Raw genomic sequence first — 143,626 nt, 5'->3', positions numbered from 1 at the left:
ACTGATTAAAAAATGCTAAAATTGACTTGTAGAGTCATTGACCTTTGTAGATACATTTTTGATTAACAATTGTGGTTAAAGCTAATCACAGGGACAAATACATTGTGTTTCCTGTGGCTTCTTCACAATAAAAGTCACCCCCTCTGTTTCTGCAGTTGAATGCTTTTAATGTAAATTATTCAAATATCCCTGAATAAATATATATTAATATTTGTATTTTACAATTACAGATGAATTTTAATATCTCTGTCATTCCAAATGAGCTATTAAAGATATACTTGAAAACTACAGACCACATCAGAAACATTTGTTGATACATACATATGTTTAGAAGGAGCTTTTCATTTAAAGCAAAGAAATAGGAAGAAAATCCATACTGCCTTTTCTATCTCAAAAAAGGCATACTTTTGACTACATCACTGAAGGCACATGGCTTCTATTCTCTATTTTTTTAACTACCATAGCCTGTGTCTTATACCTGGTAGGAAAATGTCACAGTCCTTGATACTCCAGGTGTGCAGCTGCTGATAGACCCACTTGGAGAGAGCTATCAGACTCTGGGTATTTAGAGCAGCAAACGGAACAGAACTGGCTATATGTGGAATCAGTACTGTGCTGAAACAGATATATGATAACATGAACAATTTGTACTTTATATAGCACAAGTATATCAAACACAGTGCATCCCAGCAAACATAGAAGCTTAGTACAGCAGTAGTACAGCACACCAAAAATTGAATTTTTTTTTTGGCCTTGTGTAACCTCAATTATTTGTTCAAATTTTACAAGAAATTATTATTTCAGTGCTTTTGCTTTAAAAGGTCACCTTTTATTTAATGTGTAACTTGGTTTGTTTATAATTTTGTATCATGATATTAACTAAAGTACTGTATTCAAGATTCAAGAGTCATTTATTATCATTTTACAACACAAGATTGTATAATGAAATGTAGTTTGTAGTCCCTTAATACTACTCACAAAAGCAGAAATTATATAAATGGTTTAATGAATAAAAGTCATAAAGATAAAAATATTTTTTATATTAGAGTGCAGAGGATGAATTGAGGAGTCTCACAGCCTGAGGAAAGAAGCTGCTCTGTAGTCTGGTGGTACACCAGCAGATACTTCTGTATCTCTTGCCAGATGGCAGCAGGGTGAACAGGCTGTGGTTGGGGTGGATATTGTCTTTTAGTATCCTTTGGGCTCTGTGCAGGCTCCTCACCTCACCAATATCACTGATGCTACAACCTGACAAAGGTAAATTGTACTTGTGTAACAGGAGTGAACCTAGCAACCTTGTGCCCGCTCAGCAGGTGACATCAGAGGAGAATGAACTATTTTTCCTTCAGAGATACGATGAAACAGCAGGACCTCTTTAAGGACAGCAGACTTTGACTGGATGATGGTTTGGTCATTCATTTGATGAAAGAATTCATGGATGTGAAGCCATGTTGGTAGGTTATATGCTTAATTAACTTTGTACATTCCTGTTGGTTTGTCAGCTAAAGGTAGTGTTTGAGAATTGAATACTTAACTTTAGCGCTAGCTGATCAGTTAGTGTGCTCGTAAACTTGGCCCCACTTTTCACAAGTGCCACACAAGCGTCATTCATTTTGTATACATTTTCTACTGGCCAGAATGCCTTACTTGCCTTCTTAGCCGGTTACTTAGCTGCTAATATCATAAACTTCATAACGGTTTAACAGCAAGTTATTTGACGTCTGTAATTTATTATCTCGGTTCACCACGGAGATGCAGCAGACTCATCTTTATATGAGGGTTCTTGGCTAATGTATATCTGCAGTGGCTTATTCATAGATGAATAATTTGTTGATAATTTCTCTTAATTTGTCTTTGTTAAGTTGTCTGATAATTTGTTGGTAATATGAGCCCTGCTTAAAAGAAATGTTTTCCAAAAAAATGGGTCAGGTCAGTGTGACCAAAACCCAAAGACAGTAGAGCATCTCTCCATGCTGACAGTGGTACACCTTTCTGAACTTGCCCTTTATGAACACTGTTGCAGGCTTACATTGCCAATGGCTGACATTATGTTTCTCTTTGTATTTGCAGTTACATATTGCTCTCTGCAATAAATTCACTTCTGTCTGTCTAACAGCTACATGTTGAAGGCAGAGGAGATGTCATCATCCGCTGCTTCCTTGGAGAGTCTGGACAAAACCTCATCAAAGACTACAGGTCAATTTGGAAAATTTGGGATTTTCTGATGATTATTCTGACAATATTAAACTTGTCTGTTCTCCAACCTAATAACCTACATTGACCACGAATAATGCTCATTTTATTATTAACAAAAACAAGTGCTACCAAAAAGCATCAGAGAGGTCAAATGTCCTGTTGAAAAATGTTGCTTCACTAAGTGTTTTAGTGAAAGTTGTTCTTTAAATTCTTTTTGGTAACACTGATTTAGAAATGTTTTGTCTGCTAATGCCAACTAGACTGTATATGTTGGAACTACTGTAAGCAATTACCTCTTGCACCAGTGTTGGCAAACATAATAAAGGTGCTATTGTTTAAAAGCATCTATTACTTCATGTTTTGTATTTCTTACTGGTAAGTAAACTTTACTTGTGACTTTCCAGATTAAAAATTACAAAGAATTTTTGAATGGAAATTGTTACCAAGCTTTTTTTAAGTGAATGTTACTCAAATAATGCAAAAATTAAGAACTAGGTCCAGCCAGATAAAAGCTTAGAAAAACCTAGTATTTTTAAAGCAATTAGTAAGTAAATGCAATGGTAGTCTGAGTAAAATTTACTGATGAAAAATTAGTCAAATTTACTCCTGAAAACAGAAATTTGTTGTTGTTAGTAAACTTTACAAGTATTTCTTGGTTAAACTTAATGATTATTGGCATGTAGACTTTACTGAGAATATCCTCTGGAATTTACTAGGAATACCTGTGTGGAAATTGTTGCCAATGTGTTTCTAAGTAAGTCTCACTCCACGTGTGCTACCTGCTTAATTTTGTGATATGATTTGGATCACCTCAAAAGAGCTTCCAAACTGGCTTTAAAATAAATCTGCACTGTGCCATAACATGGTTTTGTGAATGTTATTGCTTTGATTTTGAACATGCTGGGATGTTATATGGCGCTAACACCATAAAAAAAACACTGCGTATCAAAATGCACATCGTGCTGTGGTAACTATGCATATGCACAACAAGTCCCTTGAGTGGATTTATTGAGCTTATTATCTTTGTTAATTGAACAGAGCTTCCGAGAGACAATTAAGTGGGGGCAGCGGGTGGTTAAATGAAAGTGGAAGGATCTCTGAAGTCAAAGGAGCAAAGGCAAGAACTGCAGAAATATCAATAAGTTGCTGTGGTAATTGGAATTCACACTGTCAAGTATAAAATAAATACTCTTTTTGGTGAAAAGTCACCCTAACATAGTGAAAAGAAAAGGAAGACCAGCTTACCAGATGCCAATAAATGTTTTTTCCCCCATATTGATTACTAAGATATTCAAAACGGAAGAGAGTGTTTGCAGGACTATGTATTTTTTTCAACCAAGAATGAGAAAAAAGCAGCAGACATTGATTTATGCATCAGCCACATTTTTCTGACTTCAGTAATAAAGGGAAAACACCCAGGTTGTGTTAGTGTGTGCACTCTTACAACTGCAGCTGTAGCCTAATAGTATTTTGAAAGATTTTACTAATTACATTACAAACGAAACAAAAGCCAATTTACTTTTTCCTGAAACCAACTGGAGGGTTCCTAATGAGATCAGTGAAAAACAGGATTTCATTGGAATGCCTCTGTTTTATGTATTTAAAATTGAGGATAATTATATTTAACACTTTACAGAAAAGAACTAAACCAGCAGGAAGAAAACTGCTGCTCCAAACAGCATCATGTGTTACTGTACAAAACACAGCTGTATTTTTGCAGAAGCTGAATTTTAAGGTGCTATTTGAAAAAATAATGTGGGCAGCATCTGTAACTGTAACTCTCTGCAAACTTTTTATTTAGTTACCAGGTCACTTCTAAGACAAATAAAAAATTTTAAAAAACAAAACATATTTTTCAATAAGTTATCTTGTGTCCCTGTGTGAATTGTTTTTGTATTTCTTTGTACCAATTGGTCAAAACAACATTTTTAAGCATTTATAGATATAAAAATCCCTGTTTCCTCTTTGTGTAACACACAACACAATTATTATTTTTTATTATTTATTATTTGCTAATAAGTAAGTTCCAAATAAGTTTAGGTTAATGACACTGATGCTGTAAACACAACATCTGACATATTATCATCTTATAAAGTTGTCATGGCGATTGTGTTAGGTTTCTGGTCACCTTAGGGGTATTCCATCAATGTAGCTAAAGAAAGCTGCACTTATTTCCTCGTCAGTTCTCACTCAAGACTCAAGCCGTTCCACTAACACAATTTAGTGTGTCCAGTCAATGGTAACTCTAGCCAGACTGGAATAAGCTTGCATTGTGCACAAGCACGGAGTTCATGAGCAGCCCAACACAAAAAGATTGAAAAGATAATACTGTGTCACAAAAAGAAGGGAAAACTAGATCTGTGTTCTTCTCAGCAGCGGAACAAACCTGCTGATGGAACTATATGAATATAAAGGAGTCATCACCAAAAAGGTGCAATACTGCCACAATTAACAAGGTGAAGGAGATGACTGGGCAAAAAAGTGCTGACAGATTAAATGCATGAATTATACAAACTGACATCGGCAGGCGGTGATGACCTAAAGGTTAGAGAAGTGAGCTTGTGAGCAGAAGGTTGTTGCTTCAATCCCCTGGACTGTTAGGATATATCTGGGTGGGGAAAAGGAAAAGCAGCATCTGCCCCTATTTGTTGTTTTATCTTTATTTGTTAATAAATGAACATTCAGATCACTGACTGTGGCTATATTATCACAAGGCTAGATAATATTAGATGTATGTTTCAAATCATGGTGTAGACAACTTAGGAGAACCAACTTACCATTACCAACTACATCATCAGCTACTCTTTGACACATTTTCTCTTTTCACAGGATGTCCAATCGATTTACAAGCATCATTGAAAGTTAAAAATTAAGAAGTTGCAGTTGGAGATAAAGGATATACAGAGAGTACAGTGGAAACTGTTTATAGTGATCACATCTGTCAGGGTCAATAATCAGATGATTATTATAACTGAATTTGTTTTTCTTTATTTCTTTAATTGACATTTGTATATTTATTAACTACATGAATATGAAATAATGAAATTGACAGCTTCGCTATTCACTGAATTTTATTGATTGTTTCAAAATACAGTACAGCTGTTTCAGACACAGTGTACGCACGTTTTTGGAGCAGTGGGGGTTCTGTCTTTTGCCAGTGACAACTTCCTTCTTTTCCCCGGTGGCAGAACAGGCAAAGATAGCTGTGATTCTTTGCTTAGATTTCTTTTTCCTTTTATTGTCATAAGTTTCTAGAGACTACATTTGTCATTGAGAGAGAGTGGCTTTATTTCTCCTGTCATGATTTCAATCTGCACGCAGCACCAGCCTCAGGTGGGCAATAATGGTCCTGCAGCCGCTTATCATGGGAGTAAAGTGAAAAAAAAAATAGAATTACCGTGGTTTTAATTTTTTTTTTTCCATATGTTGTCATGTATGAAGAGACCCAAAATGAACACTGTAAGCAGACTACTTGATAGGCAGATTATTTAAATAGCATGAATGTTGTAGAGGAATGATTCTGTCCTGAGCTTTTTGATCCATAAAAGCGGTTGATCACTGTAACCGTGATCACTATAAGAGGTCAGAGGGTCATGGTTTTGACTTTATTTCATTTTCTTTTCGTCTTCACAGCTTGAACATAATGAGTGAATGACTGAATAATTAACTTCAAAACAACATTAGCACAGTTTTATTTCTTAAATTATAAATGCTAAGCTTTTAAACAAAAGGGTTCACTCCAAAACAAAAGTGACCATGAATAAAATGGGGATTAACTGAAATAGATATTTTTGTAAAGGTCTCTCACAGTTCTTCCATTTTATGTTTCCGAACATGGACAGGACAAAAGTGATGCAAGTGCAAAAAGACACTTGGCAGAACCATCTTTTGGTAGTCTGTTTCCACCCGTCGGACACTCTTTGACACACAGCTAAATTAAGCTTGACAGTTATTCTGCCATGGAGCAGGCTAGTTCTGCAGTATAAATTACCATGGTTACTGAGCAGGAATTCATATAAGTCACAGTAGTGGAATGGAACTCTTAATTAAATTAGCAAGGCTTATCAAAATAAGCCAGGCTTTTCCTTTATCCAGCTTGATGGAACACCTCTCTGATAAGTCCAATGTTTTCTCTCCTTTTATCTCTGTTTTGTTCTCCACCAACTCTTGAGGGAAATATTTATCTCTTTAGCTACTAATGCTCCACTATGTTCACCAGCTAGTCTACAGCTAACTGTGTCTGTCTGCTGTTTGTTTTTCTCAGCTGCCTGCTGCTTCTGGAAACCTGGTTGATGAGAGCTGTGAGACTCAACCAAAACAGGAAAGTTGCAGGTCATGAAACCAAAACAGTAAGCTGAAAGACGCAAAAACGATCCATAGAGTAGAGCCTGGTAATAATTCTCTATGGGTTCATCACAACAAGCAACCCCATTTACATTTCACGTTGTCATTTTTTCCATTCTTAATATAAAAATATTCAGTGCAGCTTTAAATTTAAAGTGAAATTGAAATAATCGTCTCCTCCAATCATATCACACCGCACTTTACCCTTAGCTGATAGTTCATAGTAGCTTGCATCATGGGGCGGTGATGTTTGGTTATCAGTTGGCAAAAACTCTTCTAGAACTGTTTGGTCTAATTTATTTATTTGTCCCTCATCCTTCCTTTCCTGATTTAACAAAACAGGTGAGGGAGGTGTGGGTGGCAGCAGTTTTCCAGAGACTCCATGTTCACTTAGTCGCGCCCACTTTTGTGCAATCAAATAAAATCCCGGAATCAAATATCTCTTGAGACCCTGCTTGCGGATTCAGTTTCACTCAGAAATATTGTCACATCACAGAAGTTAAAGATGCTCTAACTTCCATTTCACTGGCTTTAAATAAACTCATTCACACACCAACAATTTCTTATGGCAGAAAAGTTTAGACTCGACATATTCTTTTTAAAAAAACGGAAGAGATAATTAGAAAATAAAGAAGAGGAGAAAAGATGGAGAACATGCAGGACTGGGCTTCCCAACATCAAGGTCCCTTCATTACCGAGCAGCTGTTGAACTGCAGTCAGATGACTCAAGTTGATTTCAAAGTCTTTAAAGAGTTGTCGCAGCCGGGCTCTGGTTTGTGTGTATCGGAGGGGAATGACGATTGAAAAGTGATGGAAAGTGACAGTCGACAGATTGCCAGCGCTTGCGGCTCGCCCTCAGGTGAGACTGGGGAAGACAGATCACCCCCGCTGATGTTTAGGCGAGAGAGGCGGAGAGCACAGCTGTGTGTGTGTGTGTGTGTGTGTGGAGGGGGGGGTGCAGAGAAAGCGAGAGAATGAGCGTACAGTATAAGCATGTACATTCACACACACAATCTTAAGTGTATACATGGCAGAATATGTGTGTTTCTGACAGTTTTGGCCCATGTGTGTGTGTATGTATGTGTGTGTGTATGTGTGTGTGTGTGTGTGTGTGTGTGTGTGTGTGTGTATGTGTGTGTGTGTGTTTGTGCGAGGGTGTGTGTATGTCAGACAAGGCCCCGCAGGCTCAGAATCTGCTGTCGCTAAGCAGCTGACACTTCTTAGTGACAGACTGACAGATTTTCACAAACTAATTTGACTCTGAGGAAGACGACACGAGACCCTTATGAAACTTTTCACATCCTGCCTGTGGAAAATATACTGCAGTGCTGATGATGATAACGATGAGCTAACCCTGAAAACTTCACACACACACACACACACAAAAAAGGAGTGATAGGAGTTGCGGAGAAATGCAGGATTCCACACCTTGTTGACAGACGAGGTAACAGGGTGAAACAGGGTTAGATCACCTACCAACATCACAGCTCTGTGTCTAGCTACCTGATCAGAACCTTCCATCACAGTTTAGGACGCACAGTCAGTTGATGTAAGCGGGAGTTTTGTACCGCCCTCAGGCAGTAAGTTAAAAAACACATTTAAACGACCAACATGAGTTTTAACAAGTTTTTCAAGGGTGCTTTCACACCTAACCTGTTTGGCACGGTTCAAATGAACTCTGCTGTGTTTGCCTGTATGGTTCGGTTTGTTTAGCCTGGTGTAAAAATGGAAATCTGGCACAGACCAAACAACCTTACTGAGAATGCTTGAAAAAGGTGAACATTTACTCACTTAGTAGGAATAGTAGTAGAGTTTTGGTTTTGAGATATCTGTCTCTGAGGTTTCTGGCCCCTGGAGGTGAAAGTTAAAAATTAGATTTAAAACATTCAACAGAGTAACATAACACAACCTCTTGACTTTGTGCTGAAGTTCATTGACAAAATTATAATGTAGTGCAAAGTCAAGAGATATGTAGCACTACGTGGCTAGCATACGCAGAGCATCTTCTTGTGCTGACCTCAGCTAAGACAGTGAGTGAATTGTGCACCCTGTTGGTTCACCCCAGCTGTTTGCTGCTTCGTGGTGACCAGAGTGGTGCTACACTCAGATGGAACCCCTCCTCTGTTCCTAAGAACATAAGGAGTTCATTTAGGTCAAGAACTATTCAGCTAGAGGCATTTTGTCCTCCAACCCTTGGGGACTTCAGGGAGGCAAAAGTGCACCTCTTGTGCCCAGTGCGTTGGCATGTTATGTTGAATGCACAAAACGCCTAGCTAGTTGGCTTTGTGAATGTGGTGTAGCAGCATCTACTGCCTTATTCAGTGGGGTGAGTGTTGAAGACATATGCACGGCAGCATCTTGGTCTACACCTTGTCCATTCATAAAGTTCTATCTCTTGGACATGATGGGCTCCTTTTGGTCCGTGCTCACAGTTGCAACTCAGGACTTGTGAAAAGGGTGGTGTGAGTGCTGTGGTTCATCTGACCACCCCCCCTTGCAATATGCACCTGCATTCTCCCATGATCCAAGAGGACTTGGGGAATGGGGTGTGCAGGGTGTCTTTGTATGGACAAGGTTAGGCCATGGTTTCGCCTAGTTCATGTCCATGTTAACTGGGCTGGATTGGGCCCTCTACTGCTTCACTTAAGCGGCTTGTGGGTTATAAAGTAGGGGCCACTATGATTAACCTATAGCCGGTCAGGCTCAGTGAAGCATGTTGTGGCAGGGTGAACATTCATCGGGCATAGAGGGTGGAGCCTGTGTGAAATAGAACAAAGGTTGCAATATTGTATAGTTCTATAAGTACAGATGGAGCACTCTACCTATGGATCCTGCCGCTCCTACATCATCCGCTGAAGTGGTGTTGGGATGAGAATTGCAGTGAAGCACTGCCATTTATACTGTGTTTGACACATGGAATCATTTAATCAGGTTTAATTATCCAAATCATATTGTGATGTGTTGAGAGGCTATTTCATTTATATAAATTGTTTGTCCTTGTTTGACCTTGAAGATTGCCTAGTAGCCTGCAGCTAGGGATGCCATGGTGAGGAAATTTTCCCACCGACTAATAAACTCATGACAACACCGGTGTTTACGGTTACACCGGACATTTTACAATATAAGATATTATATATAAGAGCACATTATTTGATCTTTAACATTAGATTTTTAGTTAGATCTTCCCCTTATTTAAGAGTTAGTGACAGCGGGTTTCAGGCTGCTGCCAGCGGGTCGTCCTCCATGTACAGCCGGGCTGCGGCACATACAGACGGGGATGAGCCAGAGGACGCCCGTTGCTTAGAACCAGAACCGGAGCAACTCGCCTGCCATCCGGAGAGCAGGCTGAGCAGGCAGAGAGCGGGAGAGTTGCTGCCGAAAACAAGCACCGAGACCTAGGGAGACATGAGAGCAGCTGCTGGCTAACAGCTAGCATTACATTTGTTTACAGCAGCAGGACGGAGAACAGATGTCTCACTCTGCTACTTTTTGCTGCAACTCTGCTGCTGCAGACGCTCCCAGTGGAGACCCTGTCAGTTTATAATTGTAGCGTCCATCATCCGACTAAGTATTCATAACACGCTTGATACCTTATGAATTGGATTTTTTTTTTATTTGGTGAACATGGGCGAAAATGAAATAAATGGGTTTGTGTCTGTAGAAAAAAGCATAACTACGGTATGGGTGGTGGGCAAGTAATGTAATTGGTGTATGTCCCAACACTGTGTAACACCGGTAACATCAACCACAGCAGCAAGCCGACCTGCAACCTACTACCATTTTAGGCAACATAATGTTTTTATAAATATAATTTCAAATATGATACAGCCATTCTTCTAATAATCTTTTCCTGTATTGTCCATCCAATTATATACCTTGATGCATTCTTGGTTTTGATAGCACCCTCAATCTAACTAATCTAGACTACTGCAGGCGGCTGTTTCTTGACTTAATCCAAGAGGTTAGGTGGTGTAGAAATCCAGGAAATTTGTTTTAATTTTTTCTTGGGGAAGGACCCCCAGACTCCCCACTATTTATGTATCTTTCCAAGCTTGCTCTCCCATTTTAAAACATAACCAGGCGCCCATGGGGGGAGCATAGATCTTTCTCATACTACACACACATTCCCATGTGTGTAACTGAATGTGTGAATCAAACAGATCTGCTCTGGAGCTGATATCTTGTGATCTCTGAGCAGTGCACTACAAAAAAAACACAACTCTGAGTGCTTGAAACACTTGAAAGAAAGATCACCACTTACACACCGACTAAGGAAACAGTCGACACAGTCAAACCCATTTGTATCACTTTGCAGAGTGGCTATAAGTTTCAGCCCTCAGTGCTTTGTGAAGGCACCAAGGCCAGTAACGAGTCTAATCAAAAGTCCAGACACACATTCACTGGACCAAACACACACAGATGCCACGTCCACTCATCAACTATCTAACACTCACTCACCTCTTATGGGAAATTACAAGGCCGACACACAATAGACTCATGTGTTTGTTTGTGAGTGTGTGTGTTGAACACTCATGGCAATAAAAAAGTGTTGATGTGAACCTGTAGCAGAGTAACTTAGCAACGAACTGAAAAGAGCAAGAATTAAATGCCATGCACACACAGGGCCATGTAAATCCACCTCTATATTAACTCCACAGGGACCCTTGGATGGTCAATAAAAATGCCCCGAGACCTTGATGCAGATCTGATTGTCCTGAAAGCAGCCGGGGCTGCTTATCTGCTGCGTGGAGATAGGCTACAGTAATTCACTTAGATCCCAGATACCTCAGATAAACTCCTCTGCTGGGAACACAACAACAACAAGACAGACATGGCAGGAGGAAACACCGTATTCCCAACTCAATATCCTCAACAGTTCCCCCCTCCTCCTCCCTCCTTCCCTTCTTTTTCTCATCTATCTTTCCATCTAAGTTCCTCTCCGTCGCCTTTCTAAAATACCGTCCTGTCTCACAGATGAACCCCCTCACTCCTCTGTCTTCTGTCCTGCCCCTCCTTTTCCTTCTCATCTGCAACTTTCCATCTCTCTCTCTCTCTCTCTTTTTTTGGCACAATGAACCAAGCAGACCACATCCTGCAGTGAAGGCATTATCTAAAAAAATCTATTAAAGTCATCAGTGTTTTTGTTGTTTTTCATTTCTGAACTCGCTGCTTCAGCGAGCTGTACCCCCCCAACTCTACCCCACTCCCACCCCCAGATCAAAGCAAAGAGAAAGGGGGCCAATTGATCAGTAAACCTTCAGAGCAATTCCCGTGCTACGTCCACACACACACACACACACACACACACACACACGTTTCACTATTATTAAATATAACATTACAGTGTGTGAGCCAGAATTGCCTGGGAGAGGGTCCAATGGACCCAGTAGTAGTTTTCTAGGGGGTCAGTCCTCCATCCAAGGCAAAACTGTAAAAACTGTAAACCTGGTTAGTGCTGCAAAATAATAGCTGTATTACGTTAGACATGTAATATTTCATTTTGAAATTTTTCTTTCAGATATTTTAATCTGTATTTGCACATCTAGCAATATTACTGTATTGTAATACTTAAAATTATGTTTTGTACAGTTTGACGGCTAACTCACTAGCCAGTTAGCATCTTCACTCCGTAGTTATGTGCATGTCTTCTGTGTGCATTTGACAGCAGCAGCCTCTGCAGGAGACACACAGCTCTCTGTTTAAGTGTTAATCACCAAGGTTTATACCACTGACTGTACATAAATATGGACGTCCCAAAAGTGAAGCCAAAACATCTTGATCGCCCCCTGGTGGCTGGCTGCAGTATAGGTCATAAGTCCCGCCCCATCCATGTCAGCCGATGGAACATGAGCCAAATGGTTTCTGTCATTTTAGGTAGTTGTTATCATGCTGATGTGTGTCCAAGTGCTCATTTTTCTGATAAGTTTGTTTTTAATTAGTTATTTGACGATATTTGGATAGCGATAGGAAGTGGAGACATGCCGTCCGTATTTATATACAGTCAGTGGTTTTTACACACATACACAGTTTAGTTAAAACCAATGAAATGCTTGTGTTTTTATGACATAATAGAGGTGTAGCCTTCATTTCTGTGGTTTCTGCCAGCTTCTTAACATCTACTGCAGTAATCTCTCCTAAAGTACAGATATTACAGCTGCTGCTCTGTCTACATTTCTTTAACTGTGGTTAATATAAGTTTAAACCTTCTTAACTAACCTGAGGTTTAATATGCCATTATGTTCTTTCTCTCACTGTTTACTGTACATTTCTACAGATCTCTTACTGTTTATTTAATTGTTAATGTTTATGTAGTTAATGTTAATTTGTTTAGTTTGTTTAGTTTTGATTGCACATGCTATTAAAAATGATTCTGTGCAAAGAGAAATACTTTTTAATAATCCTATGAAAGTACCTCAAAGTGCATTACTTGTGTAAATGTAAAATGTAAATTGACTACTGGAGGACAGTGAAGTAATCCTGACTTAACCCTACCTAGCAAACATTTTTTGAATATGTCGATAGAAAAATAGCAAACAGTCACACTCTCTCTCACACTCACACCCACATATACTTATTTGTGATTCCAACACCAGAGTATCTAAACACTGGCATCACCTGAGGAGCTACAAGCAGCACACAAGTGGTCCCACAGGGGCTCTCTGCAGGCTGGTCAAGGCCACATGAATCTGTTCATGCTCTTCATAAAATCAAAAGACATTTACCCTCTTCTCTGTGGAGAAAAATATCTGCTATGACTGCTAATGATAAAAAAAAGGCTTAACTGTGAAAAACACCAAACTGCGCCACGAAGTAACTATCAGAGTGTGAAAGCACTATTTTAAACCTGTGTCTATATCTGCCTCGATAACATACACAGCCTGTCAGTCTACTAGTAAAGTGTCTCCTTAATTTTAGAAGCTTAATGCAGTTTCAGTTCAAAAACAATATGCATTTAGGAAGCTGATAGTCTACAAATACTAATACTAATACAAATGTTCTAATCTAGTGTCACATTTTATACCTGTAATTTTTCTAGTTAACTACAAATTAGAGGAGAACTTGGTGCAAGCTGTTAGGATCCAGTGTTTTTAGAGTTTTACCCATACGAGGGACTAAAAGTATTTATTTAATCTGGCTCCTATGAGTTATCCAACTTTATGGGAGTATAATACTAAATCACTAGAGACCTTCCTTCTTCTAGTGTTATACCTTGTCAGTTGTGCTTTAGTGGTGCATGCTCCTAAACTACTTCTCAATGACTTTTTTTAATGTTGACACACATTAAGGTTGAAATTGGGGCTCCTAGAGTTCTGGGACCACAAGGCAGTTCTCCACTTTGCCCTATTGATATCCCAGGCTGGGTGTGTAGGTACAAGAGCTGCTAGAGCTGTTGCAAAGTTCTGCCTCTTTCAGTGCAGGCTACTGGCTGGACACACCGCAGTCTGCAGTAGCACCATGCTGGAGTTTTTCCATATTTGTTGCCCATAAACTACAAATTGCCTATTTAAAGCCGGCCATTATCCAAAACATACCATATGTTTTTAGATTGATGTTCTACCTTCCAGGCAGCCAGTGAACTGTGCTGAGTTTCAGAACATCAACTCGTGAGCTTGAAGGAAATTCTGGGATCTGGAGGCTCTATTGGGCGCTATAACAGAAACATTATACTTGATTGTACTTGATCTTGTATAGGCCACTCAGCATATCCATCTAGTTGTTTATTGCTATGATGCATAATTGTGGAAATGTAACACTGTGTACTTAACCACTTGTGAATTTACATTGAGCTAAGATCTTTTATGATATTTGGGCCTCTAGGTTTCAACTCAGGAGCGAATGACAAACAGCTAATAAGGGGTTTGTAGAAAACAATGTGATTTATTATTACACACAAAATAAACATCTAAACCCAATAACAACTCTTCCTCTGCAGCAAAGATGCTGTTTTCTTAGTCCTTTGTCAGTTTGTAGAAACAGTTTAGTCCTCCACAGTTCACAGTTCTCAGTTCTCCTCAGGTCAGGTGTGTGATGTGTGAATATTGTTGTTGCTACCCAGGTAGTGTGTTTGTTGAGATCTCATATTCTTATCTGTCCAGAAGTAAGGTTGTTGTCACTCTGGGTATGTTGACAAAGTAGGCCAGATACTCTTCCTGTGCATCTGGTATGGATCCTGTCTCACGAAAACTGGATCACCTCATCTTAAAAGTCTCTCAGACTCAAAAAAAACAAAACAACCTGCACACAGCAGTGTACAATAATTTCATCACCATTAGTAACCACAATTCTCTTACTCTTTATAAGTGCTTAATTCAAATAATTAGTGAATTGAATCAACTGTGTTAAAACACTAAAAACCAATTTGCATAATCACATATGAATTTAAATGCATTCACATCTTAGAAACCTGCGCTCTGCAGGGTTACTAGTCAAAGACTGTTCATGTTTACATCCTTTTTTATAGTTTAACAGAAAATAAAACTCAGAAAACCATTTCTACTCTCTCATCTGGATATCTCTGTTTGGTTTATGGTATGCATAAGGTAAAGAAACGTAACACAAAATAATGCAGTGGTCTAAAAAAGTAACACAGTATTGACGTTTACACTTCCCAAAAATCCCAAAAGCAGGTACATCGACACCAAAATAATCCTCCGGTCTCACAACCAATAAATTGGTAAAAAGAAAAGTTAAAGGTGCAGTATGTAGAATTTAGTGGCATCCAGCGGATCAGACTTGGCAGGAATGGAATATAATATACATATACAAGTATGTTTTAATTAGTGTATAATCACCTGAAAATAACCTTTGAATGAGCCCTTTATATCTACATAGAGAGTGGGTCCTTTTCCATGGAACCCACTGTGTTGCACCGCCATGTTTCTACAGTAGCCCAGAACGGACAAACCAAACACTGGCTCTAATGAGGGTCTTTCGCAATTTTCATGTGTTTCACAGCCAATGTAGGTTCTCTGACCTACATACTTGAAAGGGAGGGGTGAGGTCAATGGGTTGCAATCTGCAACCTCACCGTTAAATGCCACTAAATCTTACGCACTGGTCCTTTAACTCAAAGTGCCTTAACATAAAAACTTGTGGCACAGTGGTTATGGAAGCCCCTAGATTTTTTCTTTCGTACTTTCTCTCTGAGCAGCACTCATGTGGGCCGAACTCTGTTGTTCGGCCCTTTTTCTCTCTGCAGTACAGTCAGAATGACTAGCACTACACTATATTACAGCGCCCTCTAGCAACCATTTGTGGGATCACTGGAATTAACTGTGCTGGTCAATTTAATACGGGTTACACAAACAATTAAACGGATGTAATGTAGAAGAATATATTTATTGCGTGTATTTCCTTCCAGAAAATGGTGTTTTAATGCTTGACTTTTATTCGTTTTCGTTCCGTATTGGCTTTGATTTTGATCATTCTAGTTAAATAAAGGTTAATAATAATAATAATAACAATAATAATAATAATAATAATAATAATAATAATTTTAACCTATACTTCTAATTCTTACTAAACCCCAAACTCTTAACTCTAAACCCAGTCATAAGCTAATTTCAGTTTTATCCCTAATCCCAACTCTAAATCCAAGTCCTAATCCTGAACTAAACCCTTTAAGAAGTGAGGAGTGTCCAAGATGTTCTCAAACTGGTTCTCACAAGGATGGAAGAACAGGAACAGGAACACACACAAACTGTCAAGCACAGACGGTTGTTACTGAATAAAACATTTGAGACATGAGTAAACTGACTTTTTTACCAGCTGAAGCCCTGCTGCAGGATCGGTATGAGCCTTGATGTGCAGATGTGACGGGGAGTTGAATGAGCAGCAAGAGACCTTCCTCTCTCAGTGCACACACTCAGATAGGACGGCCTGTCTCACACCACGGACACTGCAGTCACACAGACAGACAGCCCATGTGCCGGTCAAGCCAGTCATTTGATTTAGTGTGTGTGTGTGTGGGTGTGTGGGTGCATGCGCGGAGAACCTTAAATGCTTTACATACATGATTTGAAAATATAGATTAAACAAAATTATAAACAAGAATACCACATACAGATTATTTAGTTTTCCATAGTAATAAAGAAAAACATTATAATTTAAACCACTGGTAAAAGAAGTATTCAGATCCTTTACTTCAGTAAAATAAGCAATATCATGCTGTACAAATACTTTGTTTGAAGCAAAAGTCTTGCATTCAAAATGTTACTTAAAGGAATAGTTCTGATTTTAGGAAGTACACTTTATTAGCTCTCTGCCAGAGACTTAGATAAAAGGATCAATATCACTCTCATGTCAGTTCATTAAATATCAAACTACAGAAAATAAATAATAAATATGAAACTACAACAGCCAGTTAGCTTAGGTTGGCACAATGACTGGAAACATGGGGAAACAGCTGGCCTGGCTTTGTCCAAATGTAACAAAATCAACCTACCAGTACCTCCAAGGCTCACTAATACACATGTTATAGCCTGTTTGATTGTTTAAGTCTAAGTAAACATGCAGAATTATCAGCAAAATGTTCTTCAGGTATCAAAAGTAAAAGCACTCAGTATGCAGCATGGCACAGTGTTATATTGTTATATATTGCAATATTGGATTATTGTTACAGATGCATTAAACTGTAATCAGCATTTCATGTAGCAGGTCGTGGAAGAGCTCATTTGAAACATTGAACATCCCAAAAGGTAGTTTAATCTATAATAATATATATGAAGATGTGAATGTAGATTACATGTGTTTCATGTAAAATTTGAATCTGCAAAATAAATCATAACTGTATAGGCTAGCTGTCAAATAAATGTAGTGGAGTAAATAGTACAATATTTCTATATGAAATTAACAGAGCAGAAGTATACCAGAAAATGGAAATACTGGAGTAACTTAAAATTTTACTTATTTGCAGTACTTGAGCAAATGTACTTAGTTACTTTCCACTGGTATGAACTGTATAGTCCCACCACTACTAAGATTTTTTTTATTATTTTTAATTTTTAAAATATGCTTTTTTCCCTACTTAAGGTGTATGTGTAGGTACTTAAGGTTCCTTCTTAAGACAGAACATTTAGGCAGATTTTAGACGCAGCAAATAGATGCTAAATCATACAATGAGGCAAAGACACATCTGCACGTTTAAAATGTGTCAGTCTGAGCAAAAATATATGCACTTATCTCAAGGTTTCATAAACATACAGTGACATGAGGTGCATAAGTTGATAGCTAGTTTACAGCTATCGTCTGCACAGTTGGACATTAGCTGAGTGGTGAATATAGAGATTACAGTTGAGCAGTAAATTAGGTGCAAATAATGTAAGGCAGACATTTTCCCAGTGTTCTGCCTGAATACACCTTTACACAGAGCAACATGAGAAGATTGATACATAGACTGTATGTAAAGTTGAATGTAGCAAGGTGTGATGTCACCCGTTGCTTTGCATTGGAGCCCAGAATTGCAGCTTACAGCCAATGTCATTTTTTCCATTTGGAGCCAGAAGCTTCCAACTAAGAAGTGTGGGGTTTTGCCTTTTACATTCTGGAAACATGCCCTTGTCGGGCCTCAAACCACGAGGTCACACAGAGAAGGCCTACATGTAACCTGTGAGGCCTGACCATGAGGGGCTTTTTCCTTTGTTTCCCCCGAGACAATGCTGCTTACAGACAATGGGAGTCCGTTGCAAACTCCATTTCCAAGGATGCTTTGCGATTTTCACACCTCAGCAGGGAACAGTCAACATACAGTCTCATTGGCGGAGACGCTCCTGCACAGCGGAGCATTCTGATGATGCAGCCATGACATCACCGCCCCTTTAAAAACTGAACGTGCCCTGAAGCACATGCCTTTCCCATGTCACTGAGCTAGGGGTAACTTCTGTTCCTCTGTGAGTCAGCTGACTAAAGGGGGTACTCCACGCACGTGTTTTCCCCTCATCGAAGACTCCCCTCGCCGGACAAGATGAGGCTTCACCTGAACACATTCCTGGATCCGAGAGAGACCGCTGCTGCAACCAGCATCCTCAAATTCCCTCGAGAAGGAAGAAACAAAGTTTCTTTAGGAAGACGTGGAACTTCTCTGCCCTGCTCGTCTTCACCGAGTCGACTCTGCTGTTCTCTCCGCCACGCCACTGAGAGCCAGCTGCCATGATTTTCGCCGACCGTGCGAGAACGGCCACCATCTGCATCTGAGCCAAGGACAAAGTTGGACAGAAAGACGGACTACACACACACCCTGCTTGCTTTCTGAAGTGACCAAGTAAGAGGCATAAGTCTGGGCAGAGGCAGTGTGAGTTGTGTGTTCTTTTCAGCATCAGTTGCTGTTGTTTAGCATTTAGCTTTTTAGCTTTATTGCTAATGTTTCTTATTGTGTGAGTTGACAGATCGCCAAGTCCATTTTTCCTGCTTACTCTGAGGAGTATTTTAAGTTTGCTGCCTGTTTAGTTGTGTTCACCACACTAGACTGTTTTGTGTTTGTCCCGCTCGGGACTACTGCTGTGTTTGTGCCACCCTGAGTGAAAAAGTAAGTTGCTTTGTCGATCAGAAACCAGACAACGTGCGTTACAGACTGCTGTCCGTACGTGCGCTCTCTCTGGACAAAGGAACTGCTTCTCTCCCTCTCACGATCGCTTTCCCTCCTTCCTCCCCCTCTTTTGACTAACACATACATGGGTGCACACACACGCATACACGCACCAACATCTTTTTGCACATCTGATGGTCAGATAACATCGGACAAAGCTTTGCTTTGTCTTTCCTTATCCGCCATCAGACACATGTGTTTTCCACAGAAGTGGGTGAGTGCGAGACGCCGACCACCAGGTGGCGCCATCTTGCTTTTGTCTAACCAAGACACCGCCATACTTCTGCCATTCGGTTCTCACGCAACGTGACTACCTCCCATAGTCACGTCCGCGTCGCAGACTGAAGACATCATCACGTCAGGCCCCGTTGCCATCTTGGCGTGCACACCCACTCACACACACACACACACGCACACACACATACACACACATGCAAACATTCCCCTGCATGTGTCCAACCCTGTACATAGCTGTTGTGTTTCGTTGGGTATAATTAGATTTTAGAATAGTTGTTTATTGAATGAAGCATTTGTTAACTTTGTTAATTTTGCTAAGTTTAATAAACACTGTTATATCTTTAAAGAGAAGTTCTTTTGTCATTATTGTGTGTAACATATTGTGGAAAGTGGCTGATTGAAGGAGTCAGAGCTTGAATTCACCCTTATTTGTTCATCCTTGAATGTTGATATCACTCAGATATTAACATTCTAGGTGAACTCCCATTTATGAGACTACCTTGTTTGGTTATTGGTCCCGGTTTCCGGGTGGTGCCCCGTATTTGTTAATTCATATTAATAATTCTATTAATTGTCATAATTAGTTAATTATCTTTGATAATTGATAATTATTGCAAATAATCAACTGTGTTCCTCACAGATCCAACAGTTGGTGCCCGAATTATTGATTGAGATTAACAATATCTTGATTTCATAATTCATAATTATCTATGATAATTATAAATTATTGCTAATAACCAAACGCACCACTGCCCGTCCCAACACCCTGCTACCTCGGACCCAAGCTAACACTAGCTTACTGGGAACACAGAGCACTGCTAAATTGTGCTAAATTGTGCTAATAGGAATAAAGTATCATAATCAACATTAAACTTGGTGAAATATTGTAATAATAGTCCGATTCAGTGCAAGTGACAGAGCCGGGTAGAGCCAACTGTCAATCACTGCTGTCAATCAACACCCACATGGCAAACATAAAAGCTACTATAAGTCTTCACATCTTATTAATGGAGCAATCATTTCCAAAATGACTACCACTACACTTATTAGAGAGTGCCATTGCGCTTTAAGGTACTTCCATATTGATTTCAATCTCGAGCTGTGGTAGTTGCTGCTTGGGTGAAATGTAAGAAAAAAACATGATTTGATCTTTCTAAGAAATGTCTCTTCCATTAAAGTCAATGGAAGCCTTATAAATCTAAATCTGTCCCAGATTAAAGGACCAGTGTGTAGGATTTAGTGGCATCTAGTGATGAGGTTGCAGGTTGCAACCAACTGAACACCCATCCCTTCCCCTTCCAAGCGTGTAGGAGAACCTACAGTGGATGCGAAACTCACAAAAAACGCAAAAGACCCTCTCTAGAGCCAGTGTTTGGTTTGTCCATTCTGGGCTACTGTAGAAACATGGCGGCCTCTGTGGAAGAGGACCCACTCCCTATGTAGATATAAAGGGCTCAGTCTAAGGAAACGAAAACACAAAAAAATCTTATTTTCAGGGTATTTTATAAGGGATAATGCCCGAACATCCTCTACGCATCAGACGGTTCTGGCCTCCCTGTCATCCATCAATTCCTGATAATGGACACCTAAAGCAGCATTGTCCTGCGTATACCATGACTACTTGCCAAAGAAAAAAATTAAGAAAATTAATTTATATTTTCATGCGGCATTTTGCAATCAAAATCTAGTTGTATTTTTTTTTACAAAACATAACTCAGTTCCCTGGTAACCCCTGAGGGTTTGACTAATACTTGGAACAATCATTACCATCCCATAAGGTTCTAATTCAATGGAAACATTCACTACTCCAGTATATCTCCCGTTGACAAGATATGACTTGTCAACGGGAGATATTTCTAGTCCGCTCAGCTCATAGAACCCTTTGGCTCAGCTATGAGCCAGAAAGCTATCAAGATTCAAAGTCAATAACATTGTGTACAGTTGACAAACAGTAAATATAATTTGACAGTATATTTAACAACAAGACTAGCCAGTTATCCAGCCATGTCATTGTCCCCAAATAAATATCAAGATTTTCACGAACCAATGATAAGCCATGTGTACTGTCGGCTGCAGCCTGACGTAGTGAGTTGAATAGCGAATGGGATGTGAGATGATTGCTTATGTGATACAAAGTATCAGTAAGTTCAGAGGGGCAGTGTACTTCTTGCAGCTTGTGTGCTACAGTCGCCATCCTGTGGTGTTCAGAGGATGAGGCACTAAAGGACTAGTGTTGTAAATAAGATGTTCAGGTTTTTTTTTCATTTAATTTATTTCTGATGTCGAGGTCTCCACATCCAGCTGATGCCAATGCCAGCAGAGGTTTGTAGGCCAAACTAGATATATTGCAACAGTGTACTAACAGGACCGTTTTTATGAGGCTTGCAACATTTAACCTACAGATGGGTGACAAATTAAAGGAAAAACTGGTCCAGGTCTGAATACTTGACTCCTACAGTGAGGGGGTCTGGAGGCTCTGTTATGCTTTGGGGGGCATTTTGCTGGCATGGTTTGGGTCCACTTGTCCCCTTAGAGGGAAGGGTCACTGCTAATCAATACAAAGTTGTTCTGAGTCATCAGCTTTATACTATGATGAAACATTTCTATCCTGATGGGAGTGGTCTCTTCCAGGATGACAATGCCCCAATTCACAGGACACAAGGGTTCACTGAACCGTTTGATGAGTATGAAAATGATGTGAATCATTCACAGTCTCCAGATCTCAACCCAATTGAACACTCATGGGAGATTTTGGACTGACATGTTAGACAGCACTCTCCACCACCATCATCAAAACCCCAAATGAAGGAATATCTTTTTGAAGAATGGTGTTCATCCCTCCAGAAGAGTTCAGAGACTAGAATCAATGCCAAGGCAGAGGAATACCATTCTTACCAATCACAAAAGAGTATTCACCCAGACCATGGTATAAACACTAATTAAAAAATATTTAAGAATATCACATTTCTGCCAACTCTGTTCTGCTAGATGCCACTAAATTCTACATACTGCACCTTTAAAGCTACACCTATCTGAGATGAAACAGACATTCATCTTCTCATCTGACTGTGACACAGCAAAAGAGAGGATTTCTCAAAATGTTAGACTCATCCTTTAAGGGTCTACTACCTAAACATATCATCTAATCGGGTACCATTTTTTAATACAACAATTCAATATTCTCCTCACAACATATTGAAAGTAAAGGTTGAATGACGACTTTCTCTTTTTCTCAGTCCCGGTTGTTGTATCAGATGAGCATGTATTGTGTGTGTGTGTGTGAGAGAGAGAGAGTCAGGCTAGACACTCACAGGCACAGAATACAGAGACGGTCTATAACTGAAACAAATAGCTCTGCTGAAAATCAAAGTCAGCGGTATGGCAGCATTTTGCTTTCCTATAAGCCTCTGTATAATGCAGCATTTCGCTCTCTGAAAATAATGTTTGTGTCGCTGACAAAGCAGCAGTCTCCCATCCCTGCCAGACACCTGTACTTTATCCTTCGACAGACAGCACAACACACATGGCAGCACACAGTGTTATATTTAAATGTCAATAATTCCGGACCCAAGAGTAGAGCTCAGACATGGAGGCGTTGTGAAAGTTCAGACAAAGGCAGTTTATTGTAAAGTTGTAGATGTAACAGATTCTGATCAGTGAAGCGGGGCAGGCGGTGGTATCAGTAGCTGAGCCAGGGCAGGTAGTGAACAGAGTCTTCGGCAGACACAGGAGACAAACGAGGCGCAGGGCTGAGCAGGCAGACTGGGAGGGCTGGAGGCAATGAACCTGAGGCCCAGGTAAACAGAGGATTAGCCAGGGTAACACTACACAAGAGAACAACTTCTTGACAGGGGAAGTTGGCCAATGTGTCTATACCACATAATACACAGAACAATCTGGTGAAGAATGGAGTGCAGGACCAGAGTTTAAATACTGCAGGCTTCTGATGAGTGGATGAGCAGCAGGTGTGCAGGTGAGCTGGATCGCCACGCCCTCAGGCTGAGAAACACACACACACACAGAAACAGAGACAAAGAAGAAGCACAAGGGAGGGGAAAACTGTGGGAGACAATAGGAATGAGAGAGAGACCCTGCCTAACCATGACACACAGAGAGAAAACTTGTCTTTGTAGTGAAAACAAATGTCCTCAACCTTCAACCCTCTGCTGTTTGCACTCACTATTTAGCTCAGGTGAAGTGTTTTTTGCAATGAAGCTTTTGGTTGATCGTGTGCTCTGTGATAATCTGACGACCTGACCAGAGGCCTGTGTCATGAGACAAGTTCAACTAAAGTCCCATTCAGACAAGATTAACATTACAGGGGGAGGTGAGGAATGAAATATTCACTGTGCTCCTCTGTAATTTAACTCATGCTTCCAGACAGCATTTTAACCACGGGGAAATGACAGGATATGGTCTGTAATAGACATGTACATTCAGCAAAACAAAGCCTAAAGCCTGCCCAGGGGGGCGCGGGAGAGTTGAAGGTGAGGCAAAGATACTGCGTGAGGTGAATTTGAGTCAAAATCATAAACAGTGGTGGAATAAGTATTCAGATCCTTTACTTACAGTAAGTAAAAGTACCAATACAGCAATGTAAAAATACTCCATTACAAGTAAAAGTCCTGCATGAAAAATCCTATTACAGTAAAAGTACATAAGTATTATGAGCTTGATGTAGTTAAAGTATTGCAGTAAAAGTAGTGGTTTGGTCCCTCTGACTGATATATTATTATATATGACATCATTAGATTATTAATAGTGAAGCATCAGTGTTAGAGCAGCATGTTACTGTTGTAGCTGCTGGAGGTGGAGCTAGTTTCAACTACTTTATATACAGTTAGCAAGTTTAGTCTTGGTAAATTTTGGTGAAATATTGGTTCATTTGAACATTTATTGAAATGAAAGCATGTGAGAAGTTTAGAGGGAATAATCACTATTTGGTGGAGCTGTTAACAACTCATAGACATGTGAAATGTGACCCCAACTACACACTGCTTTTTGTAAGACGTCAAAAGCCAAAAAGGTTGGAAACCACTGGTTTCATCTTTAACAATGTGTTGTATTTTAAAAGCTTGTTATATTATCCATTGTGTCAAATTATCATCTGAAAAGTAACTAAAGCTTTCAAATAAATGTAGTGGAGTAGAAAGTACAATATTTCCATCTGAAATGTAGTGGAGTGAAGTATAAGGTAGCATACAAGTACAAGTACCTCAAAATTGTACTTAAGTACAGTATTTGAGTAAATGTATTCAGTTACTTTCCACCACTGGTCATAACTCAGTCAAATGTGAACACACATAGACATGAAACACATATTCATTTCCTTTCACCAACCAAAGCAAAAGATGCAAGGCATTCCATAAAAAAAGAGAAATTGTATATGTACAGTATCTGTCTGACTGTCTGTATTTTATGATTTCAAGTTGATTGTTTGGTGTAATTGGTAACCCACAAACAGTTTTGAGCACAGGTCAGATTTTCAACATTACTATTTTTCCTTCTTAAATTAAATAAATATAATAAAATATAATTAAGTGTATCTTGTGTGTCTTTTTTTAGGTATAAGAAAGTTTTGTTTGTAAAATAGCTTCTTATCACTATCAGATACATGCATATTGTAGAAAGTTGTGATATTAATTTGTTTTCTTGTCATACATGTTAAACCTCAAACATAAGCACATTATACATACAGTATGACAAGAGTGATATAGTAAGTTAGGGGTGATAATGCTGAAAACATACAGTACTTGTTGTGCTTTAAAGTATCATAACTATTTTATTTGATTTATGATCCATCCAACATGACTGATTTTTTGATTTTATTTTATTTTTTGGTCATTGGTCAAAATCGTGTCTAAGTGTTACCTTGACAGCGTTCCTTCTTTCCGGTCTATTCATCTTGACACCTGAAGCCTTCTATAACAGCACTTTTCATGTTTGAGGTGTTATCTCTTCATACAGGAAGCCCTTTCACACTGTTACAGTTACTAGATGCTGTATGGAGTTCAATCGACCTATGAAGACAGATGAGCATTGATGGACAACACTGTAAATTCATGGACTGACTCAGTGTTACTATGTTAACATACTTTTCTGATAAGATTATTTTTATTCACATCATACAACTGGACCAAGTACAAAGTAAACAGACATTTTTAGATTGATGTAATCACAATTTTAAAATGGCAACATCGTGGTTAAAAGCAATAAAATACCAACCAGAATACAACTGTAATATCACTAATACATTTTTTACTGGTTGAATATGCAGCAAGAACCATGGTGAGGTGAAGTTCAATGTTTGTTGGATAGATAAGTTTGGTTTTTGATATTAGAAAAGATATTAAGATATATTAGAGACATTAGCTTCATGAGAGAGAATCCAACAGTTTTTTGGGCAACTCTCCAGTTTCCACACTGCAGGGAAACAGACATGATGCAACACTGACACCTTGTGGAGTTGAACATAAACTACAGTGATGATCTAAACTCACGAAATATTACTGGAAATTTAAAAGCGGCTTTAGAGCTGTTTTTACTATACAGCAAAACCTTTTATTTATCACGAAAAGCACTTTGTATGCAACATGTATGAAAAATCCATATGAATATATGAAAGAAGGTTTGTTTGGATATGATTTTATTAAAGCTATGTGAGTCAGGTTAACTGACTAATCATTTCAGCCCTTTCAGTATTTCTGTCTCCGTGTAATACTACTGCCTCTCAGCTCACTGAACCAGTATATTGATCACGAACTTTCTGGATCCTCTTTGCCATTTGTTTTAGTTTTCTGTCTTTAATTCCTTTTCTGTGTTTTATTTTTTTACACTGTGTTTCTTAGTAATGCTTTATTTATAGAGCTATGTGTGTATAGGAGTGTGAAATTTATAATTTAAAAACACAAACAAAACAGAGCAGAGCAGAGAACTGTCAGTCATCTAATGACTGGGTGTCAGTTTGTTGAATAGACACGTTTGTTTGTTTTTTTAAAGAAATATACAAGAAATATGAGCACAATATTAATATCTATAAGGAAAAAAGAGATAGAGACTGGAATCCGGTATCTCCTATCTGATTTTGGAGGTATAGTCTTGTTTGACAAGACACTTTCCTTCAAACAAGCATGTTTTATCTAGGCCTAACTGTTACAATCTCTTTTCAAGAGGAGTAAAAGTTTGCCAAGGGCACCAAAACAGGCAGTAGCACGACTATACACATATAAAGTAGCCACAACAAGGCTACTTCTGTCGCGGACTCGTTTCCTATGAGTTTATTTTTGCTCTAATTTGAACTAAATGCGCAGTAAACAAGTACTTTAACGTTCATACTGCTTTAACTACTCAGTCACGGTCATATTCTTCACGTCCTGATTCGGTGGGTTTGGCACGAGTGGACCGTGATGGCGGCGTGCCATTAATTAGTTGACCAATAGTGGGCTCCCTCCAGGTGCGGAGCCGCGCTACAGAGTGGCGTCACTCTGCGCGGACAACAACTGTGGAGATGATGGAAAACAAGCGGAACCAGGTAACTCTTCCAAATGTTTCAACTTGTTATCACGAAGTTTTCAAATTCAACTTTTTCGTGCGTTTGTGTGTGTGTGTGTGTGTGTGTGTTCGTTATTCAATGCAGTTGTTAATGAAGTGAAAGGAAATTGGCGCGCTAACAGAAAAATCTGGCAGCATCAGTAATGACGGCGCGAGACCACCCAGCAATAGGTTAGCTACAGTTACTGTCGGAGCATCACGAGCCCTTCATAAACAAACACCGCGGTGTCCTCGTGCCTGCCTGTGCTTTACACTGTATATTTGTTTCAGGTTTTCTCGTGTTTGACGTTGTTTTGCTTTGTTGTTGTTGTTTTTCTACCCCTCACTAGCCGTCGCTTGGTTGAATCACCTGCCACTCGTTACATTAATGAAGCCCCCGCCAACGTTTTTCTATGTTTACTTTAACTTCAGTTCATTTCAGTAGTTTGTTTAAATGTTTGAAACTTTGGCCTCTTCTTATTTTGTTGAAACCACCTAGTTGGGTTGGGTTTCAGTTCTGAGTTTTTCTACAGTGTCTCACGACGCCAATAAAAGCAGTCATTACGTTTCATTTATCAGTTATCCAGCTGAGCACATTTTAAGTCACTTGAATTAAATGGAAATAAATTACAGAGCTTTGGAGAATAGTTGTGACTGGGTTTGGGCGGTTTAGACTAAATGTAATGTGAAACTATTTATAACTGAATACCAATAGTGTCAATGTAATGATGACTTGAAGATGAATGTCTGTCACTAGATATTAACACAAGAAAAAAAAACATATCATCAGTACAATGAGTAAGCAGAAAAATACTGATTCAGTTTAATGCAGTAAAGTAGCTCTGCAGTAAACGTTTTTGTTGGAATTCATCAAATTGAAAGATGTGTCTAATATTTTGTCATCTCATTTACATAGAGATAAAATGTCAGAATCACTTTACAGTAAAATATTGTCCACTGCAACTTTTTATCATAGAGTGAACTCTGTGGCAACGAGCTGTAGTAGAGTTGTCAGGCAGCCCCTGTTTGGTGTACTTGGGGAGGGAAACTAAACCTCACCCCCCCAAAACGTTTACATGGTTGCTCTATTGAAGGTTCAATAGACAGATACAAATAATAAATGTATTAATATAATAAAATAACAATTAGATAATCATTCAGTTTAAACTCAGCATCACAAAAAGCAAATGAACTCCACATTTAATAATGAAAAGCAAAGGTCTGTCCCTGTCACCGATAACTTGTATTGCCAGTAACTGCCACACAAGTGCCTGTGGAGACTACAGGTGTGTGAGGAGGACACAATGAGGCGAACACATGGTTGAATTAAGCTCAGATACTTCTTGGTTTTATTTTCAGATTAGGTAGAAGCATAAATAAGAATTTAAAAGAATTTTTGGGAGGAATTTTTAAGTCTTTATCATGGACTCAAACTGTGTTTCATGGTCAATGTCTTAATCAATAAACCACAGCTGCATTCCTAATTGGACATAATATATTCATGCTGAATCCAACATATCATAAACTTCACCGTCTTCATGCTTGTTGATTACTGTCAGTCCTGATTATTGTTGCGATATACGGTGGTGAAATGTGGGATACACTTTCTGTGAACATCGCTTCAAAGCGGTATAAGAAAAAGTGTGCACAAAGTGTAGTTCAAGTGTACTGCTTGTTTTTGCATTTTTATATGTTGGGCACAATTTCCTATCACCTGGTGGTGTGTGAAAGCACTCCTAAGTGCTCAGTTCTGAAGTGGTGGGTAATGGGACACACTATCATACTTGAGAAAATGAACAGCAATATGTTTTTGTTGTTGTTGGCTCTCAACCTTTGAACTTGTGGTGATGTTTGCCTCCTCTAGTAATCTAATGTGTGTTTGTTTTCTGAAAATGATGCAATGCTAGACAGCAAGTATCACTTAATACTGGACTGTGCTATTGGATTCCCTTACAATGCATGAAGGTTTGTGTTTGTTTGTTTGATTGTATGAGATGTAAGTCTGCTTATTTCACTCAGGCAGAACAGTCTAATAAGCTCAGAAGTTTTTATCAAACTTAGTACAGATAAAGTAATTATAGTAGGTGACTTTAATATTCATGTGGACGTTGAAAATGATAGTCTCAGCACTGCCTTTATCTCATTAGACTCAATTGGCTTCTCTCAGAGTGTAAATAAACCCACTCACTGTCATAATCACACCCTTGATCTTGTGCTGATTTACGACATCGAAATTGAACATTGGATAGTTTTTCCACAAAACCCCATTTTATCAGACCATTACTTGATAACTTTTGAATTCCTATTACTGGATTACACGCCATTAGACAAAAATGCCTTCACTAGATGTCTATGTGAAAGTGTTGTAGCTAAATTTAAGGAAGCAATTCCATCAGTGCTGAATTCAGTGCTATGTCTCAATACTTCAGAGGACTCCTATGCTGATTTTAGTCCCTCCCAAATTGATAATCTTGTTGATAGTGCTGCAGGCTCACTGCAAATCACACTCAACTCCATCGCCCCCTTAAAAAGGAAAATAATAAAATATAAGAGGTTAGCTCCATGGTTTAACACCCAAACCCGCAAATTAAAGCAAATATCGTGAAAATTGGGAAGGATTTGGTGCTCCACCTAACGAGAAGAATCTCGCTTAACCTGGCAAGATAGTCTTAAAACATATAGGAAGGCCCTCTGTAATGCCAGAGCTGCCTGTTACTCATCATTAATAGAGCAGAATAAAAACAGCCCTAGGTTTCTTTTCAGCACTTTGGCCAGGCTGACAAAGAGTCATAACTCTATTGATTCCAATGGCTCTCGGTAGTAATGACTTCATGAGCTTCTTTAATGATAAAATTCTAACAATTAGAGACAAAATTCAACACTTTCTGCCCTCAACAGGCACGGATTTATCCACAAACACAGGAACCTTAGAAGCAGCTGTGAAACCTGACATATGTTTGGACTGTTTTTCTCCAATTGGCCTTCCTGAACTAACTTCAATGATTTCTTCATCCAAACCGTCAACCTGTTTCTTAGACCCCATCCCAACTAGGCTGCTAAAGGAAGTCTTACCCTTAATTAGCACTTCCTTACTAAATATGATCAATCTGTCTTTAGTAACAGGCTATGTACCACAGTCCTTTAAAGTAGCTGTTATTAAACCTCTTCTTAAGAAGCCTACTCTCGATTCAGGCATCTTAGCCAACTATACACCCATATCTAACGTTCCCTTTCTCTCTAAGATCCTTGAGAAAGCAGTTGCCGTTATGTGACTTTCTAGATAACAATAGTTTATTTGAAGATTTTCAGTCAGGATTTAGAGCGCATCATAGCACAGAGACAGCACTGGTGAAGGTCACAAATGACCTCCTGCCTGCATGAGACAAAGGACTTGTGTCTGTACTTGTCCTGTTAGATCTTACTGCTGCATTTGACACATTTGATCATCAAATCCTATTACAGAGACTGGAACATTTAATTGGCATTAAAGGAACTGCATTAAGCTGGTTTAAGTCCTATTTATCAGATCGATTTCAGTTTGTACATGATAATGATGAATCCTCCATGAAAGCAAAAGTTAGACACAGAGTTCCACAAGGTTCTGTTCTTGGACCAATACTATTCACCTTGTATATGCTTCCTTTAGGTAATATTATTCAGAAACACTCCATAAATTTTCATTGCTATGCAGATGATACCCAAATATATCTATCAGTGAAGCTAGATGAAACCAATCAGTTAAACAAACTCCAAGCATGCCTTAAGGACATAAAGACTTGGATGACCCTAAACACCTTAGAAACACATTATCTAATGATATAGCTACTCTGGATGGCATTACCCTGGCCTCCAACACCACCTAAAGGAATCTGGGAGTTCTTTTTGATCAGGATATCTCCTTCAACTCCCACATAAAACAAATTTCAAGGACTGCCTTTTTTCACTTACGTAATATTGCAAAAATCAGGCCCATCCTGTCTCAACAAGATGCAGAAAAAATAGTCCAAGCATTTGTTACTTTTAGGCTGGATTATTGCAACTCATTATTATCAGGCAGCCCTAACAAGTCTTTAAAGACTTTCCAGCTGGTCCAGAATGCAGCTGCATGTATTCTGACTAAAACTAGAAAAAGAGATCATATTTCCCCCATCTTAGCTTCGCTGCATTGGCTTCCAGTAAAATCAAGAATTAAATTTAAATCCTTATCCTCACATACAAAGCTCTTAATGGTCAGGCACCATTATAGCTCAAAGAGCTCATAGTACCCGATTACCCCACTGGAACACTGCGCTCCCAGAATGCAGGTTTACTGGTGGTTCCTACAGTCACCAAAAGTAGAATGGGAGGCAGAGCCTTCAGCTATCAGGCTCCTCTCTTGAGGAACCATCTTCCAGATTCGGTCCAGGAGGCAGACACCCTCTCTCCATTTAAGAGTCGGTTTAAAACTTTCCTTTTTGATAAAGCTTATAGTTGAGGCCAACCAAGCTCGCCTTGGACCAGCCCTTAGTTATGCTGCTATAGGCCTAGACTGCTGGGGGACTTCCCATGATGCACTGAGTTCCTCTCTCCTCTTCTCCATCTGTATGTATTCTTTTACCATTAATGCATGTTACTAACTTGACTTCTTCCCCGGAGTTCTTTGTGCCTTCGCATCTGCAGGAAACCCCATAAACCATGCTGATGTGTTGATGTCCTTCTTCTGTCCTTCACCAGCTGTTCCTCCTGTTGTTGCCGTTTGTTGCTGCTAGTCATGTATCTATTGTTGTTGTTGTTGTTGTTGTTGTTGCTGTTCTGCTTCTCTGTGTCCTCCTCACCCCCCACCCCCCTTCTCTTTCTCTCAACCCAACTGGTCAAAGCAGATGGCCGCCCACCTAGAGCCAGGTTCTGCTTGAGGTTTCCTCCCGTTAAAGGGGAGTTTTTCCTTAACGCTGTTGCCAAGTGCTGCTCATGGGGGAATTGTTGGGTCTCTCTCTCTGTAAATTAAAGACTATGGTCTAGACCTGCTCCATGTGATTGTGTGATTGTGATTTGGCGCTATATAAATAAAATTGCATTGAATTGAAAAATAGAATCACTTTGCAGCCTTTAAGACCTGGAAAAGGCAACAGGGTGATGTTCAGTTTAATATCACAGTATATACACCCCAGCTGTTGGTAACTATAATCTCTCAAAGTCTGTGTGATTTGTGTCAATTGTTCTAAAATGCAGGTACAGACACTAATCCTTTTCATAAGATCTGATCTTTCCCATTAGTAAGAAAGGTGCTGTCACCGAGGAGCTGTTTCTACTTTGTTTCCACCTCAGGTGCTGAACCTTGAGCGGGTGCAGGCGCTGGAAACCTGGCTGAAAACAACCAACACAAAGCTGACTCAAGTTAACGGCCAGAGAAAGTATGGAGGACCACCTGAGGGTGAGACTCCCTCCAAACACCACACACTGCCTTTACACATGACTATGAAACTACAAGATAACAATACACTGTATGTGGAAAATAAAGGACTGGTTCACAATTTTCAAAGTCTGTCTTAAAACAACAGTCAGGTGTCCATATGAACAGTGAAAGAGGTTTTCCTCACTGTAATCATTCCTCCTGTTCATACTGGCTATTAAAAGATCCCCTTCAAATGTGCTTCCAGTGTGCAAAAATGCATTTAAAAGTTGATGTGAAGCTTATATGAGGCTTCAACAGACTGAGTTAGTCATATTAAGTGAATATCTGCCAGATTTAGTCTTTTTAGCATCAAATACCCTCTTTGTGTTTCCTCAGACAGTGTTTCCCTGTTGAGCTGCAGGGGAAGTATAGTAACAAAAAGAGGGATTTTGGCACTAAAAAGACTGACACGTTGAAAGATATCTACTTGATTTGACTCATTTGGTTGAATGAAGCTTCATATTAGCTTCAGATAAACTTTTAAATACATTTTTGCACAGGAGGAGGACTGTGGATTTTGTCCCCCATCACTTATATTGTAAGTGTATTATGAAGTAGTAACAGTCCAAACACCTTAAGAGAAATCTTACAGTGATACAGCCTGTAACCAGTGCTGTTTCTGCACCAGTGCCTCCACAGAGCTCCACTGACTGGCTACTGAAGGAAACATTTTGTGCTTTGATCACGATTGAACTGAAAAGGATGAATTGGCCCTCACTTACAGAGTAGGAAACTAGTAGGGCAGTTACTCACTACTTTCAATGCAATGTCCACTCCTTCAAATCCTTTTTAACCTGTACTGCTCAGAGCTTTCCAGACTCTATGCTGCACTGCCTTTTTGTACTTGTTCATGACTTTTTAAAGTAAAAGTTATGAAATATGTCACTGCCTCTAATGCTTCAAAATCATGAGTTATGCACCATGTTTTTATGTGGTGTTGAAAGTTCCACTATATGTGGCTGAGACAAACTCTACTCAAGCCTACTTCAAAATTCCAACACCTATTTGCACCAATACACTTCATTGTGACCCAGGCTGTCAGGATTCCTGACTAAATAGGCCCGTTGGTAGTGGTTCAACAACAGCTGGTGATTATAGAAGCCAGACTGAATTTGGTTCCCTAAGCAAGGCTTGAGTGGTCGTGTATGTAGGTTTTGAGAACTACGTTCGATACCTAGGTCAGAGGTAGAGGGCTGTCGTCTGTCGGTACCTTATCCACACCGGCAGGGGGTATCGGTTATCTGTAGGCAGAAACCATTTCAGTGGGACAGATATTATTGCAGCTAATTTATGTTAGACACTTTATTTGTGATCATTTCCTTAGAACAAAAATGTGCAGATTAAATAAAAACATTTTTAAAGATTAAGGGATAGAAGTTGTTGGGGGTTTTTTGGGGAGGGGGGTTTGTTGTTGTTTTTTACTTTTATTTTGACAGGGCCACTTGGGCCTCAGTCAGTAGTAGTAGTGAACAGCAGAGGAAGTAATCCTTTTTAATTGTAAACTAATGAGAGTAAGTGGCACTTGTACAAACACTGTGGCTACAGTTTGATCTCTGGCTATGGTGCTTCCTTGGAAGCACAACCAACATCTGTTTAAAGTTACTTCTGTTGTTACCAATATACTATTATTACATCCAGTATAATGTTACCACACTGAATGAAAAGCTGTGAGTGTGTGTCTTCAAGAGACATCTTTACTCTCAACTTTTTTCTAGCTGGATCTAATATCACCAATGATGAGGTTTGATTAAGGTGCAGACACAGACCTTCTCCACAGCTGTGTCCTTAATCCATACTACATTACACTGTTGATGGACGTTAGTCTCCCACAATGGAAAGGAAATGGATGAGCTACTCACAGCTGGACAAAAAAGTAACAGGAGATGGTGGTGAAACAGCTCCAGCAACACCACTGAAAACAGAACAATTCATTGACATTGAACATTGACTACATTGAATTCTTAAAAAAAAATAACATTTTGCTGTTCTATTGTATACTATGAAGATTAGTATATATAATGTACTCTATGCTGTCAGTATGTAGTATGGAATTGGGATACAGCTTTAGACTTATCATAGTAGAAGCACAACTGTTACTAATAACATTAACAGTTGTGTATTCAAGTGTCCCAGTAAGTCAGACAGTGTGACAGTGAGCCAACATGCAGAATGAAACTGAAGCAGATAAATGAAATTGAGCCGTCATTATTTATGTTACTATATAAACCTGTGCTTTTCCTACTCTGACATGTCATGTAAAATGTCTTAGACTGACAGTAGAGATTGCTCATCACCTAAATCAAACTTCATCAATTATTCAATTAGCTGCAGCGGTATTTTTAAACTACACTGGTGTTTGTTGTAATAAAGGAACAGCTCTTAGGTATCTTAGGCAAGCCAACATGACTTACTAAATTCTTACTTTTAAACATGAGATGCTGTTCATACATACAAATTATGAAACATTAAATCACATGTTCAGTTGTCAGACACTTCATATTTACTGAATCAGTGCTAGCAAGTCTTATTTTAACATGATTACCAGGCCAGCAGCATTGCAACATATTTAATTACAGTAGTATAACTTCAACGTTGTATGCTTTCCAACGTAACTGTATTCACTGCATCTTACTGATGATTGCTGATGATTTAACTTAGACATTATTTAAATATATAAGGTTTGATGGTGAAGAGAAACAAAATTTGTTGTTACTACACAACAAAGCAGTAAACTGATGCAGTGAAGAAGAATCACAATCATCATTTTGCGTAAAAAAAATGTTGAGTCCACTGTAAATTCAGAATTTAGCCTTATTTACAGTTATACGGCATATTCAATCAATAAAACGAAGTCATTCTTACTTTACATTATTTCAAACGCTGACTGCTGCATAAATGAATTGTTTGTAAAATAGTTGCATTTTTTACTCGTCCTCGCCGATGATTTCTTGTGATAGGATATAATCAGGTGTCATCACCCACTCCCCTCTCCTTTCATTGTGCTGCCAGTGTGGACTGGTCCCACCCCAGGAGCCCGCTGTGAGGTGTTCATCAGCCAGATCCCGCGGGACGCCTATGAAGACCTCCTGATTCCACTGTTCAGCTCCGTGGGGGCGCTCTGGGAGTTCCGGCTCATGATGAACTTCAGCGGCCAGAACCGCGGCTTCGCCTACGCCAAATACGGCTCTGCAGCTGTAGCTTCTGACGCCATCCGCATGTTGCACGGTCATATGTTGGAGCCCGGCTTTCGCCTCAGTGTCCGCCGTAGCACAGAGAAGAGACACCTCTGTGTCGGAGATCTGCCGGCCACCACCAAGCCAGAGGAGCTACTGCAGGTACGACAGCAGGGTGGACTGTCTTTGTGGTAGCATGAGAAAACCTGTTTGAAAGAAAACAGTGGAATTTATTTTCAAAACTGATTCTCTATAAATCTACTGTCATATCGAGGCATTAATAGAACAGATTGAAGCACATAGTTTTTACAGAGGTATAAGTATAATTTGTAATTAAAACATTTCAGTATTCATGTATGTGCATCTGCACGTTCCACCCACACAGGTGGACCAGAATAGACTTTTTAACATGTCAGACCAGGTAAAGAACAGGTGTCATTGATAACATGAATCATGGCTGCATTCTTGTTTCATGTGCAGGTTTCAGGGCCCTCATACTGTGCATGCTGGCTCACTGTCACTAAGTCATGGCTTACTGGGAAATCTAAATAAAACAGTCATCCTTAATGTTATTATTTCCACCTGTGCTTTTCCTACTGTGACGAGTCAAAATGGCTGCTGTGAAAAAGGCCTACTGACCAGGTGAAATGTATCTGTACAATGGACAGGACACAGCATTAAGAGGAAATGGTATGGGTAGGGTTGTTAGCAACTTCAGGAGCTGTTATCAGCCAGAGCTGAAAGCAGCAGTGTGGATGCTAACATCGAAGGCTTTGTGATAAATCACCTCCAGGTCTGCTGCTGTTCCACCAGCTTTTGTTACCCAATGCCATCTTTTTTTCTGGAAACATGAAACATGTTCCTGGGGTTTACTATCCATGTTCTCAGACAAACTAGTAGCACTAGATTTTCCCAATATTTTGTCCCATTAACATATATGAGGGTGGCAAAATATTAGGAACACTTTTCAATTTAATGAACTCCAGTACACCACCACCACCCACTACGACCTCAATAATAAACATAAAGTAGAATTATCACCTTTCTTACATTGTCAACAAAAACTGAAAATGTATAAGCTTCATAAAAGTAGAATTTATGTCAGAGCGGTTGTATTGGATTGCATTAGATTGCACAGCTGTTCCTTGGTGAGTGTATTTTAATGCATTTAAGTTTTCTTACTGATATGTAAAAATAGAAAGATTTAAAAAGGCTTTCAATTTTTATTTCTTGTGTTCTCTATTAAGACTTTTGTTAAGTCAAAATTGAACTCATGGTTACACTGGGGCTCGCAGGTGCTGCGGGGACTGACAGAGGAGGTGCAGAGAGTGTCTCTGAAGGCTGGGCCTGGTATAGAGGGGGTGTTGGCTATAGTCGCCTTTTCATCCCACCATGCTGCCTCCATGGCCAAGAAGACGCTGGTGGAAGGTAGGAGAGCTCTGACAGTGTGCAGTAATGCACTTGTCTTACCACTGACTACGTTAAAAGCTTCTGCCATTGCTCTTTCTCAAAATTAGATCTATGTATGATATATACATTTAAATTGGGATCTCAAGATGTTCAACTTTTTTTTTTTTTATGTATTACATCCATTCTCAGCTTCTTTAGAAAACAGCTCTGATCGTCTCTGCTGTGCTTCCTCACCTCTCTGTCTGCAGTGTTCAAGAAGCAGTTTGCGTTGAGCGTCTCAGTCAAGTGGCAGTCATCAGTGAAGCTGAGTCCGGACGACCCACAGCAGCCCTCTAAAAGCCTCCTGCCATCACCCCTGAAGCCGCCGCGCCACATCCTGAACTCCCCGCAGCCCTCAGTCCTGCCTCCTCGCCTGATCCGCCCTCCATCCATGCCCCCAGGTTTCTGCAGAGCAGTGGGAGGACCCACGGCTCCCCAGCACCCTCACCCTCACCCTCCCTGCTCCTCCACCTACCAGGAGCATCTGTCTGCTGCATTCTCAGGATCTCCAGTAATGCTCCTCCACAAAATGTGTGAGGCGACTGGGGTCGGCCAGCCGCTCTATGAGATATACTACAGCCACACTGGGCCAGATGGATTCCTCTGCTTTACCTTTAAGGTGTGCATCCCCGGGATAACCATGGCCTTCAAAGGGCTGGTCATGATCTTACCGGGACCCACAGCCACCAACATGCTGGAGGAGGCTCAGCAGGCTGCAGCCCAGCAGGTCCTGCAGTCTGTTTACAACAAGCAGTTCTCCCACTGATGAGCTCATCAGGTGACATTCAGTCCACCTCCTCCCCGCTGTACTGTTGCAGGCTCTGTTTGTTTTGTCAGTTATCCTTAAAAAAAAAAAGCTATATCTTACATGTAGTTTGTTTATTTATGCATGTTTTTTTATTAGACTTGTTTGTCTTGTTTGAATTTGCATGGTTTGTTTTATGCATGCTTTTTATAGTCTGTTACTGTTGGATTGGTTCCTCATTTTAATTAAATGAGATTTGAAAAGAAAATGTGATGGTGGTGTTACTTTGTGTAAATGTATGGATGGAAACTCTTTATAGAGGTGACTTATTAATCAGCACTTACATAGAGTAGGGATTTCCAACAGGAAGTCAGAGATGTGACAGATCCACCCTGGTCAGTAACATGTGACAACAGTGTTTGGATTAATTTGTGAGTTAAGTGGTGCTGAAGAAGGTTGATGTAGTGCATGGATGCTCTTAATGTGACTGCAGGAATCTCAGTAATGTCTTGGAAGTAGCTTCAGGGGTTTCCTCATTTTGCCACTAGAGGGTAAATATATGTATTACAACACAACTATTATGAAGGAATAGACCACACTCCATTAATAGGTATGTAATAGTGTCAGTGATCACCATGCCCCCCTGCACTGCTCGTTGTCAGCTAGAATCTCTCCTATACTGGGACAAAACTGTCTCAGCTTAATTGGTCTGCTGCATGATCCTTTTACACCTAGTCCATTTACTACAAATGACTGACACTGGTGTCAGTTTATTAGGCAGCAGATGAAGAAAGTTTCACAGTGCCTCTATGGTCCTAATATTTCATCCACTCACATTCATGTCAGTATTATTTGGGATTTTTGGAAGGTTTTTACAACCCTTGAAATATTAGATTTCATCAATTTAATTGATTAAAAATCACTGTAGAAGATCTAACACATAGATATAGGTAATGCATTATAGTGACAGTCATGCTTGCTTTCCTTGTTAAACTTGTACATACTAATACAAGTTGTGTGGATTTGAAAAACCTGCACTACATAAGAGCACAGTGTAACTGCAAAAATATCTTCACAGTGGTGGCTGTCCACAGTACAGCAGGCTCCCTCACATGGGAGGAGATAGAACCACTGATAATCCTCCGCTGCTGTTTGAGCCAGGAGAAGCTCTCTGCAAGACGCTATCCATCAGGCCTTTGCTGACTAGCAAAAGAGTTTTGTGATATTATACCAAACAGTTTGCCATTAAAGGAAATCAACATTTACAGCCATTATATTGCTTTGGCAGTGGAATCACCCTCTAAATTCAAGTTATCTGGTTTAGAATATAAACACTTTGCAGACAATCATCTTGAATCAATAATATACCTTATTGTGAAGAAACAAAAACATTCTCACTAAATGTAATTCAAAACCAAACCAATAAATAAAACTAAAGCAATCTGCAGGGCTTGATACACTTCTACATTTGTGTGTAATTTGGTCGACCCTGACACCCCTTAAACTATAACTAAGCACGCACAACTCAGTAATCATGATTCAGTATGGAGTAAGATGATGTGTTTATTTTTGATACAGGTAGAAATGAGATGTGTTTTGTCAAGAACTGAGGTTTCAACTTAAAAGTTGAACGTCAGAAAATCATTTGAAGGGTTCAGGTAGATAGTAGATGTGTGCACCAGAGTTTCTCATCCTTGGTCCTGAACAGATAAAGCATTTCTGTAGGAATGCTGCTCTGCTATTTATTTTTCTAATTCATGTGATTTACAAGTGAACTGATGTCCAGCAGCTTTATGCAGTAATAGAATGACTTCCTACAATGGAGTAGTGTGATGAACATATATGATCTGTTTCTCAGGGCACATCTTTATACGGCGTTGACACTGAAAGCAAATACATGTCTGTCAGACATCATTCAAAACACCTGACATTTCATGTAAACTTTCTCAACAAATGAGACTGGATGTGTGTTTTCACGTCTGCATTCATGTCCAACATGCTCTGTTGAGGATTAGACAAGGAACTCTGTACAAGGCTCTGCAAAGCGTCTGTGTTTGAACCAATCAGGTGATGCGGTTGGGGTTGTAGCTGGACAGAAGGGAATGGCTAGGCCTCAGAGGTCCTTCTCCTGATCTCACCTATAAGATCAGCTCTTGATATATCAACCTGTGGAGACAGAGCAGAGGAACAGACACAGTGAGGTCAGTCCTGCAACCAAGTTCTAACCACTGTTAACTCAAACACATAAACACTCACACTGTAACCCCAATTTATTTAGGTCAACAATTTTCTGGATAAATCTTACATGTTAAAGGATCAGTGTGTAGGATTTAGTGGCATCTAGTGATGAGGTTGCAGCTAAACTTTACATGCATTTATTCACAGATTGGGGACAGTGGATTTGGCCCTGATCACTTCCATTGGAAACACATTAGGAACATAGAAAGGACATGAAAAAATGTGTGAACTTGTCCTTTAACAATAAGCATACCCCTTTAGTTAAGCAGTGATCCACACACTGTCCATGTTCATACCTACAGTATTCACAGTATACAGAGATGACTACTGTTTATTCATAAATATTGCTATTGATACTGGGTATTAGGTGTAACTGTCATTCTTTATGTATGATTTTATTTTTTTGTTTTGACATTATGTTAACATTTGTGTGAAAAGTGCTACACTGCTCAGCTGGTACAAAAGCAGACATATTGTGATTTCACACATTGTTATAAAAATATTAATTATAGCCACTTCAAAGCCTGGTGTGCATGTGTGTCATCATGCACTTTACACTGTAGAATACAGACACAAATAATACAAAGAGGCACATACTCAAACATCACTCTACAGGGTGATGTTCAGCCTGACAAACCTTAAACAAAACCTGCTTTTACTGTCACAAAGAGCTGCCCAACTCTATCAGTCAGCTGACAACTTCAGTGCTTCATGACAGTGTGAGTGTTTGTGCGTGCATGTATGTGTGGCAGCGGAGCTGCAGGGTGTGACTTTGTGTGTATTCTGTGTCAGTCGCACCTCCTCTCTGGTGGCCACGACACGCAGTTTGACCACTCCATCTTTCAGCTCCTGTTCTCCCAGTATGGCCACCAGGGGGATCCCCGACTCCTCACAGTGCTGCAGCTGACTCAGCAGTTTGGGGTTCTTCTTATACATCACCTCTGCCTGGTCACACACACACACACACACACAAACACAAATACACACACACACACACACACACACACACACACACACACGCACACACACACACACACACAAAAATGAAAGAGTGGTGAGTATAAGATGATTATTGTTGTACTGATGGAATAACAGCTGTGGAAATGGATATTATACTAAATATACAATGGACCTCATTCACATATGTGTGTAGAAATGTTCTTACTTTGCACATGCAAAATTACCATCAGATTCATGACACATGCAGATTTTGTTCTTACCACCATGCATATGTTAGTGAATCAGACTGATTCTAAATTGACAGGCGTGTGCCTGCTATTGGTAATTAGCATACTACCACGCCCCCGTTTATCTATATAAGGAAAGTTCTGTTGGAGCGGTGCAGCAGTGGAGAGAGCTGTCACTCACTGCAAAGAGGACCATGATGGTAAAAATGTACAAGTTTACTACTGATGAAATGCAAACAGTAGTTTCAGAAGTAGAAGCCAGAAAAGACAGATTTGGCTGGTAAACATGTCATTGGCGCCACCATTTGGAGCCTGTTCTAAATTTGTTTGGAGAGTAAGAACAAATTCAGGTAAGAACATATTGATGAATCATGATTTGTGCTTAAAATGATCGTACACACAGTTTAAGCACAGATTTGTGTGTACACACTGTTTGTGAATGAGGTCCAATGTGAGCTGTTGTAACTCCACTCCCTTCAATGCTTTTTCATACTGCCTTCATCTGTTCATGCTGGCCACCCCTGACTATTATATGAAACTCTGCCATTCTTTGAATACTGGCTACAGTATATGTATCCAAACCTGCCATCAACCTGCAATGGACTGCAGATAATGCAGAAAAGTAGCCTGTATGGCTAAATGTGGCACATTTACATGATGGACCCAAGTGCTCATGTTAATTAATGTGCATTGTCCCTTCTTAAATAAAATACACATAAACTTCTGATAGGAAGTGGTTCCTGAGACTAAATCTTTCTGAATGTTAGTCTGTGATATGAAAATGTTTGTGAACACCTGCTGTACAGAACAAACAAACAAACACACCTTGATTCCAGCATTCCAGAGCTCAGTGACCAGTTTGAGTCTCTCCTCCAGCAGGTTCTTCTGTGCAGACGCCACCATGATCTGCACCTCTGTGGTCCGAACCTTCTCCGCTGAAGCCTGAACAACACGTGACTGTTAGAGTGTGCACAACACACACCTGCTGACTGCTTTGACTCGAGGAGCACCAACAATAGCCCAAACATTACCTCTGCCTTCTGCTCCATGATGGAGAAGATCCTCTCGATGCCGATGCTGACACCCACACACGGCACTTTCCTGCCCTTGGGGTCAAACATGCCGACCAGGCCGTCGTAGCGCCCCCCACCGGCCACGCTACCCACACTGACACTCTCCTCTGCAGGAGCCCCGTTCTGGGCCTCAGCGGGAACCGGGGCCACGCCTGCCTGAGTCAGCACTGCCTCATATATGATTCCTGTGTAATAGTCCAGACCCCGAGCCAGACTGAGGTCAAACACCACCTGCAGATGACAGAGAGCCATGAAGCAGAGCTATGGTGATGGCAACAGTGAAGTAAAGAGTTGCTGGTAACATGGTGAAGAGAAGAAGACAAAAACTACTGTTATTTTACAACGTATGATGTGTAGCTGAATAACAGCACGTCCCACCTTGTCTGTGACCTGGAAGAGCTGCAGGTAGCTGAAGAGAAGCTTTATGTCTGACAGGCCGGCACAGGCCTGCTTACTCTGAGACATTTTCTGGTCCTGAAGGAGGCGCTCTGCTAGGTCCATCCCACCTAGAAAACAAACCATTTCCTATTTCCATATCCAGTAGTTACAGAGCAACATTATCATTCATTTAGAAAAGCTGGTGTAAGTCCAATATTCACTCTCTTTTAGCTCTTATTTGCTCTCTACCAACACTGAAAAACAGCTGCCTGCTGCTGCTGGAAACCAGGTTGATGTGTGCAGAGTTTGCAGGTTGTTCAACCAAACAATAAGTTAAAAGCACCATGGAGCTGTGTGTCCCTACATGTGAGCCTTTCACATTACAGGCAGTGTTTTGAGCCTATGTAGGCCTGCGATGTTGATTAGTAGAGCTTTAATATTTAGAAAGGTATTGATTTTTCATTTTTCACCACAGGAACTGAAGCTGAGTTTATACTTGGCACAAAGGGTTACAGAGTAGGTTTTGATTTATAGTTTAATAATAACTCTAGCGTGTGCACTGCCCTCACAGAGCTCTGCCTTTTTCCTTCCATCAACATAACGTTATTAACGAATCATTTTTTTGGCAATTGAGAATTCTCTTCAAATCTCTGATAACTTTCCAGAGTCTGACAGTGTTATACACTTATCCATCATCAGCAACACTCCCCCACCAACATTAGACCCTTGCATATTTTGAACACAGGGCAGCTTTCAGTTAGAGCCCTCACTCACGCAGCTGTGACATAATCATTTACCCCACAATGTACAACATTCGCTCTGAGTCTCACCCTGCATACTGACGTACTCCCCAATCTGGTCTGCAGCCTCCTCTGACAAGCCCTTCTCATTCACCATCTCCTTCTTCACATCCTCCCAAGACATCTAGCGGAGGACCAGAGGAGGAGAAGATGGGTCCAAGCCAGACGTTTATGAGAAGGTGAAAGGGAACAGAGGAAAAAGGAGAAGAAGAGGTCTTTAACCATTGTCTATGAGGGTTCAGGTCTAAGTTTAGGTGGATTCTCCACAGCTGAAAAACTAAAGATGCTCTTCTTTAAATCAGGTGTTCTAAATAAGTACATCTCCACACCTTGTCCAGTTTATCCACTGTTGAGCAGATGGTGCGGAACTTGTCATCGGGAACGCCACACACAGCAAACATCCCGTCGAGGATGCGTCTGTCGTTGACCTGGGAATAAAGGACGTGGTTACAGACATGATACCTGCCGATCAAAGTCTGTACAAGTTTCATCTCTGAATGTAACTGAACGTATGAGACAAACCTTGATCCGGAAGTCTCCGAGGTTCAGCTCACTGAGGATTTCGTAGACGATCTTCAGGCACTCGGCATCCGGAATCATGCCGTCATACTGCCCTGCTATGTCAAAATCCTGAAACACATACACATTCATTATTTTGATTTTTAAGTGAATTAAACAGATTCCAGAGATCTAACAAATCAGCTGGCAGGAGGAAACAGGTGTATTTGAGGATGACTCACGCATTGGTAAAACTCTCGGTAGCGTCCGCGGGTCATGGCTGGGTTGTCACGGCGGTAGACCTTAGCGATGTGGTAGCGCTTGATGTTGGTTATCTTGTTCATAGCCAGGTAGCGAGCGAAGGGCACCTGAAAGAAGGCAAGTCAAGGACAACACACCAATCTCTGCTTTCATAGAGAGATTTATCAGGGATTAATGTAGTTTATATCAGGAGCTTTCTCATTTTAAATTACAAACTATTATTGAATAACATTTATGCTTTTCCGGTTTCACGAAGCTGGCTCACGTAACTCTACGTGGATCAGATCAAAACCTGCCAACAGCCCGACTACTGACCAATCAGATCCCTGGAAACATCAAGTCATCATTCCTACAGGATCCAGACAGGGACAAAAGTCCTGACTTTGCTGTTCCAGACTTCCATATGTCACTGAGTTTAAAACAGCTTCTAACAGAGAGATAGTTAACAACACCAAATACATAATGACTGATTATAGCTGTGTTTTAATTGAGCAAACTTGCTTTCACTCCTACAGGGATTCCATCACTGCAGCTCAGAACTGCATGATAAAAACTAAACCCTCTGTTGTATTTTAATAGTAAAAGAATCCACACACTGTTAATTAGCTCCCATGATTACAAATGCAACATTTCAATCAGATAGACCTCATCAGTCATTAACTACATTTCCTCTCCTCTCTGCTTTGGCAGCAGAAACAGTCTGACATTACTTTGAACTTTTGGATCATGAAGTGTTCATGATCTGACATCAAAGCAAAAATACTCAAGGCATATGTAATAATTCCCACACTTAGTTATAGCCTTATAGTCAGGCAGACAGCGGTGTGTCTGTGGGGTATGAAGGATACAGTGAGGTCATATCTAAGGGACAGCAGCTCTCCTCCTTGGTCTTTGAGGTCGTAGATGAGCTTGGAGTCTTCTCCATACTTCCCTGTCAATGTTTCCTGTACACCGACAGGAAGATAAACATTAATGTTTGTATGTGAGATGACTTCAGTGCATCAACACTATGTATATGTGTATGAGCATGTTACAAATGGTGTGAAATGAAACCTTTAGTTCAAAAACAGGTGTGTCGATGGTTTCGGCTCCGTGGCGTTTGAAGCAGCTGATGATGGTTTTGAAGACTTTCTCTCTGATGGCCATCTGCTTGGGGTTGTAGTCCCTCGTTCCCTGAGACAAAAAGACGTTTGTTGATGTGTTTCCAGACTGTCAGCTGAATTTTACTTTTCAAACGTTTCAGAGAGACTGTCAATCAGCAGGGTTGTTGAGCATAAACTGATTAACTGTCAGAAATGTGAGTCTTAAGAATTTATTGTAGTGCCTAAAATAAAAAATAAAAAATACCTGAATACTGAGAACAAGTGTTAACGCTTAACTGAGATGGAAAAGTTGGTGTATGGATAAAAAGAAAATGTGACAAAGTGCAGTGGAAACAGACGTGAAGCAAACAGAAATATCTTTTAATTACATCATCTCATTGTGTTCTCTTCTTCTGCACCAGTTAAACGACACCTGACTAGAAAATCAGTGCAGCCAACTGTTTCTCTTGATGACCCCATTTCCTAATATTCATATAACAATATTGGATGGAAATATTGCATTTTATTTTGCATTTTATTTTGCTGATTTTCTGTAAATTTGGTTAAATTGTGCATTAGATTTGGATGGAAACTTGGCTACTATTTTTGTCATTTTCATAACAACAACAGTGTGAAGATGAAGTTTTTTCCTGATGTGCATTAGAATCCAGATACAGATGGCATGTTAATAGCAGGTGGAGACTGTTCCTGTTCACACAGTGCTCTGTATGTACAGTAAATGTATGTGTGTGTTGCAGCATGTGGTCTTACCTTTGCAGTCTTGAGGACAAACTGATGTTTGCCATCATCTCCTCCTAACCGAGCCTTCAGCTGCAGCAGTTTGGCTACTTCTTCATCAATCTGCAATACACACACACACACCAGAAGATAAGATCTTTGTGAACACTTATTGTAAAAGTTTTCTAACAGAACTGAATTTATCAACATCAGTGAGAAACTTGATGACTAGATGACATTTTATTACATGAAATTTTGACAGACACACATGTGCACACAGCACCAGAGGCCCACCTGAGCCACAGTGATCCCGGCGAAAGAATGCAGAGATCGGACATGTGTTGCAATCCGGAAGCCCACCAGACCAGAGCAAGCACGAACACAAAACACGCCCAGCATGTTCATCCCACAGCGGAGGGGACACAAACGAAAAAGTCCAAAAGTTCAGGAGTGCATCATGTTTACAGCATTATCCAGTGGTATTGTCCAGGATCAGCCACAGCAGCCAATCACAAGGGTGAGTAGAGAGAACCAGGGAGTGAGTTGAGCAGCGATGTCCAGGACAGTGAGGTAGATGATGGTGATGAAGGGTGAGGCAGGTCGAGGTCAGCCGGGATCAGCCAGGAAGAACAGGAGAAAAGTGGTAAGCAACCCTAGCACTAGGGGGAGGGCGGGGCATGACGCATCATCATCATCATCATCATCATCATCACAGCGTGGAGGATAGAACATGAGATGTATCAAGTCAATCAAAGCAGCCAGCCTATCGCAGCCCCCCCTCACCCCCCCATTGACATACACACATACACACACAGTCAGACAGGGTCCTGCTCTGACCCTAGTGTCAGCTCTCTGTGTCCAGTGTATTTAGTGTATCTGGGGCATCTAACATTTTAAAAGCTCTTGCAGCCTTAATCGGCAAAAATTTTGATGATCAATTAATCGTTATGAGTCATTTTTTTAAGAAACAATGTGAATATTTTCTGGTTTCTTTAGTCCTCTATGACAGTAAACTGATATCTTTGGGTTGTGGACGTTTTACGATGCATCTTAAGCCCTGTGAAAAAGTGATCGACATGTTTCACAATTTCCTGTTTACAACCCCCAAACCATTATGGGAACTTTAGTTCCAAAATTGAGAGCATGACTATCCCCCAAATAGCAGTAAAGCAAGCAACAAAGAATAACAACAAGGGTGACAAAATCCATTAATATAACGTTTTTTCATGTTGCTCTATCAATATATTTAAGAGTTTGGCATCATGCCTGGTCAGGTAGGTGGTTTTGTAGAAAATAAATGTATATCTCTTAAATTAGCGTATCAATATAATGTCTTTATGGTATGAGTGCAGAAATTCAGGTATCTGCTGTTAAAGGCAAAACTGGCACCTGTAGTTATCTACATAAGACCACACACAGGCAGTGTTGTGATGCTTGGAATAGGACGGGAGGTTAGGATCAAGCACTTTTATTCTCAGCTGTATCAACTATTAACTACAATTGTATACTTTCTACTATTTTCTCAAAGTGTTACTATCATAAATATTGTAGTGATTGATTTGAATAGCACACTGCTCAGCTGTAATGTAAACATGTGATCACTGGTGATGTTGTAGAGGCAAAAGGTCTCAATGACACTCAAACAGCAGACAAGTCAGATCACACAAGACAGAGGCAAATACAAGAGGACAGAGAGGAAAGCTAACAGAGAATAAGACACAGTATTAAGGCTGCTAACTGTGGGCTATACTCAGCTAAGGTAAGATCACCGAGAAACAGATGGCATAATAACCCCTAATGCATTAAGATGAAACTTTTGTTATTAAACATTTATCTTACACCAAACTCCATTCAAAATCCTAACAATACTTCTATTCTGTGTTTTCTGCTGTATTTCAGGAATGCAGAGATAAACACTGGCGCAAAGCACTAGTCTTAAGTAATGTTGTGTGTGCTTACTAATAACAAAGACACGTGCGGCATTAAGGTCTAATAACAGCAGGATAGCACCTGAAGAAACCTGGCTGCATATTTAAATGGTCAGTGGCAAATGTCAGCGTCAATAAAGCAAGCTATTGCGTCAGCTGTCCGACCATATTTTGGACAGAAACGAAAGAAGTCCACGTTTAAACAGCGTGTCGTGTCAGAATTGTGTTAAAACGCCGCTTTGTAAATTAAAGTTGCTATATGTGGCTTTTGGGTCGGTTGACTGCTTTTCTGTCAGTTCCGCAACACTGTTAGCACTAGCGAGCTAACCCGGTTAGCATGGGTTAGCCACTGAAATGTGACGTGAAAGCACGCTGACAGCTAACTGTTAGTGGCACCAGCGCGCGTAGCTAACATTAGCTGTTAATGTCGTGAACCTAGCTACTCCAAACACCGCTCATATCTGGTGTAACTTAATGTTAACTCACGTATCACTAAACATATATGCACTGTGAAATATAACGCGTTATGTCTGCTAAATTCTTGGAGTCATACAGTCTATTCGGCATATATATAATAGAGCAAGAGGGTCTTCTTGTAAGAATAACAGCTGACTGATTTTATAAAGGGCATTTCGCTATAACAGTGCATATAAAGTATCTCGACAACAGAAGTGATTCATAATAAATCAGACAGTAACTGTTAGGTTAGTTAGTCAGTTGTATGCGGCATGATGTACTACAGACCGCAGTAAACTGACAGAAATGAACCGGGTTTGGTTTGGCTGGGTTTTATATTTATCCATGCAATGTGAATGGAGTTCTCTCCGGGGGCTGGCTAGTCTGTTGGGTTAAATAGCAGATGTTAACATGCTGTTCACCGCATGCTACATTCTGGCCTTCACATCACCTCTACAGATCACTGCTAACTGTACTGACCTGCTCTTTGCTCGCCTTCTCGGACTTTAACTTCCGAACGACTTCACCTTGGGTTTTAATCGCTTCTTGTATCTGTGCCTTGTCTTCCATGGCTGCTCATTAACGTGTTTCTACCGCTACTCACACCTCCGGCGACCCGCGGCTGTCAGACTTTGGCAGCGTAAAGCGGAGGCGGAAACTAATCGAACTTCTGCTCCATATTTCCAAAGTAAAAGCATTCCCGAGGAAGTGTAGCAGTATTTTCAAAGTAAAAGCCTTCCGGAGGAAATGCAGGATTAGCAGAGCAAATGGTCCAGGGTCCAGGTATCATCGTATAATTCGTAATTCATTTGTAATTCAAACCCCCCAAACGGTAAATCTGTTATTTGTTTCAAAACAAAAAAACAAAAGACCGTTTTTGGTGTCAGAATCAAATAACGAAAAACCAACTAAACCCGGCCTGTTTTTGGTTTTTGCCGATTCGTTTTATCGTTATTCCTTTTTGGATTGAATATCGAACAGGTCTGCGGACATAAAGCCAATTAGTTTTTGCGTTTGAAACCAAAAACGAAGTCACATGGGTTTTCCTTTTTTCATTTTAAACCAAAAACGAAAAACGAAATCACATGATCTATTCCTTTTTTGTTTCCCAACGAAAATCCAGAAACCAAATTCAAAAGACCATGCAATTTTGGTTCAGAAATCAAGTATTTTTGTCAGTTTTGTACGATAGCGGAAGCGACTACATTAGCCTACCCATGATTCTCAGCGATCGTTGCTATGGTGAAGACGCCAGCGACAGCCACGCGTGTGTGTAAATGGCATGAAGACGGGGTTGTAAAACTGAACTTTACATTTCACATCCCTCATTTAAGCCCTACGCTTTCACTTTCGTAATTTTCATCAAACTGTATGTACAGTATACTAACACGTTACACAGTCTTAATTTCATAAAGGACATTTATATTATGATATTTAAACCAACCATACGTCAACACAGTTTAGACCTCAGTATATGAAACATGGAATTAAAATTTTAGCTTCTAAAGTATTTTATTTAGACAGCCCTGATGGAGCTCAGGATTTATCCAGTGCACGGCTGCTTTACTCTAAACAATTTCAATGTCTGAACCTGGACTGTGTGTGTGACCTTTTGGATGTGTAGAAGAACACAGAACATTAACTAACATTAGATCTAGATAATTAATGAAGTCAGGCTGCTGTGCCTCGTACGTAAATGCACACAGCGTCTCTATCAATGGGGAGACGCACTTAGGCTACTGTTTCTGCTGCGGTCGGATCTCTGCAAACTCGAACATTTTTGGGGAGGGAGTGTTTAATAAATTCAGAGATGAGTAGTAGAATTTTTAGTGAACACCGAATTGGTTTTGTTTTGTTTTGTTTTGTTCTGTTTTTTGAGGCTATTGTAAACTAGACCCGTTCTACATATTGGTACGGTGGGTGGCGATATGTACATATAAGTTGGTATTGCAATCCGCCAATAAAGGCAAAGAGGAAGAAATAGTTTGTCAACACATATCATGGCTGTATAAATCATGGCACATGCTTAATAAACACTGCACTAAATAAACAAACATCCCTGAGGATTATGTGGCCTATGTCAAATAGAGGAATTAGTGGAGTAAGTATTTCCGAGAGCGAGAATTATTAGAGGGAAATCAGGAAGCTTGGAGTGGAAGAACTGAGTCTGAAAAGTGTATTTGCCATTGGGTTAGGGAGTCTATTCCACTTCTTGAAAGAAACTGGTCTGATCAAAATAATTTAATGTTCAAGCGATATAGTTTTTTGTTGTTGTTTTGTTTGTTTGTTTTGTTTATGGGAGTATATCACTCTGGTTCACCCTAAAATACAGTGGGTGGCGGTGATGCGCCTTTACGCTGGTTGCCACCTACAATAAAAAAGAAAGAAGAAGAAGGAGGAGGTGACATTCTTGTCACGGTAGAAGTGTACGTCAGGGGCAAGGGAAGCATCTTGTGTTACACAGGCTATAAGCAAACGTCTTATCTCATTCATGACGGTTGACAATTAGACGCAATATCCAAGCTAAATTTCAAAATGAATATACTGAGGAACGTGAAACCCGTCGGAGTTACGAGTTTTCTCATTCTTCCTCAAAATGGAGTCGTGGACTTCGGCTCAGGAGGTTCATCCCCGCAGACGGACAGGCCCCCAAATATTGACAAAGCCAACGGGAATCAAAGCTCAAATAATACTTCAGAACAGCGTCCGAGTGCACTCACGGTGAGCTCAAAAATTGGGTATGCACAAAAAATTATTCGGAAGGATGACAGCGACAACGAAGACGGCTTTTTGCCCAGCACCCCGGAGCAGGACTGCGACTACGACAGCGATGATTCTATGTTGGCCCCCCCAGACATGAAGTCCGAACTCGACGTCTCCGGATCCCAAACTGTGTACGAAGCGTTGGAGAAAGACACCGTGCAACTGATGAAACGTTTTCTGGGACAATTTACGGGACTTTTGAATCCTCGTTGGAAAGAAAGAAACGATCTACTGACAATGAAAAGAGTTGTGGACGACGTATTGGAGAAAAACAGATATGCATACAATGGTAGGTATCGATTCGTATGTGTGGATTTTATAATTAAGACAGCTAACGTAAGCTACTCAAAGCGTTTTAACTGCCTCAAATACAAGCTGTGTTTAACTGCATAAATTCCTCACCACAGACACCACGTTTGAAACTGGTGTTTTGGCCTGTAGGAACCATTTTACAGTCACAGAGACGAACAAGGAAACCTTCGCTAGATTTAACTAAGTAGGCAGTAAGTAATCCACTTAGTAAATAATAGTAATAATTTAATTTGCATTGCACTTTTCATTCGCAGTGATTTTCAAGATGCTGCGGCGTTAAAAACATTCAACACACAACATAGAGAAAATAAGAGTTAAGATTGAAAAACTTTCCTGAATAGAAAGGCTTGTTTTTTAAAATGCTGTTCTCGGTTCAGCGGAAGTAAGTTAAATATTTGATAGTCTCACAGAAATGTTATCTTAAATGCACGATCGAAATAGGTTTCTAATATCTGGACTTTTTGTTGTTGTTGTTTTTTTTTTCTAAGGAATGATCAACAAACTGTCATTGGATGACAAAGGGGATGAAGTGAGGTTCGTCAGTACAGTAGCCAACATCCTCTTTAGAGACGGGACTGCCAACTGGGGCCGAATCGCCCGCCTGGTCGCCTTCGGGGCTGTGGTATGTCAGTACTTGAAGGAGAAGGGCAGAGAGAACTGCGTGGAGCTGGTGGGAGAGGAGATCTCGACGTACCTGCTGACTGACCAAAAGGACTGGCTGGTCAAGAACAACTCCTGGGTGAGTTCTGACTAATGGCTGAATGACAGGATGTAGTGAAAAGAGAAATGTACTCTTAGATTTTAATCTAATGTTTTTTGTTTTTAATCCTTTTGCTTCCAGGACGGCTTTGTGGAGTTCTTTGGAGCAGCAGACAGAGAGTCCACAGTGAGGAACACACCCATGGACTCTTTTGATTTGCTGGTGTGGGGGTGACACTGGCCCAGTTTATCATTTGGACAATAAAAGACTAATTTTTACCTGAAAACTCTTCAGGTGAATAAACTGAATGCTCAAAGACGTACTTTTACATAAACTAGGTCCGTGCTGGATTATTCCTCCTCTAAAAACTTTCCCCCTCGCATTGGGTTTGGACAAAAGAAGATGGAAATGAAAACTTAACTGACATCTAACTGCTGATAAGATGATCTTCCCAGTAGTAGTAGCACTTTTGCTGCTGATGTTATTGGACAGACTCCACTTTGACCACCAACCTTCCTACAATTACATTTTCTTCAGATTACAAAGGAATTTATTTTTCTAATCTTTGTATGGACTCTCAAATCGGGAGAGGAGAAGAGGGGTGGATTTGCATAAGTGTAGCTCTACTTCCTCATTTGTATAAATGATATATACAATATATATATAATAAAAAATATATAATTCACATGGATTGATCTTTTGATGCCGTCTTTCTCTTGGGATAACGTTGAAAAAGCAAAAGGTAGTGGTTACACGTATGCCTATACTGGTTTTACTGTGCTGAAATGAATCACCTTGCCCCACACTAATTTCACCTCCTCTGCACGACAACCTTTTGATGTTTATTCACACCACAACCCAAGACAGAGCCACATCTGCCGTTTCCTCGAAATTTTGAGGCGGCTGTGGCAGCGCCTCCATCACAATGAGCGCTCAGCTGCAGCCACAGTTTTTGGGAGTTACAGTAGTGGTAGTTTTAATTTTCAGGGTTTTGTAAACACAAATTATGCTTAAAGTTTTTAAATGTGGAGTTCTTTATCTCGTGACATAACATATGAAAGGATAGATTTATTGGACTTGAAAACTTCTGAGGGTTTATTCTGAGGGACTTCTAAGAGTTTATTCCCTAGTGAATAGTTTTAGCTTTGACAGATGCAAACATTTAGTTGTGCCACTTGATTAAAATTAAAAATACTCACAAGCTGTTTTGAATAGTATCCCAATATGTTTCCCACATAGACCCTCAATTATTAGTTAACAATACAAACTGCTGTATTCTCTTTTCGTGTCTCTGCTTTTACCAAGCTTTGTTCTGCTCAAATTACAGTCTTTGAGAGAGTCAACCATCTGCTCTCCAGGTTTGTGTGTATCTGACACATTGAAATAATGGCTGTATAATTATTAAGTTTATAAATGCTCCTTTTGAATTTAAAGATCGCCGTGTAGACTACATAAAAATCACTCAGTCAGTGCACTTGGTTATCATCCTAAAAAATGTTTCATTACACTTAGATCTCGCTGCTGGCTCTGGAAAAACGTGTACGTCTGGTCTGAGGGCTTGAGGTGCGCACATTCTCACCGTACATTCTGTTTTTTATAAATACCAGTTTGTGTGTGTGGAAATTGCGTATGCATGATTGCTGTGCGTACACATCATTTATACATCTGGCCCCAGGATGTCAGAATTCAGAGTCACTCTTACCGGTGCAGCCAAACAATTTTTCACATTCACACACAAATTTTCACTCACATATGAAAATGAAATGCACTGCAGGCTGTAGGCACTCTAGACAAAAGTCCAAAGAAGAATACAGTAAAGAAAGGATCTGATTTTGATCAGCTTTTTATCAGTTACCAATCCATTAAAACATCCCCAAATCAACCCCAGTACCAATCCTACTGCATGTGTGGTGTTCTGTACTTTCCTCCTCTTGTCATCTTTATATATATATGTTGGTACTACATACCAACAAGCCAATCACTAACAAAGAACCACACACAAACCCAAAACCCCAAAAACCCAAAGTGAGTGCACCTGAAATGCTATTAACAATCCTTTGTTGCACACAGAAATTTTGTGCCAGGCAGCAGGAAACCTGATAACCACAGGTGTCAGCCCAGCTCCCAAGATTGTCATCACTGGCTCAAAGTGGGACACTGCATGTCTGCAGGATACGCTCACTCCAACACTTGGCAAAGCAGGGAGAGATGGATAAGGATTCAATGGTTCCCCTTTGCTGTGAGTTTAACTGTAATTGCAGATTTAAAAATAGGCGTGACAATTGCACATTTCCAGTCATCAGGAAAGGAGCTGTGTTTAAAAGACAAGTTAATTAAATGAGCAATAGGGGGAGTTAAAATATCTTTGTGTGATTTGATAAACATGGTGTCAAATTGGAAAGCATCTCTACTGCCGGAGCTTTGTAAGGAGCTGATGATTTTGTTTACTTGTAACTCATTAGTCTCTACCAGCTTGAAAACCTGATCTGTAGCATCTATAGGACCGATATCCAGTTTCCTTTTCGAAATTTTTTTTCCTAACTCATATACAGACTGTAGAAAAAAATATTAAAGAAAGAAGCAACAGTAAGATCTTCAATTAAATTTCCCTGTACTTTGAGTTTAAAACCATATACACCTGAAATTACATTTTATCATGAGAATTTGAGCCTAGTTAGTTAATTATTTCCATGCTATTATGTGTGTGAGGAGCCAACAGGAAGCAATCTGGACTTAAGTGCACATGATTTATGGGCACAATCATATGGAAGCTCAAGGAAGTCTGAAAAACCTTTTTGGCAAATATGCACCTAATTGGCAATCCTTATTGGAAATGATGGGGTGCCAACCTGGAACACAGTATAAAGTTGTCTTAATAAACCTTCGGTAAACTGTGATGAATGTTTGGGCAACAACTTTAGACTTATTTTCTCTTCCAAATTAGTTTGGCTAGCCCGGGGGAGTTGTTTAAAACATTATTCAGCCCCAATACCAATCCTACTGCATGTGTGGTGTTCTGTACTTTCCTCCTCTTGTCATCTTTACATATATATGTTGGTACTACATACCAACAAGCCAATCTCTAACAAAGAACCACACACAGTCAGCGTAGCCACAAGCTGCATCAATTTTGAGAGGCAGATGCTAGATCTGTGTGCTGGCTGCAATTTTGCAGATGTGCATGTGTTTGTGGCGCCTGGCGCAAAAAAAAAAAAAAAAAAACATGCACCGGGCTTAACTTAACTGGAAAGGAGGATTTTGTCCTCCATTTCTTACATTAGGATTGCATTAGGAAGGTCCTCTGCAGGGCCAGTATTAACAAGAGGAACAACTGAAAGAGCACTGTTTAGGTTCAGTCTCAACATTCTCGTTAGTGTTTATTCGTTTTAAGCTAAAAAGCTCAGATAAACCCACTGTACACTACCACTCAGCATCAAACAGCAGACAGACACAGTCAGCAGCTAGCTGGTGAACATTGTAAAGAATTGAGCAGCTAAGGAGACAGATATTTTTCTCAGAAGTTGGTGGAGACCAAAACAGATATAAAAGGAGCTAACATACATCCTCAAAAATACAACTTCAAATGAATGCTAATGTAAATATGGAAAGCGTCACAAAACACAAATGGCAATTTGGTGTAGGTCATGCTGTAGCTAGGTGGTTAGAATAAAGATAAAGGAAGGAAGTGTAGGAGATAAAGATGAAGGCAAAGAAACATTTATTTACAAGTGTCTTTGATTTGTACACAGTGTGTCTAACTAAACATTTATTGTCATTGTCAAAATTCAAGCTGATAAAAAAAAAACTCAAGAATAGCCTACTAATTATTTGTTTTTTTGTCTTTTGGACCAAGTACAAGTGAAGTCTCAACTCTACAGCTCTGATGATCACTATTGGAGATTGAAATCAAACTCAACCAAGACATTATGCCATCAAAATCTGAAATGAGTTTCCCCTGGTAGTAGTCAACTTTTTGTTGGAACACTCAAAGTGTTCCCAAATTTGGGGCCCAGCTTAGGATCTCAGAGCAAAATCTCTTACAATATTATTTTTTTCTTACTCTTTGCTATTTTCTTTGTGGGATACTCCCATGTCTTCAACCTACCGAACTGCCAAACAGCAATTTAGATATCAACAGACATCAATTTGTAACTGGGAACAATGCAAAAAAAAAAAAAAAAAGATCTGGCAGAAATTAAGATCATATCAGACAACAAGAGTCCAAATGGAAATAGCAATCTGAGGACTGGTGGATCCAAGTTTGACATTTTCAGGTCATTTCCAATTAAATGTAGTAATTTCCAATAGAATAAAATCACAAATATTTCTCAAATCACTAGCAGTTTTATCAAATTCCTGATGTGGGGCATACAGTGTTTAAATAGCATCAAATGGCAATGTACAGAATCACATGTAGGACTTTAAACCCTACATACAAACAAACATCTTCCTGTTCAAACAGTGACCAAAGTAAATTCATAACCAAAGTCCACATCTGTTGGGTGAACAGGGACCTGCCATCAGCATGTCTGTGAGTATCCCTGTATTACTTTATTTTGCAGCTAAATAGACATTATGAACTGTAGAAAATACAGCATTATGGCTGATATGAAGAAACATGTGCAATGTGAGGAGGCATAACACTGTGTTGCATGATGGACTTTGAACTTTAGTTTCATTCGTTTCATTGAATTGTTTTTTCATAGGCTACGTTGCTTTGAGACTTGGGAATTTCCTGTGAAAGTGGTCAAAGTAAATTGCTGATCAAGGGTAAATCTTCAGCTGCTTTGATCAAAGAACAACAATAGTGGCATGGTATTAGTTAGGAAGTTTTATCCACCCTGCCACCCACCCCACACCCTATCTCCCTTTCCTAAGCTATCTGTTCACATGCATTGTTTTTCTTATTCAACTCCTGGGAGCAAAAAAAGGCTCCCAGGAGTTGCTCCCATGTACTTTTTTTCCGGGGGAATTGAAAATGAGTGCTAATGGTTGTCACATCCATGCTGCAGAAGACACAGGTACATAAAAGCTGTCACTGTTAGCAGTGATGCTAACATCTTTCCCTTGTGTTTGAGCAGGACAACATTTTCCTATAGTATGCCAGTGTGTGATCTTTATGTAGAATTTAAACAAGAGCTTTAATTGGAAAAGTATCTGTTACAGTACAGTACAAATCAAAGGATCTGCAACTTTTGAAAGTTGGCATCTTCCAGTTGGACTGCTGAGTTTTGACTCTTAGCATCCAGCACTAGTATGTTGAAGTTCACAGTGAGTCTGTATGTATGAACAGAGGTGATAAAATGATTCCTTTGGAATTTTTGATATCGCCATCTATGGGCCCCCTAGAATTAGTACCTTTTTGTGATTGTGAAGATAGATCTTGTAAAACTTACTTTATTATTATTCAGACTCTAATATGTTGATACAAACTTTTGCCCTCAGGGTCCAGTCAGCATGGAGTTGTCCCCCCCTCCCTCAGGCCTGGAAGCAGAGTATGAGACACTTTTCACCACTGACTCCCTCCTCTTCCTCCATGAGCTGATCTCCACATTTGATGAGGAGGTGGATCAGGTAGGACAGCTGAAAAAGTTCTTTTTGTTTGATGAATTCAGGTTTCGGAATCTGACCTACTGTTTTCTCCTCAGGTCCTGCGGTTGCGAGTGTCCAGAAAGGCCCACTTGGACCTTTCAGGTGACCTGCCAAGCTTCCAGGAAAACACTACCCATATCAGGAGAGATCCAACCTGGAGGGTGCTCCCCGTCCCCCCGAAGCTCCAGAGGAGACATGTGGATATTGGGGATCTGGCTCCCTGTGATACCCAGCGCTTCATTAAAGCTCTCCAGTCACCAGCACAAGGCATACAGGTACCACTTATATCATTTACCAGTGACCATGCGAGACCAACAAGATCTGTATATAACATGCTGCACTATTTGGTTCTGAAATGCCTTAATATAAAAGCTAATGGAGGAATCATTTACACTTGCATGCAGTAAGTTACCTGACCACACTTCAATTAAGGTCATTTTAAGGTTAACTGCTCACACAAAACACTACATAACGTAGGGTTAGGGTTAGGGATAACATAATGATACCACAAGATAATAATAATTCACTCCCCTATAAACTGTCCTGCAACCAGAGACACTTGCTGAGAAATACAATGACAATGACAAGTGGGAAAGTACTGAGCCATTTTTTTTCTTTCTTTCTTTTTTTAATAAAGATCCCATCAAGAAATGTTTTAAGATCTATAAAAATCCTCTGATTGGAATAATAATTTGTGTCTGGCATGGTTTTTTCACAGAAAAGTTCTATTATCTCATTAAAATCCTTAAAATTAGATCTCCTCCCGCTCCCTTGTTAAACATCCAGAATCTATGACAATTTAAATATTTTTCATTTCAAAAGTTAAACTGCTGGATACAAGACATCTCCTAGTTAACTGTGAAGTCCTTTCTCAGTGCACAGTACCAGTCAAAAGTTTGGACACTCCTACTTATTCAAGGGTTTTTCTTTATTTTTACTATTTTCTACACTGAAGATATCGAAACTATGAAATAACACATATGGAATTATGTAGAAAACAAAAACGTGTTAAACAAACGAAAATATGTTTCATATTTTAGATTCCTCAAAGGAAGCACTGTTTGCCTTGATGACAGCTTTGCACACTATTGCCCATAGTGTGCAAAGTGCAGCACTCTATCACTGTCCTCCTCTCTCCCTCAGTAGTGGTGTCTTTGCAGCAATTCCACAAGACCATCAAGGCCTGATTCATACAGTCTCCTCCAAACAGCTGATGTTGAGATGTGTCTGGTATTTGAACTCTGGGAAATACTGATTAGGGTTCTAATCCAAGGTGCCGTTAATTGGTGATATCTGAGGCTGGTAACTAATGAACTTCTCCTGTGCAGCAGAGGGAACTCTTGGTCTTCCTTTCCTGGGGCAGTCCTCATGACAAACAGTCTCATCATAGCGTTTGATGGTTTTTGTTGCTGCACTTAAAGTAACTTTCAAAGTTCTTGAACTTTTCTGGATTGACTGACCTTCAGGTCTTAAAGTAATGATGGACTGTCGTTTCTCTTTACTTAGCTGAGCAGTTCTTGCTATAATATGGATTACTACAGTAGTGGAATAGAGCTATTTGCTGAATACCAACACTACCTCAGCACAACACAACTGATCGTCTCTACCACATTAAGAAGGCAAGAAATTCCACCAATTAAGTACAATTAACTCTTGACAAGGCACAGCTGTTCATTGAAAAGCATCCAGGTGATGATCTCATGAAGCTGGTTGAGATGTTGCAAATAGTCTGCAAATCTGTCATCAAAGCAAACAGTGGCTACTTTGAGGAATCTAAAATATGAAACATATTTTCTTTTGTTCAACACTTTTTTGTTTACTACATAGTTCCATATGTGTTGTTTCATAGTTTTGATGTCTCCAGTATTGTTCTACAATGTAGAAAATAGTAAAAATAAAGGTGTGTCCAAACTTTTGACTGGTACTGTATGTGCACTGACCTATCTGCACTGGACCACGATTGGCTCAAAACTAGTTGTGATGTCATAAATCAGGCTCGTCACTACACGGTGAGTTCTTAGTTACCACTTGGAGCAGATGAATGTGTAAACAGCCTTCTAGTGTCAAACTCTGCACATACATGATTCTGCACAGTGAAACTCAAACATCCAACTGAAGGAACAAGAAGCAAAACATTTTTGACCAGAGGGGGGATTTAAGTATAAAAATCTAATTGTGAAAAATAGCTCCAGTTTTCCATCACTGGTACATACGGTACCAATAGTACATGAGCTATCACTGTTAGCAGTGATGCTAAAACCTCATGTTGGAGCAGGACAAACTTGTGTCCTATGTGATCACAGCTTTAAGATGTTGAAAATATTTTAAAATGCATTCATTATTTTTTTTAATGTTTAAGGAGCCAAAAAACAATATCAAAAGGAAAACATACCAATCAGAACACTACACTTTCTCAAACATAAAATCATACTACTGTCTTGAGTTTTCTACCATGCCTCTGTAGACTCAGTTGTAAAGGTTTTTTTGTTTTTTGTTTTTTTGCAGGTTGACTTCGATGATGGGAACTGTCCTACATACTACAACCAGATCAAAGGCATTCATAATGTTTTTAAGGCGGTGTACAACCAGTTCCCCAGTAAGTGGTTTGCTTTACATTGATGCTCATGCTGTTACATGGACAGCAACGTTTGTGTGGATGCACATGTGTGAATATTCCAGACTTGGAGCCGAGCAAACGCACCTCGATCATTCACCCACCTCTGTTCATGTATTAACAGATGTTCCACACATATCTCAGGCTCCAGTGCTGATGCTTCGTCCCCGTGCCTGGAACATGGTGGAGCACAACATGATGGTAGGATAGCGTTTTCTCTACCTCACTCAGTTGAATTTATTTATTAAGAGCAGGTTTGGATCCAGATCTGTCTACTGAAGTGGTTGAATGGAGCCTAACATGTCTCAGAAGATATCCTGCATCACTGGCCTGCTTTGAATCTAATGATTATTTTATTTATGTGTTCTGGGATTTAAAGCCTCACATGTACGATTTAAAAATTGGACTTTAGCACCTCCCAGTGTCACTACCCATCTTATTTTATTTGGTGATTCTAGTGTTCTCATACAAAATATATTTAAATTTTGCAAATTTTAGGCCAACAAAATTATAAATTAATGAAGGCTTCAACATTACACCCCCAGAATTTTATTCTTGCCAGTGTGGAGAAAGCTTTGAAACAACATTCAAACTTTTATGGTGTAAAATAACAAAATCAAATTTTGATTGGAAACCCTCTTTTGGGTTCCAAAATGTTTTCTGAGGGTGGAAGGGGTTGAAAATTTGAAATTTAGAGAGAAGATCCATCCAGGACTGACAGGGCTGTTAAAAATTGCAAGGGGGCAATTTTTATTCTTTTATCATGTCGCGTGCGGCGCACACACCCCCTAAACACAACAAACATCACTGTCCATGGTTTTGAAACAACGGCTAAGCAATAGTTACATGTATCTTGGCCAATAATTTTGTTGTGTATACTTTTTTTCCCATAAACACACAACACTTAAACAGAGGGAGCAAAAAATACAACTGAAGGGTCTAAGTCCCCTTAAGACTCCTCATGGCGCCGGGCCAGATCCATCCCTTGTTGACTGGCCTGATAAATCCTTGCATCATTTGAGGGGACTGTTTACATTAGTCACATAGTGAACAGAGAATTACCAGTTCCACCTGCTCACATCGGAGAATTTGCTACTTTGCTCATTTGCATTTTTTCTGTTGGCCAGACAAAATAATCAGTTTTCATATATCAATTTCTGCTCTGGTACCTTGTAATGGTCATTGTTTGTCATTATTTATAACATGTTATAGGCTACATTTGTATATGAATAATAAAAAAAATCATGCATAAAAAATACACATTCTCTGATTTTCTGTGGCTGTTTGTCAGGTGGAGGGGAAGGAGGCTCCTGGTCCTCTGTTTGACTTTGGACTCCTCATGTTTCACTGTGGAAAGACACTGTTTGAAAACAAGAGTGGACCCTTTTTCTACCTGTCAAAAGTAACACACACACACACACACACAATTTGTGTAATATGAATATGGACAGCGTGAAGCTCTACTTTTTCTCCCTGTTTTCCAGGTGGAGAGCTTTATGGAGGCCAGATTATGGAACAACATATTTGTCTGGACACAACAGAAGGTCTGCACATGTGTTCCAACACATATAAATCTCATTTACACTTGGTATTAACATGTAATCTGTACCTGGAGACATTATCTGGATAATGATAATACGATCTATGGGTCTTTGCATTTACACCTGGTATTAAAATGTGATCAGATCTCAATATTATATCAATAGACATGGCATGTCCAAGGTCAGGGGAATCAGTGACTTTTCGATTTACCACCTCTAAATGCGGTCTAGCTGATCTGACTGTATTCATATCACAATGCGCTTTCAGTGCATTTACACCTGTATTAACATGTGTTGGTGTAAATGGGATGTAAAGGTCCTTTCCTCTTTGTGCAGTTTAATCTGTAAAAATGTATCATATTTTATGAGATGATCATGTTTTAAAATCCTAATCTGCAAAATACAGTAACTAGTCACTGCAGAAGCTCAAATAAAAAATTGTAGACTGTAAAATAAAGATATTTCCCTCTAAAATTTAAAGTAGAAGTACTAATGCCTCAAAATTATACATTACAGCTACAGTTTTGTTACATCACTGCAGCAAACAGGGTCCTTCTAGTGGTGAGGACAGTTCAAATTATGTTAAATATGAACAGAAAGTGAAGAGAGAAATTGAGAGAAAAATCGAAAAAGTCTGATATGTGAAACCGTCTTCCATGCCTTTCAGTAACGCAGCTATTGTGGGATTTACCATTAACATACAGACACGGTGCTGATCATTTGGAAGCACTCCTGCTGTAGCTGATATTATTCACAGCATGCGTTTAGCACACAGACTCCCCCTGGTGCTCATCAGGTGAACCGCAGACCCATCCAACACATCTGCAGCCACACCTCTGCATTATATGCAGCAGAGAAAGTCAGATGTTCTTCTTGTTTTATTCCATATGTTTTCAATGTTTACACCTCAGCTTTAAGCAGTTCTGTTTATCAGTGCAGGTTTGTCAGTTTCACTGTCCATTTTTAACATAGCCATTTGTCATTTCATTTATTAATGTCTTACAAATAATCTAAATTGTTGACTTTGGTTTCAATTTTATTTCATTTTTTTTGCCCTTTGTATGTATTCAATGTGAATAAGTGTGTCTGTGTGTGTCTAGCTGGGCCTTCCTCTGGGCAGCATCAAGGCAACGGTGCTAATTGAAAATGTATTAGCAGCGTTTGAGATGGAGGAGATTCTCTATGAGCTGCGAGACCATTCAGCAGGACTCAACTGTGGCATCTGGGATTATTCAGCCTCCTTTGTCAATAAGTTTGGTGAGCCAAAAATCTTGGTTTGTAGCTGCTCCTGTCATCAGATTTAGGGTTCATGTAATGAGTATGATGGAGTATTTTTATTGTTATATAGGTTAGTAACTTTTTACAGGCTAACTCTACACAATTATGGTGAAAAGGGAAATCTCCTAACAAGACATCATGTGTTTCTGGTCCAGGTCACCGACGTGCCTTCTTGCTGCCTGACCGCAGTAAATATGTCAACATGGAGAAGCGTTTTCTGCGCAGTTACATGGACCTGTTGGTTCAGACATGTCATCAGCGGGGAGCGCTGGCCACAGGAGGCATGGCTGCCCTGCTGCTGCCTCAGGACCCAAACAGTGACCCCTACAGGACAGTGTTGGCTACTGTCACCAGGCAAGAGCATCACTGTTGGCACACATTCAGGCATTTACTCATTACACTGAGTCCAACAGTAGTGCAGGGCACAAAATCTAAACTTACTGATGCCTGGAGTTTTACAGGTAGTGTGACAAAAAACATAAAGAATGTCCTGAGGGTGGTGCTAGAGAATAAGCCACGGGGTCATTAAAACCAAAGGAGTCCGTCCTCCTGGGAGCATGAATGAGCTCTGTGAATTTGATGGCAGTCTGCCATTTAGATAATATAATCTTTTGTCCTGCGGGTGGCACTAGAGGTTCTATTTTGTAGTATCCCAAATGAAAGGGTTCATCCTCTGGGGAGTATAAATGTGCTCAGTATTTTACATGGTTAACTGCCCTCTAGATTTTGATGTTTCTTGTGTACATTTTGGATAGTGTGGTCTGATGGTGGCACTAGTAGAAAGGTCAGGAAATGAACAAAAGCATTAGGATTTATCCTCTGGAGACAATGAATGTTCACAACAAATGTCATGAAAATGTGGTTTTTAGTGTTTGAGAATTTTTGTCAATGTTGGTCAAGAAACAAGTTGACCAAAATCACCATCAGTTGCGTCAGAAGGATGTTGGTGGAACTTGACGGTGCTCTGGCCAGTGGTTTTGGAGGCCACTCTCACACCTGTAGTTCAGTAGTTCATTTGGTCTGGACATTATTGCCTTTTAGCTCTGGTCCAGTTCCTATTTACTCTGACTGAACCAAGAAGTGCAAAGATAAAGTCACATGGACTGACGTCCAATGGTTCATTGGACAGTTTTGCTGTTTTTCTCTTTCAAGAGCACAGGAAGGTGTCCAAACTTTTGACTGGTACTTACACACACACACACACACACACACACATACACACACACACACACACATACAACACACATATATATATATATATATATATATATATATATATATATATATATATATATATATATATATATATATATATATATATATATATATAATTGCATCTACTATCACAAAAATCCTGTGGTTGATCTGCTTTGTTTTTACACCACAAATAAACAGCACCAAAGTCCACATGGAAGACTGAGAACCTGTTTTTCAAGTGGTCAATGTAATTGTTTGAGCTAAACACAAAATACACCAGAGTTTGTTTTGAACCAAACCAAACAGGTTAGATGTGAAAGCACCCTGGGATGTCTCTTAATATTTATTTTTAATATTTAACTAATATACACTATATTTACATTGGTGACATCTGAATTTTGTGCTGAGTTGACAAATGTTATCCTAACAATGCTGCTCTGTTTCTCCTCTTTTTAGACTGAAGTTGCTGGAGATCAAGGCAGGTGTGGATGGTTTCATGGTGTATGACCTGAACTTGATTGAGCCCATGCAGAAAGTAAGTCCTAACAGATCATGATCTATATACTGTTTCCTAGAAATACAGAATGGTCAATAACATAATAATAAATAATAATTATAAGAAGAAGAATTTCTGATCTTTTCTTTTAGTGATAATAATCTTTTCCCTGTTGCAGCTCTTTCAGCTCCACACTGATGGTGATAACCAGCTCCACCAGCTTCGAAATGATGTCACTGTGACCCCTGATGACCTGCTGTCCATGCCTGCGGTCAGTCACTTAGTAGTCTCATAACAGAACTGCAGAATATACCAAATACACCAAAGCTGCAGCACTTACTAGATATATAAATTGGAGATATTTGTGCAATTGGTTGTGAGTTCATTCATGTGCAAACAGACTCCTCCAGCCTCCACACTGCAAAAGGCAAAGACACTGTATTGCGTTATAGCACCGTACAGGAAGATAGTGCTGTTTTACTTTGTGCAGATGTTATTAGGAGGGAATGAAAATGTACTAAGAAGATACAAATGATTGACAAATGAAAGGAAAAGGCACCACAAAGTGTCTTAGCTTGGTGTTGGTCCGCCTCAGCTTCAGGTCTCCAAGTGTGTAGAACTCTACTGGAGGGATGAACTTAATTCCTCCAAAACATATGTCTTCATCTGGTGTTTTGATGATGCTGATGGAGAGCACTGTCTAAAACCATAATCTCCTACAAGGTGTTCAGTTAGGTTGAGATCTCATCTCAACATTGTCATACATATCACAGAGCATGATGGGATGAAAATATAATACTGACCTGGGTAAAAGTACAGGGTGTTCTGTATTAGTCTCTAATGATTAAGTATAATTTCATATATTTTGATTTTCCTTAGGGAGGAGTCACCCTTTATGGTTTGAAGTATAACATTGCAGTCGGTGTCCTCTTTATTAATGCTTGGCTATCAGGTAAGTACATTCATTCATATATTCAATGAGTCTTATTGTGCAGACTGACTGTTAAAACCACACTCTGTTTCTTAGGTAAAGGTCACTTTTTCTACAGAGGCCAGGTGGAAGATTCAGCCACTGCAGAGATTTCCAGATCACAGGTGAGTTTAGGATTAAATGATCCAACTTCAGCACTCATCAAGTGTGTCCACCACAGAGGAATAACTTATACATTTATACATAGGTTCTAGCTGAATCAGGCTGATCAAAGCAATCAAGCAAATATATACAAGATGTCTCCTACTTCACTGTAAAGTCCATTCTCAGTCCCTCAAGTTTCCATATACTGGACCATGATAGGTGCCAAATCATGCTTGTAGGAACACATGTTAAACTGAGATTTAAGGTGAACACAGAGAAACTTTCCTCCGTCAGCAGACAAATGTGAAAACCAACTCTGCACATACATCATTCTGCACAGAGAAGAAAACAACATCACAGTGAAGTAATAATAACCAAAACACATTTTTGGGGGGACTTTAATACTGGAAAATGTTTAAAACGTTTCAAGCTGCCTCTGAATCAAGACATATATCAAAATACACATGGTGAAGTCATGATGAACAAAATCCTGTCTGAAAACATGTCAGTCATTTCATGTCACTGAGGTATCACCAGTTGAATTTACCATGTTGGATTCTATCTAAATGCTCAAAAGTTATGATACATTGCTCAGAGTTTATATGTGCATGTCATCAAAATGTGTCTGCAAATTTAGAATGTGTTCAAGAGATATTGCAGTTTATATCAAATAAGCCACACCTACAAGAAATTTGAATTTAAGAATGGCATATCATCAAAAAAACAGTGAGAAATCTGTCTGGACAGAAATGTATAAGGCCCAAACATACAGATGTTCTTTAATCAAGGAATCCAGTTTAAGGATCATGAGATGATTAAAAATGACCAGTAGGTGGTTCAATGTACACTAAAATCTTTTCACTTGTTTTTTGGTCCATGGCCTTAATTTCTGCCAAATGTAATTTGAAACCTGGTAACATCCTGCTAACTAGCAGACAGACAAACAGAGACAGGAAATACAACATCTTTGGTGATAGTAAAAAAGAGCTGTGAGCTCATTCATTTTTCATTACAGGCAACAGTGATATTTTCTCTGCCTTCATAAGAGAGAAGATTATCAATTCTGTTTGTGTTCATAGACAAATTCATCCTCTTTGAGAACTGGTTTGTGGTGTATTTTACCATGAATGGAGCTTGTGTTGTAAATCCATGTTTGTCAAATGCAAAAATCTACTTTTATTATTATTGAATGTAAATATTAAGGGGGAGAAAAAGTTTGTGTGCATGTGTGTCTCAGGTGTGGCAGTGGATCCGTCATCAGACTCAGTTGGAGGACGACAGCAGGGTGGTGAGCAGGCAGCTGGTGACTGACCTCACTAAGGAGGTCATGATGGAGCTCAGCGCTCTCTGGCACTCTGTTAGGTAAGCAGACTCTTCATAATGACACCTTTCGGAACAACCTGCTGAGCAATCAGGACATGTGTATCCCCTCCATTGTGTGGAAATTTCAGCGAATAGGATTAATAGGAACAATAGTCTTTTTATACTCTCTGGACCATGAACATCACACAGATTTCATGGACATCTGGTCACTACATATGAAGTTCTCTGGAAAATGATTTAGGATCAGAAACAGCAAATTGCTTTCTAGTTGTGACAGAAAAAAGTAAATTAACTACAAAGAATTTAAGCATTTATACTGAAAACTACACTCATAGAAGGACAGAACAACACAAAGCCTCTGATCACAGAATACATAGAACTTTTAATAGTGTGTGAGATACTGATGAGACGTTGCTGTGATCAACTTGTAAAGCTTGATTGAAAATGGTTTTTGTTGCCACGAGAGAACACACATTCTATGGAGCCACCTGAAATGGTTGCAGCTTATTGATGTATTGTAAATACAGCTAAGAAGAATGTTAATATCAGCCGCCCAGGGTGTTCATATGGAAAACATTCATGCTAAGTCAAAATGATAGGATATAAGTATATTTTTACTTTCATTCATAATAAGTCATACTTATGACACAGTAAATCGTATTTTTTATTTAGTATCTCATCATTTTGATCATGTCCTTCTTACCAAGGCTTTTTTTTAAATCATTTTAAACTTTTCACCTATTTTCCCTTGTTGTAAATGAGTTTCCATGATTGTTTCCATCACTGAAAGACAAATGAAAATAGTTGCTTTTTCCATGCAAGGAATGTTCTGTTGTATCTGGACTGCGGCTCAGATGTGCAGCGTCTCTCTGTCTCCTTCAGGGCTAAACAGAGGCTACACACAGCAGCGGACATGTTCCTGGAGGTGGTCCTGAAGAGAGATTTCCCAGAGTTCATCACCACCTACTTGAATCAGGACCACACCTTCCTCAGCTCCCAAAGCACCGGACAGGAGGAGGATCTGAACACAAACACACACCGAGCCAAACTGTGAAGGTCCAGCTGAACACAGCTTCATGTTCTCTGCTCAACTGCCTTTATGTAGGATGACACACATAAGTTCACCTCACTGACTGAAAGGCAGAAAGGTCCTGACTCATGAGTTGTTCCCTCTGACAGGCAGCATCATGTCAAATGGCTGTGAATACTGTCAGTGTAAAGTGAAGTATTTTCCACTCTGAGCAGCAGAAGTCAGTTTCATTGGACCTCTCACAGCTGCTTTCCATCAGGATCAAACACAAGGGATGCAAAAAAGTGAATCAAGGTGAAGTCTTGGACATTCGTGGGTCACACAAAGCACAACTCTGATATCTGCAGCAAATAAACAATTTACTGACATCACTTGCCATGGACATTTTTCTTTTTTTGACATTTTCTGATCATTTACATTTGTACATTTTGTCATTTGGCAAACGCTTTGATCCAAAGCAACTTAGAAGTGAGGCAAGACAATCAAGTGTTTGAGGACAGTGACTCCAAAAGAGCCCTGGTACAAACTCTCAAGTAGCTGACCAGGTACAAGTACAATGAGAAAGTTTTTTTCCCTTTTTTAAAAAAATATATAAAGTAAGAAACAACAGGAAGTAGACAAGTGCATGAGAAATAATATAAGCAACAAGAAAGAAGTACAACAATCAACAAAGTGCCAAAAAGGTTAGACAGCATGCTGAATCAGTAATAACATGCATCAGTAATGAAAATAATCCTTGGTTGCAGCCATGTATGAAACAGTGGTTCAGTCTAAGTTGTGGTCACCTCCTTTAAAGCACATGCGACACTGGTGCAGGCATGTGTGTAGAAGGCTTGATGGTTACAGCCCTGTTTACTGACTGCAGCATCAACAGGCACTTCTCTGGAGCAACAAGGAGACAAAAAAAGAAGCTAGCTTCAGTAAATAATAATACTCTAAGTCACCCTCAAGGATTAAAACAATCTGTAGATGTAATGTTTTCTATCTGCATTTTCTGTTGAATACCTCGTATATTAGTGCATTTGGATAAAGATGCTAGACTTGCTTTATATTTTAAGAGTTAAATTATCCCTAAAAGTCATGACAACATAAAGGTGCTGAATTAAGATACTGCTGGCAAACTGACATAAATGTTCATGGACACACTGAGCCAGAGTTTGTCAAGTGTGGGGTCAAGTATGAGCAGCATAAAAGCACTTAACAGCATAAAAGTGTTCAATGTCAGACTAGTGCTAAATGAGTTCAAGGGGTTAAGAAGCCTGATGGCCTGGAGGTGGAAACGGTCTTTAAGTCTTTAAGGATTGTGCTCTGATACTCTGGACCCTGGTACTGTCTGCCATAAAGAATAAGGAAGGTGATGCAACTTTTCAGACGTTTGTGAGGATCACCAGGTCCATGCCAAACTCTTCATGTCTCCTGAAAATGAAATGCAGTTGGAAGGAAGTTTGAACCACCACGTTTGTGTAAACAGTCCAGTTTAGGTCCTCAGTGATGTGCACATGCAGGACCTTGAAACTGCTGGCCCTTTCAATGTCACTTCAGTCAACGTGTGACAGCATGGTCGCCCTCATGGACCCTCCTCTGCTCCCTTATTCTCTTGTTAGTTTTATTGATGTTGAGGCAGAGATTGGTGTCATGACAAGAATTCACCACTTCAACCTCCTACCTGTAAGCTCACTTATGTCATCTGTGGTGAGGCCGAGGATGGATGTGTTGTCTATAAATTTGCCGGTGGCATTTTAAGCTGTGCATTGCAACACAGTCGTGAGTAAACAGTACAATAGAGGGCTCATCATGAAGCCCTGGGGGCATTCATACTTAAGGCCAATTCATGCTTTCTACATCCACATGATGTAAATTTCATCATCTGCCCATGACAGTGAGGGTCCGCAGCCAAGCAGCAACTACCATGATTTCAGGATGAAGCCAATGTGGAAATCCCTTGAAAAGCAATGTCACTGGCATAGATGCTCCAACTGACTCCCATTCGAAAAGTGTCAACTTCTCTCTAGAAATAATAAATCAATCTTTTTTTTTCAACGAGTCATTAGGGTCTCAATCGCTAATTTCAGGCCCTCTAATAAATGTGCTGGTGGTCATTTTGGAAAATATTGCTCTGTTAATTGGAGCACCCTCGTAGCTGAATGCTTATATTGTATTCCATATAACCACAACATCCCTGGTTCAACTCTGGCTTGGGACCCTTGTTGCATGTAATGCCCCTCTCTCTCTCTCTCCTTACTTCCTGTCTGCTTCTCCACTATCAGCTCTCTGTTAAAGGCAAAAAATGCCCCAAAACACATAAAAATAAATAAATGAATAAGCTTGGAAGACTTAAAGTAGCTTTGATGTCTGCCGTCTAGGCATTGATTGACAGTTGGCTGACCTGTTTGTTTGCAGGGAGCAGCAGTATGGCATGCTGCAAATCCCTTCCCTGCTCTGTTTGTAGCTGTCCTGTCAGGTAGTAGTAGGTATGTAGGTATGTTGATGTGCTGGCTAAATTTGGGAAGTAGTTTACCTGTAGACCAAATGTAGACCACAGTCAAAATAAGGGAGCTGAACTTGCAAAGCGGGTATAAGCGTCTTTAATAGTTGATAACTCTAACACCTGAATAAAGCCTAATGTGAAAATTGCCACATCAGAGCCCCATCCAGAGTTAACCAACCATACAGACTTCCCCACCTCTGTCCTGGCCTCATTCCAGAGTTGCTCGTGGTAAATGTGGAATTAGTGTGCTAACGTGGCAGACTCAGATCCAATGCACAGCAGTCCTTGATGTCATGTTGGAAATGAAGGGTTCATGGAAACTAGGTCATACAATGAGTCCTCCAACGACTAACAGCAAAAGTGTTTAACCTGTTATAGATGGCGGCATTATAAGGCGAGGCAAAAAGCTCACTGTCATAGTCTCCTCATGGGTGGATTCCACTGTGTATTCGATGTCTGGTTTCTCATGTGTCTTTGGTATACCTTTGTTGTCTTGATGCAATGAATCATTCAACTGAGGGTAAAGGCACATACTATCGAACAGTCACTTCTTAAAGGCATTCAGTTTCCTGTACGTATCAATCAATCAATCAATCAATCAATCTTTATTTATATAGCGCCATATCACAACAGAAGTCATCTCAAGGCACTTTTCACATAGAGCAGGTCAAGACCGTACTCTTTAATTTACAGAGACCCAACAATTCCCCCATGAGCAAGCACTTGGCGACAGCGGTAAGGAAAAACTCCCCTTTAACGGGTAGAAACCTCAAGCAGACCCCGGCTCTTGGTGGGCGGCCATCTGCTTTGACCGGTTGGGTTGAGAGAGAGAAAGAGAGAGGGAAAGGGGGATGCCATCAGGACTGTGAAGGACCGCGAAGGTTCGGCCCGGGACTCAGGTTTTCCTGTGAGATGAGAAAGCACAACACAGTACGTACAGTACTGTACCAAGTTTTAGGTTCTTCAGATGTTTAGATTCTTATCCATAATGCAGTACTATCAGGGAGACGTTTGATTGGTCCCAAATTTATTCTGCAGCACAATGAGCCCAAACATCCAGCCAGAGTCATAAAGAACTATCTTCAGCAACAAGAAGAACAAGGAGTCCTGCAACAGATGGTTTGGCCCCCACAGAGCCCTGATCTCAACATCATGGAGTCAGTCTGGGATTAACATGAAGAGACAGAAGCAGCTGGGACACCTAAATCCACAGAAGAACTGTGGTAACTTCTCCCAGATGCAGGAACAACCAACCTGCCAAGTGCCCGAAAAACTGTGTGCAGGTGTACCAAGGAGGAAGGAGGAAGTTAATTGATGAATAAAAACCATTTCTGGCATTAATTTTGAAAGCTTCCTCACTTTACTTTAAGTGCCTAAAACTTTTGTACAGAACTGTACTTATTTGTAAAGAAATGTGACAGAATTTGTGTGACCCTTAAAAGTTCAAATCCTTTCAGTTACACACTTGGCCAAATGTTGCTTGACAAAGGCATGCATGTTGGATTGCTCGTTTTATAAAGTTACAGAAATTGTCAGATGCTGCTCCCCTTCCCCCATTTTTAACTCCAATATAGGACAAGTGAATGGGGGGTTCAGACACTGCTGACAATCTGACAAGCAGTCTGTTTGAAGCATACCGAGGCCCTTAATCTGAGTGTTGTTTACTGATAACAGTAAGTAAGGGTTTACAGCTAAACTCAGGTAACATACAGAAGTGGGACCATAACCCTATACAACCAGGTAAGAGACACACTGACAGAGGAGATTAGAATAGATACGAGAAACTAGAGGGAAATGTGAAAAAACAGGTCTCCACCCACAGAACCTGTGTCAGTGTGGAATTGCCTGCAGGACATCACCAGCTACAGGGAGCCCTCCACACCACACTGTGGAGAAGCAACAACTGTCTCATAACCTGAATGTGTTGCCTGTGACAAAGCTCCACCCTGAGTATGACCCAACAGACAGATGAGAAAGCTTTTTCTTCCTGAGCAGACACACTTACACACCAAAAGACTGAAGACAGGATTCACTGAGTCAAATGCAACAACTTTCACTGAGGGAGAACAGCAACAAGAGGAATACTGGAATACTGTCACTTCAACCAGTCACTGACTTCACACAATGTATGTACTTTTAGAAATATTAGTAACTTACAAAAAATATTCCAGAGGAGGGAGTACGACCTCAACAGACTGGCCTGTTTGAGTCATCTGCCTCTTGTGTTTTTTGTTTTACTCACAGAGGAAAATGGCGTCTTGTTCAGAGGAGGATCTGTGCTGTCCTGTCTGCCATGACATCTTCAAACATCCTGTCCTCCTGTCATGTAGCCACAGCTTCTGTAAAGCCTGTCTGCACAGCTGGTGGACAGAGAAACAAGACCCAGAGTGTCCAATTTGTAGAGGAATATCTTCAAACATTGACCCACCTTGTAATCAACCATTGAAGAACCTGTGTGAGGCCTTCTTACTGGGAAGAGCTTCATCAGGGTCTGAGGCTCTCTGCAGTCTGCACTCTGAGAAACTCAAACTCTTCTGTCTGGATCATCAGCAGCCAGTGTGTCTCGTCTGCAGAGACTCTAAAAAACACACCAACCACACATTCAGACCCATCGATGAAGCTGCACAAGATCTTGGGGAGGAACTCAAGAAATCCATGAAACCCTTAAAAGAGAAACTGAAGCTCTTTAATAAAGCTCAGAGAAACACGGGTACATTTATTTTGAATCTTGCCCGCATACAAAACAACTGTGGAGTAAATTGTCACAGTTTATTGCTGATCATATCTAGCCTCATTTTACATTACTTTGAAAAAATGTATTGTTTGGATTCACTGAATATGACAGGAATCTCTGTTCATAGCTCTATTTGATTAATTTGCTTACTATTTTGACCAAGTTTTATATTCACAGATCAAAGTTCTTAAACAAAAAGCCAAACATTTCAGAGCTGACTGTCTGTATCAAACAATACACTTCTTCTATATCTGAATGTACAAACAAAAAAGCTGTTAAAATGTATAATGATCATTTATTCATTCGTGTCCCTGAACTGACAGGTGTCTGTTGAAGGCATTGCACTGACAAGCTGAGTAGTGGAAAGTCAAATCCACAACACAAATAATACACAAAATCTGACAGACTCGACTTAAATCTTGAATGTCTGAGCATCCCTGAACACACCAGCAGGAAGAGTTTCACTACAGTACCTGCATGCAGCTTTGTCATGCTGCGTTCAAGTCATATCACAGTTAACGTAATTACCAGTTTGTCACTCATAAAAAGCATTCATGTGAACAGCAAAGTTTTATTGTATTAAGACTTAAAAATAGATTCTTTTTCTGGATCTGAAATGAAATAAAATCAGCAGTTGCCTGCATGAAAATAAAAACAATCTAACAATACATGTTTACTTTGGAAAACGCTTCAGAGAAATGTAAAGTGTATTATTTGTCATAAATAGGTTAAACCACCTGAAACTTCAGGTGAGGATGATTTCATTTATCTGTTGAGGAACTCAACATTCCTCCATTTATACAAAGACAGTGTTGCTTTATCACACTGTATTAATGCTCTTTCTTTAAGGCTTTAATAACACTGTCTGTGTTAGACTTGAAACCCAGATACAACCCAACAAAGCTCCACCTTGTATGCGAGTCATCAAAGACAAACCAGGAAACAGACTGTCTTCCTGTGGAAACACACACTGACACACACAGAAGGTCAGGTTCACTGTGGGACAAACACAGTGACTTCCACCGAGGGAGGACAACTACATGAAGGAATACTGGAATACTGGAATACTGCCACTTCAACCAGTTACTGACTGCACACACTGAATGCAGTTTTAATAAAAACGGGATTCAAGGAGTGGAGCCTCACCACGCTGAGCTGTTTGAGCTGTCTGCCTGTCGAGAGTTTCGTTTTACTCACAGAGGAAAATGGCTTCTTGTTCAGAGGAGGATCTGTGCTGTCCTGTCTGCCATGACATCTTCAAACATCCTGTCCTCCTGTCATGTAGCCACAGCTTCTGTAAAGCCTGTCTGCACAGCTGGTGGACAGAGAAACAAAGTCAGGAGTGTCCAGTCTGCAAGAGATCTTCAAAGTTTGAACCACCTTGTAACTTGGTGTTAAAGAACCTGTGTGAGGCCTTCTTACTGGAAAGAGCTTCATCAGGGTCTGAGGCTCTCTGCAGTCTGCACTCTGAGAAACTCAAACTCTTCTGTCTGGATCATCAGCAGCCAGTGTGTCTTGTCTGCAGAGACTCTAAAAAACACACCAACCACACATTCAGACCCATCGATGAAGCTGCACAAGATCTTGGGGAGGAACTCAAGAAATCCCTGAAACCCTTAAAAGAGAAACTGAAGCTTTTTAATAAAGTTCAACGAGACTGGGATCAAACAGCAGAACACATCAAGGTCCAGGCCCAAAACACAAAGAGGCAGATTAAGGAGCAGTTTAAGAAGCTTCACCAGTTTCTAGAAGAGGAAGAGGAGGCCAGGATGGCTGCACTGAGGGAGGAAGAGGAGCAGAAGAGTCAGATGATGAAGGAGAAGATTGAGGCTCTGAGCAGAGAGATAGCAGCTCTTTCACACACAGTCACAGTCACAGAGGAGGAGCTGAGAGTTGCAGACGTCTCCTTCCTGCACAACTACAAGGCTGCAGTGGAAAGAGTCCAGCAGCACCTCCTGCTGGATGATCCACAGCTGATCTCAGGAGCCCTGATAGATGTGACCAAACACCTGGGCAACCTGACCTTCAACATCTGGAACAAGATGAAAGAGATGGTCTCCTACACTCCTGTGATTCTGGACCCAAACACTGCTGGTTCAAAACTCATCCTGTCTGAAGATCTGACCAGTGTGAGATTTGGAGATGAACAGCAGCTTCCTGATAATCCAGAGAGATTTCCCGACCCCTGGTCTGTCCTGACCTCTGAGGGCTTCAACTCAGGGACTAACAGCTGGGATGTTGACGTTGGAGAGGACACATGGTGGGATCTGGGTGTGTTAGAAGTGTCCGTCCAGAGGAAGGAAGATGTACGCTCTGGATTATGGAGAATAGGGTTTTGTAATGATGAATACACAGCATTCTCCCCATTTGATGAAGTTATTGATCTCTCATTAAGAATAAAACCTCAGAGGATCAGAATGCATCTGGACTGGGACAAAGGAAAACTGTCATTCTCTGATCCTGACACCAACACACACATACACACCTTCACACACACTTTCACTGAAAAGCTGTTTCCATACATTTGTACTCCAGATACACATCCTCTGAAGATATTACCAGTGAAGGTCTCTGTGACAGTGGAACAATAAAGGTAGAGATGATGATGATGATGATAACATTGATGAAGTCTTTTTAACTGAAATACACATCTGCTGTAAAGTAGTCTGTGCACACTGATGCTGACACTTAAATATCCTTCTATGGTCCTCGTCCTCAGAGCTAAATACAAGTAACTTCTGTAAGTTTTCTACTGTTTTTTGCCCTGTAAAAAACTAATAATGTCTGTAACTCAACCAGATCAATAAATGTTATTATGTCTGTTACATGCTCCCTTGAATCCACTTTATGTATAAATCTTACTACTCTTTAGTCAAAATGATATGAATGAGTCATTATGAGAGTTAGACAACATTATGAAACACCGACATGTTTGACTTCTTAACTCAAAGTTATGAAAGTCTTTGTAAAACGTTTTACTCACCAAGTCAAACTTATAAGATTTGATGTCAAAATGATGAGATACTGAGATCCTAAGCCATGACTTTTAAAGCCAAAGTTATGAGATTCTGTCAAAAATTTAACACACTAAAAGTAAAGTGAAAAATTTACTAATTAATATTTTTTTATTTTTTTTACTTTTTAAGTCAAAGTTATAATACTTTATCAAACTTTTTACTTACTAAGTAAAAGTTGTACAATGTCAAAGTCATAAGATACTACAGAATTATTGGATATACTACTGTACATCAAATCATAAGATATAAGTCAAACTTTTGAGCCTGATGATGAAAATCTCCTCATGTCCTGAAATGAATAGTGATACTTGTCTACAGTGTGTATACAAGGTGCAAAAGGGCAACATTTACAATATCAGTAGGTTATGGTAATAATGAATAATTCTTATTTCAGGACCTCAGACTAGGCTGACAGTTCACCTTCCAACAGGACAATGACCCTAAGCAAACAGCCAAGACAATGAAGGAGTGGCTTAGGGACAACTATGTGAATGTCCTTGAGTGGCAGAAAATCCCCAAATTCAGGTGTGCAAAGCTCTAACCACTGCCAAAGGTGCTTCAACTAATTACTGAGTACAGGGTCTGAATACTTATGTCAATGTGATATTTCAGTTTTTCCTTTTTAATAAATTTGCAAAAACTTCTAAAATTCTGTCTTCACTTTTTCATTATGGGGTATTGAGTGTAGATTGATGAGGAAAAAAATGAATTTAAATGATTTTAGCAGAAGGCTGCAACATAACCAATTGTCAAAAAAGTGAAGGGGTCTGAATACTTTCTGAATGCACTGTACATGCGTGTTATGTTGGAGGTTGGTTGAATCGGATGCCATGAGAAAAAAATGTTCTTTAATGGGGTGACATGTTCAAAAAAAAGTTTGGGAACCACTGCTGTAATATCATATATCACAAACAATAAAGGAGCTGAATACAAAAAAAAAGTTTTTTGAGGTTTACTGCACAATGTACAGAATAGAAAATATGTTTCAGCTGTGAAGGAGTCCTGTAGGAATTATGCAGATGTTGTTATTTTTGTATATTGTAACTGATATCATGGCAACCTATTCACCATTCACAAATGACATGTCAGTTCTCTGTGTTTCAACCCTTTTTGTTAATATATGAGTGACTCCAGCTGAGGTAATAGCTGTTGCCTTTTAGTGACAGCACATTAGGGGACACATCAGTGTAAACCAGGGTATGCAGGCTGTAACCCTGTTTTTCACTGCAGCTGCAGTGTGGATACAGAGTATGTGAGCTGTAAAAACAACCCTTCTTAACTCCTTATGTGCAGTGTAATTACAATGTAGTTACTGAGTATGTGAGCTGTGGAATGCAGGAGCCTCTTGTTCACTCCTTTTTACTCACATTATTACAAACTGAGAACTTGGAATAATCATACAGTACATAGTACAGCATAGTTTTCCAAATACTATCTTCACACTGCCAATAAAGGTGCATAAATGCAATGTATGAATAAATTAAAAGTGATCCTCTTTGATTCTATCACTGGTAAATGAGAAATGTATTCCACTGCATACACATGCCAATGTATCTTCATCTAAATCCATGCCTTGATCATTTTCCCAGATGTTTGACAAGGTGGCAAAAGAACAATTGGACAAAAAATATTTTTAAGGTGGAAGTCCTCACTTTATCCTCTAATTTAGTTAACTCAAACTGTAACTTCTTGTCTTCTTGTCTAATTAGCAAATGAACAAAACTCAGAAGTTTAGTTGTGATCCTTTGCAAAACAAATCTTAGAACTGCTTCAGGCTCAGAGGTTGCCATGTAAGTGAACTTTATGAAGACAATTTAGAGAAGTCAGGGTTTTGTTGAATAGGCCAGAACACTGAAGTAGTAGAGGTGAGCTTCAAAAACTTAACAAAATCACATCATATTTGTAAAGTATTGAAAATATGTTGCCCAATACTCCTAATCTTTGTAAAAAATCATTGGCAAATGTGAGTGATTCAAGTTGAAAAAGGTTTGAAAAACAGGCCTCCATCTGAACCCACAAGGTGCTGCACAGTACAGTCCATCAGTTCATGGATGCTCTCTTGACATCTACACTATAGCAAGTAATGGTGCAAATGAACACACAGGGGTCCCTGATTGGATAGATTTTTAAAAATGTTAATTCAGTGGATGGATTTGTGCAAATTGGGAGTATCCATAGATTATATAAGAGTTTCAGATATTTGATGATGATTTGGGGGAATGCCCTGGAGAGGAGGCCTCATGGTGCTTCTGGCATGGTGTTTAATTTACAAGCATAACTTCACTCCTCACAGGAGTTTTATCTGGAACAATAGATATATTCTGTATAAAAATGTATCTATTTTCTTAGCAGTGGTTTAGTAATAATATTTATTGTTAAGTCAGTTATTCAACCACCGTGGTCAACTCTATAATTATGTTGAATTTATTCAACACTATGGAATTCCTGTTTCTCCAAAGGATTTCTCAGTTGTCTTTGATGCTGTCTCCTCAGCTATTATTTCACTTTTTAAAGGTCTTAAGGAAAATGACAATCACCCTTTATTATTAGATGTAATGTGTGGAGGAAAGTAACTAAGTACATTTACTCAAGTACTATACTTAAGTTCAATTTTGAGGTACTTGTACTTTACTTGAGTATTTCCATTTGATGCTACTTTATTCTTCCACTCCACTATATTTCAGAGGGAAATATTGTACTTTCTACTCCACTACATTTGTTTGACAACTTTAGTTACTCTTCAGACTGGACTAAACTAGCTAACTGTATATAAAGTAGTTGAAACTAGCTCCACCTCCAACAGCTACAACAGTAACATGCTGCTCTAACACTGATGCTTCACTATTAATAATCTAATGATGTCATATATAACAGAGGAAACAGACTTCGAACGTCTTCTTCATTGTGGAAACACACACTGACACACACAGAAGGTCAGGTTCACTGTGGGACAAACACCGAGGGAGGACAACTATAGGAGGGAATACAAGAATACTGGAATACTGCCACTTCAACCAGTTACTGACTGCACACACTGAATGCAGTTTTAATAAAAACGGGATTCAAGGAGTGGAGCCTCACCACACTGAGCTATTTGAGCTGTCTGCCTGTCGAGAGTTTCGTTTTACTCACAGAGGAAAATGGCGTCTTGTTCAGAGGAGGATCTGTGCTGTCCTGTCTGCCATGACATCTTCAAACATCCTGTCCTCCTGTCATGTAGCCACAACTTCTGTAAAGCCTGTCTGCACAGCTGGTGGACAGAGAAACAAGACCCAGAGTGTCCAATTTGTAGAGGAATATCTTCAAACATTGACCCACCTTGTAATCAACCATTGAAGAACCTGTGTGAGGCCTTCTTACTGGAAAGAGCTTCATCAGGGTCTGAGGCTCTCTGCAGTCTGCACTCTGAGAAACTCAAACTCTTCTGTCTGGATCATCAGCAGCCAGTGTGTCTTGTCTGCAGAGACTCTAAAAAACACACCAACCACACATTCAGACCCATCGATGAAGCTGCACAAGATCTTGGGGAGGAACTCCAGAAATCCCTGAAACCCTTAAAAGAGAAACTGAAGCTCTTTAATAAAGTTCAACGAGACTGGGATCAAACAGCAGAACACATCAAGGTCCAGGCCCAAAACACAAAGAGGCAGATTAAGGAGCAGTTTAAGAAGCTTCACCAGTTTCTAGAGGAGGAAGAGGAGGCCAGAATGGCTGCACTGAGGGAGGAAGAGGAACAGAAGAGTCAGGTGATGAAGGAGAAGATTGAGGCTCTGAGCAGAGAGATAGCAGCTCTTTCACACATAGTCACAGCCACAGAGGAGGAGCTGAGAGCTGCAGACGTCTCCTTCCTGCACAACTACAAGGCTGCAGTGGAAAGAGTCCAGCAGCACCTCCTGCTGGATGATCCACAGCTGCTCTCAGGAGCTCTGATAGACCAGGCCAAACACCTGGGCAACCTGACCTTCAACATCTGGAACAACATGAAGGAGATGGTCTCCTACACTCCTGTGATTCTGGACCCAAACGCTGTTGGTATATTACTAATCCTGTCTGAAGATCTGACCAGTGTGAGATTTGGAGATGAACAGCAGCTTCCTTGCAATCTAGAGAGATCTGCTGGCCCCTGCTCTGTCCTGACCTCTGAGGGCTTCAACTCAGGGACTCACAGCTGGAGAGAACACATGTTGGGACCTGGGTGTGTTAGAAGTGTCTGCCCTGATGAGTGGAAACATACAGTCTGGAGTATGGAGATTAGAGTTTTATAGTGATGAATACACAGCATTCTCTCCATTAGGTGAAGTTATTGGTCTCTCATTAAGAAGAAAACCTCAGAGGATCAGAGTGCATCTGGACTGGGACAAAGGAAAACTGTCATTCTCTGATCTTGACACCAACACACACATACACACCTTCACACACACTTTCACTGAAAAGCTGTTTCCATACATTTGTATTGGAGATACGCATCCTATGAAGATATTACCAGCAAAGGTCTCTGTGACAGTGGAACAATGAAGGTATAGATGATGATGATGATGATGATGATGATGATGATGATGATATTGATGAAGTCATTTAAAAATGGACTTCATGTTGTTCTTATCTTTTCATATACACACATTTTTACAGCTTCTGTGATAAAAAAGATGACACTTGAGATCAGGATCAGTTCAAATCACATAAATGTATTTTTATGTCTTGTGTTGTTCAGCAGATACTTTGTTTTATGTGTCAAACTTCTGAGAAATCTGTCTCTGAGATTTCTGCCTTCATCTCAATACAATGAAGTTTAATAAAAAGCACTGATGATTCTGCTATCTGTGATGTCATCATTTAACACTTCACAGTGTGTGTGTGTGTGTGTGTGTCAGACACTGTTTTTGGGTAGTATTGATTCATAATGTGACTGGTATGTTGTTACATCGACTGTTGTACAGTTCTGTAAAGTTGTTGTTTGACTTGTTATCTCCTAATTCTGACTTCATAAATAAGTTCAACTTTGTAAGTCAAACTTATTACATTTACTGTCTCAACATTATAAGATAACCAAATCAAACCAGTTATTAGACTTCATCAAACTTTTGACTTATTAAAATTCAAACTTATAACATTTACAAAGTGTAGATACTATGTCAAAATGATGAGACAGTAAGTCACATTCATTTATTCATTCACTGATTTATTGATTTGTTCCACTTATGTCAATACACAGTTCCAGAACAAGATTCAATTAGCTTGTTACATTGCATGACTGAAAGCAGCAGGGAGAAGAAACTCTTATATTTCCTGCTCCTGACTCAACAGATAAACAACAGAAACAGCTTAACGTTAGCTGAGAGGCTAGCTGGCTGTGCTTCCCTCTGGTCATGCTGCTGCTAATGCTCCGCTAGCTACTTTTTACTCACCAAGTCAAACTTATAAGATTTGATGTCAAAATGATGAGATGCTGACATCCTAAGCCATGACTTTTTCAGCCAAAGTTATGAGATTCTGTCAAAAATTTAACTCACTAAAAATCATGAAAAATTTACTGAATCAAAATTATTATTTTTTTTTTACTTTTTAAGACAAAGTTATAATACTTTATCAAACTTTTTACTCACTAAGTAAAAGTTGTGCAAGTCATACAAGTCATAAGATACTAGGACAGAATTATTGGATGTCCTACTGTACATCAAATCATCAAACTTTTGAGCCTGATGATGAAAATCTCCTCATGTCCTGAAATGAATAGTGACACTTGTCTGCAGTGTGTATACATGGTGCAAAAGGGCAACTTTTACAATATCAGTAGCTTACATTAATAATTAATCATTCTTATTTAGTACATCTCTGTACTTAAAATTATGAGATGGTAAACTACAATTACAAATAATGAGAAAAAAATATGATGTTGAATCAAAATTATGATAAAGTAAAGTTTTGACTTTTAATGTCAAAATTTGGATATAAATGAATCAAAGTGTGACTTGGTAAATCCCAGAACCTCCACAAAATTTGGTCTCATTTCATCAGAATTCTCACTTTGTATCTAATAATTCTGACCTACCTTAAAGTCCCTCCACTCAAAAACATGTTTTTCTTCTTGTTCCTTCAGTTGGATGTTGTTCTCTTCTCTGTGTAGAATGATGTATGTGCAGAGTTTGTTTTCATATTCATCTGCTGAAGGAGGAAAGTTTCTCTGAGCTCATTGAAAATCTGATTTTAAGGGGCGGGCCTACGAGCAAGATTTGTGACATCACAAGTAGTTTGCAAGCTAATCGTGGTCCAGTTTGCAACTTACACAAGTGTGATGTGGAAACTTAAAGCTTTGAGTGCACAAACACTAAGAATGGACTTTTTCTTTAAGTAGGACCATCTTGCATCAAGCGGTCACACTTTTGAAATGAACATGATTCTGAATTTTTCAATAAGGGAGTAGATGATCTAATTTGAAGGATTTTTTGATGAGGTAATCAGACTTTTTTTTGTGGAAAAAACATACCACACATTATCCCAAGCAGGCTATTTTTATGTATCTTACATTTCATCAGATGTTTTCTTTCCCTGTTATAAACGGGCTGCCATGGTTGTGTCACTTTCCATGCAAAAGAATCTGCACTGTGGCTCAGATGTTCACGTCTTGCATCTTTCTATCTTCAAGCACACAGCAGCAGACCTGTTCCTGGATGTTATCCTGAAGAGAGAGTTCATCACCACCTACTTGAATCAGGAACACACCTTCTTCAGCTCCCACAACACTGGACAGGTGGAGGCTCTGAACACACACACACAGCGAGCCAAACTGTGAAGGTCCAGCTTCATGTTCTCTGCTCAACTGCTTCTATGTATGATGACACACACACAAGTTCACCTCACTGACTGAAAGACAGAAAGGTCCTGACTCATGAGTTTTTCCCCTCTGACAGGCAGCATCATGTCAAACGGCTCTGAATACTGTCATTGTAAAGTGAATTCTTTTGCATTCTCAGCAACAGGACATTTATTAAATCTAGCTCGCTCTACGTATATTTCAGTGCAATTCATTAAAATGACTCCTTTCAGAAAACAAGTTTTATTCAACCCAGTTTTATTCAGAACTCCTTGGTGGTTGCTAAACAGGAGCAGGTTGATGGTGGGCTGAATCCAGTGGGAATAAAAGCTGGAAACAAGTGGTTTTCATTGGACCTCTCACTGCTGTTTCCCCACCAGGATCCAACGGAAGAGATGCAGGCAGTCATGAACATTTGAATGTCACACAGTATCACAACCCTGACATCTGCAGCTCATTCAGTCACCTCCTGCTCACCCCCCTCCTCCTCCTCCAGTTCATGTTGGGAGCAGGCAGCACCCTCGTGTGGCACAGCAGAGAACTGCAGGGAGTGGGCAGCTGATTACTACGACCTCCCTGGAAAACCAGCAATTTTCCCTTTTTTTTTTTTTTTCTATTGTTTGTTTTTGGCAAACAGCAGCTCACATTCTGAACAACAACATCACCACCACTATTACAATGGTACCGTTTGGTTTTGCAAACATTGTTTTATTAATTTTGTCAGTTTGTAATATATAAATTACTTTTAAAAACGTGAGAAGCAGATGCACCTACAAGAAGGACATGGCGTGAAAACACAGGAGTCATAGAAAACCTAGACTGTGTTTACAGAAGCCATCAGCCAGTGTCCACTTTTCCCAGAATCCTCTTTCGCCTCTCCATACTGTATTTATCTGTTGTTGGTTTTTTTGTGGACAGGGCCTTTTTTTATTGTTTAAAAAAGTTAAATGGGCATCGTCTTCCTCTATGTGCCAGCTCCCTTCGCTCTCTCCTGCGGCGCTCAGTCCATCCAGATCAGTGCAATGCAGGGGCGACACACAGCTGCCATAGCCCGGGAGTGGAGGGGGAGGGGAGAGGGTGGGTGGGAGGTGGGGTGGGGGGGGGCTGGGATGGGGGGGAAACGGGTGTGTTGGTGGACTAAGGCGTCTGGCGGCGTGTTCGCACCTCTTCCTCTTTCCTCCTCCTCCGAGCTCACATTTCGTTTGCCATGTCGTCGTGCTCTCCTGCCGACAGGTCGCCGTTGGCACTGATGTTGGTGCTGTTGTCTTGGTAACCGGGAGGCATGAAAGCCAAGCTGTAGGGGTAGATCTTATGGCAGGCGGCTCGGTAAGCTTCGGCTGCCTTCTGCTGAGCCTCGCCCAGCTGCCCGTCGCGCAGAGCCTCCAGCACCTCGGTACAGATCTGCAACACACACACATTCATTCATTTTCATGGAGGTGTTGTCAACCAGAGGCAGCAGGGTGTGTTATGTCTGCTACTATAGTTGTGTGTAAATCATGGCAGACCTGGATGCTTCCTCCTGACAGCGACTCGTCCAGGGCCGTCGCTATCTCGCAGGCCATCTTATCAGAAGGAGGCTCCAGGTAGACCATCATCTTAGCAGCTGGAAAACAAGAGACTCTAACTGATGACAAGCTGCTTCACATCAATGTTAGTCCAACAGGTGACGATAAGAACATTTAAAAGAAAAGATTAAGTCATTGGGCCTCATGCTCTAGTCTTTTTGTTTGAGTATTTCCTACGTTTGCTTGTGTTGCACCTGTTCATGAGGGGAACGTTCCTGAGATAAGCATAGTCAACACCCCTGAAATGTCCATATAAGGCGACCTGTTCTGCTTCGTTTCATTCACAAACATGTCTCCAAAATAAAAGAAGAATTTCACACTGCAGAGCTTTAATTCCTGCTGTCAGAAATCAGCAGACACATTTATCAGTGTCTGTAATCATATGAGAGGCCACAGAAGAAGAAATCTGTTCATATGAGTGTTTCTTGCATGAGGCCCATGAGTGAGTCTCGTGAGGTTGCGGTAGTGGTTCATAACGAGGTCATTGATTTTGAAACATACCCTACTGTGCGCTAGACAAATGACTGGTGATGCAGTGCTATGTGTTGGTTGTTAGAGCAGAGTGTGTGCTTGCGTACCAGCCAGTCTGTGGGGGATGGAGTTGGAGTGTTGGCTCAGGTAGTTCTTGTTGTAGCTCTGGGGGTTGCTCTCCCCAAACAGCCTGGAGATCTCCTGCTTCAACACCGTCCTCACCGCCTCCGGCAGGTCCGCACTCTCACTCACTACACACACACACATTAAAAGAAAGAAGGTTTTCAGATGATTCAAAGTGAACATGTAGAAAACCTTCATGTAACTTCGAAACGTCTCCCCCTCACCTCCTTTAAAGAAGCGCACTAGACACTGGTGCAGCCATGGGTTAGAAGGCTCGATGGCTACAGCCCTCTTTATTGACTGCAGCATCAACAGGTACTTCTCTGGAAGGAATGCAGAGACAAAGACACATATACAGCCAGGTTTAAAATCATCTGAAGATGTAATGTTTTCTACCTCTGCTTACAGCTGGACTATTGCTAATGAGTGTGTGAAAGGTGGCGACATGCAGGCTGGGAGTATCTGACCTTTCCTGAAGTAGATCTCGAAGGCCAGGAGGTGAGTCTCGATCTGGTTCCGCACCAGGTTCTTCAGAGGGATCAGGAACTTCACCGCCTCCTCCAGAGGACTGTCCGGCTGGTAAAACGAGTCAACCGTGTCACGTTATTCATCTGCGTTCTACTCCAGCCATGCTGAAAGTGGTAAACGTGAACCCACCTTGGCCAGTTTATCTGGTATTAGCTCCTCTTTTGGCCCTCCTATCTCCTCGTCGTCGTCCTCTTTCTTCTTCTTCTGGTTTTTCAGCTGCTTCTCTTTCTCTGCGTTCTTCTTTTCCTCCTCTAGCTGTGCCTTCTTCTGGGCTCTTCGCTGTTTGTTGCGCAGTTTCTTCAGCTCCTTGTCTGTCAGATTCTCTATACAGAACATAAATAATATACAGTATTAGTACATTTAAGATGCTATTATCACCAAACTTAAGTGTCCGCTGCCTCTGAAGAACCATGAAGTCTGGGCTCATTAGACCCATGACACATTAAAAAACAACAGCAGGGGTCAGAATCAAAGCCAAAGTATAATTTGAGTACAAACTGTACTGTTTGCAACACACACACACACACACACACACACACACACACACACACACACACACACACACACACACACACACACACACACACACACAGTCTAACCGGTGTCTGCCTGGCTCTCCTTGTTGTCGTCAGTCAGAGGTTTGTCGTGCAGGGCCAGGTAGATCTGGATGGCGGTTCGAGCTGCTTTGTAGTAGAACGGATGCTGCCGCAGGACATCCTCCAGCTTCAGCAGGTCCACATAGGAGCGCAACGTCATCTTCCTCATGCAGTAGGTGTGGAAGTCAAACTGGTCATCTGTGATCTCCACAAAATGCTGATGGAGACGATGAGGAGAGAAAAGGAGAGTCAAGACTGCATGGAAAAATGATTCACACAAGTGCTGCTGATCCAGTGTGTTCCAAGAATTGTCACTTTGCAAATCAATCGCTAAATACACTAAATCAAGCTAATCAAGCTAATCAAGCTAATCAAGCGAATCACGCTAATCAAGCTGGGGCTTTGAGGCGGCGATGGCACATAATGCATTCAGCTATTCTTTATGTTTTAATCTATCTTATGTAATAGGCACCCTCAGGTGTAGGGATGAGTTCTGGTAGTCAGTTCCATTTTGGATCTGGTTCCCAGTTGGCAAAATACCCAGATTCATTAAGTTCCAACGCTAATTAATCTCATATCAGAGCTTTTATCTCTCCTCACTTATTTTCATTAGCAAAGAGCAACAGAAAACATACTGTAGGTAGCAGACAGACCGTCACATCAGCAGCAGCATATTAGATCAGCTGTAACTAATTAATGTTAGTTTCTCATTTGTGATGACAGCAGCTGTGTGGAGTGGGCTGACATGACTGGTGTTAATCCTCATGTGTTGCAGACTCACCCTCTCAATCTCGTGGCACTTCTTCAGGGCCTCGCCGAACTTGTTCATAGCCTTGTAGGCCAAGGCACACTCCGTCTGGAACCACATGCACTGCATCTCATTCAGGTTCTCTACTGCCGACGTCCCCTCCTGAAACCACACACACACACACACACACACACACACACACACACATTAACACACAGTGTAGCTAGAGAACCTGTAGCTAGTGAGATGGTGGTTGGTGGTCATTTTTTTCCTGTATTTATCCTGAACCTGTGACCACTTTTTTTGTGCAGCTGGCTGTAAGAATATCCCAAGTGGGATTCAGGAAACTGGAAAAAAAAACTTGTTGTAAATTAGTTGCAACTTGGGAAACACTAGTTTCACTCTTTAAAATGTTACTCAGGAGTCAAAGGAAGAATATCACACCTGTTTAGGTAGATTATGCAAATTAGACCAATGAGGAATTAAAAATGGCGGCAGCATTTAGAGACACAGTATTAACACATGATGAGGAAACAACAACACAGATTAGTCCTGTTCTTTGTATTTACTGCTGCATTAGTTGGATGTAATGAATAAATGAAAAGGAGAAATGTAAAGGAGGAAAATGAAACTGAAACAACTGTCTCCACAGTAAATCATCTGTTGAGTGTTTGATGGTTATTTATCTCTGCTTTTGACTGTTAACGCCGTGAAACAAATCAGAAAATAAAATTTTATTTCTGTAATTTACCGGCTGTGTTCTCTCTACCGCCGCTCCCTCTCTTCATTTACTCTTTAGCTCACTCGACCACCACCACGCTGTCTCTGTCTTGCGCTTGTGCTCTCAGCTCCATGGCGCTATTTCTCGCACTTTTTTAAAATGGGTTGGGGGGCTGACAGTAAAGCCTAACTTTACTTTGAAGGTAATCAAACAAAGAGAAATGTCCTCCCCTCATCCTATACTGGTCCTAAATTGATACTACAGTACTTCCTTGTTCTATGAATGAAGCAGAACACAAGTTGAAGCAGCTGTGTGTATTTGACCAATCAGCGACAATCACCCTTGTAAACCCCGCCTCCAAAGTTCCTGTACTTTTGGAAAGTACTACCACCCCTGCAGGGACTTTTGGGGGGTTAAACAATCTCCCTGGAACTTCACTTGGACCCTCTGATGGAAACGCGGGCACATTAAACTAGAAAGCAGATGAAACGACATCCCTGAAGAGCTCAGGCACAAATGTAAACAACACTATTTTTAACCACTGAGCAAGAAATCCCATTCTGCACGCACCCATACTGCACCAAACTACTCATCTGTCTGATGCATAAATACCAGATCATCACTGCGACAACACATACACCCTTGAGCTGTGTCTCACCCGTGTGAACTTGGAGCACATCTCCTCTGCTTCTTTGATGAGGCCAGCCTTCAACATGTACTTGGCGCACTTGGAGTTGATGAAGCGATCGGCGGTGTCCAGGGCCTGAGCCTCGTCCATCCACCGAGCTGCTTCCTTTATGTTGCCTGCATGCTGCGGAGCGAAAGGACGCGGGTAAACACCACAAACAATGAGCTGATACATGCGTGTCCTTAACGTATGTGCAGAGTTTATGCCGAACCTTGTAGATCTTGGCCTTGATGAGGAAGAGCTCGATGAGCGTGGGCGTGCTATCGATGGCGGCGTTGATGTAGTCCAGAGCGAGGATGGGCTGACCTACGAAGTCAAAGTGCTGTGCCAGGAAATACTGTACCCACAACAGGGTGGTGGGGGGCTCCTCCTTCCCATCATCTGTACACACACATTTAAAATAACAGCTGTCATGTGACTGGATTCACAGCTCTGCTTTTATATGTGATTTACATGGACTGGAGTTACACAAAGAAACTAAGGACCACAGACAGTTTATCTTAAAGTAGCCAATCACAAAGAGCGTTTCCATCCACCTGTTTCTATGTTCAATATTAACACAACAGTACTGGATGGAGACATGCATTCATTTGCATTTTCTTTTGCTGATTTTCTGGATATTTCTGTGAAAATGTGCATTACATTTGGATGGAAACTTGGCTACAGAGAGTAAATGACTATATGATGCTATGACAAGAAAAATAAAGTCAATCCATGACCGAGCAACACTCACCATTTTCATTAAACATTCGACAGCTTTTTAAACAAGTTTCATAGCCAACTACTAATTCTTCAATGATTGAAACCTGCGTGAGGAGAAAAAAGGTTAAACTGTTTATATTCAGACCAAGAGGGACAAGAATTTCAGTGTGCAGCCATGTGTTGTAAATGTCAGCGGGCCTACCTTGTCTTTGTCAGTGTAGAGGGATTTGAGGGTAGTGAAGACGGGCGGGCAGCCCTTACTGAAGTTCATCCTCAGATAGCTGTCCAGACATTCACGAAACTTCTCCCCTGACCAGCACAACACACAGTAAAAGGTACAGTAACGTGAGATTTGTACTGACACATAGCACACGAGGGTGGTAATATACAGGGTTTGATACAGGATGAGTCACTGCAACCTCACTGTGCTCAGTTGTCCCCATAAAATCAAGGGAATTGTCAATGCTGTCAGTCGGCTTCTCATTTTTAGCTTTTAGCAGCTGCACTCAAGTTAATTTCATGAGTTAACCAAACAACCAGATGAAACTGTTAGCAGTTCCCTGGTAAAGCTGCTATCTGTGCATTCAGGCAAGAGTCAGCTGTTACAAAAACAAACTCCAGTCTGTATTGTTTTGATAAGTCTTCTGTATTTAGAAAATCTAGCGTTACCTGACAGTTCAGGTGATTTCCAGCCCCACACATCCTAGCTAGACAGCGGTCGACTTCTGACTGGCAGCTGATAGTGAATAATAGTCAGAATCCCTCGATTATACTTATTATACTGTTAACTGTCTCTTTATTTGAGTATTTTTCTTTTTTTTTTAATCAGGATCAGCTTTGAGTCTGTGAAACTAGCTTATAACATCAGCAGCCACAGTGAGACAGAGCTATCAACATTGAGATAGTTCACTTCAGCTGTAATTACCAGACGTGACTTGCAAGCAGTTTGTCATTATTACCTTAAGTGGAAAATGACAGTTTTCACTTAATCTAATGGCTCTTTTTATTAGAATGATTATTAAGAATTGTATAGTAAATGCTACCTGATTGGGCCTGGTTTTGCAGATATAAACTGTGTGTGTTAAGTGAAACAGTTAAGCCCTGGTGACACAAAACTGCTATCACCTATTTCCCATCCATCATAATAATAATCATGTTCTAAATGTTCTCATATATTGGATGTAATTGAAGACATCGGTTACATGTCTTATAGAATTTGTCCAATATCAACTCTCATATTTATTTTCTATCACTCACTGCATGCACAGTTTTACCTGTATTGTTTATTGTGTACTCTGGATGAAGCAGTGATGCAATAGAACAGTGCTAACAGGCTCACTGGACCCCCTCCCACACAATCCTGGCTCAAACACTGAATTTATCTGAGGGGGTGTGGGGGTAGTTGATAGGATAAGCTGAACAACACCCATGACTCTGGACTCTTGGACATAGTGATTAAACTAAACCATCTTAACTCAAGGTCCACTTACTAGCTTTTCCTGCATGTCACAGTCTTAATGAGTGGATGGAGATGTGACTATGTACATGTTAAGACGTTCTCTATGGCTGCTGCTCACTGAGCGAACCGTCTGCTGTTGAATACTGCATGATCACAACCAACTCCAGCCGAAGACTAAAAGGTTTTGATGGTACAGTGAGTGTGTGCTGGAGGCTGTACTGTGTTTACCTGTGAGGAAATTAAGAGGAAGCCTTCGAGGAACTAGGCCTTTAGGAAACTTCAACCAGGCCTCCTCATAAATCTTCTGACGCTCCTCGATACCACCTGGAGAAACACAATGAATGAACAAATGAAAAGCAAGTAATGTCACATCAAATAAGTTCTGTATTAATATTTCTGGAAGCACAACGGACTCAAAAGAACATATGTACTGAGGAGAACAACAAAGGCAGACATGTTCAGAAATATTCAGAGTTTCAGAAAACCTTTTGGAGCAAGACACTTGCAAAATACAAACACTGTCCATGAAAAAATGATTCATACACACGTAGAGATGGATATTAGGAATATGTAATGAGCTGTGGGTGTGAGGATAGTGTTTACCTGGCTTCAAGGCCTTTTCTAAGCCCTGGTAGTAGGCCCAGTTCTCAGGGTTCCTCTCCTGGAGTCTCCTGTAGACCTCTAAAGCCTCCTCAGGCCTCTCCAGCTTTAGCAGCAGCTCTCCTACACACACGCACACACAAACATCTAGATTATAAAGTGCCACTGAAAGCTAAAGAATGTCTAATCCCCCATAAGAAGCACCAACAATTTCACTTCTGTTGGTGGTTCAGTTACTGTTAGGAGTCAAATCAACAGGAGATTTTCTCATCATTAGCATTCTGTCTGAACCTTTTGCAGTGATTCTATCTTAACACACTTTCTAAACAGTGTTGCTGTTTGAACGACGTGCGTGAACCCACCTCTCGTCTCCTCCACAGCCAGTTTATCACAGATCTGTTTCTCGTAGTTGTTGAGGTGATCGAGGGCCTCCTTATACAGGCCGGCCTCCCTCAGAACCTGGTTCTGATACAGCAGCAGTTCACTGTACTCGTAGTCCACTTTGTCTGGAGACGTCTGGACAAACACACACACACACACACACACACCTCTAAGTCCCCAACTTCTACTACAACTTACACTGTAAGTTTCCTGCTATAAAAGTGTCATATTATGAATTCAAACTGATGGCTTCCTTGTATTTGCTGGATGTTATTGCTTCAAGCATAGATGAGTACACATTGTGACTGATAAGACAGTATAAATACATACAGGTTGTTATTGATGCATAAGATCTCTAGAAAGAAAAATAAATATGCCTATTTGTTTAAGAGCCTAGAAAACAGCACAGAATCATAGTAAACCAATTTAAATGATAAAGATGAAATGTAATGTGTATACAGTTTAATACTTGGTCTGTTGGATTGTATTTTGTTTCTCCTGCATGATAATATCAAGTCATTCCACTCATTGTTTTTCATGTCATTACAGCGCATTCAGACAGACAGTCATTGAGAGACAGGGCAGCTGCCACTCTTGTTAACAGACAACACTATCTGCTGCTGACATGGAGCGAGAGTTGATGATGGGTCAACTTTTTCAATGTGCCGTCGCAGCTTGTTGTGTGACCATGGCAACCGCAGAAACCACACACAGAGAAACGGGAGCTGATTTGATTAGTGTTTGTGACCCCTGAATGATACACCACATCCCCAGCAGACAACATGAAACATCAGCTTCAAGCTTTGATTATCCAGTCTGGACCAATAAACTATGTTTTATCATATTAGTTCTATTAAAAGAGTCCTCCTGTGTAAAGCCTTTATAGTCTCCAGAGGGAGCTGTGTGAAATCTCATCAACTGCCTCAAGTGATGCCCGCTCCTCATCTCTCCTGAAGGCTAGCACCTCCACGCTACATTATCTACTGCTAACATAACACACCTGAGAGAACAGTTAGTGGTTGAGATGCACTGTGGGTAATGTGGGCAGCAGGTTTTGACAAGTTAGAGGAATGCGTAGAATAAAAATAGACAATATCTCTGGTTGTGCTTTTCACCTTTTTTCACCATGGAAAAAAATGGAAATTCCACATGACCGCTAAGCAAATTCAAACTGTAGGCTTAGCTTCAGAAATGGACCTTGAGGGGAGTTTATTTTGTCACCTCATTGATACAGATAACCAAAGACCTTTACTCTGACCCCCCCTCTGGTCAAACACCATCACTTCACCACAACTGCTAAAATCATTAAAAAACACTTGACTTCTTTCATCTCACATGTAATGAGCTTTTCTTTACACTGAGCAGAGCAGAGACAGAGACTGTAGCTTGGCTGTATAGAATATTTACGGCTCTGTTGAGTAGTCTACAGCTTTATCTTACCTGTTGCGTTTTACGGAACTCCTCAACGATCTTGGCGGCCATCTCGAAGTCCTCCAGCAGGTGATAGGCTACAGCATAGCCGATCCATGAGGCCCGCTGGGCTGGACGGAGCTGCAGCAGTTGGTAGCGAGTCTCCTGGAGAGAGACAACCATCACAACACACACACAACTTGTGAGTTATAACACTCAGATGTGATTATCCTAATGGCCAGCTGGTCCAAAAGACCATCCTCCAACTGCCTGAGCCCGCACCATCTTTTCACCCCAACCAACCCCCCTTTCATCCATTCTCCTCCTGCCTCCCTCCATCAGGACCTTTTATCTGGACACTCCTATTTTTACATCTCTCTGGCGATCCTCACCCTGTATCCCTCCAGGTCTCTCATCTGGATCTGCAGCAGGGAGAGGTCTCGGAGGATCTGCAGGTTGTCCTTGTCCCACTTCAGAGCGTTGCGGTAACACTTGATGGCCTCATCATACTTTTTATCCGAGCGCTGCAGCAGGCCGTACACGTGCCAGCCTGGGAGGATGAGCGAGTTCAGGAAGCAAACGCGCACACATACACACACACACACGGACACACTGGACTCAGCCAGTGGATGGTAACAGCTACACACACGTTTCCACAGCGGATGCATTTTTAAAAATGTCTGAAAGCTTTGAGGGAGAGCAAACCAAGCAGACATTAAGTTAAAGAACAAGTTTGTCATGACACTACAAGAAGAGAAGGGCCCGGAGGGAGCGGTGGAAGGATACAGACGTGGCTCTTGAGGTCGTTGCGGAGGCCTCGTCTCACCAGCTCGTAGGCTTCCTCCTTCTTGCCCAGACAGTTGAGGGTTAAACCCTTCATGGCCAGCGTCTCTGGAGAACAGGGCAAGAGTGAGACATTCAGGTCAGTCAAGCTTCCTGTTTAAGAGTGATTTAATTAACAGCTGCATTTCTTAAACTCATTAAAAAACAAACCTGTCATTTATTAATTCAGGTCTGTTTCTTGTGGGTGTGTCTTCTGACACTGATTCTGTTTATGAAAGCAGTTTATTCACATTAACTGATGGGATGACCTACAGAAAACTGCAGTTTTCTTTGCAATACTTAAAAAATTTGGAATCAAGTTTGCTGAACATGTGGATGGAACAGTGTGAGCAGTAAATAATGTGACACTGTTGAGGATGCTACAAACACAACTGTTCAAAATCCTGCTGATGCATCACAACTAGAGCCTGCCTGAAAAAAAATGCAAAAGTTAACAAGTAACAAACAAATGTTGTTACATAATGTTTATCCACCAGAGAGCACTGACAAGTATATGTTTCAACTCTGCACATTGTTGTCACAAGAACATGGTGTACACAATATGGCCAAAAGTATGTGGACATGTGAACAATCTGTCAGTGAGGTCCGACACTGATGTTGGGTGATAAGGCTCTGGCTCACAGTCGGTGGCGAAGGTGTTGAGGTCAGAGCTGCTGTGTGCAGATCAGTCAAGTTCCCCCACAGCAAACTGGGAAAAGCATCTCTATATGGAGCTGGCTCTGTGCACAGAGGAACTGTCATGTTGAAACAGGGAAGTTGCTCCAAAAGGTTGGAAGCATAAAATACCACTACTGTACCGTCTTTGACTGAACACTAACATAGAGCTTAACACAGCCAGATGTGTTTTATGTGCTTACATTATTTCATTTTGTTTCTATCATGCGTTTATATGCGTCTTATGTGTTTACATCATTTTAATTTCTAGTTTTAATAATCAGCTTTACACGTTTTAATATATTTTAATTTGATATGCTTTAATAGTTCTGTTATTATCCTCACTTATGTTTTTCTTTAATAACTTTAGTTGTTCTTGCTACAATATTCTTTCTTTTTTATTTTCTATAAAGCACTTTGAATGACTCTGGGTGTTAAATGTGCTATATAGACAGCAGCCTTGCCTTGTATGCTGTAGCAGTAAGACTTCCTTTCATTGCAACTAAAGGGCCTACACCAAACCAGGAACAGCATCAAAGACCCAAAGTAGACAAAAGTGTGTGGACGGGGCCATTATGAGTCATATAATGTGTATGCTAATCAAGTAAAAAAGCTCAGTTGAGCAATGAAACTCAAGAGTAAGAATGAAAATGTGTCAATCATGGATAAACAAAATGGGTTGTGTTTTTTTTTTGTTTGTTTTTTTTACAAACACATTACTTTAATGTGTTCCACAGATGGAATCATCCTGATAAATGTGCTTTCAGAATTACAACTTTCTCTCAAGTTTCTCTCACTTTGGCCTTTGAAATTCAGAGACTGTTAGTCTAGAGTCATTATATGATGTATGTTTTATGTCCCTTGTATCACAGCAACTTCCTCAGGGTTTGAGGTTCACATGAACACAACTATCTGGACACTTAAAACAAACGTATTCTCTCTTACAAGTGAAGCTGAGACAGTCTGAATAGCTTCTTTCAATCTTGTGAACTTCAGAAATCAAAGGTTTGACACTCTAAGGCGATGGACTAGGTGTGCACAGGTGTGAAAATGGGCACAGCTCCAGGTGCTTCACAAATTCATAATTTCATAATTCCTCTTGGCAGCGACGGAGGTGGTGTACTTTCACAGAAGAGACGAGAACACCGGCAGATTCTCCCTACATCTCCACTCCACTGCTATTCAACACACACACTAGGAAAAATATAACTTCCAGTGTGTTTTCCATAAAACAATATTTCATTACTTGCAGCCTTTTTATAGATCCCATCTACTAACATATGCACCTGCTTAACACCCCTCTCCCTGCAGCTTTGCGCGCCACCTTCCAGGGTAGTTGCTCTAAAAAAATAACTCAGTGTATGCTCCTGGGAAGTAAGATATTATTATTATTATATTGGTTTAGTAAAGTTTAACAGGCAGCAGCATTTGCTCTGTCTCTGTTATTTTGGGCTTGTGAGTGCAGCTGTCAAAGAGCAAGAAGATCACAACGTACTTTCAGTAAATCCAGAGATCCAATCACAACATTGTGTCACTTTTTGTGTATCAACTAGTGAATGTGTCAAAGTGACAGTGAAACATGATTTTTCTATACAGGTCAAGCCAGCTAGCTCTTCTCTTACCTCCATGCTCAGCAAACTTTGGGTTGCCCAGGATCTGTTTGCAGAACTTCAGTCCATTTCTGTACTGCTTGTGCTCGTAACATCTCTGCAACAAAAAAGAAAACAAAGACAGACTTCATGTGAGACCGGCCTGCCACTCTCTCTGCTGCTGCGCTAATCCTCAGGTCACAGCCGGGCTAAAGGTGCATGAAAAGGACGTTACTGCAAAAGTGCTGAATGCAAACACTGTTCCAGTGGTGAGCAGAAATAACTGCTCCTTCCTGCTACGATGGAGCAGAGCATCACATACTCCACACGTTGCCTCCTTGACAGTCCAGTCAGGACGAGGAGACTGCAGCATTCACATAAATGGGAATGACAACACTTGAGAACAGCCTGAATGATGGAGTGCTGTTGATGAGATGTGATCAGACAAGCAGTCAGATGGATGTGCCTGGCTCAGTGGAGACAATAGAAATCCTGCCAACTCCCACTACAATATCTGCACTCCAGTCCCTGACTGACAGAAGAAAGGGGCAGACACTCCCTATGCCCAATAGTAGTATTAGCTTTAGCATGTTAGTATTATTACTAGTACACTGTACAGGACCGCTGCTATAAATGGCTGAATACTTTGGGTTCAACACTCGTACAACATCTAAACAACAGACTTTTTAACATTACTTTGCCTGTTTGGTTATGCCGAAACAAGTGTGGCTTCTCGTGACTTGGAAAACAACTTAGCCTCATCCGTACATGCTATGTTGTGAAGAGGCAAGAGTCATTTAATAGTTAAATTTTCACATTAGTAAATGAAGTGTGGTACCGTGGCTAGCAGTGTGAGCTCAACTCAACCACTCAAACTAACTACAACTATTTACAGCGAACCGGAGACTAATGTTGCACAACTTCATTGGCACTGCAGCCAAAGAAGTTCCCATTCACTGGAAAGCTAACTCAACTATAAACACTTAACTTATGCATGGCTGTCATGTGTCAAGCAGCTTTGTCATTGATATACTTTGGATGTGTTGCAACTAAAGGCCAAAAGCATAGCTAGGACACCAAATGATTTGTCGCTAACCTATTAAGCTGTTTCCTTACTAGCATGATAACACCTACGTATTGATAATAGAGACATGGTAATTACAATGCGTTTAGTGTACTGAATCGTTTAGTTAATTCACTAGCAACTCCCTAGCTACTTGCTCTGACTGCTACAACTGACGGCTAGTTGGCAAACTAGCATTAGCTAGCAAGCTAACGTTATCTGAGGCATTTATCCTACCAATATTCTCTTGAAGAGAGCGTTCTCCTTCGGCGGCAGAGTGATTGTGGGCATTATGTTGGCGTCCTATGCCTCTGTGGGTTCACACATGAATAATATACTCCTGGACTCAAAGATCCTGGACTGTTTCAGTGTCTTCAGGCTCCTCTCCGCTCCTCTCTCTCACGTGTTGAAGCCGAGGCCCCCTTCAGAGCAAAATGGCCGACGTGCTTCTCCTCCGGGTCAGGCTGCTCTCTGAGTCTGCGCGTCAGTCACACCAGGCTCGACAGAAAACATCAAGAGATGCTCTTATAATACATCCATGTTTCAACTGGGATGAAACAACAAAATGCCTTATTCCTATCTAATAATATATAATCTACCTGGGGGTGCTGACAGGGTCACCAAAGCTTCGCGGGGGTTTGCGAGGCCTATTTGATTTTAAGGGGTGTAAGAAAACTCAAAGCTCCCCTCCACACATGTTCTAAGATAAAATATATAAAGAATACTCTGCTTGGAATAATATGTGTATAATATGTTTTTTCCTCCATAAAAAGTAGAATTGCCTAATCACAAACCTTAAAATTTAACCCATTTCTTCTTCCTCATTGAAAAATCCGGAATGGATGAATATGCAAATATTGTTTTCAAAACATTTCAGAAGTTTAACTGCTGGATACAAGATGTCTGCCACTTTAGTGTAAAATCCATTCTCAGTGTTTGTGCACTGGAGGCTTCAAGTTTCCACATCACACTTGTGTAGTTGCATACTGGACAATAATTAGCCTCTAAACCAGCTGTAATGTCAAGAATCCTCCCCGTAAGCCCACCCCAGAGAAACTTTCCTCCTTCATCAGATGAATGTGAAAACAAACTCTGCACATACACCATTCTGCACAATTAAGCTCAAACATTCAGGTGAAGTAACAATAAGAAAAGCACTTTTTTGAGGGGGGGGGGGGATCTTAAAAAGTATATCTTAGTATTTCACTGATTTCTGTGAAAAAAAAAACTTAATGTAATTGTTATTTTTAAAGTTTATATTGTTATTTAAGATAGAAACTTAAACAAATCTAACGAGGATGAGGTGTGTGCGTATGTGTGTGTGTGTGTGTTTTAATAAAATCATTTTAGAAACAGGTGTCGTTTCTCAGTATCACCATCCAAGAGGTGAGTTTGGTGAGAAGGGACAGTGGGGATGTACGCGAGATGATTTTCTTTTCTTTTTTTCCCTCAAACAACAGACTTTGGTTCGTTGAATGTAAGCTAAATGTCACAGGGGATTTCAAAAACATCAGACACATCTCCTAATTCCTGTGCATGTTTGGTGATGCATAAAAAATGATTAATTTTCTAATGTAATTTAATGGCAATATCCGTATCAATAAGTGTAGAAGAGGAATTTGATTTGTAATGATGCCAACCGGGGTTATGGAGTAATAAAATTAATAAAATCCAGATATTTGTTGAGTTTAAAATTACTTATGTGTACGTTCGACTCATCGGTGTTGTTGGACTCGTCTACTCTGGCCTGTCAGGACGTTTAATCAACCGCGGTGTGACAGGAGAGCACGGACACATAGAGAGCTGTTCTTTAGCTAAAATGACTTTCAATCGGTTATTATCTCGAGCTGTTCTCGCCAACAAAGGTAAGAAGATGATACATTAGCAACGAGTGAATACTTATGAGTTTGACAGACCCGTGTTTTATCTTGCTTTTTAAAACGTGAAAGCCGTGTTTGTTTTGAAGCCTGACCTTAGCTTAGCTTAGCTTGTAACGCTAGCGCCACAGTCTCAAAGGCATTTTCTCCCGCTAGTTATGCTTTTGAAAGAAAGTTATGCATTTTATAGTAATGTTTCTTAACCTACTACTTTGGAGTAACGTAACCCTTTGTTAAAATATTCTTAGTATATACAGCTTGTCAAGTGTTACAGAAAGGTTCAACCCTTCACAACATGCAAGCTTTACCCACAAGTAACAGTTAACGTTAATAACAATTCTTGTTATCCTAGGTGGAGTGGTAGTTGTTAATGCTGCTCGGCTTATTTAAAAAACCCACACTAGAGTAGGAGCCATTCTTCTAGTCGGCTTGCTTTTAAAACCCACAGTAGTACAATATAAGTGATGGGGGACAAAATCCATAGTCCTCCCTCTGTGTAAAAATGTATTTAAAAGTTTATCTGAAGCTAATATGAAGCTTCAGCGTCCAAATGAGTCAAATCAAGTAGATATTTTTCAACGTTACAGTCTTTTTAGTACCAAAGTCCCTCTTTTTGTTACTATACTTCCACCACAGCTCAACAGGGAAACACTGTCTGAGGAAACACAAAGAGGGAATTTGATGCTAAAAAGACTGTAAATGTGTCAGATATCCACTTGATATGACTCACTCATCATCAACTTTGAAATGCATTTTTGCCTCTAATATTCTAATAATCTAGTAATAGTCTCATAATCAGGGTTGCCTTATATTCGTATTATACCATCGAGAGCTACTAACCACATTGAAAAACACTTTGAGGAGAAGAAGGATGAGCTAAAAGTCAAGCTAACGCTAGCTCAGACCACTGACTGCTGGACAGCTCTCACAAATGAAAGTTGTATCACAAAGTTGTAAACCTCTTTCATTGTTCATATGGACACCTGACTGCTGTTTTAAGACAAACTTGAACAATTGTAAACCTATCCTATAAAATACTGTATAATTGCTGTGCAAATCCAAGGGTTTGGAAATGGTCTTTAGTCATCTTCTACCAGGTTTGCAATGCTATATTGATGTCCTGCAGTTGCTGGGGTGTGTATTCATTGTGGTTATCTTTGTATCTTTGCAGTTGGATCCAGATCTGTATTCACAAGCTCCAAGCCTGACATTGCCAATCCCAACTGGTTGCGAGTGGGTCTTGCCTTTGGATCATCTGTTTTCCTTTGGGGCCTGGTAAATGACTATATCATTTCACACAGAAAATTGCAATAACTTAGAATCCATCAAAATGATAGTTTGTGGCATTTATATAATTGCCTTGAAATCTATACACCTCTCACAGGAAGATTCAAGACCCAATAATGTATCATTCATTTAGTCAGGGCAGTGTTTTTCAGTCCTAGTCCTGGGGCACCCCATGCCCGGTATGCTTTAGATGTTTTCCTCTTCCAACACACCTGATTCAAATGATCAGCTCACCATTAAGCTCTGCAGAAGCCTGATAAAGAACCATTTGACTTGGGTGTGTTGGAACAAGGAGACATGTAAAACATGCAGGTCAGGGGTGCCCCAGCACTAGGACTGAAAAACACTGGGTCAAAGCACACTGCATCTTTTCCACCATGCAGCGCATTTGGCATTTCAAAGTTTCTATCATTGTCTCACTCAGTAGAGGGCAGCAAAGAGCTGCAAGCAATTCCCAAATCTAAAATTTGATTGAAATGTATAAAATATTTGAGGTTTGGTTTATAGGGAACTTTAGTGGATCAGGATTAAGGACAGTATGCTGAATTTGCCAGCAGACAATAACAGTGAAAGATGCATGTTTGAGAGGCAAATTAATCATAAATACTACATTGTGAGAAATGTGTATATATACTAGTGGGCTTCCTTGGGTTTCCCAGCGCTATAGTTTTGGTTTGATGTGTTTCAATACAAGTCTTATCTTGCAGCTTGGGCAATAATATTGAATTGTTTTAATCCTCCCAGGTGACAATAAGAAGTTCTCACAAAATATGAAATGAATTCTTTTGTAATTTACAGATACATTGAGGCTAAACGTTATTTATTGTAGATCTGCAAGGTTGTAATTTGAATTTGTGATTCTGATGGGATGTAGTGTGAATATGAGGAACTTTCTGCTAAAACCAGTTGGCACATTTGAATGACTTGTGGTGTCTGTCTTCCACCTGCAGCTGTTCAGGCAGCACAGCACAGATGTGCACGAGTACAAAGTGAGGAATGGACTGGAATAACCCTGCACACTGGTTCGTAAGCGTCTGTATAGTTAATACTAAAATTATATCATTATATTGTGATCTGGTACCTATAGCACCATATAGTGTCACTGTATCCAGTGTGAGACATATAATCTATAAATGGATGAACAAATAAAACATGATACTGTGTCATTTTTTTTGTCCTGTGCAGGAGGTCGTCAGGTCCTCACCAAAGGATGCACCTGTTTCTCCGCTTGTTTCTATTTTCACTGTTCCTGATTCCTCATGATGAATTCTGTGTAAAATAAATATATATCATGTGAAATATACATGAGTCATGATTATTTTGTTCACATAAATTCAAAGTTGTTGAGGTATTGGCATAGATATTACCACAAGTAAATCCATATATTATAAATGATTGATTTGTATTGATTAATCAACTGTCTTATGGCCAAAATACACTCTGTCTCTATGCGCAGCTACGTGGCCCTCCAGCAGGTAAATACTACATAGAACTGTGGAAAAAACAAGTACAGACTATTAAAAAATGATTAAAATAAACACCTTACTGTACTAGAGGCAATGCGACGCAGCAGCACAACCTTGTGGGGGTTTATTTACATTGCACTTTAAAATAAATCAATGAAATCAATGTGTATCTATGATCCTGTATTTAAAACAATCTAGTTAATTAATTCAGCACCAGTTAACACAGCCTAGGTTTCCAAACCCTGCATAACCAACTGCATTATCACTTGGCAGAACTCAATATACATGCAGTGAAGGAGGCTGAGTGTGTAGCAGGTAGAAAACCCTGCTCCGCCCTGTCTATGTGACTCACGCATCCGTGCCTGCTGTGAAATGTGATCCACATATGAAATACACCAACTGACAATACGCAACTAACTTACCATAACATACAATAATTACCAATGCTGGATATGGTTGAACTACCAGTAATCTATAAAAGTGAACTTGTCCCTGAAGACAAGTGATGATGTGATTTGACAGCCATACACAAGAGGTCATCCTCCTAATTTGTTATGCAGTGTTTCAAAGACTATTGGCCAGAATACACCGGGCACAGACGCATGGTTTATTAAAACTCTGGACAGGTCACAAATCTACCACAGGCCTAACACACTGAATCACGTCCACAACAGAGGCCAATTTAGACTCTTCAGTTTACCTTAACAGTGTGTCATGGAACTGTACAGAACCCCGATGCAGACTCAAGAAGCTTTTTACATTTCACAGAAGGATTTTCATAATATCCAATGAATTTGGAAAAGGTTTTCTAAGATAACGTATGGATAACAAAAACATTTTAAACCAGACAGAATACAGAGCCGTAGCAAACGTTGAGGATAACAGTTACCTGAGTTCAAATAAAATGAAAAATACCCAAAAGCAACATTTTGTTCACGTTGTCTGTGACCTTCCTCGCTTTACCTGACACTTGCACTGAACGGGGTGGAGAGGATGAAAGTCACCATGATGTATGGAGAGTGATCAATGCCACAAAAGAAGAGAATCAGGAGAGGTAAGGCACAACAAGTACACTGTCAGAACTGTTTGTTAGACGGTCAGAAACCTCCTCCTACACACCTTTCCAACATCGGATTAGGGCGAGCTGTGTCTGGCAACTTTCTGAAAATGACAATCCGATGTTCACACCCGCCTCATGCCGTGATTAGTGAGTCACTTTTTATATGAACAACTGAGTGCGGAACTATGAACACCTTCCAAGAGAGATCATCTGAAAATCTGCACCATTACTCCCATATTTACGCAATAATGCTATGACTGTTGGCTTTTCACTCCACTTTCAAGTGTGGCAATAACTACACACATATGATTTTTGACAAGGTCAGACAATATGTCATATGAATTACTACCTTTTAGTCATAACTATCGTATTTTGAGACATTTTTGGGCAGACTACTGTTGTACGACATGGCAACATCAATCATTGAATTGCACCTCCCCTCATCCAAATATCAAAAATAATAATAATAATACTTATACAATGTTTGAGTCAAAGTTGTAAAATTGTATATGACAAGTCTAAAATTGTCTTTACCTATAAATGAGACTATAACTATTGACTGTAACTACAGTACCAGTCAAAAGTTTAGACACACCTTCAAGTATGTCCATAGTCTTGACTGCATATATATATTCAACTGCTTGTTAATGCAAATATCTAATCAGCCAATCATGTGATAGCAACTCAATGCATTTAGGCATGAAGACATGGTCAGACATGATCTGCTAAAGTTCAAACCGAGCATCAGAATGGGGAAGGTGTGGCATGGTTGTTGGTGCCAGATGCACTGGTTTGAATATTTCAGAAACTGGTGATTTACTGGGATTTTCACACACGACCATCCCTAGAGTTTACAGAGAATGATCTTCTCTTCATTCTCTGGGTGAAAATGCCTTGTTGATGGCAGAGGTTAGAGGAGAATGGCAAGACTGGTTTAGAGCTGATTTCAAAAGTGTGATTATTTCAGAAGCTTGTTTAAAAAAAAAAGTGTTTGCATATGTGTCATCTAAGTGCCTTTGTGGTGTTCCTTATCTTCAAAAGAATTTAAACATTTTTTTGTCCAAGGACAGGAGGAAAAATTTAATTGATCATACATTATTTGTTTTTAAAGTGTATTAATTGGAATATATATATAAATTGATAGACTATTTATTTATTTATTTATTTTTAAACAAATATGTCCCTTTCCTGTCCCTCTTCTTTAAACATCCTCTTGTGCCTCTATGGCATTGACAACAGTCATAATATCTGTTGGTGTGTTCCAAATCCAAACTTCATGTTAATTCTATGCAGGTTTTGTGTAGCATGTACACACTGGAAAAGTGACAAAATCACATATACTTTAAACAGTCAGTACTGATGTAACCTTGGTTTTTTAGTTTGTGGTTGATGTACACTATTATCCCATAATGCAATGCACAAAGGAATTTGAGGAGCTGCACTTAGTTGGAAAAAATAACTAACTGAAGATAATTGTAAAGTGATACAGCTCCAGGTACACCTTCAAAAACAAATAAAAGCAAACACACACAAAAAATACATTTTGAAAAATTTTTTGTCTGCCTCTTTGTGAAGCTTAATTGGCAGAGGTGCTCTAAAGTTGTAATTTGATGTTCAAAGGTGCAAGTAGCCTATATCATTCCTGTAAGTATGTTGCTTTCTTGTACACTAAAACAGTATATTATAATATATTATTATATATACAGTACATACTGTAGTCTATAGCCTACCATTAGTGAGTAATATGGAATCGGTGCACAGTGTCTTCGGTACACAGGGTGGTAATCACTTCTCCTACAGCTGCTCTGTGGCATTAACCACTCCTCATACAGAGACACCGCACAGCATATATTGCGCAATAGAGGGCAGATCCGTCCACCTCCTCGCACGTTTCCGACCAGACCAGATCGGCCATTCATCCAGCATTTGCTGAAGCTGCATCATTCCCATCGTAGCCCTCACAGCGCAGCGATGTTTTCCTGCAGAGCGGCCTGGCAAAGGTGTGGGCCTCTGGCACGGACAGCAGCCCACAGGTTGCCTCGGGATGGTGAGTTTTGTCAGCCAGCCAAAAAAACATTATAACACAACACAAGCCTGATTTTCCTCATTTTAACATGAGCTCTGTGTGTGAATGTGACGTATTGTCTGTATTGTTAGCCATCTGTCGCCTCTACACAGTAACCGGCGGAATAGTACACTCTGTCCTCATGTGAATCTCTCTGCATAGCTCCATCCCCAGACTGGAGGATGGCAATGGCTGCCCATGGAATGTGAAGGTCAATTTGGCTTTTTGGCTAAGTGACGGTAAAAGGCCTTCGAGGTGCTTTTTTTGTCCATCGTATATTAAAAATATGTAATTTCATTGACGGTACATCTTTTATTTCTCGTCATTTATAAATGTATAGCCTTTACTTTGAGCCCTGGTTGGAGTATTTCATAACGCCACAACAAACACGTGTATATCGTCTGCCAGGTTATCAGGCAGGACCGCAGACAGACCAGAACCATAACTGGCTTGTTGCCATACTTAAATGTATACATTATAACCCAGTGTAATATAGGCAAAACCATCGCCACCAGAACGAAAACGAGACGCGGTTTCCTCTGTGTGAAGTGATGTATTTGAAAGCTTCTCGTCGAATTCAACACTAATGCACAGTATATATACATTATGACCTTCACTAGCCTGTGAGTGGTATAGAAACATGGTTGCCTCTGTTGGTCACGTGGTGACGTGTGCGCGCTTCTAATGTAAAGAGTGCAGATGAGGCACGAGCCTGCGCAGCGAGCCTGTCTGTGGCCTCAGCTTCTGTTTTCGTGTTTGATAACGTTGCATAACCGTAAACGAGAACTGGGCACACAGGAAACTGTTGGTATCTGTATATTGTGGCAAAACGATGAAGAATTTGAATTCTTATGTCCTATAACGTCACTTGTGCTGTCGTGTATGCAGCTTGAATGAAAGGCGTCATTCCAGCTCACCTGGCAGGTCGCCATTTCTCAGGCTAGGCTAGATGATGTTTTTGACAAAAAGACTGAACATAAGGTGAGTAGGTAAAATAAGTGAAGGTATAGGTTATTTATGGAGCACAAAACAAAAGTCACAAAGTGCCACATTATAGAAGCATTTGGTAGAAAATATCTAACAGGCAGGATAGTGACAAACACAATTACTGGCTTTTTCTGGAACTTTAAAATGCAAAAAAAGTGGACCTTGAGTTTTGTGTGCAATAGGTCATGTTTGGCTGACAGTGTGTTAGCTAGGTTTAATGTTCCCTCTGACTGGTCAGGTGTAGCAACCATTACTTTCAAAGTTTCCTCCATGTTGTGCAAGTGCTTGGCCTCCTCCTGTAATGTCCAGATGGTCACTCTCCTGGCTATGATCTGACTGAAACACCTACTGGCTTCTTTGACCTGACAGAATGACCAGACCTAAAAAAAGATGGTAGCATGACATGTTTACTACCAAGGGCTTGTCTGCTGTCTTGTTGCCAGGCACTACTGGGAGCCTCTAAAGAGATTACATCACAGTAATGTCCGCTGTATCCCGAAAATCCATCCAATGACAAAACAAGTATGCTGAACACAGGACGCAGGGATTGCTGATCTTCTCCATGTCAGTGGTCCCACTTAACCAGAGGAGGGTATCATGATCTAATCCTGTGACTTTCTGACCTGCATCCCCTCCGCTGGTCATGAATGTTCTCCATCTTATCCCCCCCGACTCATACCTTTGACTTGAGCCGATTAGCCAGTATAAATAACGGGGTGGTAGGGTGCTGTGACAGAGGCCTGCACGCTAGATTAGCTCCTGAGATTATGAGTTTAATACCCTCAACACTGGACATGACAGTCCTCAGTAGGAATAGTAGGACTGTTTTAGGATGATTGATTTTATGTTTTTACTTTTATACTGTCACGTAGTTCCCTTGTGTCTCACAAATCCTTCTCTTGTAGTATTTGGTTTATTCAGTGCAGCATTCAGTTTTGCTCCTTTAGTTCATACTCTATGTTGCTAACTGACATGTTTTTTTGGGTTTTTTTTTTGCTGTTTCATAGGAAGTTGAGGCATAGCCAAGTTATTTGCTAGACTGCTTTTGTTCTGTATATCAAACTGTTGTGACTTGGTTTGTGTTCAGCTCCACTTTGTTTGTTTGAAGTGCACATCTTTGTCTTTGGTGATTGCAAAGGGTCAAAGTAAAAGCTGATGTCGAGTGTTGGCTGAGCTGTTGACTTTGGTCCAAGTTTTCTCGTAGTAAACAAAGCTTGCTCTCCCGCATTTTTTGAATACTGCTAAATATTCAGTTGGAGAAGAAAATGCTGTGCTAAACTAAAACAAATGTTTTGCTTAGTCATATGAAACAGAGTTTGATGTTTGCTCTGGGACCTGTTGGTTTGACCTTTCTCTCCACTCCTTCTCTTTTCACTTCAAACTGCAGCCAAACCTTACTGCAGTATTTAAAGCTTCTTGCAATACACGTTTAAAACAGTTAGCATAACATGCTAGGCCTTTTCTCTCTGAGGGTGTGGAGTTGATAGCATCACCTTCCCGGTGTCAAACATGCACTGACAGGCATATTTTTGGCAAGCTAAATCTATTGTACTAAATCCAATCAGAGTGGGAGGCATCATGAGCAGTAGAGCACCTTAGAGAGCTTTCCACCAATCCCTTTCACACTGACAGCTGAAGCTTATGGGCTACTGAGACACATTATTCCCATCCTGCAGGATTTTTGCAAAGCCTCCAGGGTCATCGATTGTAGGGACACATGGAGGCAAAGCAGTTTGTGTGAATGCAGGTTGATTCCCTCCCTACTTGAACCTTCTTGAATACATATCAAAGTGAGAAGAGATAAGCTCTTCTAAGGAAAATCTTATCTGAGTCATGAAATAATTGATGACAAGTTTGAGAAGCATCTAACATCTGATCTTTAACCTTTTCCAGTTGTGCAGCGGCGGCCGATGTCATCAGTTCCTGGTGGGTCTGGGGAGAACATAGTGTACGCCCTGCTGTGTGGTGGAGCCTTCGCTGGAGCTGTAACATATGTAAGTTGTATTGTATTATTTCAGATTCAACGTATTCATGGTGCGCTACTTATACATGGAATTAAATGAAACCCCTGCAATAACCCACTATTTCTGCTATTCAATATCTAATGACGCTAACATCACTGTGTAAGGTCAGCAACCCTGTTATGTCCTCTACAAAGGGTTAAGCTACTTGAAAGTCCAAAAATCAAGCTACTCTTGACATGACATGCAAAGTATCTTAAAAATTTGAATCTCATTGTTTCAGCAATGAGAGAAAAAACAAATGTATCTGAGTCAGACCTTTTCCTCTCTCCTCAGGCATACAACACTGTGTCCTCAGACCATGCTAGGTTCAATGAGCGCGTTGCAGAAATCAAAGCTAGACCAAAGACAGAGTGGGTTCCTAAACCATGGCCACCTAAGAGTAAGTATTCCATACCTGCCACTTAAAAATGAGAAACCTCAGACTAGTGCTGATTCCAGAGCAGATCAGAAATGAACAAACCATCTAGCTTAAGGCAAACTGTGAGCCTAAGCTGGCTCTCTGCCAGGCTCAATCAGTCCCCCAAAAGTAATCAGAAATATTAGCTTAGTGGGCTAATTTTATAACTTAAAAAAAAACTCCTCATAGATATACACAAGACATAACAATGTAAAACAGCTACAGCTAAATTAAATCCCTATGATATGAATTTACCATCTAATAATCAATACCCCCACATTGAGTACAAAGAAACTATAACAAACACGGTGCAGAACAATACAAAGTATTGTTCTGCACCGTGGCTGTTTAATAGCTCAGACAATGGACAGCTCCTGGTGCTGAAATGAGGCCCCGCAAATGTAGCAGATGAAAAATAAAACCATTACATTAAGATTAGATGTTATCTTGGGCTGCCCTGCCTCACCGTGAGCAAAAAAGATTGAGTTCACCCCCAGCAAAGGATTGTGAGACAGTCACAGATTATCCCCTGCTAATTTCAGCAGTGAAGTAACGTCACTGACCCAACGCTCGAATGCAGAGTCTGAGTGTAGCTGCCCAGCTCAATCTGACCAATAAATCTGTTGGTAAAGGGCCATCTTGTTGTGTCAGTGGCTTAGACACACACATCCATGTTACCTGAGAGTGTATTTTTAACATGGTCTTAGACTTTTGATTGGAACAGTCAAACAATTGTTTTGGTAACCATCCGGCATGCTCCCAGGACAAGTGCCAGACTAGTTCATCACTTTGAAACTGGGCTTTTCATTTGTGCTGCAGTTTGCATTTTGGAATAGAATAGATTCTACTTTCTGGATATGCATAACAGTTAATAAATAATGTAGAACTGGCACGTTTAGTTGATTTATTGCAACAACAAGTGATTTATAGGAAATTAATTGGCAATCATTATCATTGTTTTCTTTTCTGTCAAACTACTGCTGAATGTTTAATTCTTGGTCACACCCCAATCAGTGACGCAACGGTTTCCCAGTTGGTAAGGTGAAATAGCTGCTCTGACATCACTACTTGGGGCGTGGCCAGAATGTCTTTAAACCCACAGAGGGCAGTGCAGCAGTACTTTTCCTCCCAGTTCCCTTAATTACTCTTTAATCGGATTCCAGTGGAGCATTTTGGTGTCTTGTATTATGTTTTTTGAAACTTTCAACACTGACAAGAATAAAATGAATGGAAACACTTACTCTGTCCATTATGACAAAAAAAGTTGCAATTGTCAATAGTAGATACTGGCAAAAAATGTGTCACATATCCAAACAATGTCCAAACCAACACATAGATTGGATTTGACAAATGAGTCAGTCTCTACTCTCCAGTAGCTCTGGACTTCCCTGTTTAAACCCCCTTCCTCCCCAACACAAACATCCTCTGGTCCAACACACGCCATGTGTGTACTCTGTTTGAATATTATATCAGTGTTTGTGATCAACCCCGCACTTGGTTTATTTGTTTTGGCTAGCTGACGAACTGCTCAGTTCTATTGTAGATAGATGAGAAGTTTACTTGATCCAGTTTGTATTAAGTATGAATAAAGCAAACATTGCAGTTGGCCTCTGTAGAGTGATAGCAGCAGTAGCAGCACAATCGCTGTGTACACTCACTAATGCACAGAAGGAGATAAACCCACTAATGTCTATTGTTTGGCATGTGGAGTCCAAATTACTGCTGATAGTAAGTATGTGGTTTTCACCACTTACAGTGAGAGACAATCACATCCACAGTTCGAAATTTTAACTGACCTGTTGGCCCAAGAACAGTTCACATGAATCCTAATGTATAACACCATCACGCTACATTTTCCATTTTTACACAAACATCTTTACAATCTCATGGGCAGAATTTCATTTAGTACATTCATGCTCCCCAGAGGATAAACACTTTGTGATATATGGTAAATAATGTTGGATTTTTCTAATTAAATCTCCATTTTACTGTTAATATTGTCTGAGAATGAGAGCATCTATAGAGGTAAATGGCCAGTGACCAGCATGTTAAATAGAAAAAAATTAAGAATCAAAAAGCTGCAACACAATGTAAACTGTATGTATTAGACAGTAATCAGCTGTGATAGGTCACTGAATCAGGAAGTGTTTATTTAAGCATTCTGAAGAAACTCCCTTACTTAATGCTACGTCTCTTTACTGCTCATCAACTAACCCATCTATAAGTCATCACTTGTTTCTATGTGATGCTGAAACAAAATGTAAACTGTTAGACAGTAAATGTAACGGCACAGATTCTGTAAACTGTGTTTATTTCAGCATCCCGCATGAACAAACCCAGAGATTCTAACTTAACATGGCTTATTGTTTCCATGTGACACTGACTCTGATGTTTCTGTCTGTTTGCAGGCAGGGATGAGGAAGAGGGTAAGTTTTGTCATCGCAGATGTTTTGCTTTCTTTCATCATCACCGCCTGAGAGCTTGTAATGTATGCTCACTCTAATATCATGGAAATGTTGACATGGGCTTGATTGTGCTTGTAACATTCATGATTTCACGATCCTGATTCTAACATGAGTTCAAATAGAAGTTCATGATCACTCTAATCACAGTATGTTTTCAACACTCATATTTCCACCAATTGACAGCCAACAGTGGGAAGGAAATAATGTCACTATTATATCATGAGAAGTCCAACTAATGGGTGAAACGGTATCGTATATTATGTATAATTATCATAGTTAAATGGCAGTTATATGGACTGCCAAAAATGCAGCGCAAGTACAGACTGAAGTAAGACGAAATCAGCAACATATGTACAATAAGAAAAGCAAAGGAGTATGAAGGTATGTTGGAGCCATATGTGCAGTCCTGTACACTGTAAGCGGTGTTATCTGGCTTATATCCAGCTCTGATGATGAAGAGGAGGGGACTGGCTGTGATGAAAAGGTGAGGGAGGGTATCCAGTGATCCGGGATTCCTCCTGTTCTTCATACTGTATGATTCAGTGCCAAGGGCCAAAATCTATAATGGTGCACAAGAAATAACCAAATCAAAAAAAATCAAAAATACTCAAGTACAAGCAGACTAATGGGGGGCCATGCAAAGTACAGTAGACATTTTCTGCATTATAAACATGACGTGACATATCCTGGGTACGTTCACTTTTTTATATATTCTCTGAATGTTAAATCAAGAGTCATTCCATTAACAAATCAACTTGTATTGCGGATGTGTTTTGATATAATAAATGAACAGAGCAAAGTTGGTTTAAAAAGAAAACAATGTAGAACTTCAAAACATAGACACTGAGCTTGGAGCACATTCTTACAGATTTGGAGCTATTGGGCGCTATAACAAAAGCAGGAAGTGAACTTTTTCATTTAACGGTTACATCTACCTTTTGAATTGTACAGGTGTTCTGATCAGTAACTTGGTGGGATGCTATGAAGGGATTAGATGCTTTCTAATCCTTTTTGATTGGCTAAACTGTGGCTTTAGTTCAATGGTTGCAACTCTCTACAATTATAGATTTTGTCTGCACCAGTGATACTTTGGGAACACGTATATTATCCTGTTCATCATATAGAGCTTAGCTTTACTTAAATTCCAATACATATATTTTGTCAAATCTATGCCCTCCTGCGTGACCTCAGTCTCACTTCTCCACATTGTATCCTTCTGGACAAAAGACATGTTCTGCAGAACAGACCCTCCTTTCCTTGATACCACTCAATCCCTCCTTTCTCTCCCTCTCACTCTTCACCGTGTACCTCCATACCTCTTGTGCTAGGACTAGGTAAACTAGTGTCTTCTTGAATAAAAACAGTCTTGTATTTGTTACCATACTCAAGTTATTTGAAGACATCTCTTCTCCAAGTGAGACAAACTGGTGACTGTCATGATTTGCTAATAACCAAAGCTTTTTATAGAGCGCTCGCCATTGACATCACCAGTGCTTCTTGCTAGCAGCCCATAATCACATCTTTTGCAAATTTACATACATTGCCTCTGTGGTTGAATTTAGATTGAACATGACATTGTTGCATAAAATGATTTTTTTTTTTTTTTTTTTTTTTTTTTAATGAAAAAAAAAAAGAAAAAAAATCTTCTTCCCATTTCTCTAACTCTTTTTGTCTTTACTCTTTCAGTGTAATGGTAAAGCTAAGGTCCTCTGTGGCCGCATGGATATTCATCCTAGAACTGGACTCTTTGGATCTGAACAAGAAAACAATATCCTTCTCTCCTTCCTTTCCTCCTCTCCCGTACTGCTAAGAAAGAAACAGAGTCCACTACTCACCCCTAAAACCTCTGGACAGGCCTTTGAAGGATATTGAATCTCCTTTCTTCATTGCTTCACCTTGTGCTGCTAAATGTTAAAGTTTAAATCTGTGAAGAGGATTAATGGACTTGACACGACTATCCACAAACCAATACTTTGGTCAATGGACTATAATGTTGTAAAACATCAACCTGGTTTGGATAAGATCTGTTTTTTGTGGGACATTAGCCAGTTGATCAACTTAGCTGTTGAGCAAAGCTATCCATGCTAACACATCAGCATGCACTGTCACGACTGATAGTGTTCCGTTAGTGTTCTCCAAAGAGCTCTGTTAGCTCATGCAGCTAGTATGAATATCATGAATAGCATTAAGCTAGTTGACAAGGTTTCCAGCAGCTCACATGGCTGCAGACATGTGAGCTACCTGCTCAAATCATGATCTCTTATTGAACTCAACTAGCTACAATCGTCATCTTTGCATCGACTCTAGGGTTGGAAATACTAGAAATCTTGTATTTTTATATAACGTTTAAGAGCACTTCCAAAGCTTAGATGGTCATTAAACTTTCCCAATGAAATCAAAATTAAATGTTTACAAAAGAAAAGCAAGACGAGCATTAAAAATGTGGTTTGTTGATTTAAAATAAGAAAGATGATGACCACAACTCCCAACCTTTTCTGATTCTTGGTCAAACTGGAAGACTATTCCTAGAAACCACTCATTATGCTGTATGGCGATGACATAAACCTATAGTATAGTTAAATTATCCGGGAGACTCCTGTGTTTGAGGAACATACAAGTCGCATTAAAAGAACTTTTCTTTGCAGTGGAGAACAATATTTCAAGAACCAACAACATCTCCACTTCACAACTCAACAGAGAAATGGTGTATGCTGAAGTGTTAGTGTGTTTAGCCTATATTCCTTTATCATGAATTACCAGCATATGGAGTCTATCATCACTCAGTATAGCCAGCAGTCAAGTGCTGAGAACCAGAGTCTAAGTGAACTCCTGGGCTAGTGTCCCACATCTTTGTGTATTTGTGTTAGTGGTTAAATGTGTAATGAATGGCAGAGGGATCTATCAGTTAAAGATTAAAGACGCACAACCTACCCGGGCTGTCTCAGTGTGTGGCTCACTCAGACTCACTTTCAGAGTTCCAGATAGCTGATAGCTTGTTAATTGGATGGTAAGAACAAAGATTCAACTTCACCCCCTCTACCCTGCACCTCAACCCCCACTCCTCCCCCCCTCCCCCTGCCTCTCCCCCCTCTCCTCCCCTCCCTCTTGTTGTTGTTCTGTCTTTGAGTTTGCATGCAGTTTGTGTAGTGAATGTGTCGCCTCCGGATTTTTTTTTTTTGTTCTGCTGCGGCGGTGGTAAGGTTTAGAGTGACAGTACTATTTGATTAGCCTGCGGGGCTGCCGAAAACAAACAAAACGCTGGAAACTTAATCAGCTATTAGTAGCCATGTTTCCATCCAACTTTCCATCTGTCTCTCAGTTAGACCTGACACATACTTGATATTCTTTTGATAAACACACTGTGACCTAGAAAGTAAAGACTCCTACACTGCCAGTGCAATGATGGCAGTCATGCTGCTTTATTGCAAGTCATGCTCTGTGAGATGGGTCTAATAAAATCCTGAATCAGTATGATAGCAACTTGAATCCATGTCAGATTGTGTGAATGTGAATCATAGTGATAAATGAATTTTGACACAGGCTGTCTTTAGTCGCCAAAGCTCTAAATCAGCCGTCAGTGATGTGTCTCACAGTACGATCTAAGACCACCACACTTCATTCAACAAACAAATGTGTTTCTGTCATCTACATTGACTGTACAGAAGTTTGTCAGTGTTTGTTTTTGTTTAAATCAGATGTATCTGTTTTCATTGAGGTTGTGGCAGACACCACATAGAGACACGGACATAACCCCCTACAGTGTTGTTATATTGTATTATATGGGCGAGTGCCCTTTAAGAGTTGGTCACAGCTGTGACTGTGACCAAGTTGCTGTGACACACGGTTATGTAAGTAAACTCCTCACATTTTGCCCTTAAAAGTTGGATGGAAACCCAGCTGCTTAGCTTATGCTACTTGATGCTAGTTTTTAAATGGATCAGATTTGGCATTTGACAACAGTGATGTTCTGCTTGGTTTACTCTGACATGCAGCACTGTGAAAGTGCATGTGTCTTAATAGAGAAGCCATGTTGCTAAGGGAGGATGGCAGTGGGGGAGTTGCATCAAGACTACTGACTGCTCACTGTAGCGAATCATAGTGTGTTAGCTCTGTGAATTAACCCTTGCCCTCTAATACTCTTCGTATTCTGGTTTTTGTGTTCCAGGAGGAGAGGAGGAGGAGGAGGAGGCAGCAGCTGAGGAGGGTGCTGAGGAGGGGGCTGAGGAGGTAGCGGCTGAGGAGGCCGGCGGAGATGCTGAGGCTGGGGAAGAGGAGGCTGCTGCAGTTGCTGACGGCGAGGCAGAGACTGTAGTGGAGGCAGTCGCTGAGGTTGTCGCAGAGGCTGCTGAGGTCGTTGCAGAGGTGGCAGAGGGCGTGGCCGAGGCTGCACAGGAAGTGGAGGCGGTCGCAGAAGAAGTGGCCCAAGTGGCAGAAGCTGTTGAGGAGGCTGCCCAGGCCATCGCAGAACCAGCCCCCGTCGCTGCTGAGGAGCCGGAAAGCAACGGTACGACTCCTTCATCTGAGGAGGAGGCACCTGCCTCTGAGGCCTGAGGTTCCACACATTCACTACAGGGAGACACACACACACACACACACACACACTATCAGACACACACTTGACTATCTCTAAACCACTTTAAAGAGCCCCTGACAGCAGGTCCTTTCCTCCTCACAACACTGGGAACAATAATACCGGTAACTTAGTCACTGTCTTTAGAAGCACTAGATAGCTGCTACTCCTCAGGTGCCTGGGTTCACCTCTCCTTTGTCTTCCTAAAAGCTTTCTAAAAACTTTCTCTCTTGTATTTATTGGAGTGAGAATAAAGGGGCAGCACTGTGTGCAAATTAAGTGTGAGAAGGGAGAAGACACAGTAAACTATTCAGTTTTTTCTCTCGTTTCTTCACGTAATGATGACTTGATTTTTTTTTTTGGTGTACAGTATAAGTCACTGTATATGATGTCTATATTTGTTCCAATGTGGCCTAGAGATGTTAAACAACCAGCAGTTCCCATGATTTACAGCTGCATGCCGCAGTGCATCAAAGTGGCATTGAGGTCTTTATGTGACGCTCATTTGCAGTTATGGGTGAAATAAAAGTGATCACTCTGTGGATACAAACATCAGTCAAGCAGATTGGCTCTGATTTCACACAGTTAACATGGCTAAAAACCCTCATTCCTCTGTCAGATTACCACAAGCCTTATATCCTACTGGTTTTAAGGTTCAACTAATCACACCCAACTAAATAGATGTGGCAAGAGAACAAGCAGGAACACCCCTCAAATGCTGTGATAGTCATTCTTGTTATGCATATGAAGCCCCTAATGCAATTTTGAGATCTGACAAACAGTGGATTTCATTGATTTATAAACCTCTGTAATGTTGTACATTTTTGTCAGAACACATAGACGCCTGTATCTTAAACTGTCCTAGTTATGTAATATAACCTACAGCAAGATGAGATGGCTCTGAGATTGTATATAAACTCTGTAACTGCTGCAGTGTGTTTTTTTTCCAAGTGTAATGTATAACTGTTAAAGAACTCACAAAGTTACTAAGTGAATCAAGCTATACGTGATCATATTTTTATTTTGCTTATAACTGGATAATGAGCACTGTGAACAGTTTACGGTAATTCTTCGAGCCATACAATAAAGCTTCTATCAAACCGGAAAGGTTTACTGCCGTCTTTAATTTGTCTGAATTGGTCTTTCTAAGGACATTTCTAGCTATTCATTCCAGTTTAAGAATTTAATTTTCATCACCCGGTTTTTTTTTTTCTCACAAATTTACTGTACATTTTCTGTAAATAATAGAAACAAGTTGCTTTGCCGTCTCATGCTAAACATATAAGTGTGAAGTGCACATTTTAATCAGGCTCCCCAATGCATTTCCTTCTCACCACTTAATGCATCCAACTGTACTTTGCTACACATATCAGAAATGCACTGGGACTTCTGTATTCATCAAGACACAACCTTTCCTTCTTGCACTTTAATATACTTTTTCAGAGGTATACTTGCATGACATATCTACCGTATGTTCCATATGTGTTCTTAAAAAGTCCCAGTCTCCTTAACTCAGAAGTGAAGTTTTGAAGGAGGCGTGCCGGGGTGAAAGGTGTCATGCATGACAACAGAGCATGACTGATATATCAGCAGCATGGCTGATATGGACCAAATTTGGCTTATCACAGATACTGTATATACTGTATATTTGGCCAGTAAGTAAGTAAATAAATTGCAGATATGTTTGACATCATTAAGAAACAAACAAACCAGTATATGCTGTATCACCACCCCACATCCTTAATAACCAAATTTAAGGGAAATTTATCAAAAATGTCATGTGTTTGTTAATAAACAAATATTATAAGACCGAATTTAATATTACGTGTTTTTTGTTTTGTTTTGTTTTTGAAAGTCTCATTTATCTCTATCAGCCTCACATTCCAGGCACGCTCCAAGATTCTCCTTATTCACTCATTTCTTTCCTTACCTTCTAAGACTTCAAAGTAGTGTATCCAAATCCCAGCAAAATTGCTCATTGTTAACAGATGTGCTGTTGTTTTGCTTTTGTCTGTGTACAATTTCTGTGATAATCTATTTTTTCCTGGTCTTGTATGGAAGTACTTCATTGGTTTGTGGCACTGTATTGATGCCTGTAGTGACTAACACGGCTTTCCCGAACCGTCTTTCTCTTCAACTTCTTCCACTTCTGGGGGTGACATTGCACCTGCATGTAGTCACAATCCACCAAAGAAATGTTCTAGCACTAAATCCTTTATCACTAGAAGGATTTCACAAATGCCTAACAAGTTACCTTGGCTAACCACCTCAAGTTGTATGAGCTAAATGTGGAAATATATAACTTGAGATTCAGTGATGTTTGGATGGCTGGATTTTGTGTTGCAGTGCTGCTGGCAGCTGCCTCTACTCTAGAGGTACCGAAGATATCTGAAGTAGTAGAAGAGTTGGCACCCATTGTTGAAGACGTGAAAGAGGAAGCACCCAAGGAAGAGTCCCCGGCACCAGAAGAGGCAAAGCCTATTGAAGAAATTGCACCAGTTGAAGAGGCTCCTGTACCAGCTGTTGAGGAGGCCGTGGCACCAGTGGAGGCTACGCCAGTGGCTGAAGAAACCCCTGTACCAGTAGAAGAGAGCCTGCCAGCATCTGCTGAGGCTCCAGCACCAGTGGTTGAAGAGGCCCCCGCACCAGTAGAGGCGGCACCAGTGGTTGAAGAGGCCCCCGCACCAGTAGAGGCAGCACCAGTGATTGAAGAGGCCCTCGCACCAGTAGAGGCGGCACCAGTGGTTGAAGAGACCCCCGCACCTGCAGAGGCGGCACCAGTGATTGAAGAGGCCCCCGCACCAGTTGAGGCGGCACCAGTGGTTGAAGAAGCCTCGGCACCAGTAGAGGCAGCACCAGTGGTTGAAGAAGCCTCAGCACCAGTAGAGGCTGCACCAGTGGTTGAAGAAGCCTCGGCACCAGTAGAGGCTGCACCAGTGGTTGAGGAGGCCCCTGCACCAGTAGAGGCTGCACCAGTGGTTGAAGAAGCCTCGGCACCAGTAGAGGCTGCACCAGTGGTTGAGGAGGCCCCTGCACCAGTAGAGGCAGCAGCAGTGGTTGAGGAGACCCCCGCACCAGTAGAAGCAGATGTTGCCACAGCTCTAGCTGAAGAAGAAGTGGTCACCACCACAGTTGTAGAAGAAGTTGCAGCAGCCCCTGTCGTAGAAGTAGCTAGCCCTCTGGAAGAAGCAGCTGCAGCCCCAGTGGAGACCCTGGCAGAAGACCCCAAGAGAGAGTACATCGTTGTGGTTCTGGAAGGAACACCTAAAGCAGAAAAACCGCCCAAGGTGTTGGGAGTGGGGCCCATGAGTGGTAGGATCATCCCAGCTCCAGATGATGATGATGTCCCTGCTTCTGAGGTACCAGATAACTCTGTTTTAAGACTGATCACTCAGATTGATAAAAGACTTAATGCAGAGAAGTTGATTATTCAAGCCTTCTAGATCACAATTTTTTACATTTCTCAGCCTTAGTTGAGTGTCATAGCATTGAGGGAGTGAAAGAGACCAGTTCTCATCATCAGGATACTTCAGTAGATATGTAATGACATTTTCACCCCTGCCTGTCTTAATCAGTGTGGGCTGTGAATAAAAACTAACATGAATGTTTAAACTCTGCTACTCAGGGTAAACGACGTCTTCTTAGGATGCAAATGCAGTAGTTCCAATTAAGGTACTGAGCTTTTTGTTTATTTCTACGATGGTAGAACAGCTGTGGGCATGATGTGATTTTAAAATTGAATATTCCTACCCCGCAGTCCACATTCCTATTCTTCAGTGCGCTGTAGGGATGTAGAAAAATTAAAGTACACTGTAGGGATGTTTACAAAATTAAAATAAACGTATTCATATAGTCACAGAAACTGTGTATTGTGCCACTGACTTTTGTGTTTCTGTCCTCCATCAGTAAACAGCTCCTGAATGATGACTTTCTATCCTGCGGAAGAAGAGGATGTGCCTTTCTCCAACACTTACCCTTCCTCCTTTTACCCTGAAACACAAGAGACTAATATGTAGTTCCAGTGTAAAGACACACACACACTCTAGTGTTTGGATTAATGCCTGTTTAACACAATTATCATCCTAACATGTTAGCAATGACCCGTTACTGACACTCCACACTGACTCGTAACTCTTGAGCTCCAGATGAGCCCAGTCAGTACTTCAGAAGATCTCTGGTTTCTTTTAGTTGACTCAATAACAATTCTTCTAACATGTTTGAAATGCAACCCGTTTACTGCTTTGAACAACACTGAGCCATTCACTTACTCTCTTACTGTTACATAGTTTACCACCTCAAAAATCACTCCAGTGGAATACCTTGATACTCATCAGCACATCTCGTTAGCCTAACCACTGCCCAGCCGCTTGTGATGTGAACCTACAGTGTTACCTTTTAAAGCAAGAGGTGTTTTGAGTCACCAGCATTCTTCACAGTACCCAAGCTCAGGTTCTGCTTGTGCTTCTCTTGGTGTGAAAATGAACAGCTGGAAGTACTTGCTGTAGTTGTTTTTTTTATTTTGTTTTTTTTTTAAATGAAGATATACTTTGACCACGCTGGCTCAACAGCCCATGTAGCTACCTTGTTACCTCAATTTTCCTTTTGTTTTCAGTCTTTAATGACACTACAGACCTCTTCCTGATGCTATCAGTGTTACACTTCCTATGGCAACAAGACAGTTTTCTAAGCCAATAACTTCACTAAGCTCATTCTTATTTTTCCGAAGCCGTAATATGATCACCAAAGCAACTTATCTTATAAGACTTATTATGGCAGGCATTTGTTGATTTCCCTTTACTGTTCTTCCTTTGTAAGAGTGTAATTTAATACTGAAACAGAAGAAAACTGCTGCTGCACTGTATTCATCAGGTCAAAACTCTCAAGCATTCTCTCTTATGGCCACACCCCAGCTGCTCATGTCACAGCAGGTATTTTTCACCCTTAACTTCTGTTGGAAAACACCAGTTATGACATCACTGATTGGGTTGTGGCCAGAAAGGAAACACAATTGAAAGTTTCCCAAGATCACGCAAGAATCCTGTTCTGTGTAACAAATCAACTGGTGTGTCAGGCTTGACTCATAGAGAGCAACACAGCAGGTGTTTTTACTTCCCTATATTCAGTGTAGAATTACCTTTTACACATACAATAGGTGAGTGTGTTCCTCCTCAGCTTTGTAGACAATCTAATTCATATACAGTGAATGTAGAAAATATTAGGGACATCTTCCTGATATGAAGTTGCAACCGCTTTTGCACAATCCACATCTCAATAATGTTAAAAGTCCTTCTCACATCCTCTTTATCCACATCTCCTCCTTAGCCATAGGAAACTCAGTAAAGGATAATGTTTCAACCTAGATTGATGATCAGTGTTTATATTTTGAAAATGTACATTAAAGGTATAGTTCAGTGTCCTAGTTTAGTCAGGAAAAGTTAGTGAGTTGGATTGGGGGAATGCATAAGCAGCATCATGTTCTTTCAGTGTTTGTCTTCTGTTCTTTCAAAGCTTTTCTTTTCTGTGTGGATGCGTAATTTAAAGGCTTACTGCAAGTACGAACAGTCATGATATTGATGTGCTGGTGTGACATGAAATTTGTGTGTTTGGGGAAGTGTTTAAGTATGTCTGAAGAAAAGTCTCCGGTGTGAAATGCTTTGACAGCTCTGTTTTTCTCTCTTTCTCTCTACTATCAAACCTCTGGCTCTGTTAGCTTGGTGTTTGGAAAAGGTCTGAGATCACTGAGGTATGAATTGGACTTGAATGTTAGTATGTATCTTAAAAATGGAAATTAGATTTAGAAAATGACACTCTGTCCTCAGTGCTTGCAGGCTGTTTTCCATAACAGGATATGAATGCATGCCTTTGATTTGGCAAAGGACAGAAACTGTGACTGTTAGACACATGATTATTTTTCTTGTTTTTTGCAAAATAAAGAGGGATTTAAAAGCATCATTTTGTCTGTGATTTGATTAACTACTCTTTTCTTCAGGAAAACCTAAAGCTATACTATGTAGGATTTCCCTTTAAAAAGAATATATCAAAAAAAAATCCTCCTCAATCATCACTTATGACCCATTTTCTTATTTGGCTGTGTCCAGGACGCTCCTGGGCATCAACCTTTGGGGAGTGGGTGTGTAGCCCCCAACCAATAACAGCAACCAGGTTACATCACTGTTTCTGTAGCTCTCCTCTGCTCTGCTCTCTGTCTCTGTGTCATGGATGTATAAAGAGCTGCAGGTCTGTGTGTGTGTGTATTTGACTGAGAGCGGGGCTGAGCTACACACACACACGCAGATTAGAGAGGCCACAGCAGACAGGATGAAGCTCTGCATTCACACTAAATCTGGCAATGTGGCTCCTTCCTGCAGGGTTGTGCAGAGGTGTGCGTCACAGTTGCCAAGTCTGCTTATTATAAGCAACTTTGGGCTTGTTTTTCTGTAAAGTTGCTTACAAATATTGGTTGTCGTGGGTTGTGGTTTTTTGGGCTAGTTTCTCAAGTTGTTTATTTGGGATTGCTCCCTATATGTCTGACGTTAAGTAAAGTTTGACTGAGCTCCATCTAAGCTGTCAAATATCACTGCCTGCTGTCAGAACCATGCATGTACTAGCTGACATTAAAATCATTAGCTGTGCCCCGGTGGTTCACCGGTTAGTGTGCGTACCATGTAACATTAGGTTAGGAGGCCTTGCTGCAGCGGCACGGATTCGATTCTGACCCAGACCCTTTGTTGCATGTCACCTTCTCTCTCTACATCCCATCCTTCCTGTCTCTCACCACTATACCTGTCTAATAACGCAAAAACACCTTAAAAATAATCTTTAATCATTTGCAGATGTTTGTCCACAACCCCGTTCCCTCCCTGTTTTGGATTAAACAAACAAGAACAGAAGTAGGCTAAAAGTTATTACGGTGTGTATGTGTGTGTGTGACTTGTGTGTTATAGAGGAACAGAGCTGGTGACAAGAGATGTGTTTTTTTTATCCACAGCTACATTAATTGAGATTGGCCAGTCAAAGGCCCAGTATGTGTAATTTTTTTTAATGCTTGTTTAAAAGGCCAACAAGCTGTCTTTGTTTTACCTTCACTGTAATTACAGTTTGTTATATCCAACTTCTTGAGTTTCACTTTCATTCATTTATTTATTCATTCCTCATTTTTTATTGGCCAGTTGATTTTGTTCAACTTTTTTAGAGTTAAAAAGACAAATGTAAAGTTACAAGTTACAGTATTTTTGAAATGGTTTCTTATAAAATGCAAAATATATTCATACATATATAAACTGATCAATCTCTTTCTCACATTGTGGCAGGTACGGTCACCTGTTTTGGGCTTTTTTTTTAAAAAAAATTTTTTTGGAGAGTCAAGTCACTTCATTTGGGTTGTTTCCGTAGACCTGGTTGCCTTTTTCTCTTGTGAGATCTGTAAGCACTAGTGTGGGTGTGTTTATTTGTGCTTTACAACACAACTGCCCAGAAACAATCAAAAAATAATGTTTTATTTATCAGATTTGTGGCTTTGTTCTCGCCAGCGCCACTCCCTCTCTTCATTCGCTCTCTACCTCACTCGACCACCGCTGCTCTCACTCTCCCTCTCTCTTGCTCGCTCGTGGAGTCAGGGAGGAGGGGCCAACTTTGAATGCTGTGTGTTTACAAACACCAACCAACAAATCCTACATAGTATACCTTTAACCACTTGTCTAAATTGTCTCAATGGCCTGTGCTTCTGACGCTGCTGTGGTAAAGGCAAAGTTTGCTGGGTAGTGTGAGTTCAGTTAGTTACTGGTTGAAATAAATTGTGGACTTTTGTGTTTCTACTTAACTGAAATAAAAATATGACACTGAGATCTTGCTACTGTCCCCATTTTTTCATCACAATTTCGCTAAAAGTGGGACGACAGCAGGTAATTAAAGCAACTAAACATGTAACTTTTCAAAAAAGCAATAGCAGCTGAAGAGTTATGAAAAGTAGAGTTATAAGCAATAAAACACAGCCTTGCTCAGTTCAATACACACAGAGATTTTGCTGCTACCAGTAGTTTATGGTGGCTGATGTTAGCAAACTTTAGCTGAATGTGTAAGTGACATTACTTCACTGACTTCTTACTTGCACGTCTATGTCTATGTCAAGGTTACATAGACTAGCTTTAAGATATCTGCCACTGAAACTTCTACTGCCACCCTAATACAATGGAGGTGAATGGAATTTAATTTGTGCTGTTTAAACTTTAATAGCAATGCGTATTTCCTGAAACCATGTCCTTGTTAACATAGGGACTATTTCTTCAGTAGAAAGTATTCCCAATAATAATTACTCAGTGAATTTTCAAGTGTTATTTTTCAGAGCTCTGAGCATCACAAACTACTTTCCATCCACATAGCTGTGGTGTGATTATAAAAATCTCAGAGACATATCTCATGAACTGGGCAAATAAAACCTTCTCGATCTGCATGGTCAGAAAAATCTATTTTGAACTTTGGGTGAACTGACCATTTAAAGCTAATTATTGTGAGACTGTCAGATATTACTATTATAATATTTTTATGAGCTGCTGTATTTATGTTTGTCTGTCTGCCTGCATTAAAATATCAAATATCATTTGGAGTGGTCCAGAAATCATCTGAAGCTGTTTCCATTGGGAAACCCACAACATGTCATCACCTCATATACAACACAGCCATATCCATCAAAATAAGTTTTATTGTCAGTTGGCTTGACAGAGGGTATCATTTCCAGCTCAGCTGTGAGAGAAAATTGATTAATAGATTATCATTTCATAAATCTTTTGTATATATGTTACAAATGTTTTCAAACTAAGGGCTCCATGTATGTTTTTTTAACTGAATGTGATGTAATGTCATTGTCATTCTGGCATGCATGTTCCTGAAGAAATCCTACTCCTAGGCTAGTTGAACTCTTGACCTTGTTTCTATCTGAGGGTTATTTACTGACCATGAGGCCTCTGTGGCCTCTCATCATGTGAGCACACTTGTTTGTAAGAAGGTATAACAGCTTGTAGGAGTGTACATTTAGGGACCAGACTGTTTTTAGCTTTGCTTCTGGAGAGGTATAAAGCTGTCTGCTTTGTGTTTGCAATCTTTAGAGAAAGGGCCGGCTGAACAACATGCTTTCTCTCCAAAAATACAAGATAACTGTATTTTTGTTTTGTGTTTTTGTATTTGGACATTTGTATAATTGTTATTGATTGTGTGATGAGTTGTACAGTGTCTACAACTGCTTCAACAAGTAACAATGTTTAATGCTTTCTCTGGTGTCTTTTTGTGGTTCTTGAGCAACGATGAAAAATTTCCATGACGAGAGCAAAAACGATTTGTTTTTGTTTTTAACCCGCTGTTCTTCCAACCCTCTATAATACCTGGGACCAGATTTAGTGTATGGTCAATGCAATCATTTAGGAATATACACCATCAGTTGAAATAATGGTCTTAAAACTACATTTCAACACAGGAACCCTTGTCAAGACAGGGCCTCTAGGTTAGGCAGTAGCAGTAAGACCCACCACCACATCATGTCAGCTGATATTGTGTTTTAGTTGAGCGTGTTACCACATTTCCAAACTTGTCAATTGATCAAAATACTCATTTGCAACACAGTGAACTGGGGGCTCTCAGGGGCCCCAGGACTCTGGAGCCCTGGGGCAGCCGATCACTTCACCAGGTTATTCCAATCCTGACTCTGCTGTTTTTAAATCATTCTTTCTTTCTTTCTTTCTTTCTTTCTTTCTTTCTTTCTTTCTTTCTAGGCATTTATAATATTATTTCAAGTACCAGTATTGCCATATTGCTATAGTAAAATAACATAGAATATATCGGCAACAAGTTGATAATCACAGTAATTAAATTAATATGACCTTACATGTGCCCCAGTAATGATCTGTTTATTAACAATTAATTATTAATTGTTTATTTATCTATTTAGTGATGTTACTGTTGATGTTTGTGTAAGTACGGAGTACATTTTTTCAGAGTAAATGTGTGATTTGATTCAGGAGAGGCGATACAAGCTTACATTCTACCAGGCAGCACATACGAGGTTACGCTACTTGTTGGCAGGGTTTGTCGTCGTGACGTCACGGCTGGCTGTGCTTTGACCCGCTTGGATCCGTTCAAGCGAAGAGGCGGCGCGCCGGAAAGCTACAGGATAGCAAGAGACGAGCACTAATCAAAACACAACTCCAGGGCCCGTTTCCACCTTCACCCTTCAGTTTTCAACGCAGGAAGTCGATAGGTGTCTGCAAAGTGATTTTTGAGCGACGGAGGACTTACAAAGACTTGTTTGTGCAAGCCAAGTGAGCGTTTTGGCCTTGTCAACTTGGCTAACGTTAGGCCCAGCTAGCGCTAGCCGCGGAGCTTACTTATCGTTAGCAAAAGCAAAACAAGGTAAGAGGAGGGAACCCGTTACATTAAAACTTCAGCAGGCTGTGATAGACCAGAACTCCAAGTACAGATGTCTTAATTTGCTCTATTTGCTAGTCAGTGACAGTTTACTCCTCCCGCTATACGCGAAATACAGTATGTTAGCTAGCTATCTGCTAACTGTTTGAAGCTCAATAACTAACCTTACTGCTAGCCATTGCTAAGTTATTGGGTTGTGGTTGATCTTCCTTGTAAAAGGGAATGCAGTGTTGTTTTTTATTGCATATATATCTGAATATATGACGTTACATAAAGTACATAATGTGAGCAGTTGGTGTATCTAAGTTGATATAGTCTTGTTTAGTGAGCAGCCGAAGCATTAGCTAAGCTAACTAGTTAGCTGGAGAGTTTGGAGTTGTGGAGGCGCACTGACGTGCCAACACGCTCAGAAAGTAAACATTAGTGTGTGTGCTGACAGTGGTCAGTGCTTGTCATCTCTTCAGTCAAACCAGAGGTGTTTGACATGACTGCCAGTGTTCTCAGTGCCTCTTCATGTCTTTAATTAGTCGTGCTGGCATTTGGCCAATGGTACGGGTGTCTTTGCATCTTCTGAGTTGCAAGAATTTAGGATGCTTGTTTTGATCACTGTAAAGGATGATCTATCAGCAAAACTCCCTCCAAATGATGCCATTTAATTTTCTTATAAGTAAGATATAAACTGTATACCAAGTCTCTGCCATTGTTCAACTTTTCTTACATACTTTAAGAAATATTTATGAGTTAAGACTTTACGAACTAGTTTCCCTATTATGCTTAGTCTTAACTCACAATATCATAGAAGGCTATTGTGAACAGTGTGAACCAGCTGCATAAGTTTTAATGTTATTGAAATATGAAACTGAGTGTAATCATTGTGAGTTTGATGCCTCATTAGGAATCAAACTCACAATTTGAAACAATGTCTTCATACAAGAGCCAAATATTTATTTTCTATCAATTATTGATGCTCTTATTGTCTCAGGTATTTGTGATTCAACTGGTTCTGTAATGCTTGATGAAGGTCTGTGACAGATAAGTTGCATTTTCACTAAATGTAGTGACAATGTTATTGACACAAAAAAGCCTGATGTTGGATCACTTATTAGCAGAATTTACCATAAGATTGGAATTACAGGATGACTTATTGACTGGGTCTTCTTTCCTCACAACAAAGACCACAACATTTTTGGGATAAGTCACAAGGAGAGAGGGTGCCGTGAGGCTTTCTCATCACCACACACTAACACCGACACACTCACACATACACACATCAAATCATACTTAGAAATCCTTCCTTTCTGTTATGTAAGCATTGTTGTCTCCATCCTCTCCATCCTATGCTTTTGTTTTGGTAGGAATGAGTGATGACCTCGGTGGTAGTGTCAGACGGTGGAGGGAACATAGTGGAGTATGTCACCGTGGTGGAAGAGCCCCAGCAGGTAAGCGTCTGTGACCCCACACCTGCAGTCATGGTAGTCAGCAAAATAAAATAAAGGTTGTGCTAATGGTTGGACAGTCAGTGGAAGAAGAAGAAGAGAGTACAGTGAATTGAGCTTTTCTCTGTGATGCACATGGGTTAATGAGATGTTTGCTGCAGTTGAAATCTTTAAAAGTGAGACATTTGTCTATTGTAGTGTGGTTAAGGGTGCACAATATATCAGTCAGCTCACTGGTGTTGAGCAAAAGTCGTCAAAATGTGTAATCTGTATCCAAACTAAACCTGGCTATTCTGTTGAGAATAGCCCATTTGCCTGCTTAAAATTTTGACCAGTAACTTGTTGTGCTTTTCATAAAACTGAATTGATTATTGTTAGTTAAAATTAAAAAAAGTAAGCAAAAGAAATACATTCAGCATCTCACAGGAGAAGCTTTTGAGGATCCGGTTGTCAGAGGAAAAGTGCAACAACAAAGACATTCCAAAGTATCTGGCATTTGAGTTGAAGTATTTTGTGGTTTGTACTTGTACTTGTTTGGTATTAAGCCAGCACAACAACCCATAAAGTTTTATTAGATGTCTGAATTGGCACCAGACATCATAGCAACACAGGTGAACTAACCTGGAAACATGCTGGGCTCAAATTGAACGTACTAGTTAACTATTTCCAGTAGAATCTTATCATGATCATCTTATACTATGATTTTAGAAAAGTCTGCTGTCCAAATGTATGATTTTAAGATTTTCTGTACATTGACCACACAGTGTGATACATCCGTTTTCTTATTGATGTTGTAGTAATGAGTTCAACCATATAACCCAGTTGCAGCGTAGAGTAGATACATGCTGCTATTGTGAAACGAAGATGATGGTTTCCTGTCGGTTTCATATGGGGGTCTAGAACACACAGGCACACGTAACACATTATTATAACAGAGTGAACAGCTTTCCTTCTGAATGTCTTCACACTGTCTAAATGTTTACAAACAATATCAATAATAACAATATGTCTCAGATCACCAGAGCTCGGAAGGTGAGCCACTTGTTAACTGCCTTTATCGTGTATCCACCGCTTGTGTGATTTAAAATGACATAAATACTATGAACTCTATGAAGAGGAGACTCTTAACCGTGTGTTATGACAAAACGACTGAGTATGTAGTGTGAGGCAGTAGAAAATGTTGACACAAAGCAGCCATGAGTGGGAGGAAATACTGATCCTACATCAGCCACCGTGTCCACAAAAATCCAACCAGCAGAGAGGTGGAAGATGAACAGGTTGGGAGTTTTCTGTAAGATTTGCTGCCAAGAAAGATCAAGAGCAGAGCTGTGTGCAGTGCATATGTATTCTTTTATTATTAGATGACTAAAAAAAAAAGCCTCTAAAAGTCCGATCAAGGGATAAAAACACGGTTAAAAGGAAATGGATCTTATCTTTATAGCTTCTTATCCATTAGAATAACTTTCTCTGCACCAAGTGAACTGTTGAAATCTTAAAATATTCTGACATTTCAAAACACCTACCCTTTTTTTTTTTTTTTTTTGCATCTTTCCAAACCGTTCAGTGCGAGCAGCAGCCTGCTGAGGAGGAGGAGGAGGAGGAAGAAGTGGTGCAGCAGGAGGTGGAGGCGGTGATTGTGGAGGAGGAGGAGGATGAGGAGGGCGTGGTCCTGCAGGAGGAGGGCTGTCCGGCGGTGATTGTGGAGGAGGTGCCCAGCGCCCAGGTGGAGGAGTGCTACTCTGCACAGGTGCTGGTCTACGATGACGAGACGTACCTGATGCAGGACGTGGCCGAGGAGCAGGAGGTGGTCACAGAGGTGGCAGAGACCGGTGAGGCTGTGTTCTCTGAATGTGAAAGTGAAAGTGTGAAATCTCACTGCTTTAAAAGTGTCACAATAGCAGGATTTAATGGATTTAATATGATTGTGGTTGTTTTCAATCTGGGCTTCTCTGCTTGTTCTCCATAATAACAACTGACTGAAACTTCAGGTGGCTGAAAAACAGTTGACATAAGAATCACACGTATTATTCGTAGCAAGCTGAGTTATTAATAACAATATGTCTCAACTGCATCGCAGGGGCCCAGTGCAGCACCTGAACAGTGAACAGCACACACACACAGTTTTCTCTTGCAGTTCATCTTCAGGAAGGCGTTTGAGTGTGTTTTGGATTTAAGAACTTAATAATTAGCTTTTCTTGACAAAGATGCATTTTTTTGTTAATACTTTGTACATCATCACCAAAGAGACTAACATTAGTGAGGTGGTGAGCCAGCCAGCCAACGAACACACACTGCACCACAAAACTTCCAGCCAACTCTAATAACTACATCCATGTGTGTTTCAGTGCCCGTACAGGGTTTGGATACCAGTGGTTTACCTGGTATTAGCATTACAACAGAGATTTGTCAGTAAGAGAACAGAGCAGAACAGCTTGTGTTTCTACAGGAGACATTCCAGCCAGTGATGTTCCTTCACACATTCATTTCATTATCCTCATACAAGCAGCAGAAGATGCTTCCAGATGAATGCAGCTGACTTTGTCAAATGAAAAAGACGTCTACTCTCAGACTTTTCCATCAGTCAGTGACCTTCATCAGGACCGGTCACATGAACTGTCACTTATGTATTAAAACATGAGTGAATGATTTGTTACACAATGTGCTGGAGTAAGAGGCTGAAAATAGTGAATTGAATCATTGCCATGGCTTTTAAAAAGAAAAAGGTCAACATGAACGCAAGTGATGACCAACATCTTTGTTTGCATACAATGTTTGATAAAGTTCATTTGTAGGGTGGAGCAGGTTTTTTTTTTTGGTTATAAATAGATTTTAATACTATTGTAACAGTATTAATGAATGAATGATATAGTTTAGTTGTATAGTTAAAGGATATAATTCATAACAAAAGCTAGTGGGATTTTTAAAGGGTAAAGCAGGCTGGTATTCTATGTTTTTGTTATAGTCAACAAAACCAATGTGTTCATCCTTTAAAGCTCCTTTGATTCCCTTTGAATATATTCATCTTTAAAAACAGCTCAAAATGTATAGTTTCACTTTTACAAAAAGCTTCAGTAATTTCCTAAAACAGCTGGTTACTGTAGTTTTTAGCAATCATGACTCAAACAGGAGGAAGTAGTGCATTTGTTGGGGACTATTTTCAGCAGCGGATGAATCTACATTTGGTTCTCTAGTGAATATTTGTGGCAGCAGGACGGTGTGTGTGTGTGGGATTGAGGAATAAGATATTATCAGTCTTTGGATGCACATACAATACTTGTTAGTAGATCTGCATATGAGAACAATATAGAATATCAGCTGATATTTTAGAGTGTACATGGAGGTGTTTCTGCTGCTGATTATCCAGATAGAATCCAGATCAGGGTTGGAATGCATCTGCTCTGTTTTGCTAAATGTTCTTGAACTTCCAGAGTTAATTTTTTATTGTTAAACAGAGCTTAAATGCACTACTCACGCTTTGTGTCATTCATAATAATCTACACTTCTACACTGCGTGTATGACAGCAGTAGACTGCCCTCTGCTGGCAGGAGCCATGTCTGCGTCTGTAGGTGAGATTACAGGAAACAGGAAGGGAGGCCACTACAAACTTCAAACAAGGAAGTCAACATTTCAAAATAGTTGAGATTGTAGTCGCACGGTGATTGTTGTGAACGTAACATTTAGTCAGCAGAAACAGGATCTAAGTGTTGTCGTCTGGTGATATAAGCGGTTGTACACTGAGCATGCATTGTTCTCAGCGGTCTGTGTGCTGACAGACTCTCTCTCTGCTCCTCTTCTCAGTGGAGATGTCAGGTCACGACATGGTGTGTTTTGACAAAACGTTTGAAGCAGCTGAAGCTCTTCTTCACATGGAGTCTCCCGGAGGACTGCACAACGAACGCAACACAGGTAAACACACTTTCACTACTTCCTCCTCCAGGTGATAAACACAGCAATCTATGAGTCAAATGGATGAGGAACTACTAGTGGACTTGGCCATCAGCATGTCGCCTGTTGTACATGTTAGATGGCAAATGATTACAGCAGTCAGTGGCTGCTTTTATTGCACATGGATCATATCGGCAGGGATGTGTGTACCATTAGGAGGATGACAGATGAAGATGAAGCCACACACATCCTGATGGATTTCTTCTTGTCATCAGTTTATTTAGTCAGGGTTTTTCCTGCATAGAGAATTTCGAGGCCTCTGTCAAAATCACCCCGCTGATCCTTAAAAAGTCTTCAAACTTTTTAAACATTTTTAAGAGTGGAGGCATTGAATTCGTTATGTACAAAAATAAAAAACAATGAGGAGAAATTGTAACGTTTCTAATAACGGAACAAGACCACAAAAAATAAGAACAAAGAAGTCCAGCCCTCACGTAGAGCAACCACAGCTGACATGAACACACACAAGTACACGTTCATAGAAGTGTGACGTCAACCTTGTGAAACTTTCCTATTCAGCAAAACACTGGTGTTTTTTTTAGTCAGTTGTCATGCCTTCAGAAATTTCTGCTTACTTGTAAGATGAAATTAACCAGAAAGTTCTTGCATCAAACTATTTAGAAATGCTCTCTGAATGATGTTTGTGCTGTGTGGTTTGGAAGAGAAGAACAGGAGTAGGTCTATGTAAAGAGGACTGTAACTGTTCAGCAGCCATATCTGCCTGAGGGCTGGAGACGAACAGTGTCTGGGAACAGTAGAAAATGTGTTCAGGATGAACAGAGATCTTCCCCCGGAGGCATCGGAGGGAGGAAAGGGATTATTAATGAGGGAAATATTAATCACATTTTCTGAAATGTGAACATAGCAGAAGCAGAGCTGCAGAGCTGCAGAGCTATGGTCCGCTGCTGCTCCGCTTCATTTTTCATCAGGCACAAATTATTGTCTCATAACTAAGCAAACTAACAACATGGATACTAAGAAATATACAGACACTAATAACAATTATTTCTACAGTTATACAAGAGAGTAGGGCTGATTATGAAAACAAGATAATCGAGATAAAGGATTATTGTTTATTATTGTCATTTTGTAACGATGCTCTCGTTTTGTCTTGTGTTGCAAATCTAGCACACCTCTTTCCTTTACAGCGGTGAACCAAAATAGTTTGCATGTGGGCTCTACAGGAAGAAATCACCAGTGTTTGTACTTATTGATTCATTGGTTTTATTTCCTTGCCCTGTAGCGAGTGAATCTGCCTGTAGTGAAAGCGGGTCTAACACGTGCGTCCTCCACAGGCTCCTCCTCACTCAGCTGCCTGATAAACCTGCTGCTTCTTCCCACTTTAACCTGAATAACAAACCGGGGCTCCCTGGTAGGCTAGCGGAGCGTTAGCCTCCCAGCTAGCCCCGGCTCTCTGTTTGGATCCAACCGGAGCACCGAGCCCCAGTTTGACATAAGAATCATATTTGAGCATGTTCAATCAGTTTCTCTGATTAAACATGCTGATGCTGACATATCTATTTAGAAAATAAGTTCATTTTGGAAAAGTATATAAATTAATTAAATACAATCATAACAAAACAGACACATCACAATGTAAACAAGCGTAGAGTGTAGTGCAATCAAGAAGAACAAAACAACAAGTAAACAAATGTGCAGTTTCAGTAGACTTGTTGCACAACTTTTCCATGTTTTCATATACATTATTAGTTTGATTGAGCCTCTATAAGCGCCACCAGAAGCCCAAGCAGAGCATTTCTGTCCTCATTCATGTCTCTGCTGTGCTGCATGAACAACTCATCTGCTCTCTCCAAATACTGCAGCAGCTCTGTGTTGTTGTCTTGCTTCCTCTTTCCTGTGGACAAGAACAATAAGATAATTAACACAGATCCTCATTGTGTCTCTGCAGGGAATGTTGAATAGTTGTGGGTTAAGGCTCTATTCTCTATCCTGTATGTTATGCAAATCTTACCCTGTCTGAGCTGCCGGACTTTCCTGTTGAGCTGCTGGCCAATGTTGGTGGTACTTCCACCTCAGCATCAGCATCAACGTTGTTGATGGCAGACAACTCTATACACAACAAGAATAACGAGAAAACGGGCCTCCTTCACTAATTTGTGCGTAGAAATGTTCTTTGCACACAAACTAAGTGCACACTCTTAATTACCGTCGGATTCATGACACGTGCACACCAGCCAACTTTATTCCTACCACTGTGTGTATGTTAGTGAATCAGAATCATGCTGAATTGACAGGTGCATGCTCACTATCAGTAATTAGCATACTACCACACCCACATTTCTCTATGTGAGGAAAGCTGTGTTGGAGCAGTGCAGCAGTGGCTATGATGGTAAAAATGTAGAAAAGCCAATGCAAACTATAGTTTCAAAAGTAAACATGTCAATGGCACAACCTGTGAATCCTGTATACAACCTGCAAACCACCACGCAGTAACAAAATAAAAAGTTCCTAACTGTGTAGATGTGTGGAATTGATCTAAAGAAGTCTCTATGGCTGCACCAGGTGAGCATCGTGTTAATACTGACCTGCCAGGCTGTGAGGAACACTGAACAGGCTGCTGGTTAACCAGTAGAGATACCACGGTGAGAACACTTTCCCACTGATTAATAAACTCGTGACAACACTAGTGTTACCCGTTACATCAGACATTTAACAAGATGAGATATTCGTTGATGCTGAAAATCGTCCCCTTATTTAAGAGTTAGTGACGGCAGGCCAAGTGAGTCGTCCTCTGTGTACAGCCGCTCACCAGTGCAGCTGCCGCTTCAAACCAGAACCAGAGCAACCTGTCTGCCATCCGGAGAGAGACACACTGGCATTTTTTGCAATGATCCCTCAAATGTGGTTATCAAACACTTGTGACAGATATGTAATGGAGGCATGACATTTACATTAGTTTAACAACAAACTTACTTGTATAAAATGACATCAGTGCACTGAAACAGTAAACTTGACTGGGAATTTAATGATTATAAATTACTATAAAAAACACAACAAAAATATACGTACCTATATATTAAACTTGAATCAAGAAAAACATACATAAAATGCTACATAAGATGCATATTGGACAACATATATGCCGATACCGAGAGATCTAGGATAATATCAGCTGACCGATATATCCACCAGGCTCTAATTTGACTAGACCTATATTTTTAAGACGGTGGGATGTATGATGTATGATTTGTGCATATGTAAGGTCTAAGGCACTTCTTAATTTGTTTGCAGAGTAAGAACAAATTCAGGTAAAAAGATATTGATGAATACCAGATTTGTGCTTAAAATGTTTGTACTCACAGTTTAGCAAACTGATGCAATATCAGAGTTGGCCAGTAGAGGTCAGTACATATTTGTTATTGTGGTTTGTAACCAGGAAGTAGGGAATTGTGGATGTGAAAATGTAGCACGTTGAAAATGATAGCGAGAATAAAGCACTAGCTTAGGCTAGCTTTTGAAAGCAACATGTTTATTCTTTGAAAGATGAACAAAACGGCCTCCAGAGTGTGTAAATGTGAAAACACTGGCTTGGCATTGTAGTGTGTACGGGGAAAAACAGAGCTTTGTAGAAACGCTGTCATATCGCTGACAAAACAGTGGCAGAAAGCATTTCATTGGAAGAGAAAGAAGAAGAAACATAACAACAATAACAACAATGGCAGACGGCTTCATGCGAGTGTTCTCTGTATTGTCTACGTTGACAACGGAGCTATCTACCACCTTTCTCTGCTCAAACTGCTCACATTAAGCTGAATGTCAGGAAGCCGCTGTGGAAATGGAAACAGTGTACCGTTTCTTCTTCTCTGGTTTTCTATGGCTGACATCTGTCCTCCACACATGCCCAGTAGGAGGAGAATTACCTGTTAAGTCGTTTTAATGTGGACGGAGGTATTTGCAGAAACAAGCTGAAACTCTTGTTTGAAAATGGCATTTTAGAATTTTAGCCAGCTTAATGTGGACGTAGTTTAAGACGGCAACAACATTTTGTACATTACAACAAACATTTTGAACATTTATGGTCTCCAGAGGAAGAATCCTAATCTCTCTGGTGATCCTCTGACTTTCCTCTAGTGCCACCAGCAGGTCAACATTTTCACACGTGCTTTACTGACTCTGTACTGACTTTGGGCATCTCACAATGGTTTGAAACAGCTTGTTGCAGAGTACACATGTTTAATTTCTGTTGTGATCCAGCAGCAGGAGAAGAGTGTGAATGTTGTGGTGTGTTTGTCCCCAGCAGAGGACGTGATGATGGAGACAGTGGTGGAGGTCTCCACAGAGTGCGGACCCATAGAGGAGGAGTCCTTCCCCATCCCTCCTGAATGTGAACCTGCTGCCAAGAAGAAGAGAGGAGGTCAGTGTCACTATGACATGCTGCTACTGTTCACCTCTACTGTACTTGCTCATATATGAAGTAGAGGCTGACTGATGGGGAAAATGATGTCAATGGAGAATTTAACTCTGTGTGTGTGTGTGTGTGTGTGTGTGTGTGTGTGTGTGTGTGTGTGTGTGTGTGTGTGTGTGTGTGTGTGTGTGTGTGTGTGTGTGTTAAATGCAGGAGGACGTAAGCCCAAGACACACCAGCCTGCATCCAATGGTTCCTTTGACCTGGGGATCAAGAAGAGACCGAGAGAGGGAAAAGGTGTGTGTTGGTGTCACAGCCTCTGGGTAGAGTATATTCCACTAGTGACAGTGGTTATGCAGTATGATGTCTCAGATGTACTGGTCTATCAAATATACCTGTATGCCATTACTGATACATCATAGTAGCCAGACGAAGATTCAGAACTTGAGGATTTCATGTTGTTTTTTGGTTTCCTCCAGGCAACACCACCTACCTGTGGGAGTTCCTGCTGGAGCTGTTGCAGGATAAAAACACCTGCCCCCGCTACATCAAGTGGATGCAGAGGGAGAAAGGCATCTTCAAACTGGTCGACTCCAAGGCCGTGTCCAAACTGTGGGGGAAACACAAGAACAAGCCCGACATGAACTACGAAACGATGGGGCGGGCCCTGAGGTCAGCTCGCCTTCACAAACACCTGAGCTTTAATCATTCTGACAAGAGTCTGCCAGACCTAAACATGCTGTGTGTGTGTGTGTGTGTGTGTGTGTGTGTGTGTGTGTGTGTGTGTGTAGGTATTACTACCAGCGTGGCATCCTTGCGAAAGTGGAGGGTCAGCGGCTGGCCTACCAGTTCAAAGACATGCCCAAGAACATCCGAGTGATTGACGACGAAGAGGAGGGCGAGGAGGTGGAGGACAGTGAGGGCATGGTGTCAGGTCAGCAGGGTCCCGCCAGCCTGGGCACCAACTCCCCCGCCGCCACCCAGCCTCAGCAGACCTACGTCACTGTCATCCCCAGCAACGCCGCCACCAGGTCTGACATCTTTGTCCCAATCAGCTGTTTGAATATCACAACAAAAGTCCCAAAACAATTCTTAACACAAGGGTCTCTGTCTAGCTTTTACCAGAGCTTTCAACCATTACTCAGTTTTCCTCAGCAAATGGAGTTTGCCCAGTTGTCATGGACAACTGACTGTGTGCAGTTAGTAGAATTGAACTTTGAAATATCTCAAACTATATTTGTACTGGTTCTTTTTCTCGTATGATATTCATTGACTGTACAGCCTTTTTGATCATGTGTAGATATTCAACTCTTTATTGTGGGAATTATACCCAGAGATCTTTCTTCAGAAGTAAGAATTCATGTAAGGGGCACATTCAGATGTCCTGCTCATGATCCAGCCAGCTATAAACTGCATTTAACAAGTCTGAGCTGAACAAACTCCAGATAAACTTCAAGACACCCTTTGAACTGTAAATCCAGGCACGTGTGGAATCATAAACAATCCACGTGCACACAACAGGGGTCTGAAGGTAAAGATAATAGCCCACATGATGACTTCTGGTATGTATATGATGATCCTGTCAGCTGGATCTTTTAGAGTAACATTACTTTAACAAACACTGCTGTGTCTGAAACAAGCTGCCCAGAGGAGAGTGCTCTACAGCTCCAGGGCTCACTAGTAGCTAATCTCAGGTTTAACCTCATCACTATACTCAGTAAAACCCGGGGGACCTGACCATGTCACACTGAACGCTCCAAAAGAGGCTGCACTACTGCACTTTTCTGTTCTACTTTTGTCCTGTATGGTGTTGAATGAAGCCAAAGTGTGCCCATACAACCATACAAAACAGTTTTTTTTTTTTCTGCACCAGCCTTTTCTCATCTGCACCCACCCACAGCTGCTTTTCTACAACCCTTGACTGGTTTTGTCTTCACTGGACACATGGCTTTGAACCGCAGGTGGAACAATGCTGACTCACAGGACAAACTGACTGACAGTGTAGTTACAGGGTAGAATTGTTGTTACTTTTAAGATCAAACATATATATATATATATATATATATATATATATATATAACTAAATGAAGTCAGTCAGAGAGGCATAACACTGGAACATGCAGGTTATCAGCTATTATCATGGCCAACAAAATGCTGTTTGTAATCACATTAAAAATATCAGTAGTTCATTTTTGATCTTGTTTTTTGGTTTGAAATATCAAACAAATGGCTGGATCAGGAGTTAAAAAGAAATGTAATTGGGCTGCATCACATCCTCTTTTTCCTGCTATCACTAGTTGATTTAGACGTCCAGATTGATGCAGATATCAAACATATCTGAGTTTAAATGTGCGTGCTTCTTCCTGAGCACAAAGAACCTGAGTTCAACGCTCTTTAGCTCAGTTACACCTACAGTTAATACTGGTGAGCTGAGCAGCTGTGTCAGGGCTGTGTGGTTATACTGTCCACTTACCAGAAATGAATGGACTGCAGGGATGTAATTAATGTTCTTCTTCTTCTCTCCCCTGCAGGCCCATCCGAGCCATGCCAGTGGTCATGACTAACTCTCTAGGTCAGGTGACGTTAAACTCCTCCTCCATCCTCACCACCACGGCAGGAGTCCCGGTAACGGTAACTAATGCCAGCGCTCCCCCCAAACTGGTCATCCAGGCGCTTCCCACCATGCTGCCCGCCGGCTCCAAAGCAGGCGAGAAGATCACCATCATCACCATCCCAGCCAACCAGCTGGCCACGCTCATGCAGGCTAACTCGTCAGGCCAGGTGACGCAGCTCATCCAGGCCAAACCTGTCGCTACACAGTTAGCGCAGACCGCCATCAAAGCAACCGCCCCCCAGACGGTCCAGCTAGCCGCGGGCCGGCCAGCACCACAGCTCATCCTGGCCAAGCCAGCGGCGGTGGCTCAGCCGCTGCCGCAGCTCTCCGTGCAGGTCAGCCAGCCTCACCCCGCCCCGCCCAAAAGCCCCACCCCGCCCCCAAAGCCCTCCAGCAGTCAGCCCGATGCAGCACAATCAGAGGCTGCAGCAGAGGCTCCGCCCCCCTCCAGCCCGCCTGCAGCATCAGCAGAAACCCCAGCTTCCTGAGAGCTGCGCCCTCAGCCGGGCGGGGGGGGGCCACTGAGGGGAGGAACAGGAAGTGACTGTGGACACTGCTGAGGAAGTGCAGGACCCTCCCCTCCACCACCACAGAGCAGAGCTGCTCTCTGATTGGCCCAGACTGTCAGTCTGCTCTTACTACAGAGCTGCTGAAACCCCACAAAGGATTAAAGGGACTGTTGTACAAACACACACACACACACACACACACACACACACACACACGCGTGCACACACACATACACACCCTTCAGAGCTCAGAGATGAGCAGCCTTAGATTGTAAATGAAACCAGTCCTTTTTGTAATCAAACATAATATAAAAAGCCTGATAAGACTTTGTTGTAAACAGAAATGTAAAAAGCATTTTTTGATACTCAGCGGGTATGTATCAGTACAGATGTAGTTTGAATTCATCTCTTTGTTTCCTGCTCTGTTACTCCACAGCACTGTCAGTCTCCACACTTGTCTTTTTGTACTGTTCATAAAAAGGGAGTGAAAGGATGTCTGCGTCCAGATAAAAGAACTAAAAGGTGTGCTCCAATTTGAAGTATAATATACTATTTTTTTCTTGTACTATCAGTGTATTGAAGTAGATTTTACTGAAATATGTATTATAAAAAAGACAAATGTGAATTAAAATGGTCTTATAGTCTGTCTTTTATTCAAAAATACACACACACACAGTCTGAAATATATGACATGTTGAGAGATGATGGTGCCTGGAGATAAGTGGAACCACTTTATTGTGCTGGATTCTTGGTGTGTTTTAATATGTCACACTCAATACTGGTATAAATATAATATTCACAACTTTCTTGGGTTTAAAAGGAAAAAACTCAAGCAGAAACTTCACTTAATAAACAAAAAAGTTGCTTTATTTAACAATGAACTCAACTCTGAGAGGCAATCTGAAGTATTTAGAGTTGTTGCACAGAGGATGTTGGGAAACTCCACGGCAGCATCTCAGGTGATGGAGCGTACATGTCTGAGTGCATCTTGTTGCTGGTTGGTGGAGGAACCTGACTGCTCCCGGTGAGGTTTAACACTGATGGGGGGTGATGAGGGCTGGCTCAGTCATTGCAGTTCATACTTCTTCCAGAGTTCCCTTCATTTAGGCCAAGGGGCTGAGACCAAACCAGGAACACACCTACTCACTATTGTAGAGCAATGCTATATGAGTATAATACTGAAGCAAAGAACAATACTAAAGACATGAAAACTGAAATAACACATGGAATCATGTTGCAAACTCAAATATTTTAGATTCATTCCATGTGATGACCTCAAAAGATATGAAACAGTTTGCTTTAGTTTTAACAATACATAATTACGTATGTGCTATTTCATAGTTTTCATGTCTTGACTTTTGAAAGAAACTAGAAAATAGTAAAAAATAAAGAAATGAGTGTGTGTCCAAACTTTTTTTTTTAAGAATCAAAAATCCAGCAGAATGTGTGAATCTGTTTTTGATTCCACACAACGTTTTTGTCAAAGCCTGCCAACTACATTACCCACAATGCAACTCAACAGCACACAGGTTAGATCAGAGTTTCAGGTGTGTTACGTTAGTAGCAGCTAATGTATCCTGGAGCTACTAGCCTCCATCAGACATGGGGAGTGCTAACCTCACTGCTTTCTAACTCCACACCCCCAGAGTTCTGTTTTCAGCCTCAACTGACACACTGGAGACACAAAAGGCTTTTTACTACTTTAACATGTAAGACTCGGAAACACACTGAGCTGGAAAATCAGTGGAGTCATTAGTGGATGAGTCCTATGAAGCTGTAAATGAAACAGGACAACAGAGACAGTAAAAATATTGACTTTATTATATATATATATATATATTAACATTTCTCCTCCAATGTAATCACAGCACTAACACTGTCATGATTACCAACGTCAAACTGAAGAACCATAGAGTTCAATGAAAACTGTTTATTAAAGTATAACCCACTGATAAAATATAAAGAATAATTTAATAGAATTACAACAGTCTTGTGCGTATTGGAAACAATAAATAACTGCAGCTGATTTCAAATCTCAGCAGCCATGTGCTGGAGGAGCAACATGAAGCCGTTAGCTGCCTCGTCAGCTGAAGTTCACTTAAACAAAAAGTTAAGTTAAAGAGCTCAAACACACTGTTGAATACAAATAGCATTTTATAGCTTCAGTGTGACTCTAAACCCCACCCACCTCCACCCCACTCAAGACATCAAATCCCAATCATCATTTATTCCTGCAGGAGTGATGTCACAGCGTCTAACATCACTCCTACGTTTCCCATCATGACTATCTTTAAAATATTAGCAAAATTACAGAAAGTGACACATGTGTATCTGAGTTTGTGTCTGCCTCTTGATTGACAGGTCGCCTATGATTTGCGCTCCGATCAGGTTTAACTCGCCCCACCGTGACCCCACCCTCTGTCTGCTGGCTCCAACATGAGCAGATGCAGACCAGCGGATGATGTCACACTCACTCAGTCCTCATATTGGTCCAGTGCTGCTGTGACTGACAGCCTACATCAACCTATGGGGCTCTTCCCTGAAGCTGATGTCACAGAGCAGTGATAAATGGTCAGAGGGGTAGTGGTATGAGGGGAGGCGATCTGGACCGATCTGTTCTTCAGTGGGAATGTCCAACAGGCACTCCACACCCAAAGCATCCTGGGTATACCAGATGTAATCCAGCGTGCTGCAGCTCTCTCCGGAGGGGCGGATCTTCCAGGTGGTGTAGGCCGGCTCCGTCTGTCCGTCAGAGCTCAGCAGCTTGTATGCAGAGTCCAGGCCGAGGGGGGATGACAGGAATCGCCTGTAAACGTCCTCTGAGGGCTCTGCGTTAAAGTCCCCGCACACCACTAACGGGTCTTTGCCGGACACCGCCTCGCTCTGGCCGCCACCACTCCTGCATGTTATGCTTCTCAGGCGCTGCAGCAGGTCAGCGCCCTGCGCGCTCCGCAGCCTCTCCCAGCCGCTGCGAGCTTTCAGATGTGTGACAGCGACGCACAGCCGCCGGCCTGTTACCCGGCAGTGCAGCGTCTGCACGATGGCTACCTGGTTGGTGGGCAGCATCATGGCCGACAGTCGCAGGTGAGCTGTGGACTGGAGGGAGAAGCGTGAGCGGCGGTAAAACAGAGCGCAGCCGTCGGGGCCGTTATTCTGCTCTACATCCAGACAGGGAGAACAGGGTTTGGCCAGGAAGCTGCCATGGTAACCCAGGCTGGCCATGATGGGCAGGAAAGTGTCATAGTAGTGATCCACTTCCTGTAGACACAGGATATCAGGGCGGTAGGTGAGGATCTCCTCCAGGATCAGGTACTTCCTTTCCTGCCAGTTGAGGGCGTCCAATGGACAACGAATAAACCCGTCCTTCCCCTCACCTAGAGCTGGAACACAAGAGAGAGACTGTTTGCCAAATGTTTGCATTTTCATACCAAAATGGTCCAGATATCATTTTTACATATACACACTGCAGTCACATGTGGTTCATCTATAGATTTGTACCTTGTGCCAGTATATTCCACTGCATGACTCGTATGGATGGGTTGTGCTTGTGGCAGCGGGGCGCTGTGCCGCTGGGATAGACCAGATCCCGGTGTGGTCTGGCTGGACGCCTCTGCAGGGCCTCCTCACACTCTCTCAGCAGCTGGTCCGGGTCGATCTCAACCAGGTCCTCCTGGTCTGGATTCTCCTCCAGGTACGTGTCTGGGTGGGCCAGGGGAGCGCTGTTCAGCGACTGGGCCATCGTACCAAACAACCTGCTGCTGCTGCCTCCCATTGGACAAACTAGAAGAGAGGAAAAGTGTATGGTCATTAAAGGTGCCTTGTGTCTTAAGTCTGCTAACATTAGCCACCATAAGCTAATGGTCATACCAGACCCAAAAAGGCTAAATCAGTATTGAGCATCTTTAGCTGAGACACATGAAGTTGACTGACAACACAAAGACATGCCAGACAGTCAGTAGTGTAGACAGGACAAAGGTTTTGTTGCTAATTTGGTTGCTTTGGCCTTCAGAGGTTTTAGAACATACTGACTAAACATTTGTTGAGACCATTCACTGAAGTTCTGACCACTAGAAAGCAAACAGTTCAACAGTCCAGTACATGCAGGAGAGGACGCTGACTGGACATTCACCTGATTATAACAGAGGGCTGTCAGCCTGATATGTCTGATATGTATTGTACAAGGACTGCAGTATCTGATTGGATCAGTCACACACAAAAAGAAGAGACAGCTCAAACAGTGTTGTAGATACAGGCTCAGGGTCAGAAGCATGTGTGATCCTCTGTTACTGGCACAAAGGGACAGTCCACTTTGGCAACAGAATAAAAGGTTGTTTTTTGTCCAAATCCTAATCAGTCCTTATATAACACCAACAGGTATCTACTGATAGAGTCTGATCTGATACTTATTCATGTAAAAGACACAGCTGTCCAGTGCACACAGGCTACAATCTGCAAGTGAGATGATATAGAACTTTGTTTTTTTGTGCCAAAGATGCTCTACATTTTTAAAATGATATAAACTCAACAGCAAAAGATTTGAAATGTGGCACATAAAATAACAGGTGAAGCTGAAATTTAGTACATCTTATTTTTCACAGCTACTTAATCCACATACTGAAGATCCTGCTTCAAATCTATTAAACTCATCAGCTTAGTTTCAAAAGTTCAAAAGTTGAACTGAGAGAAGAGACTCCTCGCCTTGAAG

At 40.6% G+C, this 143,626-nt stretch overlaps 10 protein-coding genes across 16 annotated transcripts in view; 7 read left to right on the top strand and 3 right to left on the bottom strand.

The window, feature by feature from the left end:
- The first annotated feature begins 26,783 nt into the window (after nt 1-26,783).
- Nucleotides 26,784-37,956, top strand: dnd1 (DND microRNA-mediated repression inhibitor 1). Its single transcript, XM_067598530.1, has 5 exons — nt 26,784-26,891; nt 32,195-32,300; nt 35,331-35,656; nt 36,790-36,922; nt 37,153-37,956. The coding sequence occupies exons 1-5, from the start codon at nt 26,868-26,870 to the stop codon at nt 37,707-37,709; spliced, it is 1,146 nt and encodes a 381-aa protein (XP_067454631.1). The 5' UTR covers nt 26,784-26,867; the 3' UTR covers nt 37,710-37,956.
- A 1,277-nt stretch (nt 37,957-39,233) lies between these two features.
- Nucleotides 39,234-48,988, bottom strand: hars (histidyl-tRNA synthetase). 2 transcript variants are annotated; one of them, XM_067598526.1, is made up of 14 exons: nt 48,808-48,963; nt 46,238-46,602; nt 45,977-46,066; nt 45,177-45,296; nt 44,972-45,067; nt 44,105-44,230; nt 43,887-43,994; nt 43,694-43,792; nt 43,395-43,488; nt 42,565-42,692; nt 42,145-42,417; nt 41,939-42,055; nt 40,725-40,871; nt 39,234-39,854 (listed from the first exon to the last, which is right to left on the bottom strand). In XM_067598526.1, exons 2-14 carry the CDS (start codon nt 46,346-46,348, stop codon nt 39,795-39,797), a joined length of 1,569 nt encoding a protein of 522 aa, XP_067454627.1. In that variant the 5' UTR covers nt 46,349-46,602; nt 48,808-48,963; the 3' UTR covers nt 39,234-39,794. The 2 variants fall into 2 exon arrangements, with proteins under 2 accessions (XP_067454627.1, XP_067454628.1); XM_067598527.1 differs by lacking the exon at nt 46,238-46,602 and having other exon boundaries at nt 48,808-48,988.
- A 1,720-nt stretch (nt 48,989-50,708) lies between these two features.
- On the top strand, nt 50,709-52,787 carry LOC137188938 (induced myeloid leukemia cell differentiation protein Mcl-1 homolog). Its single transcript, XM_067598529.1, has 3 exons — nt 50,709-51,379; nt 51,891-52,141; nt 52,244-52,787. The coding sequence occupies exons 1-3, from the start codon at nt 50,863-50,865 to the stop codon at nt 52,334-52,336; spliced, it is 861 nt and encodes a 286-aa protein (XP_067454630.1). The 5' UTR covers nt 50,709-50,862; the 3' UTR covers nt 52,337-52,787.
- Nucleotides 52,788-56,327: 3,540 nt separating this feature from the next.
- On the top strand, nt 56,328-68,616 carry ugl (ureidoglycolate lyase). The gene is made up of 15 exons (XM_067598525.1): nt 56,328-56,633; nt 57,548-57,676; nt 57,751-57,969; nt 60,200-60,290; nt 60,433-60,509; nt 61,600-61,710; nt 61,793-61,852; nt 62,950-63,106; nt 63,283-63,481; nt 64,781-64,859; nt 64,999-65,091; nt 65,700-65,772; nt 65,848-65,915; nt 67,133-67,257; nt 68,101-68,616. Exons 1-15 carry the CDS (start codon nt 56,628-56,630, stop codon nt 68,270-68,272), a joined length of 1,659 nt encoding a protein of 552 aa, XP_067454626.1. The 5' UTR covers nt 56,328-56,627; the 3' UTR covers nt 68,273-68,616.
- A 4,865-nt stretch (nt 68,617-73,481) lies between these two features.
- On the top strand, nt 73,482-76,518 carry LOC137188934 (nuclear factor 7, ovary-like). The gene has a single exon (XM_067598524.1). It carries the CDS (start codon nt 74,676-74,678, stop codon nt 76,059-76,061), a length of 1,386 nt encoding a protein of 461 aa, XP_067454625.1. The 5' UTR covers nt 73,482-74,675; the 3' UTR covers nt 76,062-76,518.
- Nucleotides 76,519-83,525: 7,007 nt separating this feature from the next.
- Nucleotides 83,526-97,911, bottom strand: naa15a (N-alpha-acetyltransferase 15, NatA auxiliary subunit a). The gene is given in 21 exon segments (XM_067598523.1): nt 83,526-84,606; nt 84,609-84,699; nt 84,804-84,901; nt 85,442-85,585; nt 85,682-85,780; nt 85,925-86,033; nt 86,115-86,308; nt 86,585-86,798; nt 87,363-87,491; nt 88,709-88,861; nt 88,950-89,119; nt 89,472-89,544; nt 89,643-89,749; nt 91,128-91,223; nt 91,503-91,622; nt 91,862-92,015; nt 93,321-93,455; nt 93,683-93,840; nt 94,077-94,181; nt 96,410-96,494; nt 97,677-97,911. Coding segments are annotated over 21 exon segments (2,796 nt in total). The 5' UTR covers nt 97,731-97,911; the 3' UTR covers nt 83,526-84,298.
- A 1,241-nt stretch (nt 97,912-99,152) lies between these two features.
- On the top strand, nt 99,153-101,904 carry ndufc1 (NADH:ubiquinone oxidoreductase subunit C1). Its single transcript, XM_067598522.1, has 4 exons — nt 99,153-99,304; nt 100,488-100,591; nt 101,554-101,625; nt 101,789-101,904. The coding sequence occupies exons 1-3, from the start codon at nt 99,259-99,261 to the stop codon at nt 101,611-101,613; spliced, it is 210 nt and encodes a 69-aa protein (XP_067454623.1). The 5' UTR covers nt 99,153-99,258; the 3' UTR covers nt 101,614-101,625; nt 101,789-101,904.
- Nucleotides 101,905-104,976: 3,072 nt separating this feature from the next.
- On the top strand, nt 104,977-121,586 carry mgarpa (mitochondria localized glutamic acid rich protein a). Of its 4 annotated transcripts, none has more exons than XM_067598519.1 (8): nt 104,977-105,176; nt 108,075-108,175; nt 108,479-108,584; nt 111,011-111,028; nt 115,236-115,571; nt 117,984-118,996; nt 119,263-119,309; nt 119,544-121,586. In XM_067598519.1, the coding sequence occupies exons 1-7, from the start codon at nt 105,101-105,103 to the stop codon at nt 119,296-119,298; spliced, it is 1,686 nt and encodes a 561-aa protein (XP_067454620.1). In that variant the 5' UTR covers nt 104,977-105,100; the 3' UTR covers nt 119,299-119,309; nt 119,544-121,586. The 4 variants fall into 4 exon arrangements, with proteins under 4 accessions (XP_067454620.1, XP_067454619.1, XP_067454621.1 ...); XM_067598518.1 differs by having other exon boundaries at nt 115,233-115,571; XM_067598520.1 differs by lacking the exon at nt 119,263-119,309 and having other exon boundaries at nt 104,978-105,176; nt 115,233-115,571.
- A 4,142-nt stretch (nt 121,587-125,728) lies between these two features.
- On the top strand, nt 125,729-139,236 carry elf2a (E74-like factor 2a (ets domain transcription factor)). 2 transcript variants are annotated; one of them, XM_067598514.1, is made up of 9 exons: nt 125,729-126,035; nt 127,406-127,489; nt 129,051-129,315; nt 131,286-131,393; nt 135,694-135,807; nt 136,012-136,095; nt 136,278-136,470; nt 136,590-136,829; nt 138,330-139,236. In XM_067598514.1, the coding sequence occupies exons 2-9, from the start codon at nt 127,415-127,417 to the stop codon at nt 138,898-138,900; spliced, it is 1,650 nt and encodes a 549-aa protein (XP_067454615.1). In that variant the 5' UTR covers nt 125,729-126,035; nt 127,406-127,414; the 3' UTR covers nt 138,901-139,236. The 2 variants fall into 2 exon arrangements, with proteins under 2 accessions (XP_067454615.1, XP_067454614.1); XM_067598513.1 differs by having other exon boundaries at nt 125,730-126,035; nt 135,691-135,807.
- Nucleotides 139,237-140,719: 1,483 nt separating this feature from the next.
- nocta (nocturnin a) overlaps nt 140,720-143,626 on the bottom strand; it is a 12,952-nt gene continuing 10,045 nt past the window's right edge. For both annotated transcript variants that reach the window (XM_067598516.1, XM_067598517.1), the window contains exons 2-3: nt 142,420-142,701; nt 140,720-142,301 (exon numbers count right to left, since the gene is read on the bottom strand). In XM_067598516.1, the coding sequence (XP_067454617.1) occupies nt 141,436-142,301; nt 142,420-142,701 (1,148 nt within the window). In that variant the 3' untranslated portion in view covers nt 140,720-141,435. The remainder of the gene's footprint in view (nt 142,302-142,419; nt 142,702-143,626) is intronic.

Source organism: Thunnus thynnus, chromosome 9 (genome assembly GCF_963924715.1).
Source record: "Thunnus thynnus chromosome 9, fThuThy2.1, whole genome shotgun sequence".
NCBI classification, from domain to species: domain Eukaryota; kingdom Metazoa; phylum Chordata; class Actinopteri; order Scombriformes; family Scombridae; genus Thunnus; species Thunnus thynnus.
The sequence above is the reverse complement of the archived record's forward strand: the minus strand, read 5'-3'. Positions and strand labels throughout refer to the sequence as shown.

Coding starts and splice junctions, on each gene's coding strand:
- dnd1 (XM_067598530.1), top strand. CDS start 26,868: ATGATGGAAAACAAGCGGAACCAG. Junction 26,892..32,194: donor TGGAAAACAAGCGGAACCAG/GTAACTCTTCCA, acceptor TTTCCACCTCAG/GTGCTGAACCTTGAGCGGGT. Junction 32,301..35,330: donor GTATGGAGGACCACCTGAGG/GTGAGACTCCCT, acceptor TTGTGCTGCCAG/TGTGGACTGGTCCCACCCCA.
- ndufc1 (XM_067598522.1), top strand. CDS start 99,259: ATGACTTTCAATCGGTTATTATCTCGAGCTGTTCTCGCCAACAAAG. Junction 99,305..100,487: donor AGCTGTTCTCGCCAACAAAG/GTAAGAAGATGA, acceptor GTATCTTTGCAG/TTGGATCCAGATCTGTATTC. Junction 100,592..101,553: donor CTGTTTTCCTTTGGGGCCTG/GTAAATGACTAT, acceptor TTCCACCTGCAG/CTGTTCAGGCAGCACAGCAC.
- hars (XM_067598526.1), bottom strand. CDS start 46,348: ATGAACATGCTGGGCGTGTTTTGTGTTCGTGCTTGCTCTGGTCTGGTG. Junction 43,793..43,886: donor TCGGAGACTTCCGGATCAAG/GTTTGTCTCATA, acceptor CTTTATTCCCAG/GTCAACGACAGACGCATCCT. Junction 43,489..43,693: donor CAGTGGATAAACTGGACAAG/GTGTGGAGATGT, acceptor GTCCTCCGCTAG/ATGTCTTGGGAGGATGTGAA.
- LOC137188938 (XM_067598529.1), top strand. CDS start 50,863: ATGAATATACTGAGGAACGTGAAACCCGTCGGAGTTACGAGTTTTCTC. Junction 51,380..51,890: donor AAACAGATATGCATACAATG/GTAGGTATCGAT, acceptor TTTTTTTCTAAG/GAATGATCAACAAACTGTCA. Junction 52,142..52,243: donor TGGTCAAGAACAACTCCTGG/GTGAGTTCTGAC, acceptor TTTTGCTTCCAG/GACGGCTTTGTGGAGTTCTT.
- ugl (XM_067598525.1), top strand. Junction 57,677..57,750: donor TTGATGAGGAGGTGGATCAG/GTAGGACAGCTG, acceptor TTTTCTCCTCAG/GTCCTGCGGTTGCGAGTGTC. Junction 64,860..64,998: donor TGATTGAGCCCATGCAGAAA/GTAAGTCCTAAC, acceptor TCCCTGTTGCAG/CTCTTTCAGCTCCACACTGA.
- LOC137188934 (XM_067598524.1), top strand. CDS start 74,676: ATGGCTTCTTGTTCAGAGGAGGATCTGTGCTGTCCTGTCTGCCATGAC.
- mgarpa (XM_067598518.1), top strand. CDS start 105,101: ATGTTTTCCTGCAGAGCGGCCTGGCAAAGGTGTGGGCCTCTGGCACGG. Junction 105,177..108,074: donor CCACAGGTTGCCTCGGGATG/GTGAGTTTTGTC, acceptor AACCTTTTCCAG/TTGTGCAGCGGCGGCCGATG. Junction 108,176..108,478: donor TCGCTGGAGCTGTAACATAT/GTAAGTTGTATT, acceptor CTCTCTCCTCAG/GCATACAACACTGTGTCCTC.
- elf2a (XM_067598513.1), top strand. CDS start 127,415: ATGACCTCGGTGGTAGTGTCAGACGGTGGAGGGAACATAGTGGAGTAT. Junction 131,394..135,690: donor GCACAACGAACGCAACACAG/GTAAACACACTT, acceptor GTTTGTCCCCAG/CAGAGGACGTGATGATGGAG. Junction 136,096..136,277: donor GAGACCGAGAGAGGGAAAAG/GTGTGTGTTGGT, acceptor GGTTTCCTCCAG/GCAACACCACCTACCTGTGG.